At 49.0% G+C, this 109,147-nt stretch overlaps 3 protein-coding genes and 2 long non-coding RNA genes across 18 annotated transcripts; 4 read left to right on the top strand and 1 right to left on the bottom strand.

The window, feature by feature from the left end:
• Window positions 1-4,119: 4,119 nt before the first annotated feature.
• Window positions 4,120-18,729, bottom strand: LOC122365559. The gene is made up of 18 exons (XM_043336865.1): window positions 18,374-18,729; window positions 15,166-15,265; window positions 14,686-14,792; window positions 14,280-14,412; window positions 13,106-13,173; window positions 12,450-12,537; window positions 11,464-11,630; window positions 10,506-11,118; window positions 9,961-10,139; window positions 9,229-9,619; window positions 8,645-8,783; window positions 7,679-7,881; window positions 7,185-7,301; window positions 6,807-6,909; window positions 6,205-6,371; window positions 5,544-5,733; window positions 5,054-5,221; window positions 4,120-4,694 (listed from the first exon to the last, which is right to left on the bottom strand). Exons 1-18 carry the CDS (start codon window positions 18,415-18,417, stop codon window positions 4,537-4,539), a joined length of 3,135 nt encoding a protein of 1,044 aa, XP_043192800.1. The 5' UTR covers window positions 18,418-18,729; the 3' UTR covers window positions 4,120-4,536.
• A 271-nt stretch (window positions 18,730-19,000) lies between these two features.
• LOC122365558 (dynamin-1-like protein) lies at window positions 19,001-30,892 on the top strand. Of its 4 annotated transcripts, none has more exons than XM_043336861.1 (3): window positions 19,001-19,159; window positions 25,866-27,180; window positions 29,285-30,892. In XM_043336861.1, the coding sequence occupies exons 2-3, from the start codon at window positions 25,945-25,947 to the stop codon at window positions 30,266-30,268; spliced, it is 2,220 nt and encodes a 739-aa protein (XP_043192796.1). In that variant the 5' UTR covers window positions 19,001-19,159; window positions 25,866-25,944; the 3' UTR covers window positions 30,269-30,892. The 4 variants fall into 4 exon arrangements, with proteins under 4 accessions (XP_043192796.1, XP_043192797.1, XP_043192798.1 ...); XM_043336862.1 differs by having other exon boundaries at window positions 19,015-19,067; XM_043336863.1 differs by having other exon boundaries at window positions 19,033-19,092.
• A 6,142-nt stretch (window positions 30,893-37,034) lies between these two features.
• Window positions 37,035-74,745, top strand: LOC122365556 (5-aminolevulinate synthase, erythroid-specific, mitochondrial-like). 11 transcript variants are annotated; one of them, XM_043336850.1, is made up of 12 exons: window positions 37,035-37,254; window positions 53,759-53,920; window positions 54,654-54,761; window positions 55,200-55,253; window positions 57,596-57,672; window positions 57,997-58,124; window positions 58,465-58,649; window positions 60,100-60,311; window positions 60,935-61,067; window positions 61,279-61,463; window positions 61,843-61,995; window positions 73,797-74,745. In XM_043336850.1, exons 1-12 carry the CDS (start codon window positions 37,245-37,247, stop codon window positions 74,067-74,069), a joined length of 1,680 nt encoding a protein of 559 aa, XP_043192785.1. In that variant the 5' UTR covers window positions 37,035-37,244; the 3' UTR covers window positions 74,070-74,745. The 11 variants fall into 11 exon arrangements, with proteins under 11 accessions (XP_043192785.1, XP_043192790.1, XP_043192791.1 ...); XM_043336860.1 differs by lacking the exon at window positions 37,035-37,254 and adding an exon at window positions 37,365-37,510; XM_043336852.1 differs by lacking the exon at window positions 37,035-37,254 and adding an exon at window positions 44,036-44,155.
• A 7,657-nt stretch (window positions 74,746-82,402) lies between these two features.
• LOC122365563 lies at window positions 82,403-109,144 on the top strand. Its single transcript, XR_006253770.1, has 3 exons — window positions 82,403-82,515; window positions 107,900-108,012; window positions 109,045-109,144. It is a non-coding gene; the product is annotated as an uncharacterized LOC122365563 (long non-coding RNA).
• On the top strand, window positions 90,238-94,843 carry LOC122365564. The gene is made up of 2 exons (XR_006253771.1): window positions 90,238-91,924; window positions 94,315-94,843. It is a non-coding gene; the product is annotated as an uncharacterized LOC122365564 (long non-coding RNA).
• Window positions 109,145-109,147: the final 3 nt, after the last annotated feature.

Here is a 109,147-nt window from a genome sequence, read left to right as displayed (position 1 = left end):
CGCCGAGGGCTTCTCGCTAGCGCACCTGCGCTACCTGGTGATCGACGAAGCCGACCGGGTGATCGAGATGGCCGAGACGGGCTGGCTGAAAGCGGTGGAGCGGGTGGCGGCAGCCACGGCCCGCCGCCCTGCATCGCCGGCCGGCTGACGGCCGCCGCCGTCTGCGCGCCTCACCTGCCGCTGCAGAAGCTGCCGTTCTTGGCTACCCTGTCACAGAACCCGGAGGCCGGAGAAGCTGGAGCGAATGTCGCTGTTCCAGCCGCGACTGCTGGTGGCCGGCACGGCCGGCCGCCGTCGCACTGCCCGGTCAGTTCGTCGGCAGGTTCACCACGCCGGCCGAGCTGAGCGAGTCGTTCAACGTGGTGGCGCCGCAGCCGCTGAAGCCGCTGCTGATGCACAATTTGCTCCGACAGCCCGACTGGCGGCGCTCGCTCGTGTTGGTCAACTGGAACGAGGCAGCGCACCAGCTGGAGCTACCGCTGTCGGTGCTGGGCGCGCGCGAGGCCGAGTTTCCCTGGGGCAGTGCCGGCGGGCCAGCGCGGCGGCGGCGCGCGCCAGCTGAGATGCTGGTGTGCTCGAGGCTATGGCGCGCGGTATTGACGTGGACGCCGTGGACGCGGTCGTGTCGTACGACATCCCGGCGCTGTTGAAGGCACACTGCGTGCGTCGGACGGCGCGCGTTAGCCGGGCCGGCCAGGCGGTCACGCTAATGTTTGAGCGGCAGCGCAGCCATTTCTAGCGGCTGATGGCGCAGGCGGGCAAGGTGGACGGCCGGGTGCGGGAGACGCCGGTGCCGCTGTACGAGCTGCGCCAGTACGAGGCGACCTACGTCAGTGGATTTCCACGCTAGCTTCTAGTTGATCGCTTTTTTCACCTTTTTTACGCTCATCGCTCATGATTTATTTACATTTTAGAAATATTACAATGAATAGGTATTTACCTTGTCATCAGCCCAGAAAAGTAAAAGTAGGTAAGGCGTTTTTAGTTGCATAATGTATATTTGTTCATGAACACGGATTTAACGTGTCCTAACTCCCAAATACTTCGATATTAGACCCGAGTTTTGCAAACCAGTCGAAAGGCTTAGAACGATCATTTGGTTGGGGCGTAGCCAGACGGCTCGACTGGGCGTGGAAGCCGGCGAAAAGGTGGTCACCACGCGATCATCATGTAAAGCGGTCTCCGTCGGACGATTGTGTCCGTGCGCAACGAATGATCTCGGCACACGTGGACGAGTTCGGCAGGACTCTCCACTGAGCGGTACTGGGCGCAGTCGAACGACGGTCGACGAAGCTAGCGCAGGTATTGTTACGAGCCGGACCAGTGTAGCGGGGCCGGAGCTTATATTGTTTGCTGTGTGGCGTTCCTTCGTCTTGACCGGGGCCTGCATATCGGCTGAAACCACCTAGCCGGGCAGCATGACCTCCACCTCGCCGAAGTGGGGCGAACGACCGCCCTCAGCCCTGCAATGACCGCGGTGCAGTTAATCTGGGTAGGTATCTTCCTGAGGTATGACACTCGCCTTGGCACAAGGCTTTACCCATATAGGCTTTGGCGAATCCTTAGTCCTCTTGGTCCTAGAAGTAGGTGATAATGCTAAATGCAGCGCGCGCGAAGCCGCCTCGCAGGACCGCAGTTCAATCGCTCGGCAGCGGAACTGTCCGTCCAGCTTCAGGTGGCGCCTCTGGGAACAATGTATTGTTTGCCGCTTCTTCCCCACTCTTTTGACATCTAGGAAAGAGGTGCGACTCCCGCGTCGGGAGCGGGTCCCATCTATTATAGTCCCCACCTCATAAAAGTGGGAGTGGGGGTCCATACATTGCGTGCACGTTCGACACGATTATTTTCTACAATGTGCAACTAAAAGCAGACAAAAAGGTTAATTGCAAGTTGAAGGTATTGTAAAAATGAAAAATAATAGGCTGACAGGAAAAAAAGATCCACTAAAACGCACGCTTCCTATCGTGACCGTCATAAATGACGTAGGTTTACAATTTGGTGGTCTTGTATTGGCAAGTTTATTATGGTCTATTTTGTGGTTACAACTCTTGAAAATATATGTTATGTTTTCCAATAATAATATTTCTCAATCTTTGTTGTATTTGCTTTAAAAAAACACGCTTATCTTTATTTGAAACATGTTTTAAATAATTTATCAATCTCCTTGACCATTATCGATATTAAAATATCAGCTGACTGCCGGCGACAAATATTTCCGGCCGATGTTGGCTGGAATTTTTTTGTTGGTGAAACTCGTGGCTGTGTGGCGGCTATTTTTTCGGCTGGATATTTTATTTCGGCGGCCGGCTGGTATTTTTTGGTAAAACTGGCCTCAGGTCAAAGGTCAGCTCACCAGAGGTCATCAAATGTCAAATTTTGCAGTTTCGACATTTTTCGAAACTGCCAACGGACAACTCGGGAACCAATAGAGCTACAACGCCGCGGAAAAGCCCAATCGATAATTCTTTTACAGGCCTTTCTAAATAATGTTCTCAGATTTGACCTCAGGTTAACGGTTTAGCCTCCAGAGGGCAAAACTCCGTCGCTTTTTAAGAAAAAAAGTTTTTTTTTTCAATAACTTTTGACTCAAGAGAGACACGACATTATTTTTGCCAGCATCGTGTTCCTCTCGTCGAGACGCGTCGAATGAACTATAATTTGACCTTAAAGGTCAACTTGAAAATTTGACTTTAGGTCAAGGTCATGACCTGACCGGAAAAAGTCATGCTGCATATCAGTCGATCCATATCGTCGAGCCAAACACATCTAAGGCGTTTTCATCGCTCTACCTTGCTTCTACCAAAAGTTATTAGCGAAAAACTGTTAGATACCATTCGTGACCTGAGATGACCTCGGAGACATAATCATAGGTAGTTGCGGCACTCGGCGCTAGAGGCGCCGGCCGCCACATGCGGCGAGCGGATGACCGCTCGTGAGGTCAGTTCTGTCCCGCATCTGATTTGTTTTGTAAAAACAATTGATGGCCGCCTCTGGCCGAGTGCCAGCAACGCTGCTTTCTTGAAACGAGGGGTCACGGGTGCCTTTTTCCGGTTCAGCGTGTCATGTTTACTCGTAATTCAGTGTTTGAAAATGTTTAGAATGGCGTCCGTCTAAAAGAGACGCTTCTCAATTTTCTCCCATTCACTTAGGTATAATGGAGAGACCCGAAAAGTGATCTGACCTTAGGTCATTGATATCAAAATTTCGAGATATACATTTTGTAAATAATGTTACTTTTATCAATTGCTTGAAGCTTTAAAGCGATCGGTCACTTGGTATAGCTATGGCAGGCATTGAAACTTTTTTAGGAGGTGAGGCCACTTGAAGTGACCTGGTGACCTGACCTTGGGCGACCTTGGGCTAAAATTTTCATTGCATGTGCGAAAAAGATGTATGATAAGGTGTGCCAAAAACGTGAGATATTTGCGAAAAACCGCAGGGGGAGGGGTGTTCAAAGTTCAAACACTCCCCACCAGGGCGCGGGATAAACGAACGGCGGGACAAGTCAATTAAGAATCGGCTTCGACACAACGCGTCGTTAACATTTCTAGTGTTAACGCTCCACGTTCCGTGTTCCACCTACAAAGAGGAAAAAAAAAACACACCCCGGCCCTGTCTATTGTCAAACATTCTTTCACTGTTGACTATTAGATTGCTATTGCAAGTGCCTTTAATATTACGCCATGATAAATGTATGGGCCCTTTTCACTCTGCAAGGGCCCTTTTCACCATGGGCCCCTTTCACTATCCATGGGCCCTTTTCACCATAGTACCCCACAGTCAAAAATTCGTGGCGCCGCCCCTGGCCATTTGTGTCAAATTTGGTTGGCGTATGGTCGTCATGATACACCCTGCTTTACAACTAAAAAATTGTGATGTACGCTCCAAAATACTAAATCGAAGTTTGGGTTTGCCAATCCTTTACCTAAATCGTTGATTTCAACCAGCTTCTTGGTCGCTGTCCCTAAAATGTTTTTGTGCATAGCTGACATTGATGGTTTGATATTTTGATTTAGTCACTCATCACTATCCCTGAGGGATACGTTCTCCTCTGACACTTGCAAAGCTAATGCTAGGATGTTTTGGGAAGTCAAAGCTCACCTTTAAAACTATGGGCTGAAACAACCAATCTATTTTGCTCGCATCAATACCAAGACAAACAAAAGATTGTATTCTTAAACTTAGATGCAAGTTACATCTAACAGAAATTGTCACCTGCGCTCAGCATGTCACATTCTGCAAACAAGTGCTTGTAATTGCACCCACAGCTTTACTACGAGGTACTGAAGATAAGCGCCTTCCCCAACACTTTCACTGGCCAGCTATTGACCCACAGCTCTTGGCTGTTTCTTCGCAAACAACACCTTGCATATGTCCACTTCTTTGCACAAATTAAGCATGTTGTTGGCCAACGGATGTTAGGCCCCAAAGCACTGTCTAGCAAAGTAGAGCCTCAAACGCAGGGCGTCGTTTAGCAGACGTCTAGCCCCGGAGCACGGGGAGATCGTCGCAGACATCGAGCCCCACATGCACCGTCTAGCAGACCTCCAGCTGCGGACAGGTGACGAGCACGGCGGCGCCGGCCGAGCCCACAGAGACCACCGTCAGATCCAGTACCAGCTCCTCCCCGCAGCCGTCACCCCGCAGCACCTCTTCGGCGCGCTGCCGCTGCTCGGCCGACCACCGCTCGCTCCCTGTCAGAGACGCGGCAGCAGTCAGGGTCGGTGCGGTGTTGTGACGGTTAACGATGTCGCAGGACCCGACAGCGGCCTCACGGTGGTAATGGGAAATATGGGGTATCGCGACAGCGCTGCAGCCGCGTCTGCGGATAAACGATAAACTAAAACCAGCAAATGATGAATACGCTTCAGTGAATTTTTACGCGCGTTACGCATATCAGGACACGTAACGACGGTCGGTAGACCGGGTTAAGAAACGGCAATGCTCCATAAAATCCCCGCAAAAAGTTCCTTTACATCGATCATACCTATGATCTCTCCCGTTCACCGGCCCGACTCCCGCTCCCTCCATCCCTCCCGTCCCCGTCACAGACCTCTGAAGGCGAGTAGCAGGGAGGTGGGCGGCAGCCGAGACACCTGATCGGGCAGCTGGTACAGCCGGTCCAGCGCCACGCGCTCCTGACGTCCGATGTCGAGCAGACGGACCAGCGCCTGCGGGCCGAACGGGTCCGCCACGGCGCCGCGCGCCCAGCCAGCGGCACCTGACAGAGATGTCAGGAAGTCATGTCAGAGGCCGGCAGTTGCTACATCCGGCTAGACCGACGAGCGACTTCTTAGACCGACGAAACGAAACAGCGGACTAGCCGATCGGCGCAGCTCAGTTTTTAGGCAATAGCACTCGACAACTCTATTTTGGATAGTTTGACATTTGAGCATCAATAGATGAAAACATGCAACTTTGTAAACATGGCTGTAAGTAACAGGTATCGGCGGCTATGCCCCATGACTCAACAGTGCCCAGTTAACCGCTCAGGGACCGCCCGTTGACCAGCCCCCGCCGACGCGCCTCCCGGCGCCACCTACCGGCGTCCTCCACACCTCTCACGGCCACCAGCTGTCCGGCCTGCGGCGGCTGTCGGATAGGCAGCGGCGCCGTCTGTCCGGTCATGGCCTCTCTGAGCTCCTCCTCCAGTCGATCCACTGCCGCTGTGTTCTCATCGGTCAGCGGACCACCCAGGAACCGGCCCGGCCCGAGCACCTGGCCCAGCAGGAACTGCGGAGGGAGGCAGAACGGGGCGTCAGGGATACTGTATCACGGGTGGGCGTCAGTGCACTCAAGGCTCGTGTGGGTATCGATATTCGATTCGGATTGTGGAGATTGTGTACCATGAGAGTTGAGACCACGTCAGACACGCGGGGTAAACATTACACTCACGGCTCACGCGCTAGCTCCATGACTTATGTCACCCTGCACAGACCTCTGTATACACCCTGCAACCCTGCAACTAAATAAACCGACTTTCAGTACCCGATACGGATGATTATATAGTACCTACTCGCGATGCATGATGCACCTAGTTTGCACACCCATCAAAACATGTTTCAAATACGTACACCACATTCACGATACATCGAACGGATACAGACACCCAATGCATCATACTGCCCCCCCCCCCCGTCCACATGTCACCCGATGCGCACTGTCCACCGCCCTCCACCTGTCCACCTGTCCACCTCCCCTCACCGGGTGTGTGTCTCCAGGTCGGAGGCTGGGGTTGGCCAGGTCGCTCAGCAGCGGCGGCCGGCCGGCGTTGCTCTCCGACCCCAGTCGGCACCGCTTCTGAGGACTGGCCACCGTCGGAGGGGAGACCGCTGAGACGGCAGACAGGGCGGCGGGTCTGGCGGCGCGGGCTGCCGGAGGGCGACAAGGGGTCAGAGATAGTCCAACACGGCCACGGCACAGGGGGCGTGCTGAGTGAAGTCAAAGGCCACCCAAACGACAAGTTATAGCTCGGGTACACTGGGTAGTTTATAATTTCTGCTCCAACAGTCCCAACACTATCATAGGGTCACTGCGGTTACAGGCCAATAATACATGCACATTGCACATGATAAGCAGTACTCAAAGCAGACACGACCGAGTGTTGTAGCTTGTAGGCACTCAAAATGGACGCCCACCTTAGCTGCTACGTGTCTTTTCTCGTAAGGTCCTCAGAAACTAAGCACTTCTGGTCCTTAATTTATGCAAACCCAGCAGCGAGCAGTCGGGCACGCACCGATGTCTGACACAAGGCCCGTACGCTGCCACAATAACTGCCCAGCCGCAGGACGCATCAGGTCACCTACCGGCGTCGGAGACTCGGCCCAGCATCTTGTCGTTGAAGCAGAACGAGTTGGTATCGCTCAACAGATGGAGTCGCGCCTGTGTTCGTGCATCAGACGATTCCACCTGAAAACGAACAATTACTTGCCTTCAGATTGATCAACCTATGAAGTTACGGGGCCCCGGTGCGTTCAGAGCAGTTAAACAAAACAACAATGATAAGAATCACTTCACACTAGCCAGTAGACATGGGCTCATCCAGTTGTGCCGTTTCATCCCGCACGTGATGTGATATTGATCTTTGCCCTATTTTTCATGGCACGTTATACACGATCCACATTCTGTGAATCGCTGACGAAATTATTTCTGTAGCTCGTAGTCCCAGGTCGACCCCTACTGACCCGCTCCAGAAGAAACTCCTTTCCAACCAGCTTCTCTCTGAAGAAGCGCAGCTGGTCCTCGGGACAGGCCGACTCCGGGACTCCGAACAGCCCGAACTGGACACCGATCGACGGAGTCTGCCGGTCAGGGGTCAGGTCAGGTCACAGGCCGACTCCGGGACGTCGAACAGCCCGAACTGAACACCGACTGACGGCGTCTGTAGGTCACGGGTCACAGGGGTCAGACGAGAGATGTGGGCACAGGTCAGAGGCAGCAATAAAGTAGCCGTTCAGAGGTGGAATGCGATCCACTGGTCACAGGTCTATACGAAGTCAAGCGGCAAGAGGCCACGGTGAAGTTATGAGACCTCGTTTGATACTTCATTCACGAAATTGCAAGTCTGACACATAGCAAAACCCATCAGCGAAAGTTAACGCCGATAAGAACAGGGAATGAAAAGCCACAGTACCAAATCCCCGCCCCGACCCCTCCCAAGTCCAGCCTGCTGCCTCACCTCACAGAGGTGCGGCGGCAGTCGTCTCAGCTGCGCCAGTCCAGCCGTCTCCAGCCGGCCCCAGTCGAGGAGACGCACCACGGCGCGGTCACCGTGCCTCCCCTGGACCACGGCCCGCCGCCAGGCGGGGCCGTCCCCCAGCGGTCCGGGACAGTTCACCAGAACCGGACAGCCCTCAGGAGGGACGGCGCTCAGCGGCGACTCTGAAGGAGACGGGGAGCGTTAGACACCAGTCGTAAAGGGGCGGTGAAAGCGGACAAGGCGATACACTCACTGCACATCGAGAAAAGCCAAGCAAGATTTGGCTTTGAACACACGAGAAAGCGCCATCAAGTTTTCAGCAGCTGTTGTATTAAATCGCTACGTTAAATATCAAAATTACATATCAAAGCAGCATTCAGGCCTAGTATGACAACACCCTTCTGTATTTAGGACCTTGGTCATTCCCGCCGGCTTCCAGCTGCGTTATAGGGGCTGGTGAATCTTCCTCCTTAAGGCCGCCCCACACTGAAACTCGCATGCGGGTTGCGATTTTGCGGGTTTTGAGTTTGCGGACATAATACTAATTCAAAGAGTGATTAGACCGTTCCCATATGGTAACTTCACGAATGCAGTGAAGCCGGTACACCTTCAACAACTTACATATAGTCGCAATACCAGCGCAACGAATCAAAATTCGACTCCAACGAAAAACCCGCAAACCTCGCAGAACTCGCAGACCTCGCAGCGAGGAAAATCGAAAGTTGACTCAAAATCAACTTTTGGAATGCGATGCAAGGTCGCTCGCAAGCTAAAAACATGCACACTCGCTTGTTAGATGGTAGTGTGGGTCACTCAGCTTAGATTGTATTATGTGATTTTGAAGAAACCGCAAAATCCAAAAACTCGCAACCCGCATGCGAGGTCCAGTGTGGGGCAGCCTTTAGGGGTGGCAGAGCGTAAACATTACTTTAAAAAAGTGCTTACCAGCGTTGGCTGCTGTCTGCAGCTGCTCGACGATCGCCTGGTAGGCCCGGTACAGCGCCAGGTCCCGCACCTGGGCAGACACCAGCTGAGGGTGTACCATCGCACACGGCACCACCACGTGCTTACGGTCCACTTCCAGCTGCAGAGAGGGACAAGGGTCAGTTCCAGACACCAGCTGCGGGTGTACCATCGCACACGGCACCACCACGTGCTTACGGTCCACTTCCAGCTACAGAAAGGGACAAGGGTCAGTTCCAGACACCAGCTGCGGGTGTACCATGGCGCACGGCACCACCACGTGCTTACGGTCCACCTCCAGCTGGGGGGAGGGGCGGAAGCAGTCAGCTGCGGACGCGGGCTTACAGTGGAGATACTGCCATTGACACCGTCATGTGCTTGCAGCTCTCCAGCTCAAGACGGAAGAGGGTAAAGTGTGGGTATTCATTCTTGCCGAATTTTCATCAGACGCGGCATTTCTAACCGTAAAGAGCAGTATTTAGATAAGTTTCGATACTGGAGTTATGCTCAAAGAGTCGCCATTTAGCTACACATCCCGAGCCGGCACTGCCCCAATCCCCACGTACCTCGACCTGTGGCGGCACGGTCCACTCCTGCGTCTGCGTCTGTGTCTCCGGGCCGCCGGCCGTCCGCACGCTGTCGGCCATCACACTCAGCACGCTCTTCCCGTCCGCATTGAACAGAGCCACTCGAACAGAGGGCTCCGCGCCGGTCACACTGGCCGTCAGCGGCTGGCCGTTCAGCGCCGCCAAACCCTCCCACTGTGCGTCACTCCAGTCACCGCCGGGGCCGGCCGGCCGCCACGGCAGCACGGCCAGCACGGCCTGGGGCGGCACGTCCTGCAGGCTGGCCGGCAGCTGCGTCACGCCCGTCGGCGGCACGCGCTCCGAGTTACCCCAGTCGATGAAGTGGATGACGTAGTGGGAGTCCTCGACGGTCCGCACGTCTCCTCGGTACCTGGATCGAGAGAGAGGTGGTGTCACGGGCGGGGTGGCAGCTAAAGCATGGCAACCGGTCATGGTCGGGTACCTATATGCTTGAAACCAGACGTGGCGAAGACGACGAACGATGTAAAAGATAAAAAATAGGCAGTCAACAGCTCTGAATATGTACTGACTAAGACTTCAATGGGAATTACATGCCAGCATGCCACAGTCCTATTCACATGTAATTCAAAACTGAACAACTCTACTCCATAACTACCTAGCTAGTCACACATTCTCTGCCCCCCGGGGGGGGGGGGGGGGAAGGGGACAGAGCATGCCTTGGGGCCCCCCTAGGCATGCTACTTGTCTCACCAGCGGCCTTCGAAGAGCGCGGCGCACAGCTGTCCCGTTTCCAGCCCGCGGAAGCCGGCGGGCGTGGCTGGCGACACGACCGACTTGTTCAACTCCTCCTCCATCCTCTGTACCAGCTCGTACTGGTCCGTGAGCCGCAGGTAGACCGCGCTCGGGTCGGCAGCGTAGCTCACCATTACCTGTGGGGGATATACATTGGTGAGGTGAGTGGAATAGAACACCATATGAGTATGCGTACCTATAACACACGACACACGCCTTCAGCTGAGAAGGGAGTAGACAGTGATGAGTTCATCGGAGCCCACCTGAACCAATCGGAACACATATATAGGCGGAGCCTAAACCACAGCGCACCACCCAACTAAGCGAAGGCGAATTACAAGAGGTAAGCTGCTTACCTCCTGTAATTCGCCTTCGCTTACCGTAAGCACCGACAAAATAAGAGTGAAGAGTAAAGTCAAGTCGACCTTCATCTCAGTCACTCCAAACCATCATAATCAGCGCTTGCTTTGAGTTCAGCATGACGTCTGCTCGCCGCGGCTCACCTGGTAGTGCTGTCCCGGCCGCAGGCTGACAGGACCCAGCTGTGGCTCCCGCTGCTGCTGCTGCTGCTGTCGTTGTTTCTGTCGCTTCAGTAGCAGTAGCTGCTGCTGCCTGAGCCGCCGTCGCCTCTCCTCAGCCCCCGGCTCCTGTCCCTGCTGCTGCTGCTGCTGCTGCTGTGCCTGAGGTAACTGCTGAGGTGAGTGCTGCTGCTGCTGCTGTGCCTGAGGTATCTGCTGCTGCGGCTGCTGCTGCTGCTGCTGCGGGGACTGCTGATGCAGTGGTGACGGGTGTGACTGCTGCTGCTGCAGTGGCGATCGCTGCTGCTGCTGCTGTGGCGATCGCTGCTGCTGCTGCTGCTGCTGCTGCTGGTATAACTGCCGTCCCCGTTGCTGTGGGGATCCCTGCTGCACCTGCTGTCGGGGCGGAGGGTTGGCCGCCGGTGTCCTCTCGTCCCCCGAGCCGCGGCCGGCGGCCCTGGCCTGCCCGGTGGTGGCGCGCGGACGGCGGAGCGGCGCCGGCGCCCTGTCTGAGGCGGGCTGGTCACCGCGCGCCAGACGGACCGATCGGACCTGCTCCTCTTCGCTGCTGCTGTCCACCGACACCACCAGGTCAGGGCTGGGGGGGGGGGGGGGGGCGAAGGGGGTCAGCGGTCAGGGGACAGGGTGACAGGTCATAACCACAGACCTACACTAGTCACCAGGTCAGGCCGGCTGGGGAGGTAAAAAAGAGTGGCGAAGACGACACAAGAGAGTGAAGGGCTGCGTGCCCACACTACCCAGTACTCAACCCAATGGACGTTAAAAATTTCAAGCAGCGATCACGGGTATACCTACACGCTTACTGGCAAACAATGCAGCATAGCGAATGTGTTTTATAGTTGCGCATTGACAAAGTAACTGTGTCATGTTCACAAGGAAAACGGCAAGTAAGAAGCGCGGAGAGAGGTTCGTATAATCGCACCGGCAGCGTGGTTTGTGTGTCTCCCAGTCCATCCGCTGGCAGGCCGCCGAGCAGTAGGGCTGCCGGCAGTGGGAGCAGTAGCCGGCCGTGACGGCGCCACACACCGAGCACAGCGCCAGACCCTGATCGGCCAGGTGGCTGGCGGTCGGCGCCGTGCCAGGGCCGGTCTGCGAGACAGAGAGACGGGGGAGGGGGGGGGGGGGCATTCAGCAGCGCCAGACCCTGGCTCAGCTAGATGGCTGGCGGTCGGCGCGCATCGTCCCCACCGGCGCCTTCTAACAGATAGATACAGACAGGCCGGTCAGACAACTGACTACAGCTTCAGTTGAAAAACACGACTTTCCCGCTGGCGCCGTTCTATCACATACAAACACAGAGGGAGTCGACCGTTGCACTCCGATCGGAGCAGCGCCGTTCCTACCGGCGCCCTTTTGTCGTGCACTGACGAGGTGGTCATACACATTACACATAGACAAGGTCACAGTTCAGACTGCAGCCCCTCACCGGAGCAGCGCCGCTATAATAATACACAGAAACTGGATCGGACAGACCGCCGTGGCTGCAGGCAGTAGGTCAGTACAGGCAAGGGGGAAAAAGGAAGACAAGTTATGAGAAATAAAAAGCAAAGTTCTACTCGAAATGGTTAAACAATAATGGACAGTCGCGGGGCAGTGGAATCAGAAAATGATTGTGTATAATTCTACGCCATTTACGAAACCAAAATCGAAACGACTGTTTTCAAGGTAGTGAGGAGGGAGGCCTGGGACCGCGGCTGCAAGACAAGAAGCGATAAATATTATAAAAAAGCGAGCACTTGCATATTTTCACCACCGTCGGGGCATTAAAAATTTCAGTCGTCCATTACGCAGTGACATGTAAAGGATCAACGCTTCAAAAGGAGCGCCGGGACAAGCACTCAGCGCAACGAGCGGGTTCCACCTCCTCTGCCATCAGCCAAAGCGGCGCCGGTCTGACTAATCGCTCACCGTGGGAGGGGCGTGCTGCTGCTCGGTGTGCTCCGGCGCCTGTCCCTGCTGCTCTGAGCCGACCTCCAGGGTGTCGCAAAACTCCTGACTGTGGGATACGGGCGACTCACTGCTGACAGTGACACGTGACATATCTACGTGACAAATTGCAGATTGTGTGACACAGGCGACTCACTACCTACTGACGGTATCACGTGACATGGATGATACACTGCTGAGCATGACACACTGCTGACACAAGCAGACACACCGCCGATTGTGGGGCACAGACAACTCATCACAGACAATATCACAGAGTGCAAAGGCTGACAGTAACATATTTCATAGGCGATACACTGCTAGCATTGACAGAGAAGACACGAGCGGCCCCTGGCCTTGATCCGTGATGACACGGGCAATGAGCGAGGGGGTCGAGCCCAGGGTGCTTCTATTGACTGTCTATATACTGAAAATGACACATGACAAAGGGGACCCTCGGCCTTTGATACTTAGAACATTATCAAGAACATGATATCATTCCACCAAAGCTAGGCTTTTCAGCTATTTAGTTAGGGAGTTCAGAAAAAAACGGCGAATACCAAATGGTCAGTTCAGCAAAGAGACGTCCACCGAGAGACTAAACAAATGATGACGACTGATACGGAGAGAGGACTTACGTGAGCTGCAGCATCTTCTGGCGCACCTTCTCCATTTCGCGCAGACAGGCCTCCGTCTGTGGCTGAGTCTGTGGGAGAACAGTCGGTGGATATCAACAGGCAACAGTTGATTCGGAGGTAAAAGCGGCTACGAATGATATACACTACTATGGACGTCAAACCCCTTGAGACCCTACTTTTTTGCGATAATTTCTAAATGCGTCAACTCTTGTTGACAATATTCTGGCAATGTGTGTTTCAGAACCTGCCGAAACTTTTATTACTAAGGTATTTTGACGCCAAACGATTATGAAAGGTACTTCTCATTCACTCGTAATGTTAAATTTCACGGAACGAAATTGCTGTTTGGGTAGAGGCTACGCGCTCATTGGGCGGAGCCACGTAATGACGTCAGCGCTAAGCTCCGCCCTACCCCTCCGGCGCTCCTTGCCCGGCGACCGCTCACTCGCGTCTCTCGCTCCATTCAGGCTTGATGGTGGGCGGTAGCTGGTAGCGGAAGCGGGCGCTGGTAGATGACATTAAGAGCAGATGGCGCTGGTGGCGGGGCTCGAGTGTGGCCGAGCGCAAGCCTCTGCCCGGGCCTGAATTGACCTTAGCATTACGAGTGAATGAGAAGTACCTTTCATAATCATTTGGCGTCAAAATACCTTAGTAATAAAAGTTTCGGCAGGTTCTGAAACACACATTGCCAGAATATTGTCAACAAGAGTTGACGCATTTAAAAATTATCGCAAAAAAGTAGGGTCTCAAGGGGTTTGACGTCCATAGTAGTTATCGTTATTGTCTCCAATCTCTACCAGGGGGTGGGGCGGGATGTGGTAACCACGCTAACTGGGTGATCACGCTACTGGGACTGGGATCGTACTCTTGCTCCTTAGGTATCTCATTAAACTTACGCGCATGCACCGCATGTCTCAGTATAATGGCCGAAAAAGTATGACGGACTCGGGAACGTTTTTTTCTTTCTTTTTTACTGAACCTCGCTGTGCATCACTGTCAGCTAGTACCTGTAATGTATGACTACCTGTGTGAAAAGTTTTTTCCTTATGCATCTGGTAATTGTTAGCAATGTTTTTTTTATAACATTCCCGGACAATAACAGGAGGTCCAATACCGCCCACACCGTGCCACGACAGTCCATCGGCGAGCGCCCCGCTCTGCACCGCGTGCGTACCTCCAGCTCGAAGCGGCGCGCCTCGTCCCGACGCTGGCGCTGTTTCTGTCGCTCGGCCGGTGGCAGACCCATTTTCACCGTCCAGTGGAGCGGTGCGCGACCGTTCAGACCCGCGATCGCTCGGGCACACTCGCTGCAAACGGGGCGAGAACAGGGGGCGGAGCATTTACACCTCGCTGTAGGCCCACAGAGCATGCACCAGAACGGACAACTCAGCCACACCGACAGGGAACGGGGAACACTGGCAAACAAGGTCGGCGATGGATTCCGAGGATCACATCGCAATGTTTAATGCTTTCAACCAGTGAACCTCGCTATGAGTGAACCTCAGTCCCCATTCAGTATAATAACTGTACAAGTTATAAATCCGATCTCCTCCCCAGCGGAGCTCCGGTAGCGGACTTACCCGGCGGATCGCATCCGGACAAACCCCACCGGGTGTCCGCGACTGTTGGTGGTCACGTTGGAGCTCTCGACATATCCGAATCGCAGGAACTGGCTCCTCAGTCCTTGCTGTAGAGGGGAGGCGCAAAATAGGTGCATAATGTCAGTACTTGAATTGTTATAATTTGCCCTAATCGTAGACCTTTGTATACCGAGGTCTGCATACCGAGGTACGTATACCGAGGTCATGTCCTCATAAAAGCATAGGTTGTACGACATACGACGTATATTGTTCTAAACAAGAAGTACCACATGACAATGGGCATCCTTGTAATAGCAAAACCTTGATATGAGAGTGACATTTGTCACATTTATTTTCAGAAAACAGCAAAGTTAAGTATAGAGGGAAGAGAATAAAGAGTCAAACCTGTGAATGGATGAGACTGTGGTAATACAACAAGGTATGGCGATACTAGTCTCATTTCGCTTCCCTGAGACACACCTTGGTGAGTGACGGATGAAAGTTGTGCACGATGAGCTCCGTGTTGTACTCGTCGTCTTCAACTCCGACATCCCAGCTACGTGTTCCGTCCATTTCGATCCTGCAAGCCACACCAAATTCAATATATAGGGATATATAGGGGAGAGTGGGGCACATTCGTGCAAAAAATGGATAAACCCATATATCTGTTCTTTGGTTAGTGCAATGGCAAAATTGTTGATTGTAGTATGGAAAGGAACTATTGCAGATAGCTTTCCTCTTTAAAAGTTATCCTCTAAAATTATTGCTTCCATTAGAAAAAATGACTTTTAATAACTCTGAACATTTGCACGAAACTGCCCCACCTATGGGGCACATTCGTTCAAGAGGTGGGGCACTTCCGTTCACCCTGCAAAGTTCGAGAAATTACCGGGCATTACCAGAAATTTACCAAAGGAAATTGGCAGGGGGTCATTTCACTTGATTCCTTTCGACAAGAATGCATTGCACAACATATGTAGAAAGAATGGGCTGGCCAACAAGAATGTGCCAACTGCCGGCCTCCGTGACCTCGCCAAGTTCACGTGAATTGCTCGTCACGACGTCGCAAGCAGTCGAGACTGAGTCAGGCGAGCGTCATTAGAGAAACCTACTACAGATAAAGTCATAAATCGCAAAAACTATAAAAAATATGCACGAATGTGCCCCCAGGCAGTGCGTACACGAACCTGCCCCACAACGTTATTAGTAATATATTTCAAAATTTCTTTTTGAAAAAATGACACTTTTTCAACAAACAAGTTTGCAGCAGTTCCGTGAATAGAGTGAGCTTCTTCACCTCCAATTTTGAAAAGCTGAACCACATTTCCGAGTCAGGATCACGAAAATGGATAATATGAGAAAAGTTTGGAAAGCTCACGAATATTACAAATTTGCGTTTTTATCAAGCATGACAGCAGGTACAGTGTTGTCTTCTACGGTGAACGAAGGGCGGCAATGATAGACATATTTCCATAATTTACCTTGAGCTCGTGCAGTCACTCGTGTTCCCATAAACTGCTGAAATCGAATGTGCCCCACTCTCCCCTAATGGAGCTGCCATTAGAATCAGTGGGAATAGCTCGGTCCATTCATGACCCACAGTAACAAATGGAAAGCCGATCGTTGATATCTAGGAATGAGTTTTTCTATAAATCCGGATTTTTGAAAATGCTCACCTGTCTTCACCAGCATGACAAACTTTTCACCGACTATGTAGCGGTGCAGCTCAATAATCACTCTCAATAATCACTCAGATCTATGATCCGAGTGCATCCCACCATGTGAACAACATTTGAAACCAAGTGTCTACATAGGTACCTACCTATGTCAACAAGTGCTACAAAACTGCCCTTTTAACGTGCCCTTCAAGGCCGTGTCCGGTTTTGAAGGGCACGTTAAACGTTGGCATCTAAATTCTCCCGTTACCCGGAATTGCGCGATCGGACGGTAGGGGTCGGGGTCTAGCCAACAGGCTCTGCTTAGCGTGGGCTCCGGCTCTGTCAATCCGTCCATTCAAACATTCGAGCTAACAAAAAAAAAAAAAAAATATGAACTATGACATGCAATCACATAAAACTACTAAAACAAAGCTTTTGTGAGTCGCAGCAAATAAATCTTTAGGATTTCTGTATTGACAAAAAAAAATAAGTGAGGATCTAAGCTTTCACTGGATCTCAAGTAAAAAAATTCGGATCTATGATCCTAATGGTTCTATCGATAAATCAAAGAGCTGGATCTATGATCCAATCAGATTCGAGATCAGGATCCGTGGGATCAGATCCCAGATCCATTTTCTCGGGTCTATGCACTACGGTGGTCCACTTTGAAAACGTTTGTGGGATCCGTCGGGCCGGGTAGGAGTTCTTGCAGACACTATGACACAAGGATGTGTGCATTTTTTTTTTGCCAATCGGATAAATTCATCCGTCCCCCAAAGCGACCAAAGTTTTCCCTATGGGTACAATGACGGGGTGTGCGACAATCCGGATTCTCCCACTTTTGTAGTTCAGATTTCTTTGCTCAATACGCGTCTGTAAACACTAGAATAAAAAACAATGGAGGAGAGAAGGGCGCCGACGTAGCCGAGAGCCGTCACTCTCCGACCACTCAGACGGATCGACGTTGAGGAAATCGTGACCGGCCCAGAGGGCGGCGCCGAGACCAACAGAGCTGGTCATCGCAAACGACGCCAGCGAGCGCTGCCCCCCTGCGTCAAGGGCAACGTTGGCGCGGCAAAACAAGTTCTTCTCTTTCAGCCGCTGAGCACTCCATGCATGGGGCGACAATCACCCGCTTCTCCTGGACAGTCGTCACCTCGTCGAAGAGAGAGGCCGATGAGCTCCTTGGAGGGATACCACAGGTGCCGGCCGCCAGACCATCACCTTGCCCGATTGCTATCCCAAATCCTTGTGATAGGCGGCGAGGGCCTTAGAAGGGCGTGGTGAGTTACCGATGCTAGGGTTGAACAATGGGCGGACAGTCACGCTGCTACGCACGTTGTGACAATGAAGGTCGTTGACCGGGTTAGCGCCATCTTCTTGTGCTCGGTGAGCGCGAGCTGTCCACAGAAGAGTATGATCTTGACAGTGTGTATCAACTTTGTCATCCAGCAAGCACAGCGTAAGACGCCCGGCTTTCGGGTGTCAGTCTAAAAAAACACCGTCCAACACAACGACAGTTCCATGAGTTCCATTCCATGAGACAGAACGAATGACACTTGTTCCATGAGTTGCCAGTTGCCACCACTTCAACAAACTGATTGACCAACAGGATATTAGGGCCGGATGTCAGAAAATGATGTCAGAATTCCAATTCTGCTCAAGTCAAAACTGACTTGCTTAAGGCTGAAACAGACTCTTTCCGCGTTCAGGAAATCGCATGCGAGAGCCTATTCAAATACATTATAATTCTTCTCGCATCAATCCCTTGCGGGAGGTGCGTGCGATTGATGCAAGCGTGCTTCCATGTATTTGAATAGGCTCTCGCATGCGATTTCCTGACTGCGGAAAGTCTGTTTCAGGCTTTAGGTACCTAACTAAATAGAATTGACTTCCACCCGCACAAAGGTTGATAAAATAAAGGATATTGGTAAAAAGGAAGAGTTGAAAAACCTTCCTGCCCTTGCCTTCACGGAACAAATTCTGTGTATTTTGTGTGAAATGCACACAAAATACACAGAAATACTTACAATACTTTCAAAATACTTTGTCGGTGTACCACGTCAGTGAGCATATTCTATTTAACAAACATTTGATTTTCTTGTGAAAAAATGTAAAGGAAGATGTATTACGTCATCAAAATTGAACTAAAATTTCCACTTATATGTATTTTTTTAAACAAATCTTGATTTCATACAAAATTCAAAATGCTTTTAAATAATTCGGTTGCGCTGTAAAAACCAGTAGAGTCATGATATGAAGCACCTAAGTAGAATAAAAATAAGTAGATAAAATAAAGTATTGAAAATAAAGTTATGATAAAATCATTTCTAATGACGAGATTTATCAACTCATGATAAAGACAATTTGTAGCGCAGCACAGACTATTTTCTTGGCTCAGTAATTTTTCGAAACGGTTATTAATGGTGACGTATACGGTTTTGACAAATTTGATATTGATTTATAGAAAATGATACTAATTTTCTGGCTTCTATTTGGAAAAAAGCACTAACCCTTCTATGTGTTATTCGCTTTCTGTAAAAATATTGAATTTCAGCAGCTTAAAAGAAATGAAACATTTGATAGAAGAAGGAGTTTTAGGTGTTTTTAGGACGTCATAATTTGGTTAAAAGAGAAGCAGATTGCAGAATTCACTCAACATACATCTATTGTATTCGATTTTTGCAACATTTCTCTGCTGGGCTACGACGATTACTAAGGAAGGTGCAAACCTTCACAAGTCATCTGAGTGAAACTTGTTTGGCAAATTTCACAATTTGATCTGGGGACTGGGCCACTGGCTCGAGCCGGGGGAGGTAAATAGTGGGCACGCATTTTGAGATAGCAGCACAAATTTTGGCGCTTTTCAAGGAAATAATTTAAAAGTATTGTAGGTTGTAAATCATTAGATTCTGTAAGCTACACGTTTTAAAACTATATATTGTCTCGTATTGTTAATTTTCTGGTAATTCAGGAACCGTTACTGCTGCATGCCTTGTGGCCACCTCTCCAGAACAGACACCCTTGACTCCTTGAGCCACCATGTTTGTTTGCCTGAACCTTTCATTCATTTATTTGTTTATTGGGTAAACGGTAAAAACGGAGCCTGGGGTGATTTGGTCAAAGCTTGTGAAATTTGCTTGCATCATAAAGCATAGGTATGGCAATAAGCCTGTTGAAGGCATTAACCTGCGCTCCACTGGGGTCTGCGTATAACGCGCCCTACTGGGGGGGGCTCTTCATAGCCCCCCTCCTAACTCCGAAATTACTGATAGCCCTGATAATTACTGATTAAATTACTGATAGTCGTCTGATAGCTCCGGAAAAACTGTCTAGCGAAATCTACTTTCATTGACCTCGAGGTGACTGATAACGTCACAGGTCAGGTCAAAGTATAAATTATCAATGTTTGGCTCGCTCACATTTTGGGCTCTGGCCGACGTCTTACAAGTCATATCAGGCTCATTTTTTGTTTACACACTCGTGAACAGATGCTTTAGATACCCTGAGGGTACCAAACTTGTACTTTGATTTTCAGGTCAGGGTCAGGTCAGGTCATCACTTGACACTTTATATCATACGTCATGTGTCACATGTTTTATGGTCCATTTGGGCCATAGATTTCAAAGGGGGGATAATTTTTTCAGTACCTAAATTTCAGTTATTTTGCACTATCATAAGTTCAGTTTGCACTATCGTCTTTTCGCAGGCAATTCCTGTCAAACACAGGTATATCCGGTCATTCCGCACTATTTTAGTTAGTATAGAGGCGATGCCAGATCTGGCATAATAAATGGGTGTGTGGTAGCTCATTTTGCACTAAATCCAGTATATGAGCACTATTCATGATTTCACTGCCGAGCACGAGCTACTGCTATGATCACAGTATTCTTGAGCCTTGAGGTATTTATTTTTTATGTTGTATGTAAGTTGGACATCAAAGTATGATCCTCCATTCCAATTCAGCGTATTAATTCCACGATGAAAACGGAATTGGAGCAAGTTTTGTTGCATAGGTCCTGCCCTCTACGCAATACACCACGCCCGGTGCTGCCCCCTAACGACTAATAGGCATGCTGGGTATATATTAGGTAAATTTGTGGACAAAAATGCGCATCGCTTAAAGGGACTATCCCACCTTTAACATGGGGTTTGAGTTGAGATAGCCAAGTTTGCGGCGAGGTTCAGAAACCACTATCTATCTAGGTTGCAACCCCCGCGGCCTCTTGGTGTTGAAGAAATTCGTTTCCTTCATTTGAAAATGGGCCTTGTACAGTATGTCTAAAAAGAATGTACCGTCGCCACTACGTGGCGCTGGTGTCGCGAGCCGCCGGTAGTTGGCTGAATCCGCACCAGACCACACATTCCCAAGCGCTAGGTGACAGCTGCGCAGCGGCCGGTAGTAGCGTAAGCCCGAACCTTCGTGACACGACCCCGGGGGGGGGGGGGGGGAGTGAGCGGGAGCGGGCGGGGCAGCGCGTGTAGGGAGGGGTGCTCCGGCAAGCTGGCAGTTGTCGCGGCCAAAGGTCAAGGGGTCACACACCAAGCGAACGGACGCTGTTGTGGGTTCGTGGGGATCATTAACTTGTGTGTGGTAGGTGCGTCTTGCGATGCTCGGGTGATACGCCAGGTCTAAGCCAAAGGATTCAGGGGAGAGCTGAAGAAAACACCTGGTCAACTACGGCGAATAATGGTGCTGAAAAATGGAAAGTATGGGTCAATGCAAGCCTTCATGACTATAAACAACTTTTCTGAGGACGCGAAGGCCAGCATTGAATAACGATATCCGGATCGAAATTAGCAATGATTTCTAATTACATGCCGAACTAATAGCGCTGCAAAACCCTCCTAGTAAATTGTCAAGTCGGATTATACCCACTTGAATTAAACTATCCTAATTAAAATTGTTAATTAAAGGAAATAGTTCACTTTTAACATGGGGTTTGGAACTGGAATAGCAGTTTTGTTGCTTGCGCTGAGACTAGCACAAATCAGAAGCTTTTACGGCCCAACGATCACCCTAGACGAAGATATTCCATTTTTCGTTCCGAAAAGAGTGCCTTGCAGAGGAATGCGTGCCTTGCTGAGGAATGCAGTCACGTCATCGTCAGCCAATCAGAATGCTGCTTACAGCCGATGGGTTTGTCCTACGCAATATGATTGGTCAACGCGTAATAAGCATCCGCGTCAAACATTATTTTATATAGAATATAGTTCTTCTTATACTAAAATATAGAAAATAATCCTTTTTACAAAAACGTTTTGTTTTATTTTCTGATCATTTTGAGCATAAAAAACATAAATCCATAGCAAAATACTAATTTCAGGAAAGTGAACTATTTCCTTTAACTTTTTAACCGAGGTCATCAAAGGTCAATGACCTGACCTGACTTTCCGGTGACCTTGACACCCACACTAATGCATGGAAGCAACATCACATCCCATGTTTAAACGCTTAAAACCACGAAAAGACTGCAAACGCGCCGCTAATGCGAGCCGACATACGCCGAATCGCGATTCCGGCCAAATATGGTCTCGAAAAGTAGGTCACAGGTCAAAGGTCATTAAGGTCAGGGTCATGACAATTTCAAGGTGGGTGTAAAATTGATTAACGCGAGGGTACTGAAAGTTTCGTCGCGATCGGTCGCTTTTTACGCGAGTTATTCGCGAAAAACCGAGGGAGGGGGTCCGTTCGACCCACCCCCCCCCCTTTACGGGCGAGTGTTAAGTTGATCTCACCCGAAGAAAAAGTATACCATTCGACACGCCTGAGCTAAACAAACACGATGCTGCTAAAATCGCGGATCTGCGATCATTTTTAGCGGAGTTATTTACCAAAAACCGAACCTGTGCCTTGGGCCACTTGACCTGACCTCCGAAGTCATCGGCTGACCCTGGGGCCGTATTCACGTCGACTTCGTAAGTCGATTTTCTTTCGTAAGTATAATTTGGTATTCACGTCGACACTTCTTAAGTTTTTATCGACGGAGTTCACGTGATTAAACAAAATTACTTAAGAAGTAGGTCAAACTTAAGAAAATTCTTACGAAAATCATCGACGTGAATACGGCCCCTGGTCCTTAAATTGGAAACTAATCGCTGCATTTCGAAACGACGCACACGATCGTTTCTTTCGTGAGGCTCTAGCTCAATTAGGGGCGATTCGGCGAAGGGGGTTGTTTCCTCACTTCCAATCCCCAACGCCCCCTCGGTATTCAGAAAACCTGAAGGTCCGGTGAGGGTTAAAACGTTGCTCCTGAACGAGGAAGATGTAAAAGTCAAAGCTCTATAGACGTCCTGTAAAAGTGGCCATAATAATAAATTCGTTAGAAATAAGCTGCTTTTTAAACGACTTCCTCATATAAAATCGGGTGCTGGGACCAATCTTATAAACGTTTTAGAATGGACAGGGCGTCACTGGCTAAAGTTTGGGTGCAGAAAACGGCTATTACCTAAATGCAAAATGGTTTTCATGCATTTCAGTCAATTGTATATTGTCGGTCCCAGTGGCCGAGCTAAAAAAAATCGGTAGTGTTTTGCATCTTTTACGCCCTAAGAAACTACACCATTTATCGAAGTGGGCGGGCTTATTTGAATGGGAGGGCACATTATGCACGAATCGTGTGCTTTCGTTTGTTTTGGACTGTATTTTACCACATCCACTGCTGGTATCACTATTAATATTATCTAATGCCGTGAATACGACAGCATTCCATGTATAAGATTGGGCCAATGGAGTCGCGCCCCGCGAGCTCGGTTTTCCGCTGGGCCGCTACAGGCCAGGAAGTCGGTCTTCGCCTGAGGGCAGGACAAAGGTCAGCAAGGGAGCGCGGGGTCAGCCAGGTATCGCCCAGTGCCGAGCGGATGCCGCTCCCTCCCCTCTCTTCCCCTCTTCTCCCCTCCCCACCTCGGTATAGATGGGGAGGGACCGAACTGCCAATGACATGCGAGCGGTCAAGGCCGCTCGCGCGGCAGCGACCCTGGCGGCCGGCTGCCGCAACTGGGATTCAGCCAAGTTACCGATTCGCCTCCTGTGGGAGAGCCAAACCAGGGGACATACTTTTTAGATATACTGTACAAGGCCCTATCTTCAACATGGAGCGACCGTTAGTGTGACGTCACCTCGTTTAGTCATTCTGATTTAAATGGGTTTGTTCGTTGAAAAATCGCTTAAAACTTGGTCTGAACTTTGTTGTGGTGCCTACACTTACAGAGTAAAAAGAATCAGCTTTATGACAGTAATGTGGCCTGGGGAAGGAGGTAATTTTGGGCTGTGACGTCACATATTTGAAAGTTTGTGTTTGGAATATGGGAAGCCTAAGATGTTTAATGAAAAATAAATGCCAGAACCGTGTTCCTGGTCATCCAATCTATAAAGTCGGGCACAATTTAACTGGTTTTAACAACATTTTAGAAGGTGGGATAGTCCCTCCTTCGTGGGACAAAATCATGTACGCAAATGTACGGTACACGGTCTGCCCACCGGCTTCATCTGGCTCACGATGTAGCGTGACCACTCATGCTCCTCAGCAGCAAAGTACCACCCCCTCGAAATGAGAGCTGGCTAGGCGTTAGGCCGCTGAACGATGAAACGCTGCTGCGAAATGCTACAATCAAGATCCATCTAGTTAGATGTGCGTCAATGACAGACACGTCCCTTCCACGACACGTACGGAAGGGACGTCGAGCGCTTCCTACTAAGCATGGGAAAATGCCACCGCACAAAATTTAGATTAAGCATTTGCTACTGCAATGCTGTACCTACATGCCCATAGCGCCGTTAGATAACCTGACAGAATAAAGACAGCAGCACTGGCGGACCAGTACGCTTGGGCGGACGGTAGGACCCAACATCCTCGCGGAAATCGTCATCACTCTCCAATTTCCATGCTAAGAACCTCGCTCAGTTCACTCTTGGACAAGAAAAGGCAGGATGATCGGCACACGCTGAGGCTGCACGTAAATCAATCTATCCAAATTCCTTGCCAAATCCGTCCAAGAAGCGCGCCTTGCGTCCTATCGGTCCTCTCAAAACGCATGCGCCGAAACAGACGCTAATCGACCTGGCAACAAACAATCTGTAGCTAGTACAGACTAATATTGTAGTTTATTTCTCCATAATATACTAAAATCCTTCTAGATTTAGTAGGGATGCCTAAACATCTACCAAAATAGTGTGAAATGACTACCATTAGGTGCTATTCAAACTAAAAGTACTGCGATTTAGACTGAAAGCAGTGCTAAAGTCCCTTAAATAGGTGTTAAAACTGGTTAGGTGCTAAATGACCCTGTTATACCTCAAATTAACTGGAAATGCCTAGTTTTGCCGAAAATACCACAAAATGACCGGTTTTTAGTGCTGAGAAAATTACCATCCATTTCAAAGTGTCGGTGTCGTTTATGTTATTTGAAGTTATTTTGATTTGTGTTTAGCTTGGGTCAGGCCACTTGCAGGTCAATAAAGGTTAAATTTTTAAGATACAATTTTTGCAATATAAAGGTGTCTATCGGATGCAGTTTGAGCTCAGGAACACGTTGGTGCTATTTATATTGTGTACAATTCAAATACGTGCTGAAAAATTGATTTGAAAAAAAATTATAATTGTTAATTTTTTGCTATAAAGTATAATGCGTAGGTATTACTTGGCCATTTTTGAAGGTATTTGGCTAAAACTTGCTAGAGTAAGTTATAAGCTTGTGTTTTATCACATACCTATATTCTGTTTTTTTTTCTCGAAAAATCAAACAGTTTTTGAAAAAAAAAGATAAAAACGGAATGAATAAAAATGTAAATTTTGAATTTTTTATATATGCTTTTTGAAATTTTCAAAATTTTGAGAATCTGAAATATCAGTTTGATAGCGCAGTCTATTCTGATTCCTCTCATGCAAAGAAGTTGGATCTAGCTTAAAAACTGAGCTCTTGGGAGCGATTGCCGTGGTTCAATGTTTTTTGTCGAAATCGGCCGAACATGACGTCACTCTGACGTCATTTCCGGCCGACCTATGGTAGCTACGAAGTTCATATTTTGACACAAGGTGTCAAATTGATGCAGGCGAAGGTACTGAACGTTTGGCGTTGATACGTCAAGCGGTTTGGAAGTTATTGCAGAAAAACGGGAGGGGGCTATGAATAGCCCCCCCCCCAGTGGGGCGCGGGCTAAGAGGGGGGGGGGGACTCTTTAGAAATCACGTGACTGAATGTGCCCTCAGGTGCCCCGTTTTCACCGTCCACTGTTTATTGGCCATGGGTATGGGGAGGGGAGGCACAGACATACATGGTATTTAAAAAAAAAATTGAATTGCAATACAAAATAGAACACAAAAGCATCCCTCAGTCCCTCTACAACAGACTCACTAGTGATTTGGCTGTGCTAAATGATCTTCATCAAGTGTTTCACATTTCAATTTCTATAAGCATTGGCTTTTCTGGTATTTTGGGCTTTAATTGGACAGTCATAATGTAGGTCCCTTTGTACCATATATTTACTGCGTTGTAGTCATAGGCGATTGTATGTTTCAGCCGTGTGTGAGCTGAGCACTGTCGTGTGACCGGACTGCTCCGACCTGGGCGGACGCCGGACGGCACCGGCTGCGGCAGGATGTCGGCCATGGAGGCGCTGATCCCGGTGCTGAACAAGCTGCAGGACGTGTTCAGCACAGTGGGCTCCGACGCCATCCAGCTGCCGCAGATTGTGGTGGTCGGCTCACAGAGCTCCGGCAAGAGCTCTGTGCTGGAGAGCCTGGTGGGCCGCTCGTTCCTGCCTCGCGGCACGGGCATCGTCACCCGGTGTCCGCTGGTGCTGCAGCTCGTGCACACGCCACTCGATGACCGCGAGCACCGGACTGCTGAGGAGGGAACGCTAGACGCCCCAGAGTTCGGCAAGTTCCTCCACAGCAAGAAGGTGTTCAAGGACCTAGACGATGTGCGAGCGGAGATCGAGCTGGAGACGGACAAACGGGCTGGCACCAATAAGGGTATCTGCCCCGAGCCCATTAACCTGAAGATCTTCTCGCCGAAGGTGGTGAACCTGACCCTAGTAGACCTGCCGGGGCTGACCAAGGTGCCTGTCGGCGACCAGCCCGAGGACATCGACCGTCAGATTGAGGAGCTGATCGTCAAATACATCACCAACCCCAACAGCATCATTCTGGCGGTAACGGCGGCCAACATCGACATGTCGACGGCCGAGAGTCTCAAGTTCGCGCGCGACGTGGACCCGGACGGTCGGCGCACGCTGGCGGTCATCACCAAACTGGACCTGATGGACGCGGGGACGGACGCCATCGACATGCTGTGCGGCAAGGTGATTCCCGTCAAACTGGGCATCATCGGCGTGGTCAACCGCTCTCAACAGGACATCCAGAAGAACAAGAGCATCGAGGACGCCCTGCGGGACGAGGCCGCCTTCCTGCAGCGGAAATACCCGTCGCTGGCGGCGCGGAACGGCTCCCAGTACCTGGGCAAGACGCTGAACCGGCTGCTGATGCACCACATCCGCGACTGCCTGCCCGACCTAAAGACGCGCGTCAATATGATGGCGGCGCAGTTCCAGTCGCTGCTGAACTCCTACGGCGAGGACGTGTCGGACAAGGCGCGTACACTCCTGCAGATCATCACCAAGTTCGCGTCGGCCTACTGTCAGACCATCGAGGGAACGGCGCGTAACATCGAGACGACCGAGCTGTGCGGCGGCGCGCGCATCTGCTACATCTTCCACGAGACGTTCGGCCGCGTGCTGGACTCGATCCACCCGCTGACCGGGCTCACCTCCATGGACATTCTGACGGCCATCCGCAACGCCACCGGGCCGCGGCCGGCGCTTTTCATACCCGAGGTGGGTTACATGTAACCGCAGCTCTTCATACCCGAGGTGGGTTATATGTAATGGCAGCTCTTCATACCCGAGGTGGGTTATATGTAATGGCAGCTCTTCATACCCGAGGTGGGTTATATGTAATGGCAGCTCTTCATACCCGAGGTGGGTTATATGTAATGGCAGCTCTTCATACCCGAGGTGGGTTACATGTAATGGCAGCTCTTCATACCCGAGGTGGGTTACATGTAACGGCAGCTCTTCATACCCGAGGTGGTTTATATGTAACGGCAGCTCTTCATACCCGAGGTGGGTTACATGTAATGGCAGCTCTTCATACCCGAGGTGGGTTATATGTAATGGCAGCTCTTCATACCCGAGGTGGGTTACATGTAATGGCAGCTCATCATGCCCGAGGTGGGTTACATGTAACGGCAGCTCTTCATACCCGAGGTGGGTTACATGTAATGGCAGCTCTTCATACCCAAGGTGGGTGACAGTGTGTAACTCCTCATAGTTCATACCTACCCGAGTTGGGTGTTAGTGTTAACTTTTCCACCGGGGGTGGATGACGGGTGACGGTCTTTTTTAGCGACGAAATTAGTGCGTTTGTACGTTGTCGCCGCTATTTCTATCTCCAGTTTTTGTTTTTTGCATTCGGCTCACCCCACCGCCCGTTTTCTTTTTCTGTCGCCCTGGTTTTCGGTCGCTGTTGAGCCTTCAAATTGGGCTTGGTTTCAGACATGATGTGTGACGCTGGTTAGCGTGGTTAATGACGTGCGCCCTATTTGTGGTGTGTTACACTTGTTTTTGTCTAATGTAGCGGGGAAAATGCTTTATGCATCACCTGTCTGCTTATTGCGTTGGGAAGGTTAATGCAGCACCTTCTCCTGTGGGCTGTGATTGAGCAAAACTGGTCCTTAACCCTATTCCTGGCGGGGGGGGGGGGCCTCAGGAGCCCCCCCCTGAGGTTTTTTGGTTATTTCTCCCAAACGCATTGAGCTAGGAAGCCCAAATTTTCTGACTTTTCCTAAAAGGCTTCTACGCAACATGTCTGAAAATTTTGAGTTGATTTGACCTCAGGTCAGGTCACCAGAGGCGGTTTGGTGACCCTACCTCAGAAAAGTTTGCAATCACGCCAGAGCTAGAGTTTTTTAACGATCAATTTCTTCTCTTCAGGCTTTAGTTAGGGTACCAGTATGTGCAATTTGTATATCTCGGAATTTTGATATCGGTGACCTAAGGTCAGGTCAGTTTCGCGACCTCCCCATTATAAGTCAATGGGGGGAAAAATCAACTCCCTGTTTTTACCACTAAAACGGGTCGGAATGGCCCCATATACCATACATGACTTCATATACGATCAACCTTCACTACCTTGAGGTCTGTTTTGCTGTTGGGCAGCTGTGAGGTCATGTGACGTCATCAAAGGTCACCAAAGGTTTTTGGCCAATAACTCCGTACAGGAACAAGATGCAGACGCGTGGATGGTCTCATTGTGTTCAGCTCGTCAAGACGCATCGAATGATATACATGATGACCTCGAGGTCACGTGACCTGAGGTCAACCTTTGACCTTGACCTTTCGAGGTCAACATATATATCATTCGATGCGGATTGACGAGAGGATCACGATGATGCCCTTAGTTTGTTCCTATCTTGACTAATTCGAAAGTTATTCGAGAAAAACTCTCTCCATATCTAGCGCCGCCATTTTGACTTTTTCGACCCCTGTGACGTCATCTTTGACCTGACCTGAAAATGACCTTAGTAAAAATTGTAGATCTTGACCGTGCGTATCCGATGCCGTTTACCGTTTGTCGCTGCGATGTGTAGTTTTTGAGATCTGAAGGGGGGCCGAATCGGCCCCCCCCGCCAGTTTCTTGTCCCGGCGGAGCCCGCCAGGAATAGGGTTAAGCCGTAAGCAAACCATATTTAATTATTTCAGCGCATTTGCTTACCTACCTTTATTTATTTTAGAGGTATTTGGTTTCCGATATTCCAATAAGCTGCTGCTGACATGGCATCTGCTGCCGTGTAATAGCGATTCTCGCTAGTTGGGTGCTGCGATGCTCCCCTTCCAATGGCGGACGGGCGTCACTAACAGTTCGTTTTTCCACCGGCAGGTGTCGTTTGAGCTGCTGGTGAAGCGTCAGATCCGCCGGTTGGAGGAGCCGTCGCTGCGCTGTGTGGAGCTGGCGCACGAGGAGATGCAGCGCATCATCCAGCACTGCGGCACCGAGGTGCAGCAGGAGATGCTGCGCTTCCCCAAGCTGCACGAGCGGATCGTGGACGTGGTGACGCAGCTGCTGCGCGTGCGGCTGCCGCCCACCAACCAGATGGTGGAGAACCTGGTGCAGATCGAGCTCTCCTACATCAACACCAAGCACCCGGACTTCCACAAAGACGCCGCGCTCGTCTCCAGCCTGATCAAGAACGCCGAGGAGGACCACGGTCGGCTGGCGTCGGGCCGGCACCGGGGCCAGCGCCCGCCGCCCCCGCCCGGCGCCCAGGTGCCCATGATAAAGTCGGCAGAGGACGAGCCGCAGCCCAGAAATCGGATAGTCAAGTACAACAGCGACTCGCAGATGGCCAACTCCAACTGGCTGGCGCAGCTGCTGCCCTCGCGCGGTGAGGAGAGTGGGGCGGCCTCGGCAGAGAACACCCCGCCCGTGACGCCGGCGCACCAGGGCCGCGGAGACGGCGCGGCCACCGCTAACGGCGCAGCGCCCTCCACGCCGGCTGGAACGCCCGGTAAGCCTGTGAACCTGCTGCCGGAGGTGCCCTCCCAGCCGGGTCGCAAACTCTCGGAGCGGGAACAGCGGGACTGTGAGGTGATCGAACGGCTCATCAAATCGTACTTCTACATCGTGCGGAAGTCCATCCAGGACACGGTGCCCAAGGCGATCATGCACTTCCTGGTCAATTATGTCAAGGACAACGTGCAGTCGGAGCTGGTCTCTAAGCTGTACAGTCCCAGTGAGATCGACACGCTGCTGTCGGAGTCTCCTCACATCGCGCAGCGTCGTAGGGAGAGTGCTGAGATGCTGCGCGCCCTGCAGCGTGCCAGCACCATCATTAGCGAGGTGCGCGAGACACACGTATGGTAGCCCGGCTCGCCGACTCGACACGACTCGCGAGCCAGTGTAGGTGGTCTAGTCTTTGGTGTGCAGTAGTCGTGGCCAGGGATGGCAGTTTGCATCTCCAAACGGGCGGCGACAGCCGGGCGACTTACGCTGAAGCTGTTGTCGCCGAGCCCGTCGGTGGAGAAACTAGAGGTGCAAGTGTGTCGCCGGAATGTCGCCCCAGTGACCTGATTGTCGCAATGTGTTTGTTACGGTGCTGCACAGGGGCGGGGTGGGTCCGAACCCCGCCAGCTTGATCTGGCCAGAGCACACTCAGTGACTGGGGAATGGGGAGGGTCCTCTGCACGGACCGGGGAGGGGAGGACGCCATTGTGATTACGGCACGCGCACTCGGACCCAGTTGTGGATGTCGTCACTGCTCTGTTTCGCTGGTTTGCTACGGATGAATTTCGGATCTATGATCGTGCTGAGCGGATGGCTCTGCGCTGACCACACTTGTCGCAGTATTGTGGTCAGGGCGCAGCGAGACGGGTTGTGAGGGAGAGTGTGAGTCGGAGAGAGCGGTCAGTCGCGCGCGGTCGCCGTCTATACCGGCGGCGTCGGCTGGATGGCTTAGTGGCACAATATATGGTCAACTGATGTACGTGATTGGAGTTTTTGCACAGGCGTCGTATGATCCGTCTGTTCGGTTTGTTGACTGGTATGCTAAATGATAGCCGTCTTTGGCTTGCACGCTCGTGTTGCGTGACGAATTTTCCCGACGGCAAACAGGTAAAACGTGGTCGCTGGGTGGGGATAATGACGGTTAAGTCTGCAGCTTTCATGACATCCGGATGATGCCTGGATGACAAGGGACCGTCTTATTAGGTTTTACCGCGAACCGGCGTGCCAGCGGCGCCGGGTCTTGTGTGAGATTCGCAGTCGAGGCTGGCTGGCGCTAAGTACTCCGAGGACATGGCTATTTAAACCCGGCTGTCCTTGGGCATGCCGTGTTTGGAATGACGTCCTAATCCATCAAAAACGTTAATACGGTTAAAGATTTATGCGTTTATATAAACGGTGAAATAGTCACAAGCCCCACGCATAAACGAGCTGATAAAAGTAATATCCGAGATTAGAAACGGGACTGTACATTTGAAAGGTAAAATGTCGAGCGAGCAGGGAACCCCATCTGTGATATGCAATAAGTACGCATTGGTACGTGCCCTGTGGTATAAGAAATGATTGCGGTTGCCTGATGTGAGCGTACTGGTAACTGATGCCTGCAACTGGTAAGTTGTCGCATTCATCTCACAAAGCGGTTGCGGCTGAATGACCACTGTAAAGTCATGCAAGTTGTCATTCTCATTTCTCGAACCGTCTGATCTGGGATAACCCAACGCCGTGCGAAATGTGTAGATGACCGAATTCCCGGAAAAGCCTTCATCGCTTGCGTGCGGGTCTTGTGCAACCGATTTGTTTCGCAACCGCGAATACCTACTTGGCTCGGTAGTTAAAAGGTGGATTCCAGGGCACCGCATTCGACAACCGTTCCGTCAGGGCCATACAGTGTAGGGCACTTGACGTAATTAAGCTGCAAGCGTTACATCGCGGCAGTAGTAGATGTGGTCGTGTAGGACCTTACCTAGCCTCAGCTCGCGTATCCAGTCACCTTCCACTGGCACTGACCGGGATGCTTCTTATATTTCCCCCGTTTACTCCCGGGCCGTGTATACGGTGGCGCCGTCGACCGAGATAAATAGACGGACGATCTGTGTGTGGAGAGGGAGTAAGCGTTCTCACAAAAAAGTGGTGATAATTATAGCCAATTAGGTACGAACCGCTGGGCGCTAGATAAAACATTCTCATATATGTATAACGTCATTACAATAATGTAGGTACCTACTATGCTACCGGCCATCGACAGTTCTAACCGGCGGTCTTGCGCTCAATCTCTAACCGGATACTCGGCACGGACATGCTACATGTATCGCCCGTATCACGGTGATGCAGCGATTCGATAATTTATGATGCACTAGCAACGTAATTTAGATTCATCAGTCTCGCTAAAATGCACTAGCCGCCGTAATTTAGATTCGTCGGTCTCACTTAACGATCTCCTCGATCCGGCTGTGAGCGAGCACGGTGACCGTCGCTGAGACGGCGGCACACAGAGATCCTTGGCTTGTTCCCGGCTTTGGGCGGTGCCCGTCAACCTCCGGCCCGGCCACGCCTGGCGCCTGCCGCCCCGCCCAAAGCTCGCGCCGGCACGCCGCAGCAGCAGAGCTGCATGACTCGCAGGTTCCGTCCGTTCGACGGTTTCACCTTGGGCGTGCCCGCTGACTGACCTCGCGCCATGAATGCCGCACCGCGGGAGTCGTGCGCTGTTATTATCTCCCCGACCTGGCGGCCCTGAGCTCCGACTTTTGAAACAGCAGACACGCCAAGGAAGTACGAGCTGAGCGTTGGCTTTGGTTTTAAAATGATTTTCCTGCAATGCACTGGCGCCTAATGGCCACAACGGGAGTCGTGAGACAGAGACTATGCCTATCTCGTTTAGGATATGTTCAACATTACTCGGCTTATGCCCATGACTGCATCGAAAGAAATCAATATCCGACCAAGTTATCGGTTGCCACTCACATTCGGCCCCGGCTGTGCTCGCCGGGCGATATTGGACGCTGCAAGAGTAAAACATAAGAGAGCACCTATCATCCTTGGCAGACTATCTCAAATTTTCTCCCAAACACTCCAGTTGCTACTTTGTACACGTTGCGGCGCATTTAAATTTTGTTGTTGGGCAGTGGGCGCCGCGCGAGGTAGACTGCACCGGACGGCACGTGACGCCGCGCTAGGTAGGCTGTGCCGGACGGCATGAAACGCCGCGCTAGGTAGGCTGTGCCGGACGGCACGTAACGCCGCGCTAGGTAGACTGTACCGGACGGCACAAAACGGAGACGGTCCCGTAGCTCAATTGGTAGGGCGTTGGACTCCGCGTGGTGAGAGCACGCGTTCCCGGTGATATTATAACAGTCCTCGAAGCGTGACGGGCGCGGACAATGGACATTTATGGGCCTCCTGACAGATATGGTTGCGGTTGGTGGGCTGGCAGGCCGTAGCCAGGCGAAGTCAGTGAGGGTCAACCGGCCGTGCGCGGCTATGTGCGTACGCTCTAAATTCTGTCATAACTAGAACTGGAATTACAAAACCGGAGGGTAGAGGGCAGGGTCACCACCAGAGTTGGCCTGCGCTACGCTACGTTACGCACTACGTTACGCTACGTTTGCTTTTTTTCCAAAACTACGATACCGAATTACGATACGTTATATATTGCTACGTTACTGAATTACGGTATTTGTTAATTAACGCAGCAAATTATTTTATCGTACTACGTTATGCAATATGTCATCATCCACTACCCAGTGGAAACGGTTAGTCTCTACTCTCTAGTAAGCCAAATACTACGCACAATGATCGCCGGCTTTGCAGCATCGTCGGTGCGGCGGTGCCTACGCGCTACTCGCTAGATGCGCTGGACTTCCGACAGGGAATTCCCTGTGACTCCCCAGTGGGAAATCCCCGGTGTCGGTCCGGCCGGAAGAAAGACTCAGTGGTATTCATATAGCAGGCGTCTCACATCCGTGTAAACGGCCGGAGGTCTGGTGACGATATAAGTAAACTGAAAAAAATTATGTACCTTATACAAATACAGCTGACCTGTAATTGCTACGGAATCCATTTCGTAGTTCCTACGTTATTCTATTATTTTCCGTACTACGCTACCGAAACATCCCAATTACGCTACGAAACGGTACTGACAGCTACGGGTTACCGAAAACTTCAAAATAACGTAACGTAGGCCAACTCTGGTCACCACAACAAACTTCACTTAGCGTGGCTCTGTTCTTAAGAATCCTTCCTATCAAAAAGTTCGGACTAAAAAAAACGCCGCGCCAGGTAGACTGTACCGGACGGCATAAGGTGCTGCGCTAGGTAGACTGTACCGGAGGGCACAAAACGCCGCGCTAGGTAGACTGCACCGGACGGCACAATACGCCGCGCTAGGTAGACTGTACCGGACGGCATAAAGCGCCGCGCTAGGTTGACTGTATTGTAAGGCAATGCCAATATGAATAGACTGAGCGTATCGAACGACATACATAACTCGTCTGAGCCAGCGGAACGCTGTCCCAGCTACAAGTCGTGTGGCCTGTGCTATACGGATCGAAAGATATAAAGCCAATCGAATATTAGATATTTGAATGAAATAACTTTTCTCTCCACCGTTGTGCACTGTGCTCTTGGACATGAGCTTTGGTCAAGTTATACAGAATAGATCACGTCTTCTTTAGCTCCAATGGCAGCCGCAATGCAAACATGCATTTGTCTGTGCCAATGGCCCATACCGTTACTTACCACTTCTGATAGTTTACCGGGTGTTGTCGGCCACTCCTCAAGACCGGTTTATAGCCGTTGCATCAGACTCGTTCAGCCGATTTTGCAGGTGTCCCTGTCGTTTAGGAGACTAGAAATGTTACCTTGTGGTCGATTCAGCTGCATGTGACACTAGCGTATGGCGGAGGGACACAACAACCACAAGACGGCAACCAATCCTCAGTTTTCTCAGGTATCAAATCCCCTCCATCTCGCGCCCAAACCATTTCCTCTCCACTCGACGTGCGGCTCGTCGCGTCGCTGCATTATTCTGCCGCCGCCGCCGCTACAACCGCCGCGGTGCTTCCCAACGCCCGGGGGCCCGCGGCACACAGAAGAAAATACATGTCGTCATCGGTGCTTGACGTCATCCTAAACTGGAAAACACCGGACTGAACCGGCTGGCCGGGAAACTGTCGGGGTTTTTCTACGACAGCTGGCTGAGTGCTGAGAGAATAAAGGTGACCACGGCACCACCGCTTCACTCAACCCTGGGGAGACAAATAAGGTCCATTAGCCAGCGGCCTTACTTACAGCACTGTGTCTGCTGTACAGTGCAGTGTGGAGACTGGAACTAGTCTGGACAGTGGACGGTGAATGAATAGCCCTTGGCGAGAGAGTCTGTGCCCAAGTTTTCAGGTTTACTCTCTTATCCGCGTGACCTACAGAGGTCAGATAAAGGTCACTGATCAGTCACTTGCCCTAAAGCTGCACAACAGATTAGGTCCGACGCACGGTGCCATTTTTTGCGCCTGAACTCCACGGGTGGGTTACAATTTGCCGATGGTATGAAGTTGGAATACGTGACCTAGATTGCTGACCTCTGTAGTCTGTATATAATAGCAGCTGCGTATAGTTGGAAGTGCCACCACATGACTTCGGTCACGGAGTCTACCTCTACAAGGGCTCTATCAGAAAATAAAAATCAAGTCTGTGTGAGCTACCCGCGGAAAAGTCGGTACTTCGATACTCATTGGCCACCAATAATAAGTTATGCATAACTTATTTGTACCATGGTACATTATTTTTACCATGGTATGAATAGGGCAAAATGATGGTGGAAACACAATATCGATTAGGAAAACTGATGCGACAAATTACATAGATATCTAAAACTGTAGAACATACAGCACATATAAACTGTAGCGTCAGTCAATGGCCAAAAACTTCAGTTTTTATGCTCTTGTTCCATAGTTAATTGCTCAAAGAAAGCCAATAAAGGTTTGACTCGAATCCCAACAAATAAATTTTACGAGCAAGCGGTAAACGGACATGACACTTTATTGTATACCGAAGCTGCGCGTACTATATATAGTAGGTATACATATATATATATATATATATATATATATATATATATATATATATATATATATATATATATATATATATATATATATATATATATATATATATATATATATATGTATGTATAACCATTATATCTATATGCACAGTTGCATAGTTCCGACGTATACCTATTGCTTGCAGTTTCAATGCTGATGAAAAGATGGCCAAGCTAAAGTTAATCGGAACAAAAGTAAGCATTGAAGGCGATTCACAATGCCGTTGCAAGCAATGAATTCATAGAAGCGACGAAAATAATTCATGCATGCATATCATGCATGCATATAATATAGCTCAGCTGAGTCAGCAGCACTAAAGAAAAGTCTCACTCTCTTCTTATATAGCAAATATGTTTAAGAGCTATACAAATATATGTATAGCCGATCACACCACAGTGGAGAAATGATAGATAGATATTAGCCGTTTTCACGACGGGCTATCCGGCGAATGCACCTAATTTGACCAAATCTGCACCTTATCTCTCTTACAGAAAATATCTTCATTTTATGAATTTATTTCACTGTTTTAATCAATCACAATGATACCTACTCTCTGATAATATTACAAAGCAGGCATTTAAGTAATTAGTGCAACCCTTGCTTATAGCTACTAAGAGATGCACTGAACCTAATTTGACCAAATATGCACCTAATCTGCACCAAATGTGCACCAAATGTGTACCAGACTATACCGCCGCATGAAAACGGCTAATAAAACGACACGTTCACGCACTATGTAGGCATAAATATCACGTAGTGGAATAATAGTTACCTACACAGTGCGTAAAATCACGCTATGAACCATCTAGAGCTTCACGTTAAAAACGGATATCGGTTATTGCTCCCTTTCAGACCTTATAGATTTTGATTTTACACATCACAATCCACACTGAATCCGGAACAAATCATAATTGTAAGGTCAGACGCTAACCTATTGCAGACAATCGGATCATCCAGTCATTATCACTCGATCTAATCGGATTCATTATCGCCTATCATTCGGATTCGTTATCGCCTATCCGCTGTGCAGTCGATCCTGCGACCACCGGCCCAGGCAGCTGCCGGCCAGGGACACGGCTGACGTCATCCGCAGCCGCCGCCGCCGCCTCGGCCGCCGCCACCGCCGCCGCCATCCGCCCAGTCGCCGGTGATCGGTCTTCAGTGAAAGTCACTCCGCGAGAGCCGCGGTCAGTTATCCAGCGTCGAACAGTCCACCCAGCGGCACGGACCGGTGTTTTACAATGCTCAGAGGTGAGTGGCCCGGGGTGGTGCGCGGACCCGACTGACCTGTCTGGCACCGACGGCACGCGACTGGTGACGTCACCGGGCACGTGCCGGTGGAAATAGATAGACGGCGGTATCTGTCGGTCGCACGGGTGGCGGCTGAGTGGTCACGTTTCCGCGGAGTGGGTGGATACTGTGAGGGAAGACACGGCTTCAGTTGCCACGTCTTCGGTCGGGTTGGAAGGGATTGTTGGCACCGTATCTCAAGGCAATAACAGCAAAGGTAGGTGACGTGTTGTGGTGTGCCAACGTGCTGGAATGATTCTTACCTTATTGTTAATTATACTAACGTTTACCTACCTTCCGGTATATTTAATTGTTCTGAAAAGCTCACTCATCGACTCGGGCTGTACGGTGATTTCAATATTCACGTTGATAATGTTGCGGTACCGATATAATGCTATACGTAAGGATGCAAGTACGTATCATGCGGTCAATGGAGGCTAACTATAAGTTAGGTTACAGAATGCGTCTCTCTGGTGTGCGTATATTCATTTGGTAGTCACTAGCCGAAAATATTGTGTTAGGCAATATTTCGTCCGATTGGTTATTTGCGATCCACTCTGCTTTTAAACGCCGTTAAAATTCATTGTGGTCGTATCGAGTCAGAACAATTTATATGCTTCTCTTCACTTCAATTCGTATGTTTGGTTTGGCACTGCATTGCTATAGTCTTACCATAGTGTAATAAACAACGTTATAATAACGTTTATATAATAACGCTAATAACGTTAAATAAAGTTGTTCATTACACTATGGTCTTACGTGGCTTATTGTTTTTTTATTGCTTTTAAATGATATTTATGTCCCGTCGGCGCAGCGCTAGAGATTTCATTACGTAATTGAGAGCCGCCATTCAACGTAGACTTGGCAACCGGCTCAAACGGCGGCGGGATCCTGCATCGGATATAGACACAATCTGGTCTGCCTGTTACTGGCTTATTGATACGAAAGACACATTAGGTTTAAAATGTATAGCAATAGGAGTAAACAATCGCCTACTATTTAGATTTAACACAAGCATTTATTTTATACCTTTGCGTATACTTATTTCGTGGCTTTGCATTCTTGCTGCTTTAAAATTGATATTTCATTTGAAAATATAATGCAGAGGTAACTGCTTCCGACCATTCCACATTTTATGCAACAACGCTCCCGTTTCGATTAACAATAAGAGCATCTCCCAGGTGAAAACAAATTATGATTCCTCGCCGAATGAGGCTTCAATGAAGCATGCTCATTGAAGTTGGGAGGATTGAAGATCCTCCCCGTTCGAGCGAGCTCGAACGGGGAGGACGACGCTTTCACTTTCTCAGCGTACTGCATGACCTTATTTTGGGCACCGAAGGCATGCACGTGTCGTTTTTTGTCGGAGCTGGGCGTGCCCGGTCATGCCGACAAGGATAATGCGTTTGTTTGCCGGCTCTGATAAGCGGGTCAAGTTCAGCCACGGGGCAGGGCCGGTCCGCCGCCGGCCGCTGCTGGCCTTCTGAATAACGCATGAGGTCGTCCAGTTCAGGGCTTTTCCCGTACCGAGAGCCTGACTGCCTCGCAGCGGTTAGCAATATCTTACGGGCACCTCAGGCACTTCCCATGTAGAGGCGTGAGGATTTAACCCTAGAACGCCTAGGGGGGGGGGGGGTTGTATCAACCCCCCCCTGAGGTTTTTTCGAAGTGCACGCTAAACGGCTTGTCGTAGCGGGCTGAAATTTTCAATACCCTCTGGGGCAACCTTTGCGCATCTTTTGCCGAAAAAAAATTGATCGGGTCATGTCAGGTCACGGAGTTATGACGTCATAAGAGGTACAGCCTCCGGCCGGATTTTCACAAACTGAGTGCCAACGCCCGAGGTTTCCTGCCGGTGGTACGAACATCGGTTGATGGATCGTGATGAAACTTCCCATGCATGTTGGGGCAAGTATTGGCTATCATATGGTATAAGAAATTTGACCGGGTCAGGTCAGGTCACGGAGCTATGACGTCACAAGAGGAACAGCGTCCGGTACTATTTTTGAAAAGCGCCCGAACCACTACTTTGCTAATTCTTGTCACCTCAATGGAAATATGCAGCAATATTAGCTTCTATAGGGAGCAAATGGACCTCCCAAATCCAAAAATACAATCAGATTTCAAAAATTTAAATTTTGATTTTTCGAATTTCTGCCGCCGACTGTGACCTTGCCGACTTCCGGCGCTCCCAACGCGCCATTTTTAGAGCTAGGGAAACGAAATACATACCAAACGATAGAGAATTGATCAAGGAACACGATAGTGAAGGTTTCAAGTCGATATCTCCCACCGTTTTGCCGCAATCGCCGCCGAAAGTTGAAAAAAGTCTATTTTTCCGAAAATTTGACCTTTGACCGGTCAAAAGTAGGTCAAATGTTGACCTAGGACCAAAAAATATACCACCAATCGCGAGATCTCGTTGAGAGCAATCCGTTGGTTTTTTCCGCTAAGCTCTTCGACCTTCCGTTTCGAAACGCCAGGGGGGGGGGTCGTAACAACCCCCCCCCCTGGTCGTTCGTGTTATGAGAAATGGCCTGGTCGTGCGAGGGTTAACACTGGTAGGCCCATTTTGGCATTTTGGCTGTTGACTGGCTGCACAGCTGCACTGCTGCAAGTTGAGCTGCAAGTCAGACTGCAACATGCAGAGAAGCAGTTTAAGACTGCATAGGTATGTTGCACGTGTGATTGACTGCTCGGTGATATTTCTCTCTAGAGCATGCACCTCCTCTAAAAAAAAAAAAAAAACGCTATACCTACCTGTGTGGTCCGCGTCGCATGTGAGTGTGGAATTTTATGAGTACATCTAACCTATCGCTGCATAGCAGGAATGGTCACCGTTTATTTGCTGGAGTTCTGTTATATATACAGCCACCGTGTGGAGATTTTCGTAAATACACGATTACGATTGCGATTACTATATACACTATATTGTAAATCCTGCCAAACTACTATCTGAATGAGAAAGATATTTGGACCGTCTTTTTGACTTGACGCGATGACACTCACTTAGGTAGACCTAAGAAAGAGCGAGAGTGTTTACTAAGATAATTCACTAAGTTATGTTTTTTTTTTCGTTCAGTAAGGAATACCTAATTCAACCTTATGTATTCCTCTAGAAGTTCGTTTCTAAAAAAAAACATCTTATAGGAACAGTTATAATCTCGTACTTAAATGTCACCATGATAGCGGTACCTATAAAGTTTAGGTCTTTCCTAAGTCAGCTCCAGAACTATCCGGCTTTAGCCAGCGCGGGCGACTGGGCAAAGAACCGACCGCATTTTTGCCGTTTTCGACTGCCGTCTCAGGCCCGACAGGATGATACCTAAACCAGTCGGCAATCATCCGCTCCACCGTTGTATAACCATAGCAGCACAGCCAGGTCAAGTCCCAGGCACTAAAAAGCACCGGTACCGGAACAGAGATATTTTGGCTCGCTTGTTTGAAAGCAATGCCCAAGCCATGGCTATAACACAACGTTTCGTATAAAACATTTGGTGACACCCGAGAGGAGCTGAGGAGTGAGGCGAGCGGCGACAAACTTGTCAGCGCTGTGGCAGCGGACCGATCGGAACATATTCAGGTTCGGCCTTTAGCGTTCGTTGGGTAAATTATGTCAAAATAGGCGCTTCTTTTGAAACGTCTTTTCTTGTAAATGTTTTCTGAAATGATTGTTATGCAAAGGCTGGGCGACATTGGTTTATAGGTAATCAAAACGTTTATATCATCGCGACCAATCAAATTTTCATAATTGAACCTTTTCAGGTCAACTGTTGAAAATTTGACCTAAGGTCAACGTCATGACGTGACCGAAAGGGCCATGCTGTTTATCAGCCGATTCGTTTTTTTTTCTAGGTAGGTAAAAACACTTGTCAGTTTCGTCTTCATGGATACGTTCATCTCTTGACTCTTCGGCAGATTCTTACAATGTCGGTCTCATAAGCGTCTCAAGCCGGTTTGCCCTGTCGACTTAAATCGGGCCGTCTGACCAGTGCACAGTGGCCCTTTTTCAGAATTAGCACGCATTAATTCCCACATTACCTTAAAGTGGTGCAAGACATCACCACGTGATCAAGGACGTATCCCCTGCCAATGCAAAGAGAAGAAAAGAAACGAACTGCCCAAGGAGATTCGGCCCAACAGCGACAGGCCGCTCGGCCCAAGATTTGGCGTACCTACGTTCGCACGGCTCGCCCGCCGGCCCAGGCCGCTCCAAACGCAAGTGTGGCGAGCCCGCCAGCCGAGCGCGCTGCACTGACCGCCAGGACGCCCCAGGGCGTCACGTGACCGCATCTACAGCTGTTGCCAGCAACCGTTAGTCGGCCCCGGCCGGGCAGCAACTAAGGTCAGCGCGACGTGAACAATACAAACACATAGGCGCTTTAGACGTTAGATCTTAGCCGACCACGGGACTTGTGCGGCTTGGACATCAAACGCGACAAGAAATCGGACAGTTTTTCTTGGACACAGCGTTATGCCTACATGACATTTCAATTAGCACATCGTATGGCAAAAGTCAAGCCACATTTAGGCGCACACCAGGTGACACCAGCTTCGAGCCAGGTCAATGAGCTTACTAGTAGTCGTATCGAACCTAGGAGCCACAGCCGCTCGCGGACTGAACTGGCTCACGTTATCCACCGTAGAGGCAAAATGGCGCAAAATGGCGCGATGCCCTTTGGTGGACATGGTCAGAAGAGATCGGCGATTCGAACGATGTATAATACGATATGTTCCAGAGTGTGCTACTTAACATAAAGCTTCATATGTATGCCGCCATCTCCAGTAATTGTCCTGTTATTGTGTCCAAAATATTCGGCAAAAAAGGTCTATTCAAGTTTATACAATGAAAATAGTGGTTTCTAGGGCTTCTACGTAAACTCAGCTTCACAGCCATGCCACTATTTTTTAATATTTTCTCATCGAAAGTCTTACAAATTGATGTTCATCTCACCCTACTTCTTAGGGTCCGCCGTTGGTGTCCGCGCGCCTCTCGACAAACTTCGATTTTGCGGTCAGTTTTACCAAAGATAATTATTTTCTTAGGAGGTAAAAATGGCACCATCGGATAGTTTGGAATGTTTTGCACACGATTAGACTGCTTTTTACTCAAAAGAAGAGAAAAAATATTTTGAATTTATGCGTGCTAATTCTGAAAAAGGGCCACTGTGCAGTGACCAGCCTCAGCCTGACTGTTGGACCGATTCCAGCAGGGAACCAAATCTGGCAGGGTGCTGTCCGATCGACTTTATCCGATTGTTAGGCCAATTCCTGACTGTTGGACTCTCGGGACCGGGACCGATTCGGATGCCGGTGGTGGGCTGGCGTCAGCCGGTCACGGTTGACTGCTTTTCATTGGCGTCAGCTGTTGCGTCAGCCGAGAGTTGAACCAGCCGGTGAGAGAGTTCGAGCCACGCTGATTGGGAGAATGCCTGTCGCTCATTGGCTGGCACCGAGCATGGTGCACAATGCCACTGTTGGGCACGAACACGACTGAGGTGATGCTTCGCGAATTCGGCATAAGTTCTGGGCTTTCCAGGCTTTTGCTCTCGTTCGACCTAATGAGAGACCATTGCCGAGCCTGAGGGATGATAGGACTTTGGGGAGATATTGGTCTTGGCGGCCAATGGTATACCTCCAGGTCTGAGCCCGTCACCCTGAACGGGTCACCCAATGTCCTGGGCCCTGGGTCACTTAGCCCCGCTAACGGGCAGTGGGCACCCAACCGGGGGACCATCAAAGCGTCCAAAACCGCAGCATCCAAAGTACGCAACATCCAAAACCGCAGCGTCCAAAGTACGCAACGTCCAAAATACGTCCAAAATCGGGTATATAGGGAACATTCACAACGTCCAAAACCGAAACATCCAAAACCGCAACATCCAAAACGTATCATCCAAAAACGCAACATCCAAGGACGCATCATCCAAAGTACGCAACATCCAAAGTACGCAACATCCAAAGTACGCAACATCCAAAACCGTTAGGTTAGGTTAGGTTAGGTTAGGTTAGGTTTCCTTTTGCCCGGTAGGCATAAATCAGTAGGTTAGGTTAGGTTAGGTTAGGTTAGGTTAGGTTACGTTACGTTATGTTAGGTTAGGTTAAGTTAGGTTAGGTTAGGTTTCCTTATCCCCGGTAGGCAAAAATCAGTAGGTTAGGTTAGGTTAGGTTAGGTTAGGTTAGGTTGGTTTTGGATGTTGCGTGCCTTGGATGTCGTGGTCTTGGACGTTGTGGTTTTGGAGGTTACGTACTTCGGATGTTGCGTCTTTCGATGTTGCGTTTTTTGGATGATACGTTTTTGGACGGTGCGGTTTTGGATGTTTCGGTTTTGGACTTTGTGAATGCCCCCTATAAACCCGATTTTGGACGTATTTTGGACGTTGCGTACTTTGGACGCTGCGGTTTTGGATGTTGCGTACCTTGGATGCTGCGGTCTTGGACGCTTTGATACGGACCCACCCAACCACCCGCGTGAGCAATGAGCATGATCATTGATCTCGAGGAGCTACTCTCACCAGATGAAGGTGACCGTTTCGGGCTATGATCAGGGGGCTTGAGGTGTGGAGAAGGATTTGCATCCTGTAAGATGGACCTTGGTCAAGCCGCCACGAAGTCAAAGTCGATCAATGACGATAGAGCTTCACCAATCACCATCGTCAGTCGTGGTTTGTGGCGTCATCTGGAATGAATGAAGCCATAGTACCGTACTCCGTCAGCAGGGTATAGATTGCACTACAGTTACTGATAACTCCCGCTAGGTGGCAGCAGGTCGCAAAGTCAATTTTTCATTCATTCTTTTCAAGGCCGTGGTGGCGACAGGTGGTGCACGTTCGACTTTCTACCAGCTTTCTACCCTGACAAGGTGACTGAATGATGATTGAATGTGTCATTGGTATTGAATTGAAAAATGTGCTTTTCTGTCATTATCATTATATAACCACTATCACTATCATTCGTCTGGTCTTGACAAAATCAATTTCTAAGTTTATCCCCCCCCATTTATGATCCAGCCCAAGCCATACCTATATCTAAAATCTGTTTAGTTTGCTCCACTTGAAATTACTTCCATGTCATTTTCGGTACTTGAAATAGTTCCAAAATTCTAGCCTGAGATACTGAAAGGTGAAATTGAAATGCTGTTTCAGTTTCCACTTTCCATGAATTGTCCTGGGGCCTGCCCCCCCCCCCCAATCAGCAGGTGGTGGATCTGCGGCCTATAGAGTTGGCATTTCGATTTTACCTTCTAGCTGACATCCAGAATCAGTGGCGGATCTAGGATTTGAGTTTAGGGGGGGGCAAACATTGCGCCGCCAGGCAAGTCGGCGAGAATTTCAAACGTCCAGTCTTAGGAACAAAAAAAAAAAAAAAACGAGCTACCCCTATTTTTCTCCTCGGATTTCGGGAATTATTTTTTTTACATTTTTGTCAGTTCGGCCAAGCCAGGGCAGCGCAAAAAAAAAAAATTTGCAGCCACCCTGACTCCGGGAGATAGTTAGAGAATAGCTCACCGGCGCTATGGACGGTCCGTCCTCTACCTCCCGCATCACCTCGGCAAGACCTCGTCCGAAAGGTCCGCCCGCGCCGGTTCTCAAGGGCTTCTGTATCCGGAGACCGATAAGGGTCGCAGCAGCAGGTTCATGTGTAAATGCCCACGACCAAAGGCCACATCAACGTACCTGCGATACTATACGCAGTCAGGGTTGCCACGTAGTTAAACGTATTAACAGTTGTTTCCGGTAATAGAAAATGAGATCAGTCGATTAAGAATCCCAACAAGAAATAGACGAAGAACAGCGCATTTGTTTTCGGTCCTGCATTTATTGATGCAATTACAATGAACATTCCTTAACTTTGGGACTAAACTTCGCGAGCTAGCAAAATTATACAATAAGTGTTACTTTCGAGAGGAGATAAACGATGCTTCTACAGACTACATAGGACCACAGCGCAAGCCGCAACAGCCAACGGAATCACACTGAACACTAGCGTTAAAGGGACCCTCCCACCTTAACCCTCGCCCGTAAACGGCGATCTGCCACCTTCGCCCATGCAGGGGGGGGTTGGTGCGACCCCCCCCTTGGCGTTTGAAAACGGAGCGTCGTAGAGCTTAGCGGAAAAAACCAACGGATTGCTCTCAACGAGATCTCGCGATTGGTGGTATATTTTTTGGTCCTAGGTCAACATTTGACCTACTTTTGACCGGTCAAAGGTCAAATTTTCGGAAAAATAGACTTTTTCAACTTTCCGCGGCGATTGCGGCAAAACGGTGGGAGATATCGACTTGAAACCTTCACTATCGTGTTCCTTGATCAATTCTCTATCGTTTGGTATGTATTTCGTTTCACTAGCTCTAAAAATGGCGCGTTGGGAGCGCCGGAAGTCGGCAAGGTCACAGTCGGCGGCAGAAATTCGAAAAATCAAAATTTAAATTTTTGAAATCTGATTGTATTTTTGGATTTGGAAGGTCCATTTGCTCCCTATAGAAGCTAATATTGCTGCATATTCCCATTGAGGTGACAAGAATTAGCAAAATAGTGGTTCGGGCGCTTTTCAAAAATAGTACCGGACGCTGTTCCTCTTGTGACGTCATAGCTCCGTGACCTGACCTGACCCGGTCAAGTTTCTTATACCATATGATAGCCAATACTTGCCCCAACATGCATGGGAAGTTTCATCACGATCCATCAACCGATGTCCGTACCACCGGCAGGAAACCTCGGGCGTTGGCACTCAGTTTGTGAAAATCTGGCCGGAGGCTGTTCCCTTTGTGACGTCATAACTCCGTGACCTGACATGACCCGGTCAATTTTTTTTTTATCAAAAGATGCGCAAGGTTTGCCCCATAAGGTACCCAAAATTTGGCGGCGCTGCGCGCCGCCGTTTTTGCACTATTTCCGAAAAACCTCAGGGGGGGGGGTTGCACCAACCCCCCCCCCTACATGGGCGAGGGTTAACATTAGATTTGAGTTGAGATAGCCAAAATGGGGTCCCTGGCTCACAATTACAGGTTTCGGCACTCACAACATCGAGAAATGCCTTAAAGGGAGATAATGAGCTTTCTTTTTTCTTAAATAAAAATTACTCGACATCTATACTATTTCTACTGTAGTTTCTATAAAATATGAAAATTTCCTAGCACATTTTCGTATGTGAAAAAGGTTTTTATTTTTGCAAAAAAGAAGCAGTACTTGCAGTACTTGTAACACCCACCGAAATGCGTTGTCCTTCTCTATAAAAAAGTCGCAGTATTTACCTTAAGTATTTACCTTAAGTAAAGGTCATTAGATACCCTTTCGAGTAATAAGACCCTTTACTCAAGAGGCGCCTCCTCCTCTTCTGATGAAGACGAGTTGGCTGCCATGCTTGTTGTCGCCATAAAATGACGACCACTGTTGTTAGTGACAGTAGCTACTGTTGTTAAAGGGACCCTCCCACCTTAACATTAGTTTTGAGTTGAGATAGCCAAGTTTGCGGCCAGGCTCAGAAACCACCATTTATCCTGGTCGCAACCCCCGCAGCTTTATGGTGTTCAAGAAATTTCTTCCCTTTACTTGCAGGGTGGGACCAGCGTGGTCCCTATCTCTTAACCATTACGGGAATCTGATGACGTCATCAGGCTTTCGAACGTCCGTTAAATGTTTGACTAAAACGTTTTGTAGCACGCGGTGGTATATGCTGCTTTGCGCGCAACAAATGCCGCACTTTCAAATAAAGTCGCTAGGAACAGCGGAGATCCCAAAAAGTAAACAAAAGTAAAAGTCTAATATCTTGAAAACCGGTGAATATTTTTCGATGAAATTTGGTAGATATTCGTTTTTGCTCTTTCTGAACTGAGCGACATCACTTTCATGCCAATTCATTAACTTTTTTGAAGGTGGGAGGGTCCCTTTAATACGATGAGTAGCCACTCTTAAGCATTAGTAGGAGAAGTTGTAGTTAAACTTGTCGGGGTGGTCCTTCCATTCTTTCCCAAGTCTGAACTTAAAAACATCGACATTTGGTGCTTCAATAGTGTTCCTAGACAGCTTGTTCCACGCCCGAGTCACTCGTGCCGCGAAGAAGGCTTTCCTTGGTCCCAACTGATGCTGAACCTGCAGCTTTTGACCATGACTTCGGGTAGTACGGCTAAGAGAGTTCTTGAACATGCTGTTGCGACAACACGAGCACTCTCTTTGGTAGTTCACCGTATCGAAGCCTTTTAAGATTTTGAATGTCTCGATAATATCTGATCTTTGCCTTCGGAATTCAAGGGTAGGCAAATTGAGGCTTCTGAGACGATCTGAGTATGACAGGTGAGACAGCCCCTTCACCAGTCTCGTTGCCCGCCGTTGCACCTGCTCGAGTGCGTCTTTATCCTTCTTAAATTTGGGGCTCCATATAACAGCGGCATACTCAAGATGGGGTCTCACGATGCTCTTGTACAAGGCTTGAAAGACATCACTGTCAATGTTTGCAAAGGTATGTTTGATGACTCCGAGAATTCTATTGGCCTTGTTAACCTGGTTCATGACATGTTTTGAGAATGATAGTTTCTTGTCAATAGTAACTCCTAGGTCTTTTTCTTCACTGACTGCTTCCAGAGTGTGATTGTCTCCATCTATAGTAGTCATAGTATATTCTTTTTCAGGATTAGTTGATCCTAGATGCATGACCTTGCACTTCAGTGGATGGAATAGCATCTGCATTGTTCTTGCCCAATCCTGTATAGAGTTTATGTCCTCTTGTAAGCCATTTGAATCATCAGACTCGTTGACGACTTGATAGACTTTCGTATCGTCGGCAAACATGGAAATGAAACAATTTAACAGGTCGGGAATGTCACAAACAAACATAGAGAACAAGAGAGGTCCAAGGACTGAGCCCTGTGGCACACCGCTCGTTACATTCCCCCAATCTGAAAGCGATCCATTTACTTTCACCCTCTGCTGTCTGCCAGTGAGGAAGCTCCTTATCCATCGGCATGTTACGTCATCGACTCCCAGAGCCTTGACCTGGGCCAGAAGCCGTTCATGGGGCACAGTGTCGAAGGCTTTGGCATAGTCTAAAAATACAACATCCACAGGTAACTTGTGACTAAGCGCTTCTGTCCAAACATCAAGTGCTTCCAGTAGGTTTGTGACCGTGGATTTTCCCGTGATGAAGCCATGCTGTTGATGAGCGATAAAGTTATTTGCCTTCAGGTGAGTAATGATGTCTTCGCCAATTATCCTCTCCAAAAGCTTACATAGTATTGATGTCAATGAAACTGGTCGGTAATTTGCAGGATCACTTTTGTCACCCTTCTTAAAGATCGGTGTGACGATCGCCAGCTTCCACTGCAGGGGAATTTCCCCAGTTTCAACGCTTTTTCTAAATAATGCCGTGATAGGTGGCGCAAGCTGGTCCGCAAGTTCCTGTAATACACGAGGGTGTAACTTGTCCGGGCCTGGTGATTTATCGACCTTAAGTGTCTTCAACATGGCATTAACTCTCTGAACAGTTATTGTAACTTCCATCTCTGACTCCAAGGGCTTCGATGCTATTGTGGGAATTGATGATACGTCCTCCTTTGTAAACACGCTCGCGTATTGCTGGTTCAATATGTCAGCTTTGTGCTTGTCATTACTCGTGAGTTCTCCATTAGCACTGCGTAAGTCAGATACACCGCATCTCGACTTCCTACGGCGGTTGACGTAGTTCCAAAACACTTTATGGTTACCTTTTACTTCTTTAGCCAGTTTCGACTCAAATTCCCGCCTTGCTTTCCTTGTCGCGTGAGTAGCTTCGTTTCTTGCCTTAACATAGCTCTGGTAATCAGAGACATCTTTAGTGTTCAAAAAACGAATCCAGGCGTGCTGTTTCTTCTTCACCATCCTCAGAGCATTTCGATTCATCCAGAGGGGATATCCCCTTTTCGATTTTTTGTTAGGATCAAACTTGGGCACATGCTCTTCTATCAGATCCGCGATCGTTTGTTCAAGTTTATCTGCCATCTCCTGCACAGATTTACCTTCAAACAATCCTTGCCAATCCATGTTAAGTGCTTCCCTCATATCTTCATAATTGGCTTTATGGTAGTTCAGCACCGCACTCTTTCTTGCTGGAGCCTTTGGTGCAAACGACATAACAAATGAGATGCTGACATGGTCGCTTGCTCCAACCGGGTCACCAATGCTGAGTTGCTCAACCAACTCCCGCTCATTTGTAAATAGTAGGTCGTCGAGAGTAGCTCGCTGTCCATCCCTGTATCTTGTTGGCTCCGTTATATGTTGCAGAAGGTAGGTGTCGTGTATGCATTCTATGAACTTCCGGGCTGGGCTGTTCTGGCTGACACCTTCTGGAACTTCGGGGTCCGGGGTCCAAAATATTTCTGGGTGGTTGAAGTCCCCAACTATGACTTTGTGGGAATGATTTGAGGATGCCGCCCAACCAAACATTTTGTGGAGATCATGATCCAAAGGAATAGCTCTATTTGGTGACCCACTTCTATAGATCACCCCAACGAGCATACTGACCCCAGCCTGGGCACCAATTGAAATCCAGGTACAATCTTGAAAGTTGCCGCCTACCGTAGGATACACTTGCTTGGCCAGTAAGTTTTTCTTGACGTAAATTCCCGTACCCCTTGTACCTTCGGCAGGAAATTTGCTAGTAAAAAGGTCATACCCAGGCACTTCCATAACAGTATGTTCAGGTATCAATCCAACTTTGGGCTTCATTTCTGATAACGCAAGAACATCGTAGTCCTCAAGTGCAATGAGTGCCAAAATAGAGTCGTATTTACTCATGATAGAATTATCGATGTTCGCATAAAACACTTTTAACGCACTTGAATGTGCTGGGGGCCCGGTTGTTTTCGTGCCATCTTGGATGTTTAGCTTTGCAGTGATGGAACCATGACCACTTCGTTCCGTTTTATCATCCATTTCTTTTCTGGGAAAGCTAGGCGCTTTTCCTGCAATAGTGCTCGCAAGTTTTTTGAAGCCTCAAGCTGGCATTTTGTAAGATCTGGACGGATAAAGACACTAGTATATGTTTCATCACGGCTTGTTCGCAGATCCTTCGCTTTAGCCAAGATCAGCTTCTTTTCACTCAGTGCCTCGAGTTTCACTCTAAGTATTCTGGAGCCTGTGTCTTTCATCTTTCCAAGTCTTGTGGCCTCCTGTAACTTCACAGATAACTTGAACTCAGACTTGATCATTTCTTTGAATGCTGCAATGTCTCCCTCGCTGCTGCCGGTCTCGGGGAGGTTGAAAACAACCAAGTTTAGTTTTCTGTTTTCAATGTCTTCTAGTTCAGTCAGTCCTTTCTTCAGGGCTCTGGTATCGGTTGTGTCCTTCTTTACTAGGCTTGACTTTACAGTCACGGCCAGTTCCTCCAGTCTGGTTTCCAATGCTGACATGTTTGCTCTTGCTGCTTGAGCATAGCTTGGACTGCTCATCTATATAGTATATGGCGTATATATAGTATATGGCGTAGTATATGGCGCTTTTGTTTCAAACAGCGACGCTTGGGTTTTTGTTTATGTTATCGCCTTGTCGTTGCTTGGTTGTAAGGATTCTAATTTGAATTAGAGTTAATTCGGTTTAGAATTAATTAGATTCTAATTCGGGGGTACATAGTGCCTACTCTTCTTTGTTTCCAAGTATTATTTTGCGCCACAAATGAACGGCATGCGCCAGAAACGCAACCAAATCTTGCGATTGCGACTACGAAATTCATTATTTTGGCCTCAGAGCCTGAAGCGAAAAATACAAGCATATTTATTTCAAAAAGACTTCAGGTTTGTCGAACGGTGTTATGAGAATTTTGATAACAGTACTGCATAAGTTTTTCAGTGATGTCGCAAAAGTGTTGTATCTATCTTCTTTTATTGTGCAGTCGGCGGGACCGATTCAAAATTGAGTCGTTGCTACTAAAATAGCAGCATGTGGCGACAGATGATGAACAGGAAAAATAGTTGCGTAAATTTAGACATAAACCACCCCCAAACCATTAATATCTTTTGAAGGCACTATAGACGACCATTAACTAACTAGATGTGATGAAGATCAAATGTGAGGAATACGCTCATTTTACAAAATTACATGCAAGTACCAAAAAGTGATGTAAGTACTTATTCAACGGTCATTTTCAGCGCTCCCCGCTAACGTGACTTCAAGTTGAGATATTTGCGGCAAGGTACCGAATTGAGCAAAATGGTTTTAATTTACATTATAACTTGTTGTGTTTTGTCAGAAAATGGTCCTAACTCAGATTTTGTGGAAAAAGGTCATAATCTCCCTTTAAAGGGACCCTCCCACCATCAAAAAAGTTTATGAATTGGCATGAAAGTGATGTCGCTCGGTTCAGAAAGAGCGAAAACGAATATCTACCAAATTTCACCGAAAAATATTCACCGGTTTTCAAGATATTAGACTTTTACTTTTGTTTACTTTTTTGGGATCTCCGCTGTTTCTAGCGACTTTAATTTAGAAGTGCGGCGTTTGCGGCAGATGTTGCGCGCAAATAGCATATACCACCGCGTGCTACAAAACGTTTTAGTCAAACATTAAAAAATCGTTAGATATCTGCGCTGACGTCACACATTCAGAGGGGTATTCCTAAGCATTAGCCCCTCTGAATCAAAATGCTGCAATTTTGAAATTCAATATTTCCGATTTAAGGCATTTCTCGATGTTGTGAGTGCCGAAACCGGTAATTGTGAGCCAGGGACCCCATTTTGGCTATCTCAACTCAAATCTAATGTTAAGGTGGGAGGGTCCCTTTAAATCGGAAATATTGAATTTCAAAATTGCAGCATTTTGATTCAGAGGGGCTAATGCATAGGAATACCCCTCTGAATGTGTGACGTCAGCGCAGATATCTAACGATTTTTAAATGTTTGACTAAAACGTTTTGTAGCACGCGGTGGTATATGCTGCTTTGCGCGCAACAAATGCCGCACTTTCAAAATAAAGTCGCTAGGAACAGCGGAGATCCCAAAAAGTAAACAAAAGTAAAAGTCTAATATCTTGAAAACCGGTGAATACTTTTCGATGAAATTTGGTAGATATTCGTTTTTGCTCTTTCTGAAACGAGCGACATCACTTTCATGCCAATTCATTAACTTTTTTGAAGGTGAGAGGGTCCCTTTAAGTTCCCACAACATACTGAGCTTCTCCAACACCTCGCAAGCCAAAAGCTCTGACTGAGCCTTTCTGTGTTTGTCCCCGTTAGATAACGGTATGGCTCATGAAAAAGCTGCGATTGGTAATCTCATGGGGCGATTGGTAATCTCATGGGGTAATTCATGGGGCGGAGGACTTTTTATCAGCTCACAACTTAATATCACGAATATGACAACCTTCTAGTCCTCCATTTATTTCACATTTTCTTTTCAAACACCATATTTTTAGTATTCAAGTTGTAGTTTTTTAGGGGGGGGCAAAAAGATATGTTTGCCCAGAGGTTTTCCGTTTAGGGGGGGCAATTGCCCATTTTGCCCCAACGTAGATCCGCCACTGTCCAGAATGAATTTTTCTGTTTACCTCGCAGTAGAAGAAAACCTTACAAGTTGAAGCGTTATAAGAAAAAGTTTGGTTAAATACTTTTGAGGTTTCTTAGCGCCTGTGTGAGGTTCATATTTATAAGTTAGTTTTATGACCTTATCCTCATAGCTTTAAAAGGCTTGAGCTGTGAGGGCCTGAAACTTGATAACCATTAATAAGGCAGTTCCTTGGTCTTCTGATGGAGAGGAATAGAATAGGCTGCTTTTAGGGAACCTTTTTGCAGAATATGATGAACCTTTTGCCTTTCATAGCCAATGCCTGTCCCTATGAATGTGACCTAAATTTTTGATTCAGGCAATTATTATCATAATTATGTAATTGATATCAAGTTTTAACACAAGTTTAACACAGGCCAAGGTAATTCAAGCAGTAAAACCAGCTAGGTAAAAAAGGCTTTTAACTTTACACCCTTACTACTTTTTCTTAAGATTTGAGATGTAAAATGTGAAAGTAGGTTAAGGTTTGCCTGCAGAGAGGATAATTAGGGTGTATTGTCTACAAATAAAACTTTACCCTCAGTTGCATTGATCTGTCATCTCAAATCATCTCAAATTGAGCAGTAAACCCAAAGTTTGCTGGTCTCAGGAGTCAGGATAGACCCATACCCTCCTGAAATTAAGGAAAGGATCTATGTTGAAATGGCAAGCATGTATGGGTAGAAGCAGAGGATGTACAGTTAGCACATTTGCTATGCTTGTGATGGCAGTGGTTCTGCTGTAACAGTGAACTGATAATTCTACTATGTGAGGCCAGACTCTGACCTCACATAGTAGTTTTTGCCTTTGCATGACAGAATTCTTGCCAGATCTGAAATTCTGCCATTTTTCTGACACACTATACCTATTTATAGTCACCGTGACTATACCTACCTACCATCTCGATCTGCAACACACGCCCACTACATCTCACTGATGTATTCTGTCTCTTCTCTACAGGTGCCGTTCAGCAACTGAGGATGCAGTCGCCGTGTCCGTTCCTGCGCATGTTCCCGGCCCGCTACCTGCAGTCGTACGGGGGCCGGCTGGCGGCCACCTACGGAGCCAACTGCCCAGTGCTGGCTCGTCATGTCTCAAGCGCTGCTACGGCGCCCGAGCACGGTAAGTTCACGGTCTGTGTAAATGTGCGTTGTAGTTCCCACAGTCATTGTATCCTTTCTTAGCTATCATGGTGTTTTATGACGAAAAGACATCTATTGTTGCCGCTTTATTTTAATCACGTCCTATCTATAGTAAGACAAACTCACGGTGCAAAGTAATTTTGTTCGGCTGGATTGCGTACCTGAAACCCTAAACTGGCTGTGTCAGAGGTGCTGACATGCACTCTGCTGCATGGGTACATTACATGCATGGTCAGCAGGTCAGAGGGTAGGCGCAATTATGGGTCAGAATGTTTCGTGCCGCACGAGCCTCACGGACTTGTACGGGTGTGGCAGGGTGCGGCCCATGCCACGCTGACATGCCAAACTCTAACTGCCTATTGTATTTCAACAACAATGCATTTTTATGACAGTGCAGGAATTCATTGCGAAATTCGCCGTAACGGACGTTGCCAATACTAGTTAATTTTACCATTGTTATTTTCGATGCACCTTTACATACCCATCCACCTTGTACGATAACACGGCGTCAGTTGCCTGCATAGGTAATGAGTTGTATCTCTGAGTGTTGACAACGATATACCGCTACCCACTTCCCTACTCACATGCTCCGACCCTCGTAGCATAGACAGCAGAGCATTAAGTCGTATTTTCATTCAGCCAGTCCTCACCGTCGTACATGTAACCAGCTGCGTATCGTCGCACTGAATAGGTCGTTCTTTCTCCACCCTCAGCGGCGGGCGCCATCTCCAAATGTCCGTTCCTGAAGGACCAGACGGCGGCGGCGGCTCTGAAGGAGACCACCGTGGACGCCTACAGTGACACCATCTCCGTCTCTGAGCGTGAGTACCTCCGCCGACGGAGGATGAGCGAGCTTGGTTTTCTGTTGCTGCTGGTCGCCGCTGCTCAGTGGGTGGGTGGGGATTGTAATGGGAGCTGCGGGCGCGGGGAGGGAGCGATTACGTCTGGAAATTTGGTGTCAGGTCGAGAGTCGGAGAGAATGTTCGGAGCTTTGTTGAAGGATTTGGGGTTTGGTGGTTTCATTGTGTATCGTGAGTGGGTATGGGCACGAATATGAGTGTATGCGTGCCTCTGCAGCTTCTATGGACATTGACACTGTGATGGATGTGCGATCATGATACACATTATACAGGATGCTAAGTTTGGGTGATGGATGCTTGTTGTATGACACAAAGTATGGCAGAACCACTCTGAGCCTACCGTGCTTAGTGAGCTGCGTTGAACGGTGCGCTCACTGGATCTAACCTCCTCTCTGACAGCCCGCAAATGTCCGGTGGAGAAGCGCACCGACGCGACCGAACAGGAGAGCATAGGTCAGGGTTTGGTGATTTCAGCATTTACCCGTCTACTCTAACACCGGGCGGCTGTTTTGTTGTGTGCTCAATTACTTACTTTGTTTGTAGCTGTTGAGCGCACCATTGCTTTTCAGTGTAGTTTGACTCTGTTCGGGTTTCCAGGAGACAGTGTATTTGTGTGCGCCCTTACGCTAGCCAATGTAGTTTTGTGATGCATGCATGCCTGCCAAGACGTTGCGGCTTGCGTGTGTAATGCTCATATTGTTCTATGTGGAGTGTCTTCGATTCTAATGTTTCGATTAAAGGGACTATCCCACCTTTAACATGGGGTTTGAGTTGAGATAGCCAAGTTTGCGGCGAGGTTCAGAAACCACTATCTATCTAGGTTGCAACCCCCGCGGCCTCTTGGTGTTGAAGAAATTCGTTCCCTTCATTTGAAAATGGGCCTTGCGCAAGGCCCTATCTTCATCATGGAGCGACCGTTAGTGTGACGTCACCTCGTTTAGCCATTCTGATTTAAATGGGTTTGTTCGTTGAAAAATCGCTTAAAACTTGGTCTGAACTTTGTTGTGGTGCCTACAGAGTAAAAAGAATCAGCTTTATGACAGTAATGTGGCCTGGGGAAGGAGGTAATTTTGGGCTGTGACGTCACATATTTGAAAGTTTGTGTTTGGAATATGGGAAGCCTAAGATGTTTAATGAAAAATAAATGCCAGAACCGTGTTCCTGTTCATCCAATCTATAAAGTCGGGCACAATTTAACTGGTTTAACAACATTTTAGAAGGTGGGATAGTTTCTTTAACCCGCGCCCGGCTGGGGGTCCTGGATTTCCACGCCCTGCTGGGGGGGGGGGGGGTGTTTGAACACCCCCCCTTGTAACTCGGCTCCTGGGCCACGTAGCGATACGCGGAAGGCGGCGTTCGAAAGAGCGTCAAAAATAATGACGAAATCACTTCGGTCAATTTTTTGGTCAGGTCAAAGGTCAGGTCACCAGAGGTCATTGAAGGCAAAATTTCGCCGATTTCCAGGTCGAATGGCGAAAATTTCCAAGAAGCCAACGCATAACTCGGGAACCAATAGAGCTACAGCGCCGCGGAAAAGCGCATTCGATAGCCCTATTAACGCTCTTTCTGAGTAATCCTCTCAGATTTGACCTAACGTCAACGGTTTTGCCTGCAGGGGGCAAAAACTGCAAAAATAGCCGATTTTTTTGGAAACAGTTTTTCTGCAATAACTTTTGATCCAAGCCCTGTACGAGCTTACTTTTACCGGCATCGTGTTCCTCTCGTCAAGACGCATCGAATGAACTATAACTTGACCTTGAAAGGTCAACTTGAAAATTTGACATCAGGTCAAGGTCATGACCTGACCGGAAAGGGTCATGTTGCATATCAGTCGATCCGTATCGTCGAGCTGAACACATCTAAGGCGTTTTCATCGCTCTAGCATGCCTCTATCAAAAGTTATTTGCGAAAAACTGTTAGATACCATTCGTGACCTAAGATGACCTCAGGGCATAAACAAGGGTCACGGACACCATTTTCATGTTCAGTGTGTCTAAACCACTTGTAATTCGGTGTTTGGGAGTGTTTATAATGTCTTTCATCCAAAAGAGGCGCATTTCAATTTTCTCCCATTGACTTATAATGGGGAGGTCGCAAAATTGACCTGACCTTAGGTCATCGATATCAAAATTCGGAGATATACATTTTGTACATGCTATTGCTCTTAGCAATCGCTGAAAGTTTCAAAGCGATCGGTCACTCGGTGTAGCTATGACAGACATTGAAACTTTTTATGAGGTGAGGTCACTTCAAGTGACCTGGTGACCTGACCTTGAATGACCTTGGTCTGAAATTTTCACAACATGTGTAGAATTGATGTATGATAAGGTGCACCAAAAACGGCGGCGCGGAGCGCCGCCGTTTTTGAGATATTCGCGAAAAACCACAAGGGGGGTGTTCAAACACCCCCCCCCCCCAGCAGGGCGCGGGTTAAGTTGATTGCTATTTCATGCGATCTCGATCTTAACAATAATGCACCCTTTTTACAGTTTTCCTATCAGCCTGTAGTTAGTGCGCATGCATTTGTGTGTGTAACCTTGTAGTTAGAGCTGGTTCTTTTCAATACTCTTATGGTAATTCAATGACCAGGCCCTTTAATGTGTTATATAATGTTTTGCGTGGAAGTATCTTGATTTATTTGAAGCCAGAGCTATTCACAAGAAAGTTTGCTTTTCATCGGCATTTTTAACTTAATTGTGCGTATGGCCGCTCACATTTCCAAATGCTCGTTTTTTACTTGAAGTCCGTGCGTATCATACCGTTTCTGAGATTTGGTGCCCTCGCTTGTTCGGCAGCGTTCGACTACGAGGGCTTCTTCCGCGACCAGATCCGCAAGAAGAAGGAGGACCACTCGTACCGCATCTTCAAGAAGGTGGGTCTCGTCTATATAGATGATTCGTGACAAATGCCAGACTTTCTCGCTCTGTTTTTGGCTGATTCCCCCAGACCCATGTGTTACGCTGGTGTTAGTGTGCAATACTCAGTGCACATATGTTATGCGATGTAGCATTGTATTGGGGTCGATGTTGGCGCGCCAGCACGTCGTACATTTTGCTAGTTGTTTGTGTTGTTCCTCATATTCTTCAGTAACCTCTCGCTGTGCTGTGACCCCACCCTGGGTGTGACACCTAGCACGTCCACCGTAATCCGTGACACGACCCGTGACGTGACCTGTGGTGTCCCTCTGTCGGTGCAGGTGCTGCGCAGCGCCGACCAATTCCCGGCAGCCGCCGAGTTCTCCCGCGGACGGCGCGATGTGACTGTGTGGTGCAGCAACGACTACCTGGGAATGTCTCGACACCCGGCTGTCATCGGCGCTGTGAGGTGAGAGCTGACCTGACCTGACCCTGACCCTGACCTGACCCTGACCCTGACCCTGACCCTAACAACGACGACCTGGGCAGTGGGCATGTTACGACACCGGACTGTCATCGGCGCCGTCAAGTGAGAATTCTATAGTTAAACGTGTTCGAGGTATGGAAATAATAAGGAATTCTTTAATGGTTTATTATTTTCAATATTCATATATTCAACTTATTGATCGATTTATCTCGAATAGACCCGAAATGCATCCCTCGAGTGATCTTAGCCCCACCGTTCCCCTGTGCCCTTATGCTCCTTTCACAACCCTCCTCTAACCCAACCACCCTTCGTCCCCGTGCAGCCAGTCGCTGAAGGAGCACGGCGCCGGCGCCGGCGGCACCCGCAACATCTCCGGCAACACGCTCTTCCACGAGGAGCTCGAGGCAGAGCTGGCCGACCTCTACCAGAAGACGGGCGCGCTCCTCTTCACCTCGTGCTACGTGGCCAACGATACCACCCTCTTTACACTGGCTCGGTCACTGCCTGGTGAGTAACTGGCCGGACGGGTGTCAGTTGGAGTTTTCAGAGGGGGAGGGGGAGAGTTGAGTTGTCAAGCTGGATGAGTCGGAGGGGGGTTAAGTATGAAAGTTTTGCAAGTCTCAGGTGGGGGACTCTTGGAGTCAAGTTGAAATTGGCTGCTTCGATCAGACTTGGTCGTTAGTTGGAGCCGGTTGGTTGCTAAGTCGGGTCGCTCGATAAGGTCGAAGACTCGGCTCCCATATTGCTATTTTTGGCATGATGACACGTCACGTACCTAGAGCCGATAACGTCAGATCTCGGAACGCTCCGTTAAGTCCAATCATGGTGATGTGTTTGTTTTATTGCGGTGTTTGCGGTGCCTGTCATACCTTATCTCGAACTATCGTCTCGTCATCGGGAAGTCCTGGCGCCTCAGTCGTCATCAGTCGGTTGGAGGGTACATGAGTTATGTTGCCGACCCTGGGTCAGAGGTCGGTCGGATGACCTTAGTTACCTGCCCGGGGTTAGAGGTCAGATGGGTGACCTCGGCCGGTTAAACATTTGTCAAGCTCCGCTGTGTCGCCAATTTGCTGCGCTGTGTCAGCAAGCGCCGCCCACCCAGCCGCTCGGCTGTCATTCATCGTGCATCGCAGCACATCCGGCACACTTGTCTAGGGACAGGATTTGGCTGTCTTTCATGCCTGTCTGTTGGGGAATGCAGGGGGAGGGGGGGGGAAGTGATGGTCGGCACATGTGGCTTTTCACATTTTAGATGGGACGGTCTGTCCTTTGAGTGATGAATAGGCGGCAGTGGAGTATTCAGGTGTGCCTTTTCCTGACCCCTCCCTATCAGCCATTCCCATGAGTGATCTACGAGTGACGGTTGAGGTCAGATCACAGGTGTAGCCTCCCCTCTCCTCCCTATCTCGGCTCTTCCCATGAAGGATGACGGCTGAGGTCAGATCACAAATGTGCCTTCCACTCGTTTATTAGCCTGTGTCGCCTTCTGCAGGCACATGTGTCACCATGAGTTGATGACCTTCGTTACAACAAAGGATAAGGCCGTTTTATTACGATGATACCTTTGTTTACGACACTTGTGCTAATTGCTGGTCATGTAGGGGCCATTGTGAAACCGAATACGAAAATGGCATTGCTAGCAAGATAAAAAATATGCAAGCAAAAACTGAAGCTCCATGCTGTAAACTGAATTGTGATCACCAACTACTCTTAACGGTCATTGCATAAAAAGAACAATACCGCAACCAGACCGCCACTCATGCACTTTGTACTTCTAACCAACCAAAAGGTATTTTCGCCATGTGAATGCGAAGATTCAGTTCCTGATAATTGTGCTCAATAAACGTCAAAATCCATTTAAGATCTCTCGAAATTTGCCAGCTTTTCCAATATCCACACCTTCCTCCTCCAGTTACACTTCCTTCACTCACTTTCTGTCTCTCTATCTCTCCCCCAGGATGTCAGATTCTCTCGGACGCCGGCAACCACGCGTCCATGATCCAGGGTATCCGTAACTCGGGCGCCGAGAAGTTCATCTTCCGCCACAACAGCCCCGAGCATCTGGAGGAACTGCTGTCCAAACTAGACCCGGCCCGTCCCAAGATCGTGGCCTTCGAGACGGTGCACTCCATGACTGGGGCCGTCTGCCCCCTGGAGACGCTCTGTGATGTGAGTTTTACGGGGAAAGGGTTATCTGGGTGGTAAGCAACGGAGGATGACTGTGATGGATGGGGGGACGTGCATGCTGGGGTTGTCCTGCATAGATAGACCGTTAACGGGTGTTTTTACGTTGAGAGTTTTGTATGGTGCCGGGTCTTCCCTGAGACATAGCTCTTGGTTGTATATTGATGCGCTGTGTGACGCTGACAGCATTGTTTGTTTTGTTTTGAGTGATATGCGGGCTGATTGTTGTGTCTTCTTTGAAAATGGGCCTAGTTCAATTGATACGGTCGTTTGTAATTACCCTGCAGCGCAACTGTGACTTATAAGCTGCTTGCATCGATTTTTCACATTATTGTTTGGAGAAAAAAACGTCCCACCTGTCATCAGTTGCCCTCCTATGCACATAATCGGGTATCCCTTGGTGCCCTCTCTCATTCGGCGCACGATGCGTTGTCTGGGTCGATTGCATCCCAGTGGTCCGCCACCGACGAGGCTCGGGCGCTGCATCCTCGGTCTCTGCCGACCGATGACCGTCAGCCTGCCCGATCGATGAGGAATGGAAGCTGCCAGATGCTGCGCGCCATCTCTGGACTGAGCGAGGTACTGACGTTTGTTAATCTAACCGACAGGTGGCGCACAAGTACGGCGCCCTGACCTTTGTGGACGAGGTGCACGCGGTGGGCCTGTACGGTCAGAACGGGGCCGGAATCGGCGAGAGGGACCAAGTCCTCGACAAGATGGATATAATCTCCGGAACTCTAGGTACGACATCCTGCGAGAGATGCGCCGTACAATATGTATCCCGGTAGTTTGCCCAGTGCCAACCGCTTGCCATTTTGAAATTGATGTATTGAAGCGTACCGGCACTTTTTTTTTGCCGGGCCCGATGTTTGGGTCAAGCTGCACTGAACAAGCCAGGATGGCCGTAGATTTCATTCCACCACTATTGTTTAGCTCCCTGACTCCCCCACAGGAAAAGCTTACGGCAACATCGGCGGTTTCATCGCGGCCTCAGCCTCGCTGGTGGACGTGATCCGCAGCTACGGCAGCGGCTTCATCTTTACCACCTCTCTGCCACCGACCGTGTGCGCCGGCGCGCTGGCGGCCGTCCGACTCCTGAGGAGCGACGAGGGGCGCCGGCTGAGGGCCACGCATCAGGTGAGGTGATGGGAGGGGTCGCTGGGGATGGGATCATAAAAGTCGTGAGGCTCCTGGATTGGGAGCTTCATACTGATATGCTAGTCTGACAGCTCTTGAGTTTCTGGGAGCTTCCTGCTTCTTGCTTTTTGTCGTGCTGGGCAGCGTGGATGGTGGTTTTTACCGTGAAGTGTTGATTTTGAATGCCTTATTCGTGGTTTCACAGTGTGAATTTGCAGTGTGCTATGATACATAATATGGTTGCTATATTTAATTGATATCATTGTTACGAATCATTGTTTGCGGCGTCACAACTCAAATGATGAACTGTGATATAATATTGTATTCTCCTTCCTCTTTTATGCTGACCTTTCCTCCCCTCCCCTGTGCGCCTCCTCAGGATAACGTGAAGCTGCTGCGTGACCTACTGAACGACGCCGGAGTGCCGGTAGAACACTGTCCGAGCCACATCATTCCGGTACACGTCGGCAACCCGCTGGTCTCCAACCGGCTGTCGGACCGACTGCTGGCCGAGAGAGGACACTACGTACAGGTGAGCGGATAGAGGGAAGGAGTGTGGAACCGAGAGAGGACACTACGTACAGGTGAGCGGATAGAGGGAAGGAGTGTGGAGCCGAGAGAGGACACTACGTACAGGTGAGCGGGAGAGGGGAGGAGTGTGGAGCCGAGAGAGGACACTACGTACAGGTGAGCGGAGAGGGAGGTAGAGAGGAGAGCGATGTGAAGCCGAGAGAGGACACTACGTACAAGCCAGTGTCCTCGGCCTAGAACTAAACAAATCAAAGTGCGAGCTAACCACCATCGGTGGCACTCCAGCCGAAGGCCAGAGCGTTATCAGCACCATCTCGTCAGTCCTCGCCGGCATCAAAACCACCCCTCCTGAACAGCTCACACTGCTCGGCTCACCGCTACACGAGGCTGGGCTTGGCGACTCTGTCAGAGCAGCCCACACGACTATCAAACTGCTGTGCAGTCGACTCCGCCTCCTCGATCGACACACAGCTCTGTTCTTCTTATCGAAGTACGTAGCTGCCCTGCGAGTGCAATATCTATTACGTTCATCGCCAGCCTATCGGGAGCCTGCAGAGCTATCCCGAATCGACAGCACAGTTCGTCTCACGCTCCAGGAAGTTGGTAACGTGGCACTGACAGACGAGGCCTGGGAGCAGGCTGCACTGCCCCAGAGGCATGGCGGGCTCGGCGTGCGCTCCGTGCACGCTCTCGCTCTGCCCTGCTACTTGTCGTCTCTCACCGCAGCAGCACCGCTGGTCTTATCTATCTGCCCTTCAACCTTCACGGGCCCTGAGCCAGCGGCACTGCAACCAGCCACGGAGCAGTTCATGGCTGCAACTGGCATCGAGACTGTTCCAGAACGCCCGGCGGCCAGCCTCCAAAAGACCTGGGACGACATCGCGTCAACTGTCACCGCTAACCGCCTGATCGCCGGAGCCAATCAGATACATCGCGCTCGTCTCGGTGCTGCTTGTATGCCGCATACTGCAGCCTGGCTGCAAGCACCTCCAATCCCCAGCCTGGGACTGTACATTGATGACGAGACCATTCGTATAGCGGTAGCCCTCCGACTAGGCCTGCCCATCTGTGAGCCCCACCAATGCAAGCTATGTGGATGCCCTGTGGACAGGCTGGGACAAATCAAAGTGCGAGCTAACCACCATCGGTGGCACTCCAGCCGAAGGCCAGAGCGTCCTCGGCCTATCATGCAAGAAGAGCGCCGGTCGCTTCCCACGGCACGCAGCCCTAAATGACGTCATTAAACGAGCACTGGCAAGCGCTGGCGTACCATCGGTCTTAGAACCTGTGGGGCTAGACAGAGGAGATGGAAGGCGCCCCGACGGACTGACAACGTTCCCCTTCAGTGCCGGTCGAAGCCTCACATGGGACGCCACATGCGTTGACACGTTTGCTGAGTCACACGTGGTGAAGTGTGCAGTGGATCCCGGCGCAGCTGCAGCCGCCGCCGAGAACCTGAAGCGCATGCGCTACGCCAGTCTCGCAGACCGCTACATCTTCACTCCAGTAGCAGTGGAGACTACCGGCGTAGTCGGAGAAGCAGGGTCAAAGCTGCTTCGGGATATCGGCGGTCGGATTTCTGCGGCGACTAAGGACCCCAGAGAAGTGTCCTGGCTTCTACAAAGAGTCTCGATAGCAATCATCCGGGGAAACTCCGCCGCTATCCTCGCCACAGCCCCTCCTGAAGCTGGTCCCCATCACGTTGGGTGTGTCGCAGGACGCGCGTCTGGCCCGGCAGAAGAGTCGGACTTAGCCGTAGACGCAGAAGTAGCTCCACCAGCTTCTTCATCAAAATCCAGCGTATTTGGCCAGCTCATCGAGAATGGGAGAAAGCTAGCCCCAAGCGACTTCGAGGTTCCATGGGGCGAAATATTTGGTGCAAAACCAAAGCACTAACGGCATATGAGTGGTAGTGTCTAGTGTGTCATCGAAATGTACCCTGTGGTAATGTGAAATATCAGCCTGTGTCAGCCACCTACGTACAGGTGAGGGAGAGAGGGAGTAGAGGGGAGCGGGGGTCTGTCGGACCGACTGCTGGCCGAGAGAGGACACTACGTGCAGGTAAGGGGGAGGAGAGGATAAGGGTAGAGTGATGGAGTCTGTCGGACCATCTAAGGCCGAGAGAGGACACTACGTGCAGGTGAGTGGATAGAGGGGAGGAGTGTGGAGCCGAGAGAGGACACTACGTACAGTAGGTCTATTAAAAAAGTCCCCAGCACCAGTGGGCGCTGCCTTCGCTGAGCCGAACCCCCGTCTGCCTGTCCCATATCGCGCCGGGCTCAGGTCAGGTAGGGTCAGCGGGACCGCTCGGTCCGGCCCGCGGGCGGTGGACGGGCGGCCGGTAACGCTTTCCGCCAGCCAGTTGTAGAATCCAACAAACGGGACGGCCACCGCTCAGCGCAGCGAAACTGGTGTTTAACCCTCGCCCGTAAACGGTGTTTTGCCACCTTCGCCCATGCAGGGGGGGGGGGGGGTTGGTGCGACCCCCCCTGGCGTTTGAAAACGGAGCGTCGTAGAGCTTAGCGGAAAAGACCAACGGATTGCTCTCAACGAGATCTCGCGATTGGTGGTATATTTTTTGGTCCTAGGTCAACATTTGACCTACTTATGACTGGTCAAAGGTCAAATTTTCGGAAAAATCTAACTTTTTCAGATTTCCGCGCCGATTGTGGCAAAACGGTAAAAGATATCGACTTGAAACCTTCACTATCGTGATCCTTGATCAATTCTCTATCGTTTGGTGTGTATTTCGATGTCATAACTCTAAAAATGATGCGTTGGGAGCATCGGAAGTCTGCAAGGTCATTTGTGCATTGGGTAACGTCAGGCGTGTGACGTCACTGACCTGACCCTGACCCAAAATGAACTACAAGAAACAACCGACGATGCCTGAAATGGATAGCAAATTCGAATTCAGGGCATCGAAATACCCCGAAAAGGCATACAAGTGCAAGAAGTCATTACAGGTCAACCGAGGTCACTGACCTGACCTTGACCTTTAGTAACCTTGAAAAGGTCAACGGACATTGTGCCAATGTCAAATCAGCCAGTTATGATTCTAAAACAATCCATCAGTGTGTCAGGTCAGTCGGCATTTATACCAATGTGAAGCAATCTCCAATTTAGCGTAAATCTGGCCGGAGGTTGTTTCCGTTCCGTTTCCGTTTCATCAGGATAAACATTGTTCCCTTTATGACGTCATAACTCCGTGACCTGACATGACATTGACAAAAAATTTTTACCAAAAGTTGCGCAAAGGATTCCCCAAAGGGTACTGAAAATTTGAGCAGGCTATCTGAAACGGTTCGGCGTGTAGCTTAGAAAAACCTCAGGGGGGGGGGTGCATCAACCCCCCCCCTACATGGGCGAGGGTTAAGAATGGCAGTAGATGTTCATGGCCACAATGGTTATAGAGATAGTCATTGTTAGCCCGTGCCCCACAGGAATGCCTAGACTCTAACGCCCTGATGGAGGGGAAATGGGGATTGAGCATCATTCTTATAACTCAGCTTTGGGCATTTAAGTGGCATTCGAAGTAGCGTCAAAAGTAGCAAAAAGAAGAGGAAAAATACCTACTTCAGCCAATTTAAGATCGGGTCAGAACCAGAGATCATGTCACCAGAGGTCATCGGTGGTAAAATTTTGCTTGGACAGGGTGCGTTGCGCGCACCGGTGCATTGGGTTTCCAATTTCCATGGAAACATCAACAGACTCGGAAGCTCGCAACGCTAGCGTGGAGCCGAATTCATATCAACCGCCGCAACAATGCAGCAGCGCAGCGCAGCGTGCTGCAGCGTGGGGCCGTGAAACACCGCCCAGGCCCCCTGTCTCCCCCTAATTCCTGTCATCCTTCCCACTCTGAAATCGACCGAGCCTAACCTAACACAACAATCAGCTCGTTTACCGCTATGTCTGAATAATATTGTCGGATTTAATTAAGGTGAACGGCTTAGCACGTAAATAACAGCAACTGCCACCATCGGTATTATGAGAAAGCCAATTGCTTTTCCACAAACACAAGTTTTTAGCTTAAAACTTACTCGAAATTAATTTTACCAGCCTCGTGTTCCTCTTATCAAAACGCTTCGAATGAATCAAAAGTTAATCTTTAAAAGTCATTTGAAAAATTTGGCCTATGTTCAAAGACATGACCTGACCAGAAATGGTCATGATGCGTAGCAGGATATTAGATCCGTATCGTGGAACTTTACAAACACTTCAGATGATTTCATAACTTAAGCATGTCTATCAAAAATAATTATTACATGGCTCACATGTAGGCTGGGTGTGTGATCATCCTTACGAGTATGTTGAACGGCAACTGATAATTTTCTGTTGGCCACAATTTCTATATTTAATTTATCCTCCCGGATTTCATATTTTTATTAATGACACCTTGACGATGTCGAGAAAAAAAAAAAACGCTTAGGAGATTTAACAGCCTGAGATACATTCAGTATAAGGAAGGGTCAAGGGTGCTAGATTACTTCCGTCCTCGCTATCCTCAGGAAAAAAACAATCCGCATCGCCCCTAGTCTTCATGCTTCCCTCTCTGGACTGGAGGTCACCCCACCAGCCAACCTGTAGTTGATGTCGGATCAATTCCAGGCAGAAATGTGCATGGATCCGAGTGATGGATCTATGATCTCAGTGGATCTCGAGGCAAATTGCAGGTTCGGATCTATGATCCTACAGAATCCGGCGTGAAAAAAGTATCCTGGATCTATGATCTCACAGGATCTGACGATAAACCAAGAACATGGATCTTTGATCTGAGTGGATCCCACCATGCATAACATTTGGAACCAGGTTTCCAAGTGTCTCTATGTTAATAAGTGCCACAAAACTATGGATTATGACGTGTTATCACACAAAATCACTAAATAAGAACGTTTGTGAGTTGCAACGAGTGATCTTTGGGATTTCTGTGTTGACCAAAAATAAATGAGGATCTGTGATCCCACTGGATCTCAAGCAAAAATACTAGACTCGGATCTATTATCCCTACGGATCTCTCGATAAATTAAAGAGCTGGATCTATGATCCCCACGGATCCGAGATCAGCATCCGAGATCAGGATCCGTGGGATCAGATCCCAGATCCATTTTCTCGGATCCATGCACATGTCTAATTCCAGGATAAATAATCCTCTTCGTGGCGACGGTTTGGGAGACGGCTGGACCGTCCCGACAGGGCAATCGTCCCACGGGAACAGTCTCGCTTCCGCAGATCACTGTCGCTGGCTCGCACAACCTAATTACTACACCAGAGCATAATTATGTCATAGCTCTGCAAAGGGCCTTTTCAGACCGAAAAAGATGGCTCCCAATAAAACAAACAATTTTCTCATTTAGTATTGTATCTCATCAAACACCACATGTTTTCAATCGTGCGTTCCGTCCAAAAAAGCGCAGTTCAATTTTCTCCCATTGACTTGACCGATCTCAAAATTGACCCGGCCTTTCTGTCAACAATGTCAAACTTGCAAAGTAAACGTTTCAAATACATAGGTATAGTGTTGCCCATTGAAATCGCTGAAAGTTCTAAAGCGATCGGTTAGTCAGTGTATTTAGATTGATGAGCGCAGGAACTTTCCTTGAGGTAAGGTCACTTGACGTGACCTGGTGTTATGACCTTGAATTGAAAGACTTGGGCGGGAAAAATGGGTCATTTGAAATCTTAAAATGCTATATTTTAACAATAATTGCAAACACTATCCCGGCCAAATAGTGAGTGAGAAGGGAGCGATCCCCCAACCCCATGTTTAGCTCCCATAATTGAGCTAGCTGCTAGAGCCTCGCGGAAAAAAAACGAGCGTTTGCTTCGTTACATGACGCAGCAACTGGTAGCCCATTTTAAAATATCAGTGACCTCTTAGGGCAGGTCCCCAAGGCATTCGATCGGTTTTTGGTAAATAACCACAAAAATTGTCGCATTATCGTCCTTTCGATACAATATCGTGTTTTCTGTTCTCAGACGCGTCGATTTACATGCTTTTTTGTTTAGGTGAAGCAATTTAGGATGTTTACCTGAGGTCAATGTCATGTTAGTGCAGCACAGGTCACGAAGCTGTTGAAAGGAGGACATGTTGCATAACATTTGATTCGGCAAGTCTTGCAAAGTCCATTGATGGCTGTCCCGACTGGCTAGCTCATTTTCATCGGGAGTTATTGACGAAGCACTCCTATCACCCTAGTGACGTCATAAATGACGTCACGCAAGGCGAACAATGCAAAAGTGAAGCATTAGACCTTGCCACGAATGTATGAGGTCACGATTTGAAGTGCTTGAGAATTGAGGTATAATTTTAGATCATTTCCGACGCCAAGATTAACAGTTTCCATATTTCCCCATTATGCTTATATGACACTAAGTGCATTGCGGATTTGCATCATTTTATAACCGACAACCGTGCAGAGGTTTACTTAAGACGCCATGGTTAAGTGACCTGACCTGAAAACGCGGTTGATGTCAAATGATCCGGCTTGAATCAAATGCAAGGCATATGAAATGCCAGCCTTCTATCATCATTGTGCTTTGAGCTACCGCAAAAAAAAAATACATGGTGGCGGCATTCACCCCTTCTTCTCGGCAGGCGAGGGTTAAAACTCGCTTCGAATTATTGCAGATAATGATGCGACCGAAAACAAAGCATTTATCTGTGTCTAGAACGGCCGCTGACTTGTTGGACAAGATCCCCAGTCTTGATTTGCTAGATGGGAATAAAATACTCGGTATGTGATACATATATAATATATATAGTATATACCCCTGGATTTGCCCTCGCGCTAAGTCTATTTTAATCATCACTGTCGCTTTTTTATCCGATATGATGTCGCCGCTAAACGGGTTGTTTTGTTTGCTTGCCTGCGTTGAATGGTCATTACGGATTATTGAAGGATTGTGATAAAATAGGAATGGGGCGAGGGAGGATATGCTCTGCGTCTGCAGGTGTTAATTTAGATCACAAAGGCATCATTTCCGGCATAGTGCAGAGTCGCTATCTTCCCCCTCCTCTGCACTACGGCATCTCTGCGCCCCACACGCGGCGCCCTCACTCCACGGCCGGCCGCCGCCAACTGACCCACTCGCCGGGCGCCGCGACCTGACCCGTGTCGCTGCCGCGGCCTGCGCAATTACCCCGTTTACATGAGTCAGCGAAAATGACGTTTAGAACGGATATTTCCGTTTAGCGAAAAGTGCGCAAGTTTCGACTCATGTAAACTGGTTTGGGCGCGCAAAAATGACGATTACGCGGAACGGAAATATCCGATGAATTAATGGGAAATATCCGTTTAGGACGTCCGGCCTAAACGGATTTTTTGCGCATCTAGCAGAAAATGACATGAATATGCATGTTTTATAGATGAATTTTTTTAGTTTACACATCAAAATACATATTTATGTTGAATGGTAGGTCTAATGACAATGAAATCCACTTTTTGCCCCTGATTTCGCGCCATTGTGGCAGATTCATGAACTATGAAGTAGGTACCTACATAAGTGCTGAGAGGAACGTCCTATGCTTCAAAAGGGAAGCATTCTAGTTGAGGGGTAATTTCCTTATTTCTTAGATTCAACAATCAGGGTTCAATTCCAGGGCCACCAACATAGCCTTCCCAGCCAGTCGCTCCCTATAGCCACTTGGAACAGCATGGTAGTGCCATTTAGTGCTTGGTACACTGGATATGATGCTTGATTTATTTTGCTTTAGTACATGCTCCCAAAAATTTTATCTACCTAGGTACTTCAAACTTCCTAGCAGTGATTCAGATAATTTATGCTTCAGCGAACAGCCACCAGACGGCAGGGCACGCAGGCTGGTTGAGACAGGAACTTGGCTGCATGCCAAAATATACACAAGACACACAGCCAAATTTACTCAGTGACACTGCCATCTGCCCCCCCCCCACCAATATTTAAATGTTCTTAGATAATTGTTCCAAAGAAGTAGATTCTTCAGTGGTGGGAAGGCCTCTGAAAGTTTGGTTAATCTCGGATGGTGGAAGCAGGTACCTGGCAAGTTTTGTGGAATTTGTAGAATCATACCTAACCTTACCTACCAACCTAACTTTCAACCTACCATCCTTCAAACACACCTACATGCCTACAACCTATCATACCAAACTACTTCCTACCAATCTACAAGGTCAACCAACCTACCAAACCACATAGGTACCACTCGGACTTCATCTTCACATCTTACCTGGTGTGATTGAGAGTGGATTATTCTATGCATTTTGAAAATTGCACTGATAGTGTCTCAAAGTTTGGTGGTGAGTAGATGTAACTTCTGTTATGAATAAAACACATGGAACTGATGGATCCTGTGTTGCACTCGACAGTCAAGCAATGCAATGCACAGCACAGGTCACATCTACCACACAATTCACCTAGTACTGATCTGATCTGTTGTCTTTGAAGAACTGAGCATCTAAAAGCAAAAAATGAAAATAAAATGCTGGAATATTCAAGTGCTTCAAATGTGTTAACCAAAATGTATACACAATCCCGCACCACCCACTTTCATATCAATGTTTTCTGAAGTGTGGCACCATCCTGCACATCCTTTCATGCATTTTCATTTTGTCAACTTACTGGAGGTCAATCATGATGAGCTATGACTATTATGAGCTGTCTTAGCCTTTTTCTGAAACCAAAAAGACTTTCAATATAGATGTGCTCTTCAATGTATGCTGTCAAGACCTCAATTGTTTTCTTGCTTTCTGACAGTTAATCACGCTTCTTTTACAGCACACAAGTAAAATAATGGCTTGTGCCATGATTATTTCTAATTCTACATACAAAACTTTAAAGAATCAAGTAAATTAAGCCTAAAACAAGCACAAATAATGCTTGATAGGAGCTGCGCCAGAACTGTAAAAATGCGCAAAATATCCGTATTTTTCGGGCTGCCGGCGTAAAGGGAATTATCCGTTCCGGAACGGATTTTTCCGATAAGGCTCATGTAAACGGGGCCACCGAAACGCATTTTTCCGTTCCCTGGCTAATCGGATATTTCCGTTTAGGCTGAATGACTCATGTAAACGGGGTAAATAGAGTCGGGGCTGGCATCCGGGGGTTCGGCCGGCCGACCGCCTCTGGAGCGGGGGACTTTTTTAGTAGACCTACTGTACAGGTGAGCGGGAGAGGGATGTGGAGCTGAGAGGACACTATGTACAGGTGAGCGGGAGAGGGAGGGTAGAGGGGAGGCCGGGAGGAGAGTCTGTCGACCGTCTGGCACCAAACAACTAATGGAACAAACTAATGGCACCATCGTGATCCTCTCGTCAATGCTCATCGAATCATATATGTGTTGACCTCGAAAGGGCAAGGTCAAAGGTTGACCTCAGGTCAGGTGACCTCAAGGTCACCGTGTATATCATTCGATGCGCCTTGACGAGCTGAACACAATGAGACCATCCGCGCGGCTGTATCTCGTTCCTGTAAGGTGTTATTAGCAAAAAAAAAAAAAACTTTGGTGACCCTTGATGACGTTACATGACCTTGCAGCTGCCCAAGAGCAAAAAAGGCCTCAAGGTAGTCATTATTGATCGTGTATGAAGTCATTCATGGTATATTGGGCCATTCCGACGCGTTTTAGTGACAAAAAACAGGAGGTTGATTTTTTCCCCATTGACTTACAATGGGGAGGTCAAGAAATTCACCCGACTTTAGGTCATCGATATCGAAATTCCGAGTTATAAAAATTGTAGCTGTCAATGATCTCATTACATCCTACGACTTTCAAAGGCCTCCGTCATCTACTGTAGCTCTGACTCGATGACAAAGTTGCAAAGAAGTGATGTGAGGCTGGGTCATTCGAAGTGACCTGGTGACCTGACCTTGAAAGATGTGAGGTTCAAACTTGCACACCATGTGTAAAATTGATAGGGGAAAAGTAATGCCAAATTCCGCGGCGCTACGCGCCGCGACTAGGGGCAGTTAGCCGCCCCCCCCCCCTCGGTGCGCGGGTAAGATCGTTACAAAGCAGGCGAGAGACACTAAGCTGTGCTGCATCCTCTATAAAGGAAAATGAAAGACCAAGTTTTCACGTAATCATGCAACCATGTAATGGCGCGATATTGTAACCAGACCAGACTGAGGGCTGCATTACACATCAGCTACATTCGTTGCACAGTGCACAGTGGCTCGTTATATGTAGGTCGGGTATCCATACATGAATAACGACCAGCGTAAATTCCATCCTACTCTCACTTGGTAATGCATCATTACAATATTTCCCGTTAGTAATGCAATAAAACGTAGCTAAGCTGCTGCCTCTAGCGTGGTAGCGATAGCGATCCGTCCCTTTCGGTGACGGCTGGTAGACTACAGTTTCTACGTCGGTGGCAGACTGCCTCCTTCCTGCCACCGAGCCCTCTTCTCGCAAAGGTAGCGTCCCCTCTCTCTCTCGCCTCCCTCTCGCTTCCCTCTCTCTCTCTCCTCTCTCCCTCCCTCTCTCTTTCTCTCTCTCTCTCTCTCTCTCTCTCTCTCTCTCTCTCTCTCTCTCTCTCTCTCTCTCTCTCTCTCTCTCTCTCTCTCTCTCTTTCTCTCTCCAGTGCTCCCCTGGCCTGCGGGGGAGCCGGTTTGTGACGGCAGCCAGTGCTGGCCGCGCCTCTGTCCGGAGGTGAGTGGGTCAAGTACCCATCACTGGGACGGGGGAGGAGGGGAGGGGCAGTTGTGGACGGCGAGTTTCGGATGCGGCACTGGGCCGGTATGATAGGTTAAGAGGAGAGGAACCGAGTACACAGAGAAGGAAAGGTGTTGTGGTCGTAAGTTTCAGGGCCGAAAAATTGTGGTGACCGTGGATGTCGGTCGCAAACTTGGGCTAGGGGATGAGATGGAAGGCTACTCTCTGGTGAGGATCTAAGTCGATCAGTCCCTCTTTCTTTTCCGGGTGACAGTGTGTCACGGACGGGCCGCCGGGTCGGGGCCGGCCGAACTGAACTGACGGACCGGGTCATCGGTATCGACAGCACCGCGCCCGGCGGCGCAGCCCTTCGGTCCGCGGCGGCCCCGTCTCAGCATGCGATAGGCAAATCAACACTCCTCCCGACCAGAGCGTGTTTGCTGTGGGTCGGTTCGTCTCAGATGTCCCCAGTGATATGGCCGTTGTTATTTTCTAACCAATTTCACCCCCACTTTCCAACACATGCACCCGACTTTTAAATTTCCTCGTCCTGATGAAAGCGAGCCGATGGACCACCCCTCCGGGACGGGTATCGTATCACCTGTGACCGGCTTCGAACTAGGTCCACCTTCCAAACACTCCGTTCCGTGCCCCTCAGAAGTCTGATAGGTGGTCACGCACAGGGCGATAATCATCCGGTCAGTGTGTGAATATGCTCAGACGGCTGGTCACCATGGTACAGATGGAGGGAAGGGGAGGTATCCTGGGATCTGCCCCATAACAGGGTCGGTCTCAGGACAATAACGGATTATCAGATCGGGGCGTGGGTGATCAGAGTCACTCTCAGGCGGTCAGACACGCACGAACTGGTCGCTGGGGCGGTGCGTGTGATCCGCACCGCTCCGATAATCTGAGATCCTTATCTTATGTATTGTTGTGAGGACAGTGATATCTGGTGCTCTGCTTAGAGGTTCTTGCTCCGACACCTTGCGGTGAACCCTTGCGGTAGGTTAGGTCTCAGTGACCTAACCTGCCCTTTTTAACATGACCTGTTTTCCCGGGTGATCTCTGCCGCGGTGACCTGACCTGCCACTATGACCTGACCTGTACGGTAGTCGGTAACCTGACCTGACCTGCCTCGCTGACGTGCCCCTCCCTTCCTTCCACAGGCCATCAACTACCCGACGGTGCCACGCGGTCAGGAGAAGCTGCGTATCGCGCCCACTCCGCACCACACTCCAGAGATGATCTCCGCCTTCGCCGCCGACCTGGTGGCCATCTGGCGCGAGGAGGGTCTGCCGCTGCGTCCGCCGAGCGCCGCCTGCGAGCACGAGTGTCTCTACTGCCACCGCCCGCTGGAGTTTGAGCGCGCCGGGTGCCGGGTGCGCGCAGGGGACGGCTGCCCGGAGCCGCGCTGTCCCCAACTGGCGGCCGCCCAGTAGAGGTGCAGCAGAGACCGGGTGCCGCCAGTGCGGCCGGCGGCGGGCAGGCGACCAGCTGATAGTGAGGTTGTACGGAACAGGGAACAAAATCGGGTACCTGTGAATGTAACTCGTTTCGGTGATACTGTCTGATTTTATGCGATGTTTCGCTGTACTTTTATGAATAATTAATAACGAGTCATTAATTGCACTGCGCTTTTATGATGAATTATGAATTTCTTGAATTATTGATTATGAATTTTATTATGGAATGCCAAAGCTTCAAGTATTTATTTATTCTTGTTCGTTTTCGGTGTCGTTTTTCTGAATGTATGTGTTAGATGTAGCGCCCATCGGTCGATCAAAAACTGCGGTCTGCCCCGCGCTGTACCCCGTCGGCCTGTCGCGGGCGGCGCCCGAACCGACCCCTGCCCGGAACACGACCATGACCACTGGACTGGATGTGAACACCGACAGATCTATCTAGTGACGGGAACTCTATGTTTGATGTAACCTCTAAACTTGCCCGAGGGGCGCCTGAAGAAACAAACAGCTGTGGCAGAGCTGTAGCAGTCAGAAGCGGGGTTGAAGGTTGTGGCAACTGCGTCAACTTTTCCCTGGGTGATACAAATTGTGGTGACAACTAGGTATGCTTGTGATCGAAATATACCTATATGACGCACTACGCACGGTAAAACTGTCTTTTCTTACGCCCGCGTGATATTTTTGCGGCAAATATGCACTAACAGTGCACTTATATCGCTGTTCACGAGAAGTAGCATGTATGCACATTGAAGCAGAGCATTAGGTATAATAGAACACAGTAGTGTCGAGTGTTCTTGACGCACCAAACTGCTACATATGCGGCACATTGGGAATGCATGAGAAAGACGGGGGGAAGTCGCTAGACGGGACGAACGGGAAGTGAGCGCTCTCAACAAGCGGATCTTGGGGGCACGAAAGTGTTTGCTTGTGTCGATACCAGGTGATGTTAAAGGGACACTCCCACCTTAACATTAGTTTTGAGTTGAGATAGCCAAATTGGTGGCCATGGCCTGCAAATACCGGTTTGGGCACTCACAACATCGAAAAATGCTTTAATTCGAAGATATGGAATTTCAAACTTGCAGTTTTCGGATTCTAAGGGGCTAATGCATTGGAATGCCCCCTTAGAATTTGTGACGTCAGCGGAGATCTAACGATTTTTAAATCTTAGACTAAAACCATCGTTAACACGTGGTGGTATACGCTGCTTTGCGCGCAACGTCTGCCGCACTTTAAGGCTGCCAAATTATTGCTTCCAAATAAAGTCGCTAGTAACAGGGGAGATCCCAAAAAGTAAACAAAAGTAAAAGCCTAATATCTTGAAAACCAGTGAATATTTTTCGGTGAAATTTGGTAGATATTCGTTTTCGCTCTTTCTGAACCAAGGGACATCACTTTCATGCCAATTCATTAACTTTTTTGAAGGTGGGAGGGTCCCTTTAAGGAAAGGTTGAAGATAAAAGAAGTAAGTTACTGCACTGGAGTCAGGTTAGCGAAGCAGTGACCGATTTCGGTTGCCCAGAACACGTCCTTAGTTTACCAAGACAACTGGCAGCACACGACATAATATATGTTGGGGTTGAGATGAGGGCGTCAAAAAAAAAACAAAATGAATAGAAGATGATGTAGGTGTTAAATCGGTAATTTACTCATAAAATGTAATGGGGAGGCTCAGGTGGTGATTTTGGGCCGAAGCTGAATGAGCTCTGACGATGTGTTGTGTAGGGCGATTCACGTAGAAAGGCTAAAGTTCAGTGTTTCGCACAAACGATCCGAAGAACTATGTTCGTCCCTGTCTTCAACTCCATCTAGCTGAACGAGAAGAAAGTGCAGGAACTCGGGTGCAGGGTGAGGCCCCACTCCACAGCATTTATTCTAAGGTTCCCAACACCCATCGATTTTGCACTGAGAGATGGAGGTATGGATGGACGGTCATTGTGCCCCGAGACCCGAGCTGCCACTGGCGGCCTGGCCCCTGAGCAGTTTTCGCATCCAGTCATGCAGTCCACGGAGACACGTGCTGGCTTCCTGATGTCAAGCGTGATGTGGTCCGGGACGGTCTCTGTGGCACGTGTACACTGCCGGTCATAAGGTACATACTCATGAAAACTATTTGAAATGGGGCCCAGAGTGAAAACGACTAATGCATATATAACACAGGACATTGGATCAACGCCAATGCGAAAATAAGGTATCGTAGGCCGTAGCTTTAGGCTGACGGATCTCTGCATTTAGGTATTACTCGAGCTCCCATGCGGCAATTGTACATAAGCTTAGTGACGCGGCCGCATCGTAAATTTGACATAAAATTACTTTATCCATTTTCAAACGTTTCGACTTTATTCAAAAGCATCTTCAGTGTTCAGAGAGACAAGTACACAATTACACGATGACATAAATATACAAGCAGTCGATACCTACACGTCAAAACTTCACAAAAACAAGACATAAAATATTATTCGTGTTGAGTCGGTCGTCTTCCTACACTCTACAGGACGATGCTTATAGTTTAAACGCAGATGATCGGTCATTAATAGTCGGTTTCGCTTCAAATAACAATGTGTAAAGATTCTAAAATTCGTAACTTGAAGTTTGAACGTTTTTTATCTATGATTTTGAAATCGTCTATACTGAAGGTCAAGGGGGTGTCACATGCTAAAACATGATCCCGTACAGACGATGCTACTTAGACTGGATAAGAGTTCGCCCGTTCTGTGCAGACCTAGGTACCCCTGTGTTGGTAAACTCTGCTGTGGAGGTAGAACCTATGTCATACTATCAGATTTCTATTGATCCTGAAACCATTACGAGAACATCGTAAATTTATCTCGGTTGTCAGATTTGTACCATGCTTTATCGGCGTGTTAAATAGCGTAATTGGATTCGGGTGGACACAAAATAAGATAAACTTTGGGAGATAAAATATTCATCTATGAGCAATGCAGATCGACTGACATGCAACATGACCTTCTTCGGTCAGGTCACTGTCTTGACCTAAAATTAATTTTTTAATTTTGATCATCGCCCATAGGGATTTTTGTCGATAGCTCCGAACCCGGCGATAGAGAGCTGAAACTTGGCATACCTGACCTTTAGCACATTGAATCGTGACTTTGAAGTACAACATTGAAACGTCATTTTGACGTCACTAGGGACATGATAATTTTTCGCCAATATCTCTTGATCAAATTGAGATAGCAAATCGGCAAAGCCACCTGTGGACTCAACAGTATATGATTCGACGTGCCTGAGCGAATCGAACACGATGCTGCCAAAATCGCGGCACTGCGACCGTTTTTTTTTTGCGAATCATTCATCAGAAACCGAGTCCATACCTTGGGCCACCTGACCTGACCTCATAGGTCGCTGGTTGACCTAACGCCTTAACCCTCGCCGGCACAGGCCATTTTGAGTCCTTCGACGGCACAAAGGGGGGGGGGGGGGGTTGGTACGACCCCCCCTCGCGTTTGGCCCCTGATTGAGCTAGAGCTTCGCGGAAAAAACGAGCGTGTTTCCCGTCACGAGAGGAAGCCGATGATACCCAATTTTAAGGTCCTAGGTCATCGGGTGACCTTCCAGGTCAGGTCAATGACCCGAAAACCGGGAAAATCGGGACCTGTTAGAAAGTCGTAAAGTGTGGCTGCCATGTGGTTTTCCGGGGTGCTGATCACGAATATCGTGTTAGTTTTGATCATAGATGATGTCTTTAAGCATTTAGACCAGGTCGGGTCAGGTCAGGTCAGGTCAACCGGTAGAGGTTGTGACGGGTATTCGTAATACGTGTCAACCGCCTCGGACAGCTTCGTAATATGTTACGAAGGCACCAAAACTACTTCGTAAATGTTCAAATGGTTGCTAAATTCGAATTCAGCTCCAAAAACTAGCCTAGAAACATGTAAAACTCGAAAAAGTGAACCGAGGTCACCCGAGGTCACCAAAGGTCAATGACCTGACCTGACCTTCAGGTGACCTTGACACCCACCCTAATGCATGGGAGCAACATCAAATCACATGTTTGAACGTTTGAAACCACGAAAAGCTTGCAAACGCGCGGCTAATGCGAGCCGACATGCGCCGAACCGCGATTTCGGCCAAACATGGTCACAGAAAAGAGGTCACAGGTCAAAGGTCATTGGGGTCAGGGTCATGAAATTTTCAGGGTAGGTGTAAAATCGATCAATGCGAGGGTACTGAAAGTTTCGTCGCGATCGGCCGCTTTTTACGCGAGTTATTCGCGAAAAACCTTAGGGGGGGTTGCATCAACCCCCCCCCCCCTGTGCCGGCGAGGGTTAAAATCGGGTACCAGCCTCTGCGTCTCGTAACGGTGCACACGCTAGTTTTTTTGCCGTGACGCTCTAGCTCTATCAGGATCGAATCGGAGATGGGGTCGTGCCACCCCCCCCCCCCCACGCCTCGACCAGTGCTTATGTACCAAAAACCAATAGGTCCGGCGAGGGTTAAGTTAAATTTGTATAAGTACCAATTACAACAGATCATTCGACGCATCTGCTTCGACCTTCGACTTGACGTAAACATGGGCAAAGGAATAATTTTTGACGATCTTTCGAATAAGGAATCTTGTTTCGAATGCCCTTTTCGATTTCTTGCGTTGTCCGGGAGCCGATTTAGAGAGGGAATCGTGAACTTCCCGTAAACCTTAATTTCCGTAACACCTGTCTCTTATTGCCCTTCCACCGCTACTCCATCTTCCTTTCATCATTCCTTCCTTCCTGTTTATTTCCTTCTTTTGTTCCACCTCTTACAAACCAACACTGCAGCCACCCCCGCACGCCTCAGCGCAGCACGTTACCTATACACCGTGTATCGCCCCGGCCTTCCCGACACCTTCTGAATGATGACCTCCCGTCTGATGCATGATGGAGCGCGTGCGTGGCCTTCACGCACTCTCGCTTTCTCAGGTGCGTCAGTGGCGGCGGAAGGTAATTCTGGATGGGGGTGCAAAGTTTTCTCAAGGGGCCCCTCTGGAAGTTGTGGGCCCCCCTTCATTTTTTTTTTTTTTTGAGTGATTATTATTGATTTATGAAAAACGAAGATTTTGGAAAACTATCCCCATACACACAAGTTCTGTAAAAGGTTTGAAATTGTAGTGCACCTACCTATCTCAAATAATGAAAGCATAAAGAAGCGAATGCAGCTAGTTTTTTATCGGCTAATATTTTAGTCTAGTCACCACCCGCAGCGTCTCAAACCACTTTTCTGGATCCGCAGTGGACCATTGAGGGCCTTACGAGACATTTCCAAGAAGACCGTGTTTAGAAGCCCCTTGGAAACCGACCACATAGAGACTCCTCCAGACTTTTTTTTATAAATTTAGCTCGAATGTTTGAATGGACGGATTGACAGAGCCGAAGCCCACGCTAAGCAGAGCTTGTTGCGTAGACCCCGACCCCTACCGTCCGATCGCGCAATTCCGGGTAACGGGAGAATTTAGATGCCAAAGTTTAACGTGCCCTTCAAAGCCGGACACGGCCTGTCCCACTCAACTGACTTCAACTGGCTGCGGCTGCTCCCACCAACCGCAGACAATCCCCGTCAGGAGTCTCAAATATCGAGCGCCGGAGAGTCTCGAACCCGAGCTCTCACTACCGGGAGTCCAATGCTCTACCAACTGAGCTACGGGACAGCCTAGATAGGCCTCAGACTTACATGACTTCCCAGACTGAATGAGCCCTCCGATCAGGGTCGGTCCCTTGAAAGTTGCTGAAAGGTTTCAGAAGGCAGTATAGGCTCGAAAGTCTTTTGGGGGCTGTCAGAAACCAGCATCGGACCCCCAAAAAGCCTGTATGGAGGCCCTCCAAAGCCGGGATGGAGGCCACAGGAGCCGATGTTTATCCTAAAGAGCCGGTATGGAGGACTGAATAGAGGAAAGGGGTCTCAGTGGGGCCTTCAGGGGCAAGCGTTTGAGCCCAAAAAGCATGTGTGGGGTCTTAGAGGCAGGTAGACCCCTGGGGTATGCAAGGGGTCCCAGGAGCTCGCGTGTGAGTCCAAATATTCGGCTGGCGGCTACCAGAACTAGCATGGGGATTCTTAGAAGCCGCTTACCTAGATCCACATTTCATGGGTCATGAGTCCCAAGAGTCGATGTAGGGGCCATAAAAGCCGGTGTAGGGCCCATGGCCCAATAAGTTCCGACATTGAGACTCTCAGAGGCCGGCAACGGGGCACCAAGAGCAGATAAAGTGCCTCAACAAGCCGAAATGGGGCCTGAGAATCAGTGTGGAATTCCAGGAGCCTGCGTGAGCTCTCGGAGACCTTCGTACTTCGTAAGGTCCACAAAGGTCGTTGGGTCCTCTGAATCTGAACTCTGCGGGACCCTCAGAGGCCAGCATGTCTCCTGGCACCTGCCTGCGTTGAGTTGAGACCCTCCGAGGCTGTCGTAGGGTTCTTCAGAGGCCAGCGTTGGCCCTTGAAGCCTTCGTTAGGCCCTAGAAGCCGTCAAGAGGGCCCTCAGAGGTCAGCATGGCCCCTGGAGCCTGCCTGCGTCGAGAGTCCGAGACGCTCAGAGGCCGTCGTGGGGCCCTCAGACGCCAGCGTGGGCCTTTGGAGCTTGCGTTGGGTCTTAGAGACCATCATGAGGGCCCAGGAAGGTCGTCGTCAGGGCCCTCAGCCCCTCAGGGACCGTCCTGGGGTCCTCAGAAGTTGTTGTGATGGCCCTTAGAAGCCTTCGGAAGGATCATCAGAGGTCGTCAGGAGGATCCTTGGCCATAGTGAGGGTCTTCATGGGCCCTCAGATACCTTTGCAGGGCTCTCAGAGGCCTTGGTAAGACCGCTAGAGGCCATCGTTAGGGCCCTCAATAGACCGTTGCAGGGCCCTCAGATGCCAGCATAGCCCCTGCAGCCTGGTTGTGTTGGGGCCCCCAAAGGCCGTCGCTGGGCTGTCTGAAGCAAAATGGGCCCTCAGACTTGAGTTGGGTCTAGGGCCGTCACGAGGGCCCTCAGAGACCGTCGTAGAGGCCAGCGGGGCCCCTGGAGTCCTGTGGGACCCTCAGCGGTCGTCATGAGGGCCCTTAGTCGTCGTTATAGGGCCCCAAGGGACATAGGTCGTCATGAGAGCCCTCAGAGATCATCGTAAGGGCCCTCAGAGGCCGTCATAGGGGCCCTCAGAGGCCAGTGTGGCCCCTGGAGTCTCCTTGAGGCCCTGGAGTATCTGTGGGACCCTCAGCGGTCGTCATGAGGGCCCTTAGTGGCCGTTGTAGGGCCTCAGGGGACAGAGGTCGTCGTGGGAGTCCTCAGATATCGTCATAAAAGGGCCCTCTGAGGCCGTCGTGCGGGCCCTCAGATGCCGCATGGAGCACCAAACGCGGCTCGGGACACTTCTAGCCGGTGTGGGGGCCCCAAAGACTAGCATTGGACGCTCCTGACCATAATTGGACATCCCGGATGATTCCACATCAGTGTTCGTTTCCCGATCACTGGTTTTCGGGAGAAAATGTATTGGATGGTGCGACGGGCCCCTTGTACAGATTTTGGGGGTGCAAAAAGATATGTTTGCACCCCCATGTTTTTCGATGGGGTGCAGCTGCACCCCCTGCACCCCCTATTCCGCCGCCACTGAGGTGCGTTTTTGCTGGGTCGCCGGCGGCAGCTCGGACGTACATGACACGAACCTCACGCACGTGGTCTATGTGTGCGCCGAGAAATGGCCGTGTTGGAGGCGGGAGGGACAATGAATGACCTGCAGGAGCAAATGAAACGGATCGTACCGAGCGGTAAAAGCGTCTCGTCTAGTGCGCTTTCTGGTAATTTACGTCTGCACTAATTTACTGAAGCAGCTCGTTAACGATAAGCGTAAAAATACGTCTGAATAAATGGCGGCAAGACTTCCGAACAAAATGAGCGATATACCCTTTACGCATCATAACAGAATAAAGCAAATAAAGCATAACGAGATTTACGCATCAAAACGTACCTAATAGCTGTCCTGATTTTTCATTCTCTTATTAGCTGACCCAAACTTATTTGAAAGAGGAACCAGGTGGCTCCTTGCACGAATGGGAGCAGTCGGACCTTAGACAGGAGGACAACCGACCTCAGCAGTGGCGACTGCCGGGCGGACAGACGAACCCGACCCGTCGACCCGACCCGACCCATCGTCCGTCGGAGGAGGGCGGCTCGGCTCGGCGGCGGCGGCGGTGGCGCTCTCGGCACGGGTGAAAATCTCCAGTGTCCGGTGGCGTCCGGGTGTCGCTCGCAGCGCCTGAGGCCGCCGGCCACCGTAGCCCATTGGCTGCCTTTCTCGATGGCCACCGACCTAAGGGGTACACGGCACGAGGTAACCGGCGCGCTAGCCGGTGGTCAGAGGCGTCCCGGACGGCGGGGGGAGAGGTGGTAGTCGACGAGCCGACGGCGACCGGTGGTGATAGGGACTCGGAGGACCGGCCAGGATACAGAGGAAGGACAGGTGAGGGACTTTGGAGGGGTGCAGAGCAGTGGGAGGGACTGGACCTGTTTGACAGTTGTCTCTCTGATGTGTTTGTTTTGCCTAAATACCGTCAGCCAGGACAGTGTCCGCAGAAAAATACCGAAAGGCGTGAATATGGATTATAACTGGCTGAGCTTGAATCGCTTTAGGTATAGTTCACCAATGCGGCACGTCAGTTAGTGATCAACTCAACGATTCAGTACATGCTTTTGTGAAACGGGTTTAGGCTAACTTTTCGTTAGCCTAAACCCGATTTTCAATTTATTTTAATTTACCCTAACTTTTTGGATAGCATAAATTAAAACTAGTGTATTTTGATAGGAACAGCCCAGATCCGAGTTTATACTAACTTTGGAGCACGTTAGCCTAAACCAGATTTACCCTAACCCGGCCAATTAAACGATTCTGTTAGTTCATATTTTATCCACCAGGGTTTGCTTCATACTCAAAGGCCTTCCTCGTCCAGTAAAAGATCTGGCAGCGATGTGCCACGTCGATTTGGAAGCACGACTGAGATACAATTTCGGCGCAGCTGTTTGCACGCCGGAATATCTTTGAGCGTTATTGTTGTTGTTGCACATGCAGTTTCAAGGATGGTGGCAGTGGTCGCTGTGTGTCTACAACAGGTAAGCTAAATATTGTTCTCCCTGATATATGATAGATCAGGTTAAGTAAACAGCCAGAAGAACTCCACCCACCCATATTGTTGTCACTTGTCTCCTTGTTTTGTTTTGTTTTTCCACCTACCTTCTTGCAAAAATTGCCTGTAGGTAGCTTGTGCCTGCCATGACATGACTAGAGTCCATACCGGTATCCCTTTTTGCTTTATCTTGGCGGCTATATAGTTGTGTGAAGATGGTGGATACTAGGCTCATGTGTTGTTAATGGTTACATCACTTTTCATTTTGAAATGAAGGAGCAGGGCATCCTTATAATTTGAATTGTAAAACTAACCATACTTTGTTGGAAGCTGTTCTGTTAGGTTGTGCATCAGATGGGTAAAGGACGAGGCTCAAATCCAAATATTGATTGACCAATGAAAGGTTAAAGTGGGCAGGGCCATGACCATGTAACGAAAAAATGGACGTGATTTTGTGCATCCTAGCTTTCAAATGAAAAAATAAGACATAAGCAAGTTGTGATTCACACAAGGCCTGTACTCACTCAGCGCACAATTAAGGCGGTCCTAATGAAGTTAGTTGTGACTCAAGGCCAACCGACGTTTGACGGCAATTGCTGATCGAAAGAAACGTGCCAGAAAAAGTGAGTAATTAAGAGATGGTAAATAGTTTTTATTTGTATTAATTTGTTTACAATATTGTCAATTATAGCAAAATTAATTATTATTCAATAGTTACTATTTTGTGTTTATTGTTTTAAAAATAAATTTCTTAACTTGTTTCATAGTGCCGATCCATTTATGGAATGGCCAGCTGATTGTCTGCCAAAGTGGACGCCCAGAACCTGCAAAAAATATCGTCATTTTTGGGTGAATGTACGTACTTTTGTCAAGTATTACTCGTTAACTATCATTCCTTTGGTAAATGGAAGCTTTTTCTCTTCAGTGGGTGTACTCAATACCGCAAGTATTGTCCCGTTACACTGAATGCACCCCGTCATAGCGGGGGCTGCATTTATGCCCATATATTGTCATAGGTACGAGATCCATTTATTGATTGATCAATGTTTTTATTTCTGCCTCATAGTTTCCCCAATTGGCATGCTTCTTGTAAAACACTGATTGGCAGTGCTGCTAGCTGGTGGCAAAGAAAAATGATGAAGCTAACCACACACAAAAAAAATACAGCCAAAATAATGACTGTTTTTAATGCAAAGCATGCTAAAAGACAATCAGGGAATTTTATTTTTATGGAGGTGATCTGGTGTCAGAATCAAACTGTTGATTCCACAAACATTAGTTTGTGTTTTGTTTTTGATAGTTTGGCTATTAACAAAATTGCATAGGCGTAGGAACAGGAGGGGCCAGGTGGGCAAGTGCCCACCTACTTTTTGAGGTGGGGGGCCGGGGGCTACAGGGCCTCCTGTAAGGGATTTTCAATGGAGGGGGGGGGGCAGAGGCTCAAGGAGCCAAACCTAGGGTTCCCTCAAATCCTGTTTTCTCATCGGATTTAGGCCACTTATTTTTAGTCATAGCCCTGCCATGATGATCTTTTCTTAACTAATAAAAATAAAATAGTAGCCTATCTTATCCATGCTTTGATATTTATTTGTCACTCTTTCACATTGCCTGACCAGGTGGTTACAAAAATGAAATACAAAGGAAATACAAACCTCCCAATTTTAGTGCTACTTTGCTCAAAATTTTGCGCTGAACCTGAATCCCCTTTCAGCATTTGGGGCCTGGGGGTAGGTCTGGTCAGGTAAGCTCAGGTCAACCAGTGTCCAGTAGCTAGCCTAGGTGTCATGCCAGGTAGCCAAAGTAGGTGTCAATCACCACTGAAAGGGAGCTTCGTAACATGGGAAGCTTCGTAACATATTTTTTGGCACCAAAACCTCTCCTGAAAATGGATCCTAAATTCGACATCTGCAAAAAGGACACTAATACATATTGAAACTTGAAAAGGTGAAGCAAGGTCATCTTAATCTAAGCTCAGTAACCTTGACCACCTGACCCTAATGCGACCCTGACACCTACCATAAGGCATGGTATTACAATCATCCCACAAGTTGGCGTTTTTTTTAAGACACAAATAGTTTGAAAACGCGTCGATAATGTGCGCTAACACGCAGAATCGCGATTCTGCCATGCCATGGTCTCTAGAAACACGCCATAGGTCAAGGGTCATGGGGTTCGGGGTCATATAATTGTCATGATGTGTGTAATTTTGATTAGCTCGTGAATGCGAAAAGTTTCGCCGCGATCGGCCACCTTTTACGAGTTTTTTTTTAACTGAGGGTCATGGATGGGTCTATCCGACCTCCCAATAAGCGCGACGTTCAATTTCTTTTACTGTGTAACAGATGCTGCTTTTCGATTGCTTTGTGCCCTGATTTACTATGTACCTAAGCACAAACATGCCCTCTCCATTCCTTGTGCCTTGCCCTATCCTGAAGTCGTACACCTTGTTATCCTCCCCTACTATACCCCTAGGGTATGTGGCCTGCCCAGTATCCTGTCCTTACGTCTTGTACCTTGCCCTGCCCTTCCTTCAGGCCCTGTGCCCCGCCCTGTCCTGCCCTCAAATCCGATACCTTATGTACTCTGCCTTGAAGTTGTATGCGCTGTCTTCCCATCTTTACGCCCGTGCCCTGCCCTACCCTAGTTTGAGGCCCTGTGCCCTTCTCTGCCCTCAAGCCTTGTACACTTGTCCTGCCATCAGACCCCGTGCCCTGCCTTGCCCTCAGGTGCTGTGCCCTGTCCTGCCATCAGGTCTTGTGCCTTCCCATGCCCTCATGCCCCGGCCCAGCGTCCTTCCTCAAGCCTGATGCCTTGCCCTGTCTCAGGCCCTGTCCTGTCATGTTTTGCTACCAGGCCCCATGTGCATGCCCTGCCCTCAGACCCTGTCCTATTCTGTCATTAAGCCTTGTGCATTGTCTTGCCCTCAGACCCCGCCCTCGCACTAAGCTGCTGTGCTCTGCCCTGTCATCAGGCCTTGTGCTGTCCCATGCCATCAGCCCTGTGTCCTACTCTGCCCTCAAGCCTTGCACACTGCATTTCCCTAAGGTCTCGTGTCCCACTGCTCTCAGTTTTGGGTCACCGTTGGATATCGAGTGCGCTGCTCATCATATACCGATGACGATGCCGTATTGTGGTGTCAAGCCAGCTAGAACCTCTATGTCACACTATCCGACCAGGTTTTTGCTGGTGAGGTCATCTCAGGTCAAGTTAGTTCAAGGTAAATGATATGTGTTTGTATGTCTGTGTGTGTCTGTGTGTATACTGATGTGTGCACCGATTGTTTATGTGTCCATATTACATGAGATCAAGAAATGAGAAACTTTTACTAAAAATACAGTCAAAGAAACTTCACAAAAAGTAAATTCCGCTTGCCTAAAGCGCAATGTTTCCAGATGACCTAGGTTGACCTTGACCCTAACCTTGACATCTGTATATCGTCAAACAACATGTTCACTGATAGGGGAGGTAAGACTGGGAAAAAAGGCCGAAATCAAGGTGTCAAAAGCTCACAAGACCCATGGCCAACGCAAGATATTGGGTATTTGTCATTAGGGTCATGACATGACCTGATGAACAAGGTCATATCTCCGAAACCCAAAACCACAGACTTGACATTTTCAGTGGACATCGAGAAAGGATAGAGGAGCAGCTATACGAAAAATCAGGCATCTAGCTCTAAAAATGTTGAGTGCAGAGCAGAAAAAAACTACCAGGGGGTGGCAACCACCACCCCCCCCCCCATGTGCGGGCGAGGGTTAATGATCTGAGAGGCCCTTCTATCTGTACTTGCCAAAGGAGGCCCCTGAGACTGATGGTGGCCAGAAGAGGCCTTCGAGACTGATGGTCTGAGAGGACCTTCTATTCAAACTATGCAGAGGAGGTCCCTGAGAATAAAAGTCCTAAGACCCCTGCGGCGGCAACTGGCCGTTAAAAAAGAAAAAAAAATATGGCCATATTTCGGCTCGGTAGGGCCCCACAGAGCTCGTGAGAGCACCTCGAGGGCTCCTAAGTAGACACGCTAATCCCCATAAGGGTGCCACACCAGCTTCTGAAGGCTCCTTGTAGGCACCTAAGGGCCCCTTCCGGCCTCTAACGGCTCCACCCGCCTGTAATGGCTCCACACCAGTGTTTATGAGCGCCACACACCGGCGCCTTTGAAGGTCATACCTACCAGTGTCTCTTAAAGGAAATAGTTCACTTTTCACATGTTTTTTTTTAAACTGGAATAGCAGTTTTGTACTTTGTAGCTTGAGCTGAGACTAGCACAAAGATGATTGGCTCTTTGTGCCTTTTACGGCTCAACAATCACCCTAGACGAAGATATTCCATTTCTCATTCCAAAAAGAGTGCCTTTCAGAGGAATGCGCGCCTTGCAGAGGAATGCAGTCACCTCATCGTCAGCCAATCAGCATGGGTAGGTTTGAACTACACAATATGATTGGTCAACGCGTTGTAAGGTTCCGCGATAAACATAATTTTATATAGAATATAGTTCTTCCTAGATTAAAATATGGAAAATAATCCTTCATACAAAAAGGTTTTATTTTATTTTCTGATAATTATGATCATGAAAATCACTAATCTGTAGTAAAATACAAATTTCAGGAAAATGAACCATTTCCTTCAAGGCCCTATATCGGTGGCTCTGAGGGCCCCACACCGGCGCCTCTGGGGCCCACACACGTGTGCATCTCAACTCTCAAGGCTCTATAGGTTCATCTGAAGGACCCACACCGACACCTCTGAGGGCCCCACACCAGTATCTCTGAGCTCTAAATGTCCCACACCGGTGACTGAGGAGTGAGGACGCACCGGCGCCAGAGAACACTAACGGCTCCACAAGGCCACTGAAGGCACCACACAAGCTCTCACTGAGCTCTTATATCCCATACCGGCCTCTGAGGGATACCGGCCTCTGAGGGTCTGAGAGGCCCGTCTATCCACAGTCCACACTAGTCAGAGGAGGTATCTGAGACTTCGGACTATTATTCTCAGGGGCCTCCCATGCCTAGTTTGAATAGAAGGGCCTCTCAGACCATCAGTCTCAAAGGCCATTTCTGGCCACCGTCAGTCTCAGGGGCCTCCTTTGGCAACTATAGATAGAAGGGCCTCTTAGATCATCAATCCCAGGGGCTTTCTCTGGCTGGTATGAATAGAAGAGCCTCGCAGATTATTAATTTCAGGGTCGTCTCTTGGTTAGTATGAATAGGAGGGGCTCTCAGACCCTTAAGTTCATGGGCCTCCTCTGCCTTTTATGAATAGTAGGTCCTCTCAAACCACCAGTCTCAATTGCCTCCTCTGGCCAGTGTGAATAGAAGGGTCTCTCAGACCATCAGTCTCATTGGCCTTCTTCCGGCCAGTATACATATAAGGGCCTGTTAGACCATCAATCCCAGGGGCGCCTTAGGTTAGTATAAATAGAAGAGTCTCTCAGACCATTTATCTCAGGGGGCTCCTGTGCAGCTGTGGCTAGTATAAATAAAAGGGTCTCTCAGACCATCAGTCTCGGGGCCTCCCTAGGACAGTGTGGATAGAGGGGCCTCCTCAGATTCACTAGGACCTCTCTGACCATCAGTCTCAGAGGCCTCTTCTGACTATTGAGGATAGAGGGGCCTCTTCTGACTAGTGAGGGTAGGGGGATCCCAGACCACCAATGTCCAGGGGCCAATTCTGACTAGTGTGGATGGAGGGGCCTCCCAGTCTCAGGGACCTCCTCTGACTAGTGTGGATAGACGCCAGACGGGCCTCTCAGACCGCCAGTGTCAGGGGCCTCCCCAGACCAGTGTGGATATTGGGGCCTCCTCATATCCACTAGCGCCTCTCAGGGCATCAGTTCCAGGGGCCTCCGCTGACGAGTATGGATAGAGGGCCTCCTTGGATCAACAAGGGTCCCTTGGACTCTGTGCGTGGGGATTCGTGGAACTTATTTTTACCGAGTTTGTTTATTCTGGAAGGTGACCACGTCCTAGACGAGAGGGCCTCGAGTAAAAAGTGGGTGTGGGGTGTGGGGGGGGGGGCAAAACACATGGTTGGCCCCCAGGACTTCCTCTGAGATGCTAGGGGGGGGGGGGCGTAGCCCCCGCAGCGATGCCGCTGCCCCCCTCCCCCCCAGTGAAGCTGAATAGAAAAATAGGTCCTCTCGGCATCACTCATCATTCTGCTAGGGACTTCATGGTGGTGCGCCGCCCCGCATGAAAACTGCGCGGCTTGAATCAGGCATCAGTACACGTTCAGAAACTGAGCCCACCTGTGCAGCCTGGTTGAGTGACTCTAACCAATCGCTAGCCAGGATGTTGCGCCGGTAATACTTATCACTGATAGTGGTTTTCTGTGGCGTCATGAACAGCTTGAATATTACACAGCAGCTGAGCATGCTTCAGGTCTAGATTTTGGCCGGATGTTTGACGCCGGGCGACGCCGTTCGAGCTGCTGGCAGCCCACACATGGTCAATTTGACGGCTCAACGGATATCGCAGCTCGAACGGCTTCCCATCCGACCAGGCCACCTCATTCATCTCTTCCTTCGACCAGTGGACACGCCCTGGCCTGAGTCCAAACTCCAAAGGTGGTGGACTGGTTGTTTTCCCGTCAATTTCATTGTCTTTTTCAGTTTGAAGGGCAGTAAAACCAAGCTAAAGGGCGGGTAATGGTGAATCATGATGTGGGACCTCTTATTATCTGCCTTGGTAAGAATTCGAGTCTGTTTGCGTTTCCCTGTCGCTATCTTGACAACTCTTCTCACCACTTGGCAAAGGGCGCCTTTTGCGATCGAGGCCGGACTGAGTCTGCCACCAAGTCCCAGTCTGTTACGCCTCAGGCAGATGTGCTACTGGCTGCTGCTGATGTCCAGCTGCTGACAGACCAGCTTCTGGCTCATGCCACCATGCCACCAACACTTAGCCTTACTACGAAACGAGAGACTGTACTCCCTTCTCTCCACTTCCTTGAACGAAAACTATCAAATGAAACCGTTGGCGACTCGACTCTTACTCAGAGCAAGAGTCATTTCGCAAGGTCAGGTCACTGCTGAGTTGAGAGCAGATACCAGAGCTTTGTCTCATGGAGCTGAGCTGGCGGCCGCCGCGCCGGTGCACGCGTACTTGCGCTCGTGACATCCGTGCTGGGGGCACTCGTATGTGAACCGTGGTGGCGTTGCCTCTGTGACCCGGGGGCTACCTGGCCGGCTCGGATACGCGGCGATGGCGGGCAGGGCGCCCGAGTTCGATGCGGACGTTGAGTGCTTCGGTGCTTATACGCGGCGGTTAAATCAGTACTTTGTGGCGCAAGATATCGGGAGTGATCAAGAAGCAAAGAAGCGGGCCGTGCTGCTTTGTGCGATCGGCGCAAAAACGTTCGGTCTGCTGGAAGATCTTATTGCTCCAGCCACTGTAAGTGAGAAAACATACGTTCAGCTGGTCAGCGTTTTGCAAAGTCACTTCGAGCCGGATAAATCTGAAATAGTGGCCAGATTCCGGTTTCATTCGTGCTTCAGGAATGGCGGTGAGACAGTTGCTAATTTTCTAGCGCGGCTTCGTAAGCTGGCTAAAGACTGTTCGTTCGCACCTAATGTCCTTAATGAAATGCTGCGTGACCGTTTGGTCTGTGGCATACGGAACGAGTTGCTGCAACCTTGCTTCTCAGTGAGCCGGGGCTGACGCTCCAGTCGGCGGAGCAGCTGGCCCAGGCACACGAGTCGGCGGCAGCGAGTGCGGCTGAGCTCAGCGGCGGTGCTGAGCAGCGAGCAGATGGAGCCTCCGTTCATCGGCTGACTGGTGCCCGGGGTCCGCTGCGGCTGCGTAGCAGTTCCAGGGGTGCCGGTGCTGCCCGCGCTCCTGCCGGCTACAGGGACGGCGGTGGCGGCGCAGCAGACTCCAGAGCTGGTGGTCGGCTGCGCTCTCAGCGTGACAGGACGACGCCCGGGCCAGGTGACAGCACGGCGGCGAGCTGTTTCAGGTGCCTGAGGTATCATCAGCCGGACACGTGCCCGTTCATCGATAAGGTGTGCTACAGCTGTGGCCTCAGGGGTCACGTCCGAGCTGCCTGCAGGAAGAACCAGCAGCACCTCCGCCATGTCTCGGCTGATGGCGACGCGTTACAAGGGTCGGACGCGTAGGAGGGTAGCAGAGAGGACGGCACTACGCAACCGAGGAGTTCTAGTCCCGGGACCGGTGAGGAGGTGTACAGCATTTTCACCGTCCGGACCGGCCTCAGTGTCAGGCGACCGCCGCTGATGGTGCCGATAGCGCTCGACGGTCAGAAGGTCGAGATGGAGCTGGACCGACTCTGTCGGTCTGCTCTGACGCCGGGTTTCGGCAGCTCTGGCCCTGTGGAGGGCCGAAGCTGGAACCGTGTTCGGTGAAGCTGAAGACCTACAGCGGTGAGCAGCTGCCAGTCATGGGGCAGGCTGCAGTGAACGTTCAGTACGGCGGACAGGCTCAGCGACTCCCTCTCATCGTAGTCGAAGGTGGCGGGCCCTGGCTGTTCGGCAGGAACTGGCTGGGACACATCAGGCTCGACTGGCCCTCCATCTGTTGAGTGACTGCGGAGACCCGTGTGCAGCCCATCCTGGACGAGTTCGCTGACGTCTTCAAGGAGGAGCTGGGCTGCTATCGAGGCGGGGAAGTCGGCATCGACGTAGACCCGGACGTCCAGCCTCGTTCCTTCAAGCCTCGCACCGTACCGCTGGCCTTTAGGGAAGCTGTGGACGCCGAGCTGGAGGACCAGATCCGTGGCGGACTCTGGGAACAGGTACGGCACAGCAAATGGGTGGCTCCCTTGGTGGTTGTCCCCAAGGCTGGGGGTCAGTCAATACGGGTGTGTGGGGACTACCGCTTTACCGTCAACAGGGCTGCTAAGGCAGAGCAGTATGCCTTGCCGCGTGTGGAGGAACTGTACTCAAAACTCTCGGGATGTACCATATTTTCAAAGATCGACTTGAAAAACGCGTATAATCAGCTTCCGCTAAATGAAAAGGCCCGCGAGTATCTCACGGTTAACACCCCGAGGGGTCTTCTTCGACCCTTCGGTTGACCTTCGCCTATTCGAGTGCAGTGTCGCTGTTCCAGCGGACGCTGGAAACTGTCCCGGCTGGTATCTCTGGCGTTGGGGTCTTCTTGGACGACATTGTAGTTGCGGGTGTCGATGCCGCTGCGCATGACGAGGCCCTCCGGCAGGTTCTTAGACGGCTGGAGGAAGCGGGTTTTAGGGTCAACAAGGCCAAGTGTAGCTTCGGCGTCAGCAGCGTGACCTATCTGGGGCTTAAGATAAGCAGCCGTGGTGTGGAGACCACCGACGAGAAAACGGCCACGATTGTCCGTGCCCCGGAACCGCGGGATGCTAAGGAACTGCGTAAGTGGCTAGTAATCAACTACATATGGGAAATTCCTTGAGAACCTGGCGAGTGTCTTGGCTCCGCTCTATCGTCTTCTAAAGGCAGATCAGCCCTGGCAGTGTGCTGAGGCAGAGAAGTCTGCTTTTCGGAAAGCCAAAGAGATGCTAGTTAGCCCTCCTGCACTAGCCCATTTTGATCCCGCCCTTCCGGTGGTTCTCGCCTGTGACGCGGGACCGGTCGGCATTGGCTGTGTGTTGAGCCAGCGGACGTCACAGGGCAAGCGACCTGTGGCTTACTATTCGCGCACGTTGAATGACACCGAACTAGATACTCACAGACTGATAAAGAGGCATTAGCTGTAGTGACCGGCGTTAAGAAATTTCACTATTACCTAGCGGGGCGAACTTTCACTATACAGTCAGAGCATAGGCCTCATAGGAGAGCAGAAATCTTTGCCCGTGATTGCGTCACCTAGGATGGTCCGCTGGGCTCTGATGCTTGGGGCCTACGATTACCACCTTGAGTACCGGCGAGGATCTAAGCAAGGCCACTGTGACGCGCTTAGCAGGCTGCCTTCGTGCGAGAAGGCTTGTTCGAGCGTTCCAATTCCGGCTGAGACTGTCCATTTACTTGAGTTCATCGACTCATCCCCAGTGAATGTGTCCCAGATACAGCGGTGGACCGCTCTGGATCCCGTGTTGTCAGCGGTACATCGATATGTCAGAGATGGCTGGCCGGATGTCAATAGTGTTTCCCTCAGCCCTGATTTTCAGCCGTACAGGTCCCGTATAGGTGAACTGAGTGTGCAGGATGGCTGTGTTTTGTGGGGGTCACGAGTGGTGGTCCCGCCGCAGGGACGGGGGTGCCATGTTGAAGTTATTACATGAAGGTCATGCTGGCGAGTGTAGAACCAAAATGTTGGCTAAAATGTATGTTTGGTGGCCAAAAATCGATGACGACATTCGTGATATCGTGAAGTGTTGTGTGAAGTGTCAGGAACTGAAGGGCAGGGCCCCTGACGCTCCACTGCATCCTTGGCAGTGGCCGACTCGACCTGGCAGCGAGTCCATGTAGACTATTGCTCGGCTAACGGATAGATGTTTCTGGTGATAGTCGACGCCCACTCCAAATGGATGGACGTCTACCCAACTCGTTCCTCCGACTCACTGATCACGATTGAGAAATTACGAGCGTCGTTTGCGTGCTGGGGAGTGCCAACAGTGCTAGTGACAGACTACGCCCAGTGTTTTGTATCACAGCAATTCAAAACGTTTTGCAGTGTAAATGGGATCAGGCACTTCACGACACCCAGCCTATCACCCAAATCAAACGGCTTAGCCTAAAGAAGCGTGCAAAGCTTCAAAAACGGGCTGTACAAACAGATCTCGGGGTCCATTAAGACCAAGGTCTCTCGATTTCTGTTTAGGTACCGCACAACACCGCATACTACGACCTCATGTACGCCCGCCGAATTATTTCTGGGTCGTGTGCCACGCACTCATTTAGATGGTGTGCTACCAGATAGGCAGGAGCGTATACGGAGACAGCAGGAGGCTCAAAAGACGTACCGTGATCGAAATGCCCGTGAACGATGTCTGAACCCGGGTGACCCTGTGTATGTGCCTGCTGTCGATAGATTGCAGGGATTGGAGCGTTGTCGGTGGGCGCCCGGTCGTGTAGTGTTCGTAGAGGGAGTTAAGGTCACTGTGGAGCTAAATGACGGAAGGGTGATTGTGCGGCACGCCGACCAGGTTCGTGAGCGATATTCAGCTGTTCCGCATGTCGCTAACGATCCTCTCCGTTCCAGAGTGACACCGATACCTGCTCCTGATCCGGTCACGGAGAGCGCCGCTGCATCTGCACGGCATGCTCCCGTTCCCGGACAATTACTGGCCTCCACTCCCGATCGGCTGCCGGCTCCTGATCGAGCGCCTGCTCCTGGCCGGCCGCCTGTTCCGGCGCCGCCAGGGCTGACCGGAGCGGTGCCCGCGCCGGGTGTGACCACCGTCCCGCCGTCCGCACCCTCTCCCAGCGCGCCGTGGTACCGGCTGAGAGACCGGTCCACCCTGCGGCCCCCAGACCGATACGTGGCGAGCTATGAGTAGGCGTTTTGTTTCAGTTGTTATTTGTTCTGTGAGGTGCATATTTATTTGTTTGTTGCTGTGCAAGTATTCGGGGTGGAGGAGTGTCATGGAGCTGAGCTGGCGGCCGCCGCGCCGGTGCACGCGTACTTGCGCTCGTGACATGCGCTCATGACACTCGTATGTGAACCGTGGTGGCGTTGCCTCTGTGACCCGGGGGCTACCTGGCCGGCTCGAATACAGTTTGGACCGAGACACCGTCTGTGCTAATATGCATTCATCCAATTTTCCAGCTTCCACATTAAGCAAGAAACTGTGCGAGCAGATATGGCGAAAAATAGATGTTCGGATAATTTCGTTACACCCTGTATGTTCTAGTGCAAACTAATGCTATGATGCTAGGGGAGCGGCTGCAGGCTGGCGTAGCGCGTGCGGCCTTACGGTGGTTGGGTGAACGTGCCACCTTCTGCTGTGGGGTGGGTGGGGTGGGGGAGGTCCTCCTTGACCCCGTGCCGGCCCCGCCACCTGTGCTGCGCCATCTTTGGGCTGGCGACGGTGTGGAAGCGCGTACCTTCCGTCAGTTTTCCAGGCATCTGAAGTCTGAACTCGGCGCTGGCCCTGTCGTCGATGTCTGCGCGTGAGCCGTGACGGGTGCCACAGCCTGCTGGCACTGGCGGGTACGTGCCGTGTACATGTGGTGCGGACTGCGGGACCGACTTGAACCACTCGAAGCCAACGGAGACCAGCCACCCTCATTCGCTCAGATTTATGTGAACGACCCACGTGCCGAAATACTGATGCCGAGGACCACGCACGCATTGTGGCATCACATAGAAAACACCTATTACATCCGGGAACGACTCCGAACGGCCATTTTCGGGAAATTTACCGTCCGCGGTGAATATTCCTGGGAATATGCTCTGAACGTATCAACCGAATTTGATGTTAGTGCCGGACCCGTGGACTCAGAACTGCGTCACTAATGCCTGTTCATAAATGTAGCGCGGCGTGAGCCATCCATGGACTGCGTGTTTCTTTTTTCCAACCAAAGGTAGGCACTATACCTGAAGATGCTTCTTTGTAACCAAACCAAACAAAAACTAACAACCTAACCTAACCTAACTTGACCTAACCTACAGCCTACAAACCTACAACGCGCCAAAAATTTCAGCCGCCGGCGGGATTCGAACCTTCGGTCCTCTGAACACGGGGCGAGTGCGCTAACCAACCACTACACCTCGGAGACAGATGGCCGGATAAAGGTGTTGTAAGTCACTTGACAATGACGCACTGGGATATACTCCGTATAGCGCCTTCCTTTAATTGGAAAAAAAAGAATTACGCCCGTGGACTAGCCTCTTCAACTCCGTGGCAGTGTCTCCCAATCTGCGGAAAGTTCAGCTGGTCGCATGATAACCTGGCGAAGTTTTCTGGCTCTGTTTCAACGGCTCCTTCATATTCCCTTCATATCAGCATAAGCCAGATTTAGGCTAACTTGCAATTAAACGATCAAAAATGTTAGCTTAAGTTTCGTTAGGGTAAATTAAACGGTGTTTTATTTGGTTAGGCTAAGCCCGAAAAACGCGTATGCATGGTGTCTACCCTATCATCTCATCTCACAGCCCTAAAATGTCTGAATAGATGAATACTTCCGAACCCAATAGACCGAGCCCAACAGAGCAGATGAACGAAAATGAACTTTGGAACCATGCGAGTTAACAAATGTGCCGCAAAGCACAGTTCTTGGATGGATAAAACTGACAAATGCGCTTTCTATGAAAGTTTTTTTTTGTGATTAGCCATAACCAATGGTAAGCTACAGCCACAAAAACATACTGCTTGTAGCTAACATTCTCGTAGAAGATTCACTTCGATCAATTTAATTAGACAGTAATAGGATATTATTGGACAGTGAATGGTCGATTGGTGTTGAGGTGTAGTCGCAAACCAGTTTTCAGGTAGGGCAGTTGGCATTTAACCCGCGCACCGACGGGGGGGGCGGATATCCGCCCCCCCCCCTGAGGTTTTTCGCGAATAGCGGGAAAACCGCGGCGCGTAGCGCCGCGAAATTTGGTATGACTATCACCTCATCAATTTTACACATGGTGTGCAAGTTTGAACCTCCTAACTTTTAAGGTCAGGTCACCAGGTCACTTTGAATGACCCAACCTCAAGTCACTTTTTTGCAACTTTGTCACCGTGCCAGAGCTACAGTAGATGTCGGAGGCCTTTGAAAGTCGCAGGATATTATCAGGTCATTAGTAGCTACAATTTGTATATCTCGGAATTTTGATATCGGTGACCTAAGGTCAGGTCAATTTCGCGACCTCCCCATTATAAGTCAATGGGGGAAAAATCAACTCCCTGTTTTTACCACTAAAACGGGTCGGAATGGCCCCATATACCATACATGACTTCATATACGATCAACCTTCACTACCTTGAGGTCTGTTTTGCTGTTGGGCAGCTGTGAGGTCATGTGACGTCATCAAAGGTCACCAAAGGTTTTTGGCCAATAACTCCGTACAGGAACAAGATACAGACGCGTGGATGGTCTCATTGTGTTCAGCTCGTCAAGACGCATCGAATGATATACATGATGACCTCGAGGTCACGTGACCTGAGGTCAACCTTTGACCTTGACCTTTCGAGGTCAACATATATATCATTCGATGCGGATTGACGAGAGGATCACGATGATGCCCTTAGTTTGTTCCTATCTTGACTAATTCGAAAGTTATTCGAGAAAAACTCTCTCCATATTTAGCGCCGCCATTTTGACTTTTTCGACCCCTGTGACGTCATCTTTGACCTGACCTGAAAATGACCTTAGTAAAAATTGTAGATCTTGGCCGTGCGTATCCGATGCCGTTTACCGCTTGTCGCTATCTTGCTTCGTTCTCGAGATCTCAGGGGGGGGGGCGGTCATCCGCCCCCCCCGTCGGTACTAAGTTGGCGCAGACCCCCGTCGGTGCGCGGGTTAATGCTGTAAGGATTGTAGGTACACAAGTGTAGGCCTACTCAAACTGTTTATGATAAGCAATTATATTCGCCGTTTTCGAGACGGGCTGTTTGACGAATGCACCTAATTTAACTAAATGTGCATCAGTTCTCTTTTACAATAAATATCTTCATATCATGAATTTATTTTAGTTTTTTAGTAAAAAATAATGTCTGATAATTTGAAAAATTTGTGCCTAGCATCTGAGCAACCCAAACGGATAACTTTTAAGAAACACACTGATCCTAATCTGACCAAATCTACACCAAATCTGCACCTAATTTGTACCAAATTTGTACCAGATGGCCTTCGTGAAAACGGCTAAATGACCGAGTTTTCTTACACATGAACAATGATATGTTATTTGAGCATTACACCTATTGCGGATATGATTCAATTAAACTCATCAAAATGGCATTGCGCCACGACCAGGCTCGTAAACGGTTGCATTTGAGCATACTTCTTGTATTTCCATAAATCACCAACAGGCTTACGCCTATTGACAGGTGAAGTTACACTACTTTATTGACTGTTAATTGATACCAAAAATATCGTCCAGCGGCAAAGATTGGAACTGGGAGGTTCCTTTTCCTATTCTTTTACCTCCGCATTCATATTACGGCCACAGGGCTCCGAACATAAGTCATCAATCATCTCTGACCGTAATTGACTCATTAGCCCTCGAGCACGTGACCGGGGGCGGGCTCACTCACTATGGGTCACGTGACTGGCTGTGGCGCCCGGTGTGACGGGTCGAAGTGCTTCCGTTAGCCCGCGGACGTCTGCTCGAGCGGCCTTGGGCGATGGGAGCTGGCCCACTGAGCCAGAACTGAGGCGGTGATTGTGTAGAATAGTGGCTGGCGAACAGATTTGATGTGATTGTGTTCCACTGCCTGAGATGTAAGACATGTGCCGCCGGCACTGTGTTATTGGCTGAATTGGACATCACAGATTAAGCATCGTTTTGAAGCGGCAGCAAAGAAAGAATAGATTTGCTGTCAACAACAGCAACGACAGCCAACAACAACGTATCCTTTTTGTAACAACAACGTATCCTTTTCGGCTATCGATGCAGTTATGTCTATAAAACACATCCGCTGCTCCAGTCACATTGATATCCTAACTCATAATTCCTTAGATTGGGATACCTACCTACTTTGCGTCTTTGCCCTCCCGTATCGCTGTTACTTCAGGCTAGCCACGCGTTCCTGTGTGATGCCTTATTCATCGTCGTCTCTGCGAAGAGAGCAGCGAACTGTTTAATCTACATTTGATGTCGGGCTTACAGTTGACGTCGGGTCCTCTGATCTTACTACTGATCATACATTTCATATTTCCTTCGCTTTGGTGCATCTTGACGGTGCAATTTTGTCGGCATTAATACTAATGCGCCGTTTTCAAAAGGTGGCCACTGGTGGCTGCCCCTATTCACCTGACAGAAGGAGAGAGTGGCTCCACCGGGCCGCAGGGGTGACTCCATACAGCTATCGCGGCCATCCGCCCGTCCCGGAGCACCCCATTCGTCAGACGTGACGTCCCTCTCGGCCTGACCCGCAGCACGGTCCTCTAGGACTCCCTCCCTCCCTTCCGGAGCACCCCATTCGTCAGACGCGACGTCCCTCTCGGCCTGGCCGCAGCCAGGTCCACTAGGACTCCCTCCCTCCCTCCCTCCCTCCCTCCCTCCCTCCCTCCCTCCTCTCTCTCTCTCTTTCTCTCTCTCTCCTTTCCTCCCTGACTCCCTCTCTGCCTCTGTCCTCTAACCCTTATTCCTTATTTCACTCCGTCCTCTCCCGATAATGGACACGGAACTGGCTTCTCAATAAGCCATGTCATCCTCACTGTACCCTGGACTGCAGTCTCAAGAATCCTTCAAGTTCATCATGTTGTGCGTGGTCACTTTTGTTCTTCGTTAAAATACTATATAAAAGCATGCTCGGCTCTACCATGGCTATTTCGAGTCGAAATTACAAAATGCCGAAATTTTCGACATTTCGTGATTTGCTTTGTCTGCTTTTGCCCAACGATATATGGCTTTCTTTCATACCTATTCATTTTCCGAGATTCTTCGTTTTTACCCTGAAACTCAATCGCTCTTATTAATTTTTCATCGTTTTCTTTGCGTCTTTTTATGTTCTACTTCTCTCTCCCCTTCTTCAGCTCACTCTCATTACCTGCTCTCCCTGGCTATCAAGATGTTTCTCCTCTCACCACCCTCCCACCCTCTCCCATGCTGCACAAAACTGTATATGATGGGCGATCAGACCTCCTCGTCAGGCCTCTCGAGAAAGCTGCCCCTCCTCAGGGGCTGTCGGCAAGTCTGAGATGTAACGCTCCGACAGGGTAGGTCTCAGAGGTCGGCTAGCTGCTGCATGGGTAATGTCACAGAAGTCAGGTGTTTACACCGCAGGGTTGTATACCAATCAAGTCGATTGAATTGATTGATTTGTTTCAACGCGTATTTTGAGTTGATTGGATTGAGTCGATTGACTTTTCGAGATGACTGGTTGACTGACTCGTTTGACTTTAGCGACTGGTTGACTGATTTGATTCCCGAAAATTAGAGTGACTCGTATGATTGAGTCGATTGAATGGAAAGTTCAAATAAGTTTTAGTTGACGAAAAATATTGACACCAATTGATGACATCAAAGATCACAAAACTACACTGAAAACTGCTTGTCATCACAACTGCAATATGGGGTAGATGGCCAAATAAAGAACAGGGCCTAAACATGGACAGCGACCTTTGACTTTCAACTGCAATAACTGCTCCAATCCTGGTGATAGAACCTGGCGATACACCTACCTACCTTTCTGCACTCAGCAGGAAACATAGACCTCTAGAAGTCCTTTTTAGGTCAATGGCAGGAAACGTTTTTTTTTTTAATCCAGATGATAAAGTGCAAGTCCCTATATACTAATAAAGTGTGATTAATTAAAGGGACCCTCCCACCTTCGAAAAAGTTAAAGAATTGGCATGAAAGTGATGTCGCTCGGTTCAGAAAGAGCAAAAACGAATATCTACCAAATTTCATCGAAAAATATTCACCGGTTTTCAAGATATTAGACTTTTACTTTTGTTTACTTTTTGGGATCTCCGCTGTTCCTAGCGACTTTATTTGAATGTGCGGCATTTGTTGCGCGCAAAGCAGCATATACCACCGCGTGCTACAAAACGTTTTAGTCAAACATTTAAAAAGCGTTAGATATCTGCGCTGACGTCACACATTCAGAGGGGTATTCCTAAGCATTAGCCCCTCTGAATCAAAATGCTGCAATTTTGAAATTCAATATTTCCGATTTAAGGCATTTCTCGATGTTGTGAGTGCCGAAACCGGTAATTGTGAGCCAGGGACCCCATTTTGGCTATCTCAACTCAAATCTAATGTTAAGGTGGGAGGGTCCCTTTAATAATTCACATCTCCAAATCTCCTCAGAAACAACCCACTGAACTCTATATAACTATCAAGGCCATCTATAGAAGGTACAGTCACTCCCCCGCCGACCAATCAGAGACAGATCCTGAGTGACTTCACCCCTGATGCTCGCCAGGGGTACTCCATTCCTTTACAACGTAAAAATGACTAACTTCATTTGAAGATTGTTGGTGACACTCTACACATATCGCTCAGCCGTTGATGTCATTAGAAAGTCCAACCAATTTTCTAGCGATAAAAAGAGCGGCAATATGCTAAGAAATGGCCGATTTTAAAGATATAGACGATTTAAAAATCCCCTGCAGTTGCAGGAAAGCAACGTAAAAACGCATTCAGCTTATATTCTTACTATGAATAAATCATTTTTCAATAAGTTTTTAGATATGGTATCGATTTATTGAACAACTTTATTACAATATTTTTATTACTCGGAACTTTATTTCAAAATAATATTTTTCAAAAATGGCAACTGTTGGCAAGTATAACTTTGAAGCGATTGTGGCGCACCGCGCCATTATTGTCCTGAGGCCCCCTTATGATGTCATCAAAAGTGGAGTGACATGGGCCTGATAACTATCTAAAAATACCCTGATCTGAAACCCCTACAAAAATAACTGAAACAAAAGCGCCGTTTTCGTCTCGCTAATTACGTTTACGACATTAATAGCTAATTTGCTGCATTGTTTAATTTGCAGCAGAACGTTTGTTGATCCTTTTCTCCTGAGAGCCTAAGCATAACATATTTAATATATTTCATTTTCCTTAAAATATTTTACCGAATATTATAAAGTGTTTTTATTTCAAAGGAAATAATAATTAAAGCGAAATTGGTGTTGTACAACCGATTTATTTTATGATGATCTACCATACTACATGATAATCAATGACGTCATCTTACCAAAATATCAAAAGACGTAGAATAAGGATTTATAAAAGCTTAGCATACTTATTGGCAAAACGTTTTCATTGTTTCGCAGTCGCACCGTGCCGTTTTCGCGTTGCTTTAATTTTCCTTGTTCCTACTTCCTTTGTCCTTAACTTATCCTGTGGTTTCAGAGTCCCTGTCCTCTCCATTTCCTTTTGAATATATTTTTAATCCTCATCCCTATCCCCCAGTTCTAACAGTTTCAAATTGTATTGCAATAAAATGTTTTGAATTCCTCACATAGGTACCTAACATTGACATGCCACATCCAGAGTCGTGGACCGCCAAATACTTCAAATCTCTTCCTTCCCAATCTGACAACATCCCACGTCTCAAATGCACATTGCGTGGCTAAAGCCCGTCAGTCTCTGTCTAACCGAAACCGTCACATGCATGATGCAGGTAAGATATTTATTTCTATTTCTATGGTTAATATGTTATTGATGCATATTATCCATTAAAATAGACATGGTGTAGGGTAAATGGCCAAATCACGAACACTGCCAAAATCCGAGCAGCCAACTTTTAACTGCAATATCTGATATTAAGTGTAAATGGAGTTGGAATACGGCCAAAATTAAATTGACAACTTTTTGGTGAAAGGTGGTGATTTGTGTTAAGGGGCGAATCAACTACTGGGTTATTTTGCACCCATTAAATGAAACTTCTGCTCCAATTCTACCCATTGAACCTCAATATCATGATCCACCTGTCCATCACTAGGTATCCTTCCTTATTACATAGAAATTTGAATGGCATGGCAATTTATAATTTTAAATGACAATATTTTTATGTTTCTTCTGTAGGTAGGTAGGTAGGTAGGTACACCAGACTGCTATGGACACTTTTCCAAGTTGGTGGGACAAAAAACCTAATGTATATCTTGGCTTGAGTCGTTTGATTGAGTTGATTGATTCCTTTCATTGTCGCGTTTGAGTCGATTGAATCAATTCCCGAAAACTGCTCTGACTTGATTGATTTGATTGGTTTCCCAAATTTGTCGTGATTGAATTGATTGCTATTGATTGAGTCGTATACAACCCTGTTACACCGATGATACACGAAAATCAGATGCTGACGCTAATGACACACTGAGCTAGGTCAGGTAGTGACTTGAACGACGCCCCGAGTTGGGGGTTTCGGTGCCCGGACTGGCAAGTGCCGCTCGAACCATGCTCGGATCATATGTCCTGAAGAGTGAAGACGCACCCGCTCGGTCCAGTGACTGGTCTACAGTCAGTCCTAGTGATAGGCAATTAGGTATACTTACAGTCTCTGGCCGGTCTAGTCTTCCTCGACTGCTCTGTCAGTCCCGGCGACTGTTCTATCAATGCCAGTGACTGGCCTCCGCTCGATCACGGCGCTCTCCCACCTGCGGTCAGTTTCCGTGGCGTTTCGTGAACGTTACCGTGATGCCGTCACACGCAGTCACGGTCAGTTTCCGACAGCTGCCATTCTCCGTCGGTCCGGCCTTGGCTACCGCCCCGCCCCGCCCCGCCGCGGCTCGTCCGAACCACGCCGATTACACCCGACAAGTATACGCCACAGACCCACTTTCGTTCTCGACACCACCGACCGAGCGGCGATGGCCATTTAGCGCCGACACGGACCGGCCCCTGCGCTCCCGGACCGGGGGCATAGCGCGGCAACACAGTGCAAACGCATTTAAAACTCAAGATGGCATTATTTAGGTACGGCGGAGGTGCGCCCAGCCATTTCTGGGCTTTAGAGAAATCAACAAACGTGATGTTTATCCATCCATCAGAAGGCCGGGAGCAAGCGCATTGATTAATATCCGCTATGATGATTGCCTACATTCACGTCAAATAAGCCGTCCGACTATCACCCCAGAGGCACGTCGAACTGCTCCATTTGTGCCTTTATCACGCGTCGCGGTCCCAAATTCCCCGAATCTCTGACGATTCTCACTCTGTCACTTGTGTTTCGGTGACCTCCATAGCACAAAACTCACGTGTCGCTATCTCTGGATGCCGGACGGATCCTCTCTCAGAGGGGTAGCGCGGCGAAAGTGACCTCACCGTTCGGACGGGCGCACCGGGGCCAGGGAAGTCCACTCCTCCGCGCAACTAATGGGGCGGCTTTGGGCCGGTCCGTGTCGTAACATCTCCCCAAGGGCCACTCGGGTGACGGATATTACGATTGTATATGGTAGGGGACGGCTGAAATGGACTGGAATGGAAAAGTGCTGGTGAGGGTTTCAAACAAAAAGTGTTGATTTCGCATTGGGTTGGGAGTTGAAATGCTGACCACCGGAGCAGAGCGTATTACTCGCATAGCAAAAAGCCGTGCTCAACCAGTAAATTTAGGCTACGTCTGTGTTGTTATGTGTAGGGGTCGGGTAATTCACAGTTATCCCTTGTACATTCGGTTGCAAAACCATATACCAATGCGCATTTGCCGACTTTGACCAGCATACCGGAAGTTGTGTCTTCGCGGCAGTTGACCTTGAAGACGGCATTTGACCATGGAGGTCAATAGCAAGATATCTCGCTAGATCGTCCTTCGCGCTTTATTTGCTGTGAACAATGAAACAATGCGTCCCAGACATTTTTTATCCGACACCCTGGTCCCATCATTAGACGCTATCGATTTAATTTCTTTCTTGTATCACAACTACAATAGACTTTCACCGCTCCAGACTATACTGAGACATGGGATGCTGGAACACTGCCAAATTATACCGGGGCAGGAGAAAGAGGAACAATGAACACTGCCTGGATTACAAGTACTGGGATAAGAGCTGAAAAGATGCCTGAAAGCTTACACCATGAAACGGCTAAAGTTCGAAATCTCCTGACTTTTTATACTTCAAGTCGAGCACAAATGTGGACCTTTTTATGGTAAAACATTGAACTATTCCAAAAAGAAGCCTTGTAAGTAAATTTAGTTAGTTGGTTTCAATCACCAGTAGGCATCATTTGCAACGTGTTCAAGTAACGTGATAGGAAGGTATTTCAATGAGGCCTGGGTCCAGCGTTGGACTGTGCGGCTCGGTCTACACACGTAGTTATCAGGTGCAGCGCCTCTCATCTACCGACTCCTCCCCACCCTTTTCACCCAGCAGCCTTCTGAATGCTGACTATACCGACCTACATCACACACTCGCACACGTCCCGTTGGCGCCGCAGTCGACAGCGCACGTACAGTGGCCGCCACACACTGAGCTACAACCGCTGCCGGCTCCCGAGGGCCCTTCATTTTCACTCATCATCGCTGCGCGGAAGGCGGTCAGGCCAGCCGGCCCCATCCGCGGCCCGGGCGACGCCGACACCGCACAAAAGCGCACGTGCACAGGCAGAGGGTGGCCTATAGAGTGCACTTGGGACCCTCGGCTCGGATATCGTTGGAAGCAGCTCTCGAGTCTCGATCTTAGCAACTCTCCGCAGCAGATCTCGATAGCAAGGCTCATTACCGTCTCTCGAAAACAGTTCTCGATAGCAACTCCCGAAGCCGCTATCTTTCGGCAGCAGCCCTCGATGCCAGCTCTAGGTAGTCTTTGCCAAGAGGGCGCCAAGAGTCCTTTTCCAAGAGTCAGTGAGAAGGACGTCTCGTGGTTTGGGAGCACGTGACTCCGTGACTGAAATGAGAGGCATCCCGCCCGCTCGGGGCGGCTGGAGGGGAATATGAAGTAGACAGCTCATTCAGAGGAAGTCGCACTTGGTACTGAAAGTGGCGGAGGGAGAGCGAGGCAGATCAAACAAAGCTGCCACTCTGCTGAAGAGGATGGAGTGGTAGTTCTGTGGACAGACGCGATATATGAGTGGTTCCCAGCCAGATGGGAAAGTGTAAGAATGTGCACTGTTTCCGGGAGGTCAAGATGCGTAACCCTCCGATTTAAATGCGATAAATGGTCACTGTTGCAGTCTTGAGTTTCATATTCAGACCACTGTAATTTATATTTTCGATGAGGACATATGGACTTGCTGTGTCGAGTTGTATCGAACATTATATCGTTCAGAAAAAAAAAAACAAGGAAACAATTATGAGTCGTCTTTTTCTAACCTAACTAACGCTTTGGTACTTTCAATAGTAGGTTAAACTTTGCTAGAGATTATTGTTGAAGAAACTAAGGGTGAAATGGAAGGTTCAATCGTTGAGGATCAAACAAATAACAGCGGTAAAGGGTATACTACTACGTAACTTCTACTGCACACAAGTGGGACGCGCCTCGGGCGCTAAATGTCTGACACCATCCCCACACGACATCCCAGAGCCCACAGCGGCCATATCGCACACGATCCGTATTATCCCCTCATCGGGCGTCCATCAATTACTCCGACTTAGAAAGCCAGACGCCGTAACCGTGGACTTAGCAACACACGAAACGGGTCACCAGGATCTGACCCCGGAGCTCTGGAGCTCAGTGGCGCCGAGTTAGTGTGCTGTGCTGCGCTGCGGTCACCAGCCCGCCCGGCTTCTCTGCGCAGTATGTCCGTCTTCCCGCTCCCTCCTGTCATAGCATTAACGGCTCCATCTCCCTACCCTTCCCCAAAGCATCCCAATCTCATCTTTCTGTCCCCTATCTCATTTAATTTTCGTCTCCATCTCCCACTACCCACCCCCATTGAATTTTCGTCTTCCACTATCCCTCACAGGCTGCCAAGCACCAGTGCCAGCTCCAGCTTCAGCTCCATTGCCAGCCTCTCGGTATCGTGACTGGCGCCAGCAAGCAGCTGCAATTATCTAGAAACTATCACTGCGGGCACCCGCTAAAAGAATTAGCCAGCTCCTCCGGAGGCGGCAATGCTTTTTACGGGCTAACTCGACTTTACGGCGTCTTAACCAACTGCTTGATGCTGAATTGCATCCAGGCCCAGGGTCATTGTGTCTGAGAATGTATCACTTAATCTTCAACTTTCTTGGCTTATGAGTTCCACTGCAATGCGATTAGCTTTATTGGCATGACGTTATACGTAGCCTAAAATCCAAGTGGTCGCTTCTAGGACACGTGGACTGTTTTACGTTTCTATCAGCTAACACGTCCTGCATAAAAAGATGCCTATAGGACGGCACCAGAAAGCCAATATTCTAGTACTGGTAGTCTGGCGCAGATGAACCATCATCGTCACCGATATTGCGACATCAATGCCGCCAGGCAGAGCCGTAAACTGTAATCGCCCCTCTCCTGGGTCACATGATCTAGCACGATGTGATCAATCAACAGTGAACCGTGTCTCCATGGAGATACTAAACACAATACAGCTTCCTGAAATCTCGGGAATCAGCTATGTAATTCGACGGGAAAGTGGGCTTCAGCGTAATGAAGGAGACGGCGCATGTCAGGCGTTAATGATCCGATTGTTTTCTCAGGCGGCGATAGTGTTACGTTGGATGACGTCAATGGTAGAGTGTTGACAATCTGTCAGACTGTGAAGGGTTTGTAACTGACTGGAACGGGTTTGTAAATAAGGTGAACGGATTGTAAACGACGGAAACACGGGTTGTAAACTTCACACGTGTGTGTAAATGACGAGAACGGAGCCACACACGCGCGCGCCAACGCTATGAGGAGAGGCGGCAGGAGTGACGTGTGCGATGCAGGAGTGACGTGTGCTTTCTTTCTTTCTTTCTTTCTTCTTTCTTTCTTTCTTTCTTTCTTTCTTTCTTTCTTTCTTTCTTTCTTTCTTTCTTTCTTTCTTTCTTTCTTTCTTTCTTTCTTTCTTTCTCTTTCTCTTTCTCTTTCTCTATCTCTTTCTCTCTCTCTTTCTTTCGCTCTCTCTCTCTCTCTCTCTCTCTCTCTCTCTCTCTCTCTCTCTCTCTCTCTCTCTCTCTCTTTTTCATCCCACCTCTTTCCTCTATCAATTTATGTATTCTTCCCTCCGAACTATAATCGAATCGCATTTGTTGCAACAAGCCCCATCTCCCAACAATAACATTTTCCGGCAAATATGCATTGCATAAGTGTGACTTCCTAATTTTTCGTTGCAGGATGTCTCCCTCTCCATTGCTCTTCGGATGTCTCCTAGCGGTTATGATGACCCCAATTGCCACATCTGACCTCGAAGACCTCTACCGGCACAACACCAATGCGTCATCAGCACGTGAGGCCCCAAGTTGATGGCGACTTCAGCGCATGAGCAAAAATGTATCTCCTGTTTATATAATTTAGCCTTTACATCACGGCCGCTTTTACCCAAATCAATTTTGTGAGGGTATAATTTTACGGTAGGTATAGATTACTAATAATAGCTTATTTTTCTCAAATATTAGGCTGGGATGATTAACTTACTAGGTAGGTACTCATGATACCGTGTGTATGTATGTGTGTCGTGTGTGTATGTATGTGTGTATGTTTCGCGTACATGATACATATGCATATGCATGTATGTACGTATGTGCATGTCATGCATGTACACAACTTAACGATTCGTATATACCTATTTTAAATACCAATTACAATAAATCCTTGTGTGCCACCCTTCTCAATCATTGTCTATTTCAATTTGCATATTTACCTTGTGGTAAATATGCAAATTGAATGTAGGTTACATGCATTACCTACATTGACATCTATAAAACTTATTGTACTAATTCTTAAAATACTCTAGTCCGTGCTGTTTCCTGAGGTTCTGTCTGGCAACAAGCCTAGCTTAGCCGGACGGAGCCAAGGGTTTCGGCAATAAAAATAACCTTGCAAGAACTTGACCAGGCATGCTTTTCCCCACCTTGAGTATGAATGCGTATTGCGTTAATTACTAACACTGGTATAAATGATAGTTGCTTGTGTGGTATAGTGGGCAGTCATTTTGCTTCACTTGGCAATGACTACTTTCCTCCTTTTTGGCGTACTTACTAACATTTTTTAGTAGTATTGCATGCGTTATATTTATTTATATTTTCCACTTCTTAGCAGGGAGTGCCGCGACTTGATCAATTTATTATGTTACCTGGTGTTAAAGTAAGGTCTCTGTGCGTCGCCGGGACTGTGGGAGGGGGCACTCCTGGTTACCTGATCATGGGTAACGGACTATCTTAGAAAAAAAAAATGATCACCGCCGACTACACGTTTGAATCTTCATTTAAGTAGGTATCAGCGCTGCTTTGTCTGACACATTTTGACATCGATCTTTCAGAAAATGAGTCACACAGCCGCGAGAAGCGGTTCATCGCCTACAACTACGACGAGAAGCGGATCACGTTCCCTCCGGGCACGGGTTTGTGCTGACGCCGACTTCT

This window comes from Amphibalanus amphitrite, unplaced genomic scaffold, assembly GCF_019059575.1.
Source record: "Amphibalanus amphitrite isolate SeventyFive unplaced genomic scaffold, NRLGWU_Aamphi_draft 000748F_arrow, whole genome shotgun sequence".
NCBI lineage: Eukaryota > Metazoa > Arthropoda > Thecostraca > Balanomorpha > Balanidae > Amphibalanus > Amphibalanus amphitrite.
This window is presented reverse-complemented; position numbering and strand designations above follow the sequence as displayed.

Bases quoted from the DNA above. Each gene is read 5' to 3' on its own strand.
- LOC122365559 (XM_043336865.1), bottom strand. From the start codon at position 18,417: ATGCTCACTGACGTGGTACACCGACAAAGTATTTTGAAAGTATT. The intron at 11,119-11,463 runs GTGCGATTATAC...CCCCCCCCCCAG, and splicing joins ACACACAAACCACGCTGCCG to CCCTGACCTGGTGGTGTCGG. The intron at 7,882-8,644 runs GTAAGCACTTTT...CGTCTCCTTCAG, and splicing joins GCAGACAGCAGCCAACGCTG to AGTCGCCGCTGAGCGCCGTC.
- LOC122365558 (XM_043336861.1), top strand. From the start codon at position 25,945: ATGTCGGCCATGGAGGCGCTGATCCCGGTGCTGAACAAGCTGCAGGAC. The intron at 27,181-29,284 runs GTGGGTTACATG...TTCCACCGGCAG, and splicing joins CGGCGCTTTTCATACCCGAG to GTGTCGTTTGAGCTGCTGGT.
- LOC122365556 (XM_043336851.1), top strand. From the start codon at position 52,311: ATGAAATTTGGTAGATATTCGTTTTTGCTCTTTCTGAAACGAGCGACA. The intron at 55,254-57,595 runs GTCAGGGTTTGG...CTTGTTCGGCAG, and splicing joins GACCGAACAGGAGAGCATAG to CGTTCGACTACGAGGGCTTC. The intron at 61,068-61,278 runs GTACGACATCCT...ACTCCCCCACAG, and splicing joins TATAATCTCCGGAACTCTAG to GAAAAGCTTACGGCAACATC.